Genomic DNA, 144179 nt, shown 5'->3' with positions numbered 1-144179 from the left:
CGAAATCAAAAGATAGCGAGGGTACACGATTATAGGCAATCGTTGACGATGATAATGATTTGAGCACAAAAATGATTCAGATGAATATTTAAAGATTTAGTGATGATTGATGAGAAATTGAGTGCAAAGTTGATTTGTAGAATAAATTTGAGATTCAACGTTGATTCATTAGATAATGAGCTCAATTTGAAGAAAGAATGAGTTTTTTATGAAAGTGCTAAGTGGTCCAAATAGTATTGAAATTGGCTAGGAGAATGATCTCAGATTTTGATTTTGATCCCAAAAATGGAATCAGGAGGGCAAATTAGCTAAGGGTACAATTTTCATGTCCATCGGAGCAAGTTGAAAAATTAGGGTTTTGGCTATATAAGGGGTGGAAGTGTCATTTTCGATTCATTTTAACTGTCCAAGTTTGAAAATTCAAAAAGCCTTCTGTGAAGAAAAAAGGTGGTTCCCACACAAGAGCATCGATTTGAGCGCCAGAGACGACATAATCGACCTCAAAACTATGAGCCAGCGGTAAGTGATCAATCTTAAGCTCTTAATCATTTCATTTTTTATTTTTTTTGTTGATTTTTTGAATTTTTAGGCATGTAAAAGTCGATCTTTGTCAATTTGTCATGCGAGACGACATCCAATGTTGTACGACAAATTGCCTAGTATTCTTTTGTCATTTAAGTCTATTAGTTTTATTGTTTCACACCTACCCTTGTATCGTATGAGCTTGTTCAAAAGATACCATTTTGTCGTTCGAGGGCTTGTTTTGTGTCATTTCAGAGTATTTTGTCATCCTATACCCAGCCCTGACTCGTACGAGTTTCTTCCTCTACTGTGTTATGTCATTTGAAAAACAGTGAGCATTTTTAAGGGTGCAAACTTGAAAATTTGATTTTGCAATTGATTGTTTTGGATTTGTGTGATGTTTTACTTGTCTTATAGAATAATTTGAAATGTTTTCTGATGGTATGTTGTTTGATTCTTGCAGGTTTGACTACCTCGCGTTCTTTTCAGATGTGTCTATCCACCGACTATGACATTAGTTCGCGAGTTATCTGATGTGGACAGGGCACATATCAATTTATACGGTTTTACTCATCTCCTTGACATGCCTGATATCCATGTAAATCACGGGATGCTCACTGCACTTGTAGAGAGATTCCATTCTAAGCATAACACATTTCATTTGCTAGTTGGGGAGATCACTATCACTCTCGAGGATGTATATAGGATTCTCTGGATTCCATTCGTTGGGGATAAGGTGGATTATGATTCAACACAACGTCCTAGCCTACTAGGTCTGAGGCAGTTATTTCATGATGCAGACATTCTGACATGATCTATCAGTTGGGATGACATGATGGCCAGGTACAGTGAACAATTTCCACTGGCATGCGTCCTAGTAGGATTCATCGGTTGTTTCCTTATGCCAAACAAGGGACAACAGGGTTTCTTATGTGGCTGGGGCAGGATGCTAAAGAGGCTTGTGGAGCACCCTCAAAGATTAGGATGGGGTTCTTGTATTCTAGTGCACATGTATCATGAGATGCATGAGGTGGTTTACCAGGAGGGGAAGAGTATGGTTGTAGGGATTTTGATATTACAGGTATGGGTCTGGAAGCACCTCCCAATTTGCAAACTGATTATGGATAACGCCAGAGATCCACAACACCCCATTGTTAACAAATACTCTGGATACGTTACTCGGCCCCATCTGGGCAAGACATAGTATTGGAGATGGCAGCTAGATGATCTTATAGTTGTCATATGGAGACCTTACAGGGGTCTTGAGCCTTGGGATGACTGGAGAGCTGTGTGCAAAGACCTATTTATGACTCGGCCTCTCATTGGCAGATCAGTAACAGTGGTCGATCGATTTGTGGTTACTCGAGTGATGAGGCAGTATGGTAGACCTCAGGGGATCTCGCAGGAGTTTATTGCATACACACATTATGCAAAGGAGCGGAGACGGGGACCTAGGTTATCATACGCCTTGGGCATGTAGGAGTTGACTGGGTTGCAACGGCTCGAGTGGGACTATTTAGAGGATATTGCAGATGCGAGGGTATTGCCCTAGTATAGGGATTGGTTCCGACAGCATAGATCTGGCAGAGCAGGCACCTCTGATAGAGGAGATTGAGGATGATGCCCCTACGCAAGCACAGGGACAAGGACAGAGGCAGGGACAAAGAGTCGAGGCTCCGAGGAGGGCAGGTGGTGATCCTAGTGCTAGCATCAGCAGGGTACCAGCTGGTGGTAGGCAGCAATAGAGAGGAGAGGGTGGATCCCTAGGGGCTATTGGTGTCAGAGTGAGTGGAGCTAGGGTACCAGAAGGTGGAAGTGAGGAGGAGTGAGTAGCTCCTAGGCAGGTGAGACAGAGGAGAGATGAGCAAGGGGGAGTCAGAGGTGGAGATGGAGGTGGCGATGGAGGTGGAGAGCCTACGAGGGAGCAGGGGGCGGATGCAACATGATCAATGAGAGCACGTTTGGCAAGTCTGCAGTCACAATTGACAGTGGCACAGACATAGTTGGTGGAGCAAGACCGACAACTAGCAGAGCTTAGAGCTGAGCGCGATTGTCAGGTCGTAGAGATGAGGGCAGAACGAGACTCTTTGTAGCATGAGGTTCTCCATCAAACCAGTCGGTTTCCCTATTATGTTGCAGCTTATAACGTAGCAGTTCCATTAGCACAGTAGGTTGTACCCTACTCGCAGTACATGGCACGGTCCGAGGGAGATCGGGCCCCTCGTCAGAACCCTGGTTGGCAAGCTTCGCCTCCTCCACCACCTGTCAATGAGGGAGAGGCAGAGAGCTAAATTTTCTGTGTAGCTCTTAGATTTTTTATTTTATACCCCATTTTTTGTAACCCTTACGATTCTTGCTTCGATGGGAGTTTGTATATGTCAATTGACATTATTTTGTACCCTGAGACTTTATCATTATATATATGAGACCTTGAGTTGACTTCATCGTACTTGTGTCGATTGATTATGAGATGTATTTCTATATGCTTTATTCTATATGTATGCATATCTTTTCAGTATGGATGTAATGCAAATGAATATGGATGTTTATTTTTTGTTTCTTTTCATATGCAAATAAAATGAATGAAAATGAGTAATGAGTAATGCAAATTTGTTTATTTTTTTATGCATTAATATGAATGCAAATGAATGTATGAATCTATATAAGATGCTTATGTATGCAGCTAACATCTCTATACACAAGTACTCAATCGAAGAAATGAGGAAAAAGAGACCACTTAGCCAAGAAATGATTACGCTTCCAGCTCTCATTCAGAAGATAAAGAGATCATTGTTACCATACCGAAATCACTCTAAATTCACAAAATGCAAAATGAAATGTAAAATGAGATGCAACCTAAACCTAGTCACTGGATTTGGATTGCTTAAGTTTCATCACTGAGCGTTAACAAACATAGAAGGCAGATTAGAGTTCCTTTCTTTTCATGTGCAATATTAATTATCTTGTCCGCAATGACCCTTTTTCGTTCATATCTTTGGATAGATTATGCATGGACCTGGATTGCACAATAAAGTAATTTGCTCAAAACAAACAAAAAAATGATGCTAACCTCCCTGTAGCATACAAATAAGTGGAGTCGAGGTATGTGTGGCGATTTCACCTTAATGTGATGGCACTTATCATAGACACCCAACTGATTAGATGTTTCCGGATCATCGAAATCATTCCTACAAGCAAAAAACAAAGAAAATATTATGCCCCCAATCCTTTCTCCTCTTAGTCAAGATAGACTTCCTTGAGTTACTTAGTGGGATAATAATTGAAAACCAATATAAAAGACAACACACAAAGAAAATTTCATGCATAGCTCAAACTGTTTAGTGATTGTTTTTAGTAATGTTGGTTTGCTTGTGTACTCAGTGATAAAACTCTTTAGTAGTCAGGAGATGGGTGACTAACTTAAAGTGAACGACCAGGTTTCACTAACGTAAAGTTGACTTGGTTGATACTGCTTAGGACATGTAATGTGCTCTGTCGATTAACCTAAGACTAGGACATTAATTAGTTTCAAGTCATGAGGGTTCTAACGAACCAGGATGTCACAAAAGCAACTATAAGATATGTACAAGTGATAGCAAAGATGCATGAAAGTGGGAATGCCAACGTTGCATTGATAGATGGAGCACTTGAGTACAAGAGGCGCCTGTTTGCCAGGTTTTCACCTGCTTGGCAAAGATCTCTTCTTCTTTTTTACCAAGGTGCCTATTTACCAGGTTTTCATGAAGGCATTTTCTCTCTTCTTTTTTCCTTTTTTTCTTTTTCTCTTTTTTTTTCTGGACTTTTCTAATTTTATTTTTTTCCAGGACTTTTTAGTTGTACAAGTTGCTAGAGCAAAGAATGCTAAGTAAAGAATTTCTTCAAGTGGATGGTGTTGATCGGTTCACAAATTTGTTCTCCTTCCAATGTTAAGAGCTGATAGGAACCATAGCCAAAGACTGCAGTAACGATGCAGGGACGCAGCCAGTTGGGTTCAAACTTCCCTTTGTTGTCTCAAAACTATTGATTTTAGGATTTTATGTCAGAACAAGGTCACCAACCTAAAATTCTTGTTGTCGAACCTTCTTGTTATATCCTTTAGACATTCTCTTTTGATACACTCTCAAATGATCAAACGCCACTTGCTGACGTTCATCCAGCAACTCGAGTTCTTGCAATCTAGATATTCTATAGTCTTCATCAGTAACAAGACCTTGCAAAGAAACTCTTAGAGATGGTATTTCCACTTCAATAGGTAATACTGCTTCAGACCCATACACCAAAGAAAAAGGTGTAGCCCCAGTAGGTTTTCTAATACTTGTTCTATAAGCCCATAGTGCAGGATTGAGCTGCAGATGCCAATCCCTCCTAGATTTATTCACTATTCCGTGTAAGATAGTCTGCAGGTTTTTGTTAGATACTTCAGCTTGTCCATTTCCTTGAGGATAATATACGGATGACGAGTGTTGTTTAATTTTGAATTTCTCACAGAGCTCATCTAGATCTTTATTCTTGAATTGTCCTCCATTGTCAGTCACAATGGATGAAGGTATACCATATCTACAGATAATATAGTTAAGGATGAATAGAGCTACTTGTTTACTGGTCGTTTTGATGAGCGGAACTGCTTCTACCCACTTAGTGAAGTACTTAGTGGTAGTTATGATAAACTTGTGTCTACTAGATGATGCTGGATATATTTGACCAATGAGATCAAAGGCCCATTACTGAAAAGGCCAATGTGTAATGAAGGGTATGAGATCCCTTATTGGAGCATGTATGAGATTCCCACGTAGCTGACACTTCTCACAAGTTTTAGAAAACTTTATAGCATCATTCTCCATGTTTGGCCAATAGTAGCCAACCCTTAGTAGTTTTTGAGCTAAAGTAAGACCATTCGAATGAGATCCACAATTACCTTCATGGACTTCCGATAATGCACACTGGGACTCTTCAGTTTCTAGACACCTAAGCAAAGTACTATCCAAACCTTGCCTAAATAGATCATTAGCGATGATGACGTACTGTGAAGCATTTCGGATTAGGTTCCTTTTCTCATTACGGGTAAGATTTTCAGGGATAATCTGGTCACGTAGATAAGAGTAAATATGGTTGTAGCGAGATGAGTCATGTCCGATAATAGAACAGACTATCTGGGAATCAGAAGAATCATAGGCAAGGTAATTTAACTCTTCCACCAGGAATTCAAAGTGAAAATTAGACTCTTGTAACTCTGGTATAGATGCCAAGGTGGCCATAGCATATGTTGCTCTGTTTGCAGATTTGGGAATCTACTGGAATGATACAAAAATAAAATATTTCTTGAGATCATCCACCATTCTCTTATAAGGAATCAGTTTATCATCTCAAGTCTGATATGTATCATTGATTTGATTGATGATTAGCTGAGAATCTCCATAGATGTGTAATTCTAGAACCTTCCATTCAATAGCCAGCTTGATCCCGTTTACCATAGCTTCATACTCTGCAATATTGTTTGTGCAAGGGAAAAGAATATTGTAAGCCTTCATGATTGAATACTTTTGAGGAGTAATAAAAAGTATTCCAACACTAGAACCATGTTGAGTGAAAGACCCATCAAAGAAAATCTTCCATGATTGTTGAGTAAGGTGCATTATTGATTCATCTGGAAATTCTATATGCAGCGGTTGAGTGTCTTCAAGTGGAGCATTAGCAAGTTGATCTGCAATTACTTGTCCTTTGATGGCTTTGTGTTCCACATATTCAATATCAAACTCTGTAAGAACCATGACCCATTTAGCCAATCTTCTTGTAAATGTTGCTTTGCTGAGAAGATATTTGAGCGGATCAATCTTAGCTACTAGCTTGATGGAATGTACTAACATGTAGTGTCTCAATTTTTGTGATGCAAAGACTAATGCCAAGCATGCTTTTTCTATTATAGTGTAGTTCATTTCATAGGACACCAATGATCTGTTGATGTAATATATAGCTCTCTCTTTTTTATTTTCATCCTGTTGTGCCAGAAGTGCCCCCAATGATGAATCGGTAGCTGATATGTATAGAACCAATGGTTTGCCTTGAATAGGTGGCATCAATATTGGTGGATTAGACAAGTATTCTTTGATTTGTTTAAGGTGTTGTTCACATTCCTTATACCAGTTGTATAAAACTCCTTTCCTTAATACTTTTGTGAAAGGTTGAGCTTTATTTGCCAGCTGAGAAATAAAGCGTTTGATTGATTGGAGACGTCCTTGTAAACTTCTCATTTGACTGATGTTCTTCGGAGGCATCATTTATATTATAGCTTGGACCTTCTTAGGATCAACCTCGATCCCTTCTTTGAAATGATGTAGCCAAGTAATTTCCTTGATGTTACCCCAAATGCACACTTTTTTGGATTTAGCCAGAGTTTGAATTTTTCCATTTTGTCTAGTATAAGGCCTAGCTCTTGAATATGGGTGGATCTCTTCATAGTCTTTGCTAAAGTGTCATCAACATAATCTTCCATATTCTTATGCATCATATCGTGAAAGATAGTAGTTACCGCTCTTTGGTAAGTTGCTCCTCTGTTCTTTAGCCCAAATGGCATGACATTCCGGCAAAAGGTTCCCCATACACAGGTGAAAGTTGTCTTTTCTTGATCCCCAGGAGCTATTTTGATCTGATTATAATTAGAAAATCTGTCCATTAATGAGTACATCTCATACCCAGCAGTCATATTGACTATCATATTAATGTTTGGCAATGGAAATTCATCCTTCGGACAAGATTTGTTGAGATCTCTGAAGTGTGTGCAAACCCTAATAGATTTGTCTATCTTTGACATAGGTACTATGTTTGAAATCCATTCTGCATAGTCTATAGCTCTAATAAATCCAACTTTTAGCAATTTTTCTAGCTCAGCCTTGACTAGCAGTGCCACATGAGGGTGCATCTTACAGAGCTTTTGCTTGACTAGTTTAACTCCTGGTGTGATAGAAAGATGGTGCACGATAAGATCAGGATCCAAGCCTGGCATATCAGAGTACATCCATCCAAAATTGATCTTCTTTTGTGAAAAGAGATGAGTGAAATCTTTCAATTATTTTGCTAATAGTGATTGAGCTAAGTGAATGATGTGTGGTGTCTCTTGACTCCCAATATTCACTGACTGAGTTGGCTTGATCAATATAGAAGACCTCTCCTGGAAGTGACTTGGCAGTATATCAAGTATCTCACCTTCAGGCACCTCAGAGAGGTTTTCACCCTTAGGTACGTCCTTTATTTTCTCTTTTTTAGATTCCGACATCACCACAATGTGGTTTTTGACATCAGATCTTTTATTTTTATTTTTCTAATTTTTGCGACTGAGATACTTGATGTCTATTTCAGTCATGTTCTCACTATGTTCGCTGGTGGAATAGTCCATGGGTTCAACTATGTTGAGGTAATAGGCTAGCATGTAGTCATTGGCAAAGATAGGTACATTCATAGGTTGGTTTTGGATTGTATCCCAGCCCAACCTTATCATTTGTAGATTTTATTTGTAGCTAAATCGGTTTAATAATACCCTCTCGATGTTTTCCCAGGGTACCAATACCTGGATATCCCATCGTTGGATCATTTTGTAGTCGGGACCATATTGGTTTGGGGAAATCTCACAATGTCGTACTTCCTCATTTTGACTATCTTCCTTGAAAAGCCACTTAAGAACAACATCCTCTTCTATTTCATTTGCCAAGGAAGTAGAAGACTGTACAAAAATACCATCATATATGATATTCAGAGTTAAAGTTTGTGTTCTCATAGCCTCTGATGGTTTGCCCAACGATTTCGGTGATGGAGGGAGAGAGACTAATGAAAGTACTGGTTCTATCTTGTAGCCATCCATGCCAGTATTTGTAATCTTCAATTTCTTTTCTAAGTCCTTCATCAGAGCTTCTGGACTTTCGTTTGTAGAGGCTTCTCTATTATGAGGCACAAAGGTATCAGCACCTTTTGTCAATGCATTACAGGGGAGATTTGTATCAATAGGAATATTGACTTCAACTCCATTATAAGGAAATTTTAAGCATTGATGGTATGTAGATGGAACTGCCTTCATTTCATAAATCCATAGCCTGCCCGGTAAGATATTCTATGACAGAGGAAGATCTAGTACCTGGAAAATGACCTCTCTTTCTACAGGTCCCACACTGATTGGTAATAATACCAAACCTTTAGAGGTCCTTTCTTCTTCATCATAGGATTTAATTGTTATTTTCTTGGCCGGATCAATGACATTTTCATAAAATCCTAGCTGTGTAAGCAGACTATAAGTACAAATATTCAACCCTGTGCCTCCATCTATCAAAACACGTTTAACTCGATGTTTATGGATCATAGCTTCAATATGCAATGGTTGGTTATGTGGATGATTTAGCGAGTTGTCATCTTCTTCAGAGAAGGTCAAATAGTGAGGTGAAGTCAGATGACCCACCATAGATTGAAACTGATCAATATCTAAATCTTTTGGAACATTAGTTATGAGCAACGCTTTGTCCAGGATCTCTTTATGAGCAGAAGAGATTTTGAGCAATTCAAAGATGGAGATTTGAGCATTCATTCTTTTCAGTTGTTTGACAATGTTATATCCAGAGGATGATGATGAAGTTAGCTATTTAAATTTATCAAACGTTGTATCTTTTTGTTTGTTTGACGAGGTTGGTAGGTTTGATGTTGTTTGAGCCAAAGTTGAAGAACTAGCTCCTTGGAGAGTGACTTTATTTTGAGAACGGGTCATAGCATTTGATTGTTGTGATTCATGTTGTTTGTCTTTGATTATAATCACATTGCAATATTCAGGTTGGGAAGACTCAATCATGTTGATTGCATTGTCATTGCTGGTATAAGTGTAATTTACTTTGGCACCTCCTTTTATCTTTGAGGAATCACCTTGTTCGTAAATAGGTAAAGGGTCCTTAAAAGCTTTGTGATCAACATTTGTCGGGTGATTCTCGACAACAATTTTACCAGCGTCTATGAGATCTTAAATCTCATGCTTGAGCATCATGCAGCTGTTTGTGTTATGACCTTTGTTTCGATGGTATTCGCAATATTCATTTTCTCTCCACCATTTTGGTTTGACTTTGGGATCATATGACCTAGAATTATCTAGTAAGGTTATCATATCATTTTCCAATAAAGTTTTGAAAGCGGATTCATATGATTCTTCTAGAGTGAATTCGCGTCTAGGTTTCGAAAGCCAAGGTTTCTCTTTGAACCACTCTTTTACTTTCTTTAGAGGATTTTTTGTTGCGGTTTCAGCTGCTTTGAGTGCTTGCATGCCACTAGCCAAGTTAAATATCGTGGGCTTCAAGTTTGTTTTAACAGTGTCTACTACTCCATCATTAACAATGTTTTTGTTGTTGTCCTTGCCATATTTCCAATATTTGTTCTTTTCTTTGGAATTAGATCCTAGTTGTGTTTCTTTCCAAAGTGAGATATATCCCTTCTGTATAAGAACATCTTCCATCCTAAGGGCATTATCTACCATTTTGTTGAACGAGGGGTGCACTTGCATTTGGATACTGTATTTCAATTCAGGGATCAGATTGTTGACGAATATATCCATTTTCTCATAATCTGAAATAGGTCGTGAATATCTAGAGAACATCTTTCTCCATCGTTGGAGAAAAGTGAGAAAGGGCTCTCCTGTTGTCTATTTGGTATTGCAAAGTTCTATCATAGTGATTGGGTGACGAATGTTATAGGAGTATTGTTGTAGAAACTGTTGGATTAATTATTCAAAAGTTTTTATTCCCATAGGTAGGCTTGAGAACCATTCCATAGCTTGTCCTCCTAAACTTCTTGGGAAAAGGCACATGAGATTCGTTTGGTCGTGCATGAAATCCATACATAAAGCACAAAATTCTCTGATATGGTCTTGGGGATCTGAGTTGCCATCATATTTGTCAAATTTTGGGATCTCCACTCGTGAAGGAAATGGAGGCATGTAAATGTTTTTGTCAAATGAAAATGGGCATATTGCGTCTAGAGAATATTGTTTTGGTGATTTATCCTTGTTTTTCAGTTATGTGATCTCAGTTCATAAGGCTTGTAATTGTTTGTTTACCATTACTAAGGGTGACTCTTCCTCTTTAGTGACGAGGGTCTCAATATTATAACCAATAGGAAGTTTAGCGCCTTGTTTTGCTAGTTCTAGAAAATAGTCTTTTTTTTCTCTGGCTATGATAACCTTCATCATTTTTTGGAAATCTTTATCCTCTTGACATTTCTATATATCAGTTTCTGGAGGTTCAGAGGCTTCAGATTCACTTGATGAGGAACCATTGTCGGTAGTTTGTATACTAATATCATCGCGGGCAGCGTGTTTACCAACTTGTCTTTCTTGTCTTATTCCAAATATGGTGGGAGATAAGGGTTGATCAAAAACTGGCATATTTGATGATGAAGGTTTATTATTGAGCGGGTCCTTTACGTAAAATGGGTTATCTTGATATGAAAAGGATTGCCCTTTGTCTTTGGCATCTTTCTTACGAGAACTTCTGGTTTGAATAGGCATTTTTATTGACTAATGTGACCTAAAGTTATTTGTGATGTAGAAGTCAAGATCAAATTTGGAGCTAGTTGTTCATTTAACGTACCGATTGAGAGAAGCAACTAAGATTTAGTCTGGTTTCAAGAAAGATCTATCCTGTGTAAGAAGTTTATCTAAGTTACCTAGTTTGATTTAAGAGAAGTGACTAAGACTCAGTCTGGTTTCAAGAATGATCTATCCTATGTAAGACGTTATCTAAGTGACTTAAATTTGATAAGTACTTGATTGAACTAGCTGAAAGATGATTGACAAAATCGTGCAACACAAATGGCAGAGGTACATTATTTTGATTTGTTTATGCTTAGGATTATGATAACCAGTTTTATGCTCGTTGTAGACTGTTTTATGCAAGTTTGGTTGTTCTTGACTGACAAAATTAGAGATTCGTACGACAGGTTTTATAGGACCATATGATAGTGTAATAGCTTCAGGATGATGACAATAGTATTTTGTATGAGTTTCTGCCTACTACTGTATGACAGATGGGTATGACAAACTGATCAATGCAATGATTTATCGTATGACAAAAAATGTAGGATTGAACGACAATTCCCTAAACATGACGACAGATAATAAGGTATCGTACGACACAGAATGCAGGCTCAAACGACAGATTGTTAGGATTGATGGAATCTCATACGAAAATATGTATGTAGCAGGACGATAAATCAAAAGATTCGCATGATAGTTTACTGGACAGAGGCAAAATTCTGAGTTTTCAATGACTGAGTATGACCAGTTTTGAGGTGGACTGAGTTTTTGACAGCTAAGGTATACTAGTTTGTGACATGGATAGATTTTTGATTAGTGAGTTTGTTTCTTGTTTTCTCCAGTTTTGGTATTCCAGTTTTAGTTTTAGGGATGAAAACACAGAAAACACGTAATATAAATAATAACTCCAATCACAACATGCAAACCCTATGGAAATTGGTGAGAGAAGAAAACCTTTCTTGTAGACTCAGGTACACACCCAATAGCTAATCAAAATACGGTCACTGAGTCTCACGCAATGGATTCTCAACGTCATATTAACCGACTCCAAATGCTAATGGGGGCACGAAATGACAAGTATCTTGGGAGAGTTACTATCTCTCTTGCACAAAGATTATCCCCCCTTTCAGAGGTGAATCGGGTAGCTTCTAATTTTAATTGGAACTAGTAAGGGATCTGTTCAACGCGTCGAGGTATAAACTCAATTAAGAGGTCTCCTAGCCTTGAAAACCAAGGTTTAATATACCTGAAGGTACAGAGGAGAGTTGTTCCCAAGCATTGTCGTTGACCTGATTTTCATCAAATTACATTTATTTTATAGTGGGTTGGAGTACTTGGCGTTTAGCCATTCCCACTTGGGTCGTTCCCCTCTCACCAGTCGTAATGGCTATAGATTTATTAGCTCCTCAGGAGGGCAAGCCCGCTAAAGATATACAAATCTCAAACTTAAAGAAAATGCCTCAAGGGTCTGGATTTTTGATTGTCTATAAAGACAAGAGCATACTCTCCTACCTCTCAGAATTTTCTTAAAATAAAAAATACAGATTTGTTCTTTAACCAGATAGAAATTTAGGTGCCTAAAAATGAATTTAAAGAATACATGATGTTTGGTTGATTCTCCTCAAGCAACCTACATAGACAATGAATCAGTAGTCATATTGTCTTTGTGCGACAAACATATTCTTCAACAAGCGTTCTACAAAAAACTGATTAGGCTGTAAAAAAATTTCAGATAGATAGATAACAAGCCAGGGTTAGTGTCACAATAATCAAAATTGAATAGAGAGCTTGAAGAATGAAATCTAGTTTTTTTACCAAAAAAAAATATAGATCCGTACGACAATTCTCACCTAGTCGTACGATAATCCGTACCAGATCGTACGATACCTGCAATTTGTCATTTTGGCATATGGGAGATGTCATACGATATTTCACTGCAACTGTCCGGCAAAAATCCGAAAAGTAAAAAATCCAAAAATAAATAAAAATAAAAAGTTAGTCTTGGAGGCCGAATAAAAAGTAGTCTTCTGCCCCACGGTGAGCGCTAGAAATGTGTGTGTGAAAAAGTGAAATAAGTCTATAAGCTACAAGACACAACACTTCAATTAAGTCATTACATGTATGGTTAGACATATATAAGCATGAATAATAAAACCATTACAAATCGGCCAATTGCCTTCTAAAAGATGCAAGTATAAGATTGCTCTCAGATTTGTATAAGCAATACCAGTGACTAGACTACACCAAGACGAAGGATTTAATCTATATGAGCATGAGATTAAGCTAAATGGATGCAAGATGGATGAATAGATGAAATCAATATGGATTCAAGCAATCATGAAACATGCAAAAAGAAATTAAACTAAGATGCAATAATCTCAAAAAGCAAGCACAGTATCTTCAATGACTCCAGAGCAGAAACTGTATAATAACAATAAATCTCCAGGGTGTTTTGAATGAGAGATGAAGGCTGAATTTATAGAGAATCACAAGAGAGATCAAGAAAAAGCACAATTTAGGGTAATTGAAATAATTGAGAAATCAGATTCATTTAACCTTGAGATAGATTCCAATTATAGCTTAATTGAAATGCATTCAAATTATAAGTTCGAGTTGCATTGGTGATATAATTAATTAATTCCATGCACTTGTAATAAAAATAGGTGATTCCATGCGATTCTTTGATTTATTCAAGAAAAGAGTCTTTTCAATGCAAGTGAACTTCTTTTTCTCAAAAGCTTTGAGTTCTAATTTTAGAGAATGATTAATCATTCAATTTAATTGTTTTTCTAATTTCAAGTTCTCAATTTAGAAGAAGAAATAATATCTCAAGTTTGATTTCTCTCAATTCAATTCTTTTATTCTATTTTCAATTTAACTCTTGCTTTGCATACTAATTCCTCTTTTCTATAATTTAATTCCTTTTTTTATGATTAAATGGTAAATTTATTAATTAATTAAATATGCTAGGATTATTGATCAAAATGATATTCTTGGAATGATTCAATTAATTAAATAAATATTTAATTAATATTGAGTAATTGATTTGCCATGTGACATTTGATGATTGAAGAATTAATTAATTGTGTTCAAGATTGATTTAATTGCCTTTGGTTAGGACCTTGGTGATGTTGTCGAGATTAGGGGCCCATGGTTTAGGTGACCAATTTTAGGGTATTACAGGCAGCCCATTACAAAGCCATAAAGGGTTAAAAGTCTGCAAAATGTGGTGAAATACGTGGTTGTTATAAGAGTATGTGGTTGTCATAAAGGTGCCCAATGCATAATTGTAAATGCTAAAAACGATAACGTGAAAATATAGGCAAAGTAAAAGCCAGCTACAAAAACTTCAAGTAAGTGCAATAGGCTACAAATGCCTATGGTGCGTAAAATATGGTAAGGCGTTAGAAAGTTTCAAGCAACTTTATTTTAAATGTTAAACCTCCAAATAAGTACCATCAGCCACACATAGACAAACGTTAAAAATATTTAAGCAAGTGTAAGTGACATATGTAAAGACTAGGCATGTAGAGGATGAAGGGTCGTTAGGGAAGCCTGAAGTTGTTGACACAGGTATGAAATCTGTTAAGCATGGATATGAAACCCGCTTGTAATAAATGTTAGAACAAAGAGGACAAAAAATGTGCGTGTGAAATGGGACATGAAAACTAAGATAAGTAAACACTCCTGCAATAAACTTATTAATAATATAGAAAATGAACAAGTGAATGCACAATGATTGATTAGCAAAATGATTAAAATGTTGATAATAACATTAAATGAATGCAGATAATAACATGGAATACAGGGTGAATTCATACAGTGATAACCAAAATGATATTTTTTCGCAATGATATTCTCTAACAACCTACAACAAGACACTAAAAAATTTCAGGCAAACCTGCAACAAAACATTAAAAACTTTTAGGCAAACCTACAACAGAATGTTAAAAGCTTCAAACTTGCAACAAAACAAATCCGAAACCTGAAACGTCTATCAAAGCAAAACAATGAAAGGACAAAGTGCATGTCTGTCCCACTAGGTGTGCCAAATGTAGGTGAGAAAAATCGATCTGATATCTTATGAGAGAAGATCTAGATAGATCAATCACCCAAATCTACTCCATTGCCCTCCTATTTCTCAAGATTTCATGTTTAAAATTATTGCTCTCATATGCACTTCTATGAAAAGCTATAAGAAAATGGAGACTCAAGATGAAATATAAACAAAATAAAGATAACAAGATCAAAATTTGCAAGATGAAAACTAGCTAATGGATGTTAAGAGTGCTCAAGAATACATAAACAACAAATGCATGCTCAAAATTCCAAGACAATAGATTTTGAATACAAATTCGTAGATAACAAGATCAAGATATGCAAGATGAAAACTAGCTAATGGATGCTAAGAGTGCTCAAGAATGCATAAACAATGAATGAATGCTCAAAATTCCAAGACAATAGATTTTGAATGCAAAGTCGTGGATCCCCAAAATGGGAGAGGGGCTCTGCTTTTATAAGCATTCTCCGAGTGAATCCATGTTGTGGTGCAAATGTGGGATAAAGAATAGGGTTTGAAAGTTTTAATCCCACATATATAAGGTGGATTCAAGTGGGTAGAGGAGAAATGATAAATGAATGATGGAAATGCTTATGCATGTATTTGTGAAAATGGATAGATAATATTATTATTAAATATAGAGGTGATAGATGATAAATAGGTGATAGAATAATAATATTATTAAATGATATATGGATTATGAGATAATAATTATATTTTTAATGGATAAGTGATAAATAATAATAATATTAATGATAATATTAATTATGAATAAATGATGATAAGATAGTATTGATGATATACAATAATATTAATGAATTGATAATATTAATAGATAATATTGAAGATGAATAATAGATAGAATAATGCATGAAAAATGAAGTGGATTCACTCGAGATTAAGATGAATTTTTTTATGTGTCTACAATATAATTAATTCTCCAGTTTGGAAAGTGATAACCTTTCATAGCCAATATAACATTCATGGAGTCTCCTTCAATTACCAACTTTTGAATCCTTTCCCCCTTGGCAATTTTGACTCCAAAGAGAAGTGCATGTGCTTCTGCTATGTTATTTGATCCATTATGATTTTTTTCTTTACCCGCCTTAATGACTTTGCCTTCGTGATTTCTTATTACACAACCTATTCCCGAGATGCCTGGATTCCCTTTGGATGCACCATCAAAATTCAGTTTGCAAGCATTTGGATGGGGAACTCTCCACCTAATCTCCTTTTAGTTCACTTTTTTGAGTGAGTTCTGCAATAGGCTACCTTTGAATGGAAATTTTATAATTTTCCAATCACTTAGAATATGATTGTCCCAAGATGTGAATTGAGAGTCTACTCTCTTAACCTTCATTGTATGGGCATTAACTACTTCTAAGATATTAATTTATAATTTATGGATTACCTTCTAGAGATTGCTAGGATCCTTCCTAAAGATGCGCATATTTCTTTCCCACCATATGTTCCATGTGACAAGTGCAGGGATAACTTCCTAGAGTGAAGAGAAGAAAGAATCTCTATATAGTCTTGGCCACAAGTAAAATACTTCCTATAGTTTTGATTGTAGAGGGGACTCCCATTGAAGTTTACGAAGTGTCCATTTCCAATAGCCTAAGTAGGTGATCCAGTATCTCAATCATGTGGTTTCATAAAACACAATTGAAGGGTTGAGAAATAACCATTGAAGAGAGTCTGTCACTCATCAAAATTTTGCCTTTTAGAGCTAACCATGCAAAAGTCCCTACTTTTTGAAGACCTGCTTCTATCCAACAAAAGGAAAAGCCCCTTATTTTGACCTCTAGATTTGAATTGAGGATAGAGTTGTATCCCTATTTGACTGAGTAGGACCTTGAGCTAGAGGGAAACCAAACAAGCTCATCCTTTAAATTATTAAAGTGAATCTGCGTCTTACTCAACTCCTGCAGAAAAATTTGGTTTTGAAGACTAGGTGTTGTTACCTTTGATAAATCTTTACATTCTACCGACCAAAGGCCCTCCAACCAGGAGCTCTGAATATAGTCACTAACCTGATTTCCCCAAGAGGATTTTAGATTATCCTTCAAGACCTCTATCCCTTGAAATTTTTCTAAGGGAGGGAAACCATTCCAAGAGTCCTCCTAGAATCTTGCAAATTTTCCATCATGGATCACCCATGAGAGATTTGGTAAACGAATATCCCTACATTTCAACATAAAATTCCACATTTGTGAGCCAGCTAGAGGGTCTAAAGTGGTGAAGACTCTTTCTAGTTCTTCTGAATCCAAGTACTTGGCTCTAATAATTGAGGCCCAAATTGAATCCGGCTCTTTATACAACTTGCATACTAGCTTCCCTCCCAGAGCTATGTTTCTTTCTTCCAAACTGTGGATACCTGCACCTTTGAGAACCTTGGAGGAACATACATTATCCCAAGCTAGAAGATGGACTTTATTTTTAGCCTCTTTATTCCCATTCCAAAGGAATTGTTTAAAGAGTGATTCCAACTCTGCTTTAATCATCTTTGGCATAGGCAAAACTGACATGACGTAATTTGGGCTTGTTGCTAGCATTGTTTTGATCAATAAGATTCTCCCTGATAATGAGAGTCATGTGCTCTTCCAAGAGGCTATTCTGCTCTTAACTGAAGATACAATATCTAACCAAAATCTTCCTTTGTTATTGCCCACAAATAGTGGAATACCAAGGTATTTACAAGGAAATGAGCTCAGTTTGAAGCCTAGGGTTGGCTAGTTTGTTTGATAATGATGAGGAGTAGTTCAGAATGAAGACCTTTGATTTGGACACATTAATTTTCTACCCAGAGACTGCATTGTATAAGTCTAAATTTTTCTTAATGTTTTTTGCCTCTCTCGCTGAAGCATCCCCAAACAACATTGTATCATCAACAAATAGAATATGGGTGATAGATATTCGTGTTTGGGGAATCAGAATCCCTTTCCACAAATGGAGGTTGTGCATTGCTGAGATTTTCCTAATTAAAGCTTCAACCATAGTAATGAATAGTGAGGGAGAAAGAGGGTCCCCTTGCCGCACTCCTTGAGAAGAAGAAAAGAAACTCGTTGCTTGACCATTCACAAAAACAGAGAATTTAGCCCCGGACAGACAAGAGATAACCCGTTTGTACCAACTTTTGGAGAAGCCAAATCTAAGAAGAACTTGGTGTAGAAAGGATCAATTGACCATGTCGTAGGCCTTTAGCATGTCTAATTTGGTGATCGTTGCTTCAGTTTTGTGGGAGGAGAGTGAGTGGATAACTTTGTGAGCTACCAACGCACCTTTAGATGTTTCCTTCCCTGGGATAAATCCGCCTTGCTGCTGAGATATGATTCTTGGGATGAATATCAAGCTCACACAAAATAAATAAGTAGTAAGATAAATCCATGTGCCTCAAAATTAAGCAAACAAAACCATTGACCCCACATTTACTTTTTGGTTAAGTTAATTTTTCCAAAATTATATTTTTTTCATTTGCAACCCATGCATAAAATATCTAACCAATACTATATCCAACTTTACAAGTGGACCCAAATGAATATTTATGTGTTTGAACACATCACCTAAGATGCAACATAAATAAATATTTATTTTACATAATTAAATAATTCATTCTTTTGCAAGGTGTAAAACACCCTTTTCCTAGCATTAATATTGTCACTACATTCCACATGGGGATATTTGGTCTATGTGTATACCACCATCATGTTGCACTAAAAACCAATGTGTCCTCCAAGGCTTGCATCCTTAGATCATATCTTTCAAAAATTCTTTGTTTATTCAAGATATCAAGGAAGGTACCCTATTCCTAAGTATCTTGGGAGTTTGATGTGGGAGATCATGTGCTTAATGTGACACAATCTACGATTCCATTATCACTCTTTTACTTTTATAGTACTCTCTAATACTACTTTCTCAAATTTTTGACATTGTGCACTCTCATGATACTAAGGAATTTAGTGACCTTCTTTATTCTTCATATAAGAACTAAGCTTCTACTCTTCAAAATCCATGGTGGAGACACAACTCTTTACTTGTATTTTCCCTTGTCAATTGAGTTCTTCACACGTATAGATATTAGGTAGAAAAAGTAGTGAATACATGCCCTTAAATACATCTTTTGTATCTTCTTCTTGGGATGTTTCCTTGATGTATGATCCTTCCATTTTCATGTGTAGAGGTATACATGTACTATATAGTCTTCTTCGTAAAAGATAAGTTCTCTTTTAGAGTTAAAAATCGCCTTCCAATCTAAAAACCATTCTAAATTTTAGAAAAGCATCAAATGGTCCTTTCATGTTGATGACCTCAAAGTATACTCTTTTCTAGATCTCTATAAGGTTCGCTTTCACATTTCATTATGTCTCAGAGGCACTTCTAAAGGTTCCATTAGCCAAAGTTATGTCATATGAGGTCTCATGTAGTTTTCGTTTCCCAAACTTCTCCCAAGTTCATTTGTTGCATAATGTTATCATTTGCACCTAGGTTTCCCTACACCTTCCTCAAGCATTTTTTGTTTACCTTAAGCTCAAACAAAATGAGACTATTCTTCCATTCCTTTGTAGTTTTTTTTTTAATTTTGTTTATTTTAATATATCATCCTCAATATTTTCTGATTCTTTCAATATTTGTATCTTTTTATTAAAAACAAGCCTTGTAGTAATATTCTTCTTTCTACTCTTATGCAATGGTCCACTTAAACTTTGTCACTGCAAGATTATGTTTTTTCTTTTGTAGGGTACTCCTATTCATTTAGTTCTTCCTAAACTACCTTTTTTTTCAATGCTAGTCCCTTTTTGGGTGACTACTATTTCTTTGAACCCTTTTTTTCTTTTATACTCAATTTTTAATTTTTCTCTAGACTCTTCCCTTATTTTCATGATTTCCTTATTCTAATTACTACTCCTTAGTAAATGTTTTCATTTCAGTCCCTTTTGATCCAAAATGCTTGATATGTCCAGCTCACTCATTAGTAGGATATATGACCTTAGGGATTTAATCTACGTTCCTAAATTTTTATTTTCAGATTATAGGTTAATACCTTGTGTACTTTAATTCTTCTCTTTAGGATCCATGGACTCTTATCACATGTTAAAATTCACCTTCATGAATATTTTGCTCACATTGCATAGTCACTTTATGGTGGTCTCCAGTCAAAAGGAGTAAGTATGTCACGTTCATTAAGCTAAGTGAGATTTTGGAGGGAAATTGTTATCTTCAAACTAACATATTTATTGCTTTGATTAGCTATGTTGGGTTCAACTTTGGAATTAAACTCGGGTTTAGTTCACTTGTTAGGTTAGGTTTATCTTTTGTGTGAAAAAAAAGAAAATTTTATTTCTTCAAGTCTTGATGCAAGCTCACCATGGCGACCAAGAGTTTTCCAAGCTTGTAATGTGGTTTTGGGAAGATGCTTTCCTTTTATTTCAACAATATCTCCTCCAATTTGTATGATGAGGGATTTTCATCTTCATTGTGTAGTTCAAGGAGCTTCGAAGAAGGTATTCAACAATAGTTGCACATGAAGTATCCCTTCTCAATAAGACAAAAATAATATTGAGGTTTCTTGTGACAATGTGGATCAATATCCTCAATCCCTACATGTTCATTCAAATTCAAGGGGAGTTCCAAGTTGAAACTCAAGATCTCATGGATTGAGAGCTTGAGATGAACACCAACTAAAGGTAATATAGGCTTCCATGTGGATTTATTTTGATTTGTTTATGGGAGTTATAAAGAAAATCCTCTTCAAGTAATACAGGGTGCAAGTTGTATTATCTTATCTAAGGTCAATTTAATACACCTTATGATTTTCTTTAAACAAACACAATGATGATAAGTTAAGAAGAGAAGAAATGAACAAGTTGAGAAAATAGTATCATTCTAAAAAATTTCTTTAGTCATGTGAAAAAGCAATACATGGGCCTAGAATAGCTTCAATGTTGGGGACACCTAATTACATGGTCAAGAGTGAAGGTTCACATGCACAACAAAGTGGTGGTATTACCAATATTTTCAAGGGCACTTTCAAGGAAGATAGTCCTCATGGTTGTTATAATGCAATCATAATGACCATTAAGAAATAAGAGATAGAAAAGTCAATTTAAAAAGGAGTGAGAGGGCATGGAGCCATGAAAAAATTGAAACATGAGCATAAGAAACTATAAGTATTTTTCAAAAGGTAAGAACTACCCATTCATGTCAGAGAAAAGAATAAATATAACATAGAAAAGTATGAAGGGTGACAAGTCAAGACATGTTGGATGATAATAAATGAGTGGATCTCAATTATTGTTTTAAAATTAGGCAGCCCAGTCCAAATTGCAACAAGGGTGTGATAATAACAACTCATAGTACTATCCTTGGAGGTAAGAGAGAATAAGTTCAAGAGTAGTCACCTTTTGACAATGATGTATAGATCATAGAACGGTAAAGTACAGTGGAGGGTTTATGATTGTCATGTTGAGGGTTAAAATATAGCTTGGTGGATATACATAACCTATGGGTTGATAGGATTTTGAAAAGAAATCAAGTGTGAAGTCTTAAATCATAATGTTTATGGTCAAGATGATGTTTTGAAATGACAACCAAAACTATGGACAATATTGATGACTCTTGAAGTTGTTAGTGTTTCAGATGTACAAGATTGTGAACAATTGTATGAGACTTGTAGATTAAAAGAGTGGCATTGAGAATATTTCCATGCCTTCCCCTATTGGTGTTCATATAAAGGAGGGCCAAGGTAAGGTCTTTCCATCAACATCAACTACTAAATCATATAGACCAAGGACTAACTTTCATACATAGGGTCACCCCAAGGAATAGTCAATAAAATCTTATAGACAACAAAACTGCAAAAATGGGCAATTTGAAGACACTAGCACCTAGGTGGGACACAAGTGCCCAACATTGGTGTTTACTTCCAACATTGGGGTATTGTCTGGGCATTGTATTGTAGTGTAGGAACTTTAGTCCTATTTAGGTGTCAATGTCCTAGTAAGTGAGCAATCTAGAGCTAGGGATCCATTACCAAAACACCATGAGAACAAAGGACACACCCACAAAGGCCTATGACACCATAGGAACCCAAAATGATAAAACTTGACTAAAAGAAGAACAAGAAAAATGGCTTCCCCAAGTGCTAGAAACCACCAAAATATGAAAGGAGAAGATGGGAAGGTGCATGAAGACATTTTCAATGCTCCTAATTCCTTCCTTAAGCTAAAAACACAAGGGTTGACAATTATGATGGTCCGTTTTATAAACTTTGCAAGACTTTAAAAGATGCTACAAGAGGGTCTGATTTGGCCCAAAAACTTCACAACACCACTTGAAAGAGAACTAGGAGATGTGACGAAGACATGATGGTTTCACAAAACTACCCAAGTCGACTCCAAGACTCAATAAATTAATTTTAAGCCCAAAAAGTAAGATCCTACATTCATTTTACCTTAACCAAACATAAGCATTGAAATAATTCATAATTCAGCTCAAATCCAACACTAAGTCATGTAATTCAATCCACATTCACTAACATGATCCGCTCAATTACATCCATCTCAAAGAGAGAGGTCTGAGAAATAATATTGCATTTACATTATATGAGCACTCAAATGTCCTTTAATTATAAAAGTTATGTTTGAATGAATCAACTAAAAAGTATAAGAAAATGCATGAGATAAGATTCCATTAAGCAATCTCAGTCTGCAACCCTTTGAACCCTAATTGTAGTATACATGTCACCCAACCATGTGGAATCAAAAGATCCACTCCCCTAAGATGGGATATAGTCATAAAGATCAAACACTCACACACACAAGACACATGGGGAGAAGGCATAAACCTATCCAAGCACAAAGAATACACAACATCCAATTGCAAATTTCTTACAACATCCAAGAACCAGGACTACAGGGCATCCAAATATGCATCCAAATATGCATCAATGGAGTCAACACCAACAAGAAAGGAACAAGAAGTTTTTTAGGTATTACTCAAACTAAACTAGGATTAGATGTTAGAGAGCTAATGAGAAGGTGTCATCATGGATGGCTACATGTGGAACCCAATACCCTCTTGTACTGACAAGGATTCTTGATTATACAAGTGATATGCTCCAAGAGCACGCATGTCTTCCAAGTCATCATCCCTAGTATTTATGAGTGCTCAAAGTATGAAAGGGGAATCCCAAGTCATCATCCTTAGCCTTTATGAGTACTCAAGTTATGCAAGGGGTTTCCATTATCCTAGTTAATTAATTGTCCATGTTTCATTAGGTTTCACTTGATTAATTGACTCCCGCACATGATTGCCTCTCTCATACCACTTTGGGTTAGGGACATGTCGAGAGACACTACCATAACCTTCTCTAGTATCTACATCCTAAGCTCATCACATTCACCAATGAACATGGCATAAAACCAAATAATGCATTTTCCCATTTTCACAATTTCATTCAAAGCACAATCCTGATGGATCTCTTTTTGAAGACTATGAAGTATGCATCCATTGCCACATAAAAATATATCATAATTCACCATAAATTCCCTTTTTTCCCAATTTTCATAATTTCACCACAAACCAAATTTTTTTTAAAACTCCATTATAATAGCTTCAAAATTCACCAAAGTTGAAAATTGTGAAATCAAAATTCCAAGAATACCCTTTTGGAATAAAATTTCCCAATACCCCATTTTTTACATAAAATATATATTTGACCATTTTGTGAAAATTTGGGCATTATAAAAATGTATTTTGGAAATTCTATAAATTTTTCACATATAGTTTCATATTCAACCAAATTGAATGAAATGAAAGACAGGAAAGAATGCTAACATCCTAACAATGCCTATTTATCCTTTCAAAAAACTTTAAATGGATTATAACTAAATGTAGACACCTAAAAATGTCTCATTGATCATGTACTAATTATTCGTCCAATTAGTTAAATAATTCTTTAATTATTTAATTAAATTAATTTATCTTATTCTTCTAAATTCACATTTCTTCATCATCTTACTAATTATTCTATTTCAATTTCTATCATAATTAATTAATCATTTAGACCTTTTTCTAATATTTTTTGGCAAAAGGGTAAAAACTTTATTGAGAATCAGAATCAAGCATTACAAAAAGAATCAGAGCCCCGAGGCCCCCGAGAAGGACAACCAGCTCAATCACAAATCAACCAACTTCAAGGCCACCCATGTCCTCAGTGAGAATCATCTGCAATTCCTGACAGTAATCCCCAGAGAGATGCTCCGAGCCTTCCACTTTCCACTCATTATCATGCTCTGATGCCCACTTGGCCAAACAATCTGCCACACCATTCCATTCACGGGGAATATGGATGAAGGACACTAGCTCCATTAAAGATCTAATTTGAAGAATCTGTTGAACAGTCCTTGCCAACTGCCACTGTATCCCACTCACCTTCTGGTCAGACAACAAGTTCAACAATTTGTGAATCCGATTCACAAATCACCTTCCTAAAACCCCTCGCCAAAGCCCGCTCAAGTGCATAAAGAATCGCAAAACCCTCCATAAGATTATTAGAGTGATACCCTTTATGCACTGAAAAGAGGAAAACAACCTCCCCCCTGCTATTCCTGCCAACACCCCCAACACCAGCAGGGCCTGGGTTGCCCCTAGATGAGCCGTCAGTGTTGATCTTGATATACTCATCCTAAGGGGGTGTCCACCTTCCAACCCTTTGCACCTTCCTCGTAGCCCGTCTACCTTTCCTGACACAAGGAGAGTCAGGAGACAACTCCTGCAATCCAAGCCTACTCACAATATCCGCCTCATCTCTACCCAACGGGAAATTCACCTCACATTTAGCTTCCACTATCTCTTGAATCATAACAATGATCCTATTCCAAACTTGTTGAACAAACAATTTGGCCTCCCGAAAGATCCTCTTATTCCTTTCAAGCCAGATCTGTCATAGAATGAAAATGGGCCCAATATACCAGACCTTCTGGAGGAAGGAGGACGAAATAGGAGGTCTTCCCAGACTACTCCAAAACTCGACCAGAGAATTCGCCTCGACACAAGGATGCTTCCACACCCCCCACCAATAGTGTTAGATCAGCATAGAGAAGGAGCACCTAAAAAATAGGTGTGAGGAATCTTCCTCTCCGTTGCCACATAAAACACAGATAGAAGGCCCCAAGAATCCCCACTTGCGGATATTGTCCCAAGTTAGACATCTATTCCAAGCCAAAGTCCAGACAAAGCAGTTACACTTCGGCCAAGAAGCATTATTCCACACCTGTTTCCACCAGTTCACTTCTCCTCCCTCCAGTCTTTGACTCAACAATTCCCAGTAACCACTAGCCACAGAAAAAATGCCCTTAGGATTTGGAGACCAACCAAGCCCATCCCTACCCTTCAAGGAGTTGTAGTGTCTATTCGCCAAAATGCCCTGCAACTCTGCACACTCTTCCTTCATCCCAACCATTGGTCATTCATTAGGAGTCTTCCATTGCTCCAATTCCAGCTGACCACACCTGTAGATAGCCTTAAAGTCACTCACCCTTGACCATCCAGCTTCCAAGAACCTTTGGCCCAAGTTTCCAAGATTAGGAAACTGATCAAGAATGGGAGGGTATCCATCCCATGAATCATTCCAAAAAAGAACCTCTTCCTCCCTTCTGCAGATCCAGAACAGCCCTGCCTTAATGAGAGAAGCCCCCCTCTTGAGAGTGTACCAAATCGATGAGTCGTTTCCTTCAAGAGGATATCTGGGGATTTCCTCCATCGGGATCCTCTGCATATATTTGTTGGCCAAAATCCTGGCCCAGCCACGGTCCTACTCAACACACCACCTCCAATACAATTTAGTAGCAAGTGCTTCCCTAAAAAGAATAGACTGCCTTAACCCGAGCCCCCTAGCCTGCTTCAGCCTACAACCCAGGTCCCAATTGACCAGACTCCATTTGGAGGAGGTAAGATTACCAGCCCATAAGAATTTCCTATCCAGAGAGTCCAAACCCTTCAAGAACCACTTAGGAGCCACCTGAAGCATACATCGATAGGTCGGCAAAGCCTGAACCACCGATTGAATTAGAAGAACCCTCCCCACAAAGGATAACCATCTATGAGTCCAGTGTTCAACCTTGGAGCGGAATTTGTCCAAGATCCCCTGCCACGACTCCCTAGGGGGGTTGCCAGGGGAAATAGGAGTACCCAAATACGTCAGGGGCAGGGAGCCAACTTGGAATCTCAAGATAAGAGCAATCCTCCTCTGAATAGACTCAGGAGTGTTAAAAAAGAGGATGGAAGATTTATCCTCATTGATCATCTAGTCGGATGCTGCAAGATAAACATCCAGGACCTTATGCAGATTTGAAGCTTCGTTGATCCGAGCAAGCCCCATCAGGGCTATATCATCCACAAACTGCAGGTGAGACTGCGGCTGCAAGTCATTCCCCCATCTCCAACCCTAAATAGAACCCCAACCCACATTATGCTTAATCAGCCTCCCCAGACCCTCAGCAAGAAGAATGAATAAATAAGGGGAGAGAAGATCTCCCTAGTGGAGACCCCTAGAAGCACCAAACAGCTCAGTATGGTCTCCATTGATGAGCACAGAGAAAGAGGTGGACGTAACACAACTCAATACCCACTGGATCCATTCGTCCATAAAACCAAAAGCTCTGAGGATCTTCTGAAGGAAGGACCACCGAACTCTATCATACGCCTTAGCCATATCTAGCTTGATAAACATAGCTTTTTCCTTGGATGTTGCCATAGAATGAATGGTCTCAATAGCGATGACCACCCCATCCAGAATTTGGCGCCCTTCCACAAACCCACTCTACTCCTCAGAAATAACCTTCCCCAAGCACTTCTTCAATCTATCCGCTATCAGCTTAGAGATGATCTTATAAATCACATTGCAGAGGGAGATCGGGCGGAACTGGCCTAACCGATCGGCCCCTTCGCACTTGGGGATTAGGGCAATGAATGTCGCATTCAATTCCCTAAGCATCTGTTTATTCCTTTGGGACTCCTGGACTACTTCTAATAAATCCAGCTTAATTATATCCCAGAACTCTTGAAAGAACTCAACCGGGAACCCATCTGGTCCAGGAGCCTTTCCTTTCCTCATGTGGAAGACAATCCTCTCAAGTTCTTCCAGTAAAATAGGACACAAAAGCTGCTCATTCATCTCCCTCGAGACAAGAGAAGGGATACAATCCAAAACCTGATTCTCCTCCACTATTTCCCCCTTGAGAGTCCTCCCTAAAGAGGGACTGGAAAAACTGGAGAGACTCCCTCGACATCTCCTACAAGGATAAGCACTACTCACCTCTATCATTAACCAGTACAGGAATGGAATTTTCGTGTCTTCTTTCTTTCACTGAGTTGAAGAAGAAAGCAATGTTCTTGTCCCCCTCCTTCAACCAGTCAATACGAGCTCTTTGCTTCCAATATATTTCTTCCTGAAGCTCCCATTCCTCAACCACCTTGACAGCCCTGTCTTCCTCTCTAAGCAGTTCCTTAGACAACCCATGCTCCCTAATTTTACTGGTGATCTCATTCAGCGCAACTTGAGCAGCTTTCTTCTCATGAAAAATGTTCCCAAAACCTTGACGGTTCCACTGTTTAAGCTGAAGCTTAACAAATTGCAGCTGCTTGGCAAAGGAGTACATGGCAGTGCCAAAGGTCGGTCTCCCTTTCCTCCACCAGTCCGCAACAAGAACCTGCAATGACGGGTCCCGAAGCCACATAAGTTGGAATTTGAATGAAGGCAAACGGGCAACCCGAGCCGAAGAGGAAATCGGCTTGATGGGCCAGTGATCCGACCCTCTCCAGTCAAGAATCTCAGAACTTATGGACCACCCCTCGCCGATCCAAAAATAGGAAACCAAAAAATGATCCAATCGTTCAGCAATCCAATTCTCTCCCACCCTCCTATTGTTCCAAGTGAACAAACCATTGCTAGGCTTGACGTCAATAAGTTGCAGCAAGGAAATACTATCCTGGAAAAGGAAAGAAGAAGGTTCCAACCGCATTACGCCCCCCTTCTTTTCACTCAACTCCAAGATGGCATTGAAGTCTCCTGCCATAATCCAAGGATGAAGAGGGGCCAACCTGCGCATACCTGACACATGTGACCATAAGCTTTTCTTACCCTGAAAATCAGTGGGAGCATAGATATTCAAAAATAAGATGAATTCTCCAGTCTCAAGACTAGCCAGCACCCCGGATAAAGAGGATCTGGAAGCAACCCACCAGATAGGGCGGAACCTTAAAGGGTTCCAAAGACAGGCCACCCCTCCCGAGGAATCAGCTGCCCCAACACACTGACACTCGCCTCGCCCCCACAGCTTTGGTACGCGACCCATCATACTATCCATAGTAAGTTTAGTTTCTTGCAAGAAAAGGACATCAGGTGAGTGATTCCTAATCATATCCCGAACAACTTTTTGTCTAGGGCCGCTATTCAAGCCCCTGACATTCCATGAGAGCACAATCATTTAGGAGGGTTGGAAAAGTGCGAGTCCAAAGTCTTCACTAACCCTGACTCAACCAAATTCTCACCCATCAATTTGATCTTCTCCAGATCCTTCTTTCTACCAACCTTTGAGCTCTTCTCTGAAGCACTTTTCTTAATATCTCTCCGATGTAGACCCAGGTGAACTGCTGACTTATTACTTTTAGCCCCAACCAATTCCAATTTCGAAGCTATCGGAGAACCCTCCCCCTCAGCTAAGTTCCCCTCAATAACAGGAGCCAGGCCCAACTAAGCCCCAACTGTCTGTTCCATCTCCATCTGCTGGCTTCCAACCACTAGCAAGGCCTGGGAAGATTCCTCCATCACACTTTCCAACACCCCTCCTGATGCATCCTGATCTAGAGGGGTAAACCCCAAGTTAACTTCCTGATGGCTCAGGTCATCCAGAGCCTCAAATCTGTTAAAGGTATCCTCCTCACATCTCTCCTGTAAGGGTATCTTTTGTCCTTTGTTCTTGTTCTTTGTCTTAACTGGGACCAAACCATCAGCACCCTCTACCACACCCGACATGACACCTTTCCCTTTCTCAGCCCTATCAAGGCTCGGTTCTGACTGTTGAGGTTGTCTCACTACCGGTTTGTATCTAGGGCACTTACCCTGTAAATGACCATACTCATGACACAGACGACAGCGAAATGGTAAAGTCTCATAATCTAGCTATTGAACCCATGAATAAGATCCTACACACATATCTATAGCATCTGGCAAGGGTTTACTAAGATCTATTTCAACACAGATACGTGCATAGGTCATTACCTTTCTCCCCAGAGTTTGCGACGAGGATCCCACTGGCCTCCCAAGCAGAGTTGTGAGCATCTATAGCACATCCTCTCAACAACATTCCATCGGAAGACATGGTAACTGAACCCACACCGGAACTCTATTTGGGAGCTCCTCTGAAGGATTAAACCTCACATGCCAAGGTTTGATGAATAATCCCACCTGGTTGTAAAAATACGGACCTCCTTCAAAGACCCTATTGTGATCCTCCATGCAGTTGAACGTAACCATGAAATAGTTATTTGCCAGCAACATAATCTCCATTTCCCCTTCCAGTGCCCATGTCCGCTACGCTCAGTTTTCTAAAAACTACAATGAAACCCTCATTCCCAAGAACTTGTAGTAGAGCAAGTGATTTGAAAAGTATTCAATGTCATCAGCTATGATCTCTGAAGGGATGATCAACTTCGGCCTCTCACTGCATCTCTCCAGGCAACCATTAATTTTCACCATGCATGAGCTACCAGCACTCCCAGAGCCCGAATCAGAAGATAATAGGTTATTGTTAAACGTCTTTACGTTCTGAAAAGGGGGTTTTGAGCCCACCGCAGCACAGAAATCCATAGTTGGAACCGTCTGCGAGGCTTCCCCACCCAAAGTCACCATCGAGGCACACAAAAATTAAAAAAACCAAGGATACGGCTGAGGGCCCACACCCCAAGGTCTCCCCACTAGGCTCAGCACCCAAGACCCCTCCCCTCACCCGCACCACCAAGGAACGACCCACCTCAAACCCCAAACCCTCGGGAAAGCTTCGGTCGTAGCAGCAGAACCCCACCCCCGCACAACCCTCCCACCTCCTAGCGACCACCCCCACAGCCACCATCGATCCCTCGCACCTCCTTCCTCCTCCGTCTTCCCCTGAAACCCAGCACTTCCCCCCCCCCCCCCACACCAGCACCGCCTGCAGCTAGGGCCGCGATACCCTAGCTCGGCCTCTTGCGCAGCCCCGCGTGAACGCTATAGGTTTTAGTAATGCCTATTCCAAAAAACAATTTTATTTTCCAACCCTTTTCTAATATTAATTAAATACTAAATTATTTAATTAATTGTGATTTAATTCCTTTAATTTAAATAATATTTATTGTTTAATTAAATTCAATTTCTAAATAATTAAATAATTTCTTTAAAATATTTAATTAGCTAATTCATTATTCAAATTAAAAATTCCAATTCCCCAAATTCTAATTTCATCTAATTTCAATATTCCTCTAATTCAAATTCAAATTCATATTCTTCTAATTTTATCCAATTTAAGTTACACGTGCATTTCAATTTCATGATTTGAAATCAAAGTCAAAGACATGCAAAAATCAAATTGAATACCAAAGTCAAGTTCTAAATATATTCAAAGATCAAGTTGAATTGAAATAAATTCAATATTTAAATCAATTCTCATGCAAAGATTAAATTGAAAATCTAAATCAAGTTCAAGCACATGCTAAAGTAATCAATTCAATTAATTAATTTAATTAAATCAATTATCTTTCCAATCTCCATTTCTATCTTCCACTTGCGTTTTTCCAAAAAGCATTCATTCAGTCATCTCCAGTTAACAATTCAATCTATTTTAATTGAACAATTCAATTAATTGATTAATTGCATCATTCTTAAATTCTCCTTCGATCATTCTTTTTCATCTTTCAATGAAATTTTTTCTCAATCAATTAACTCATTTATCTATTCAATCAATTGAGTTCCACCTCTTAATCATTTTGTTCCACCTCCAAATCAACAGTTCAACTATCAATCAACATGTGAGCTCACTTGATTTCCACCTCTTAATCAATCTTCCCCAAAAATCTATAAATTCAAGATCAATTCTCCATTTTCATCAATCACGAACAATCACGAACTTCGAAATCTTGCATCATTTGCAGGTTAGCAGCGCAATTTGAGAGCCATCATACCACAAGAAGCAAAAGAACAATGGAAGCCATTTGCATTTATGGAAAAGGGAGTTTTAATTAGATATTTTACATCCTTATTGTCATGCATACAATATTTCATTGGTTTGTTTAGAATTCTTTAATTAGATAGGGATTCATGATTTCCCTTTGATTTTGGTTAAAATATGATGAATTTTACGCATAAACACTAAATATTTAACAAAATATTTCAATTCAAATCACGAATTTCAAATGGAGATCTTTGAGCACGAGCAATGAAAGCACACATAAACAAGGACAACAATTCCCTTTCGAATTTCTATCCAAATTCAATTCATCCCATGCAATTCAATGCTCAAATGCTCCCACAATGAACAAATCAATTTTTCTTCCCATAGAGAGTTTTTCTCTCCCATTTCCTCTCCAAAAATGTGCTAAAACTCCCAAATATGAATTCTATTTTTCCCTTTTATCCCAAAAGCACTTTCATAATTTTGAAAGTAAAAATAATTAAGATAATCCTTCAACCGATATAATTCACCCTCATTTTCCCAAAACACATAATAAACGTGCATTAATACTCATATTTTCATTTTGATATTAAATGATGATTTTAAAACCATAGAGTATATTTCAATTTTTCAATTTATAGAAATATGAAATAAAAAATTCAAACACTCATTTATTGGGTGTCCACATAGAGATTAGGGTTTTCAGAATACTACCAACCATGGTATTTGGGGTGATTTATAGAAACAACTTGATAGGCAACCATACTTGAATCACACATGATGGGTAAGGCTAAACATTTACGACCAATGTGACGTATCTCATATAACTATTGTTGGGGTATAACTCAAACCTATGAGGCCAGGTGAAGAAATACTTGATACTTGTAATCACTCCACAAACATCAAGTGTACCTGTGCATGTACATAATAGCCAAAGCATAATAAAATCTCCCAATGGGATTCAACATCATAATGAATTCATCACATTTAACTAATATAAATCACACTATCATTAAATTTCAACATAAATGTTAATGCCTCAAAACATCATAAGTTTATAACCGCATTTACTCCACGTTTAAGTAACATCTCGCACATCATAAAATTAAAGCATACTTGTTGTCACAAAGGATTGTATCCAACGTAAGTGTGAAACTCAACTATCTCATGAAACATGGGATCATCCTTAGGTTGTGGGTAACCTATCACGAGGATGAACCTCCAGAGAGGTTTGGTTTCCTAAAAACACCTCATAAAACTACTACACTTGATAGGATAAGGGATAGAAAGATAACTTGCAATTAAAAAAACTGATCTAGGAGGTGATGCACCGAGCTTGTGGATATCTAATTGCTATTCTAACTCACAATCAGTTTCAATCAAAGAAGTTTTGTTTTTTCACAACTCAAATTAGAACATGAAATGTATAAGTGCTTTATAAGAAGGTTTGGATCCAGTGTTTGCCTGAAGGAAAATGATTCTTTCACAACTTCAAATTACTGAAAAATAAATCAAACACAACTCATAACCCGCATCTAACATGAATGTTCTTGCTTTAGTATTGAAAGAATGAGACACAATTTTAAGGATTTTTAAACGAACCACAAGAATCTCACAAAATAACTCATTAATGACACAAAGACAAGAAACGATTAAGAAGGAACCTACTACTTCTTCTATTCAAATGAAAGGAATTTCTCGCATACCATCCTAAAAATCTAAAAATAACTGAGTTGCAATTTTGTCATGCCCTTTTTGATTGCAATGAGCAGAGAGAAAATAAATAGAAAAGAAGAGAGTACAATGAATGCTTTATAAAAAAATGAATCCCTTTTTCTTAACTAGAAGATGAATTGAGCTTGAATTGATGGTCTTCATTTTTGATTTCTTTGCCAATTTGCATGATGTCTTCTTCCTTGGTTGAAAAAAAGGGAAAAGCATGCAAAAAAAGGTGTCTTAACTTCTCCAAACTGGTCGATGTAGGCATAAAACTTCCCTCAACTAATACTATGATCCATGTAGGATCTTCAACTAGGCTTAAAGTGTTGCATTTTCCTAAAAAACCTCTCCTTTTTAGGCCTCAAATTGTTGCATGATATTTTCAACTATTTGAGTGATCCTCTTAGGTGATTGCATGATATAAGGGCTTGTGTTTGAACTTGAGGTTTAACTAGACTATAAATTTGTTCAGGATATCTCCAAAGAAATTGAAGTGTCACATGTTTCAACACTTCTCTTATATCATCATTTAGCTCTGTTGTTCTCAAACTCGAGGACAAGGATTCAGATTGGAATACTTTGATAAACTATAAACTGCCCCTTGTCTTTTTTACTGTGTATGATTGTTATTGTAAACTTTTCTTTTATTCTTACCCCTACCACTCAAAACTTAGTCATTAAGTTTCTTGATTATGACTATCATCATACCCGCTTCATATGATTGTTTTTCTTCAAATATGAAACTCATCTCACGGCTATTGTTCTTGAAGCTTTATGCCCTTAAGACTATCACACCATCAATGTATTGTCATGGTGCTTATGGTATTTATGACATTGACGGTTCCTAAGGATATTGATATATTGCATAGACTTCTACCATATGCCTTATTTAATCCCTGATGCTTGTGGTTTGGCTGATTTATCTCTATCATTTCATTATGACATTATTCACCTGCACTTTGTTCATGACTATTATCTATCTTGTTATCATATGCTTATGTTGTCCAATGGTGATATACATTTAATGCTCCTTGGTTGGTCCTTATCCTTTCTCCTTATTGCCATAACAAAGTTGCCTCCTTTGTTTGATTTTTGCTTAAACAATAGCATTTGTAAGGGTATATGTTACTAGACCTACCATCTTTTCTCACTGTGACAAACCTTTTACAATCATTTCTTTAACAGTGAAGTGATCCTTGCTTTGTATTTCACTATGTTTGTTCTCTTTATTCTTCCATATGACTACCCTTTCTTCATGAAGACGTTGTCACCATAGTCATACTCTTTCTAGGTTCTTCAGGTTCAATCACCTATTCATGAACATCCTTGTCTTCTACCTATGAAATTTTCCCATGACCTATCATTCTCTCTATAGATGTGCATTAGGGAATGTGAATGGATTGTATATAACTATCTTCCTTGATTCCAAACTCATTCATTCATCACGTCTACCCATAGAATGTTAATATGAGTGTATAACAATCTATTGACTTATCAAACTACTATGTGTGTGATCTTTTCTTCAATGTCCTCTTCCTCAAGTGAGGACTGTCACTAAAGCTTTATGCTACTATTTTATCTTTGTGGATAGAGATAACCCTATATCATTGCTCAAGCATTACCCTGCAACCTTCAATATCTCTTCAATCTAGATTACCTGGACCATGAGCTTTGCAAAGTCTAGGTCTACCTTCAAGTCTATATATTCACTCTTGTATTGAGTTTATCCATCATTGTAGCTTTTAAAAACCTTGCATGCAGTCATCAAACCCTTTGTCTCTCTTTATCCTTAACTTGTGATTGTATCTCTTCACATATGTAAATCTTTGTTGTATTTAAAATGGATAGTGATCATAATTAATCTTGCATCCTTCAATATCTCTTGACGAACCCTCTATTTATGGTGGCTTTAGTAGATTTGTATTCATTTCTAAAAAAAACTCAACAATGCTTCATGAGATTTGATAGTCATACAACATTGTCACACATTGACTATGTTGTTCTCTTACACTATTTGGTGTCATTTTAAAATGAAAATCATCCCCTATTTCTACTATGTCACATTCAAAGGAAAAGGGTCACCATTTTCATGTAATAATGAGAAGTTTCCAATGACATTTGACAAACATGTGATAAAGGGTGTGCATGATCCATGCATGGTTCATTGAAAGAAATCTACATGATCCGTAACATCCTCTACAAGTTCTTTTCTCTATTGTTGAGTTATCTTTCATGGACAAACCTCTTTGATAGTGCTGCATGGTTCATCTTTTGAGCTCCAAATTGCTCTAGCCGCCATGAATTGCAACATGCAACTCAAGAAACTAAGGTTTCCTTCCTTCTACATAGGAATTTGACCTTAGTTCATCTTCAATTTAGTCCCTTAACTGATGTTGGTTGAAACACAATGAAATTTTTCCCTCCACAATTCCTTTGCTATGTGCTTTTGGGAATTGAAAGAATATGGCATTAAAAAATGTCTTTATTTTGCACTTTCCCTTCTATTTAGTCATCATAAGATATACATAGTGGCTAGTGTGCCACTTTTATTTAATGTCTTCCTTTATATGATTGGTTATTTTAGCCTTTTGACTTTTGTAGGAAACAATTATAAATGTGAGGACATTTTTTTATTTTTTTTAAAGGAAACATTGAGACCAAAGTGCCTAAATGGACAAAGTACAAAAAGGACTTAAGATCAAACCTTTTCAAATTAACCTTAAGACTAATTTGAACTTGAAGGAAAAAATTTGATTACAATAATAATAATCAAGTACGTTACTATCTCACATGTGTCATGGGGAATATCACCATAAAAGAATACATCAGGTCCTCATAAAGCACTTGGTACAATAACATACACACATCTGAATGTAGATAATGCCAACATTGACATGTTGAGTGATCCTTATTTCAAACATTTGGGTGGTCTAAAAACACCACAAAATACAAGGTGCTAGAAACATGCTGAAGCAGAGCATTGAATAATCACTCCAAAGAAAAACACAACCATCACTTATGCATCCCTAGATACATAGTCGAACCAATGATAAGATCAATATATCTCTAGGCTGCAAATGGGAAGGGCATTATAGTTTAGATTTTTATTATTTTATTTTCAAAAAGTATGTTAGAATGTTGGAAATAGTGGAGCATCTTGAATTTTATGATAGGAATGTCACAAGACAAGCAACAATAGGAGTTACAAAAGAGCATTCAAATTGGATGCCTAAAAATTATTTTTCTTACATTGACAACTAAAATTAATTCATTTATTTCATGCAAATGCCAGGTAGCCTTGAATATCATTTTAAATGTAAAAAATGACCAAATAAGATGTGTAAATCCAGGTAATCTTTGAAGAAACTTCTAGACACCAAAACAAGAGTTGCTTGAAAATTGAAAAGAATATTTTATTAAATTCAAACTTGAGACATTTGATTTTTTGGGAGGATATTTTAAAGCATTATTTGGATGCCATAATAGATTTGTTCATCATTTCAAATGCCAAAGAATATATATTTCCATTAACTGTTAACAAAATTTATTCAAGATTAGTTGGAAGCTTGCAAGCAAGAGTGAAGATATAGAAAACTATTAAAAAAAGGAGAAAACAACAAGAAGAGGAGAATGAAATGACAATATGTATATTTTTGAAAATTGAAGAAAATCATATTCTATACCGAGGTGTTTAGTTCTTGTGAAGTTTTATGGTTGCAAGTTGTAGAGTGTATGATATGAAAAAATTATGAATTGCAAAATTGGGAATAACAATGAAACCGAGATCACAATTTGATCAAATCACTTAATAAAACATAAGTAAATGCATGAAAGAAGATAATAAATCAAATGATACCTTTACATATAAAACCTTGCTTAGATCCATTGTATTTGGTATGTTGGTTGCTCAATTCATCAACACGATGATAGTATTTAGAAATGAGATACTTGATTCTTGATTGATAATGTGTATGAGAGAAAGATTGATAAGATAGCTAGCTTGATAATGATAACACTTGAATTTGATATTGAAGCTTAAATATTTTTAGAGGAGAAATAAAATAGATGAATGCTATATTTATGGACTTTCCAATGAAAAATCTACTAAAAGAGTAAGACAAGACTAAAGAGTAAGACAAACCCATAGAGTTTTAGTTAACCCAACTGAAAATATAAATTTATCATTTTAATTTCATGAGAGGATTTAATAACAAATTATTTTATTAATTGATAGATAATTGTGCACATAAAGTTTTCATTTAGAGGCTAAGTTTACTAATAAAAGAAAAATAAGATTGTAATTTGAAGAAGAGTTAATTGATGGAAAAAGATTGATTTTTCTAAATTAAGATTTAATTGATGAAAAAGATTAAGTTTCTAAATTAAGACTAAGAGATGGAAATATAAATTATGAATGGATAATTAGCTCACATTTAATTAAATAATGATCAAATGGATGAATATAAATAGATTATTTAATTAATGTGCATGAGAAAAATAATAGAGAAAATAATTAAATAGTAATAAATTATTTAAAAATAAGTAAATAGTAATAAATTATTAATTATAGAGGAAAATAAGAAATTAGTCTTGATTAATTAAATGATTAGAAAATATTTTAATTAATTTAAAAGAAATGGAGGAAAACTTTGAATTCAAATAATTAAATAATTTAAAAAATATTTCAAAGATGAAGAGGAATGATGCTAGCTTAGTTAAATAATTAATTATTTAATTTATATTAGAAGAATGAATGATAAAGTATGATAAAGAAATATGTTAATCATTTTTAAGTGTCTACATTTTGCCTCTTTGAAACAATGTTCAAAGTAGCATTATTTCAAAGAAAAAGAAAAAAAAGCCAAGAACAAAATTTAGAAATGTAGAAGAAGATGATGATGATAGACATGCCCTAGTTGAGTATGAAATGAAAAATTAGGAAAGAAGGTGGTTGATGCCTCCTCAAGAGATTATTTATGCATAAAATGCATGAGTGATCTCTTGAAAGAACAAGAAAGAGAAGAAGAATGCTAGATGAAAAATAGAAAAATGATGAAAGATCATAATGAAAGATGGATGAAAGAAACATGAAAATGAATGTAATGATGATAACATGCTATGTTGACTTTGAGATTAGCAACCTTTATTTGATATAGCAACGAATATTATGCACCAAAGTACAAGGAACAGAAATGACTATGCATCCAAAGCATGGACTAACTCATATGCAAACAAGACTAACTCATATGCAAACAACATATAATAGGACCAACACTTACAAGGTGTTTGACACTCTCGATGGGTTTGTGATGAGACAAACATCAAACACGACATACATAGATAGAATACCTTGCCATAATGTATACCATTAAAGTACACCACAATGAAATGATCATGACAACATTGAGTAGGCACACTAGGAGTTAAAAAATAAAGAAAGATAAAGATCAAAACATCAAAAAGAAAAACCAAAGAAAAAGACAAGCAACTATAAATAAACACACAACAACGCAATCTTATGGCAAAGTGCAAAAAGGACTAAGGATGGATTTGGATCATGTCTGGTTTTAGGTAGGAAACATACCATATAAGACTTGATTCATATTAGACAAGCTATAGTTGATAAGGAAAGGTGTAATTCATAAGGAATTTTTCAGGATGGCAAAGGATTGTTTTGATTGTATATTATCTAGGTTGATATCAATTTCTATAATTTTTCATTGAAAGCACATGTTTCAAGTGTGTTGTTTGAAGGTTTTGAAAAGTGTATTTTGGATTTTGAGATTTAGATGGACGAGTATATGCGAATTTTGGGACATAAGGACCCAAAATGGATGAAGGGGATGGTGGAGGATTTAAGATAGTAGATTTTTGGACATAGGGACCTATAATAGATTTGAAAGGTGGGGGATTTTTAGATGGAGGAGTTCAAGAAGATTTTGGAATAGCAAGTTTGGAAGGCAAATTTGACCATTCTTTGGGATGCATTGCTTCTATGAGTAATTTAGGAATCCATGTGGTTTTTTATTTTTCTTTTAGCTTGATGGGCTTTTGTGGCCTTTTGGATTTTACTTTATGGGCCTTTTGTGGTTTTTTGGGTTTTTAAATTTTTTTTTATCTGTATTTTTGCATGTCTTTTAGATGGGACATGTTGATCCATAAATGTATGTGGATTTTATTGTTGGTACCCAAATTGCTCCCAAGAGCAATAGGATTCATGGATGGATAAGAGTGATATGGAGTTATTTTGCATGGGTTAATGTAGGTGAATTTTTTCATGGATGTGTGCCTTTTTAGATCTTGATTTATGATAGGGTAAATGGATTGTGAGCTAGGAGTGATATTGATAGTGGATGGTGGGATATAAGGACCTAAGATGGATGGAAGAGATGAAGGATTTAGCTTTACAATATAAGAGTCTAGTATATATTTGGAGGATTGGGAATATGAATGTTTAGATTTAGATGCAGGGATTTGAGATTTAGTAGGGATACTAACATCTTGAGAATGAGCTATGTAGACAAGGCCATGATAATTGGGATTTTATTTGATATGAAGGGGTTCTAATATGTCTTGTTCATGGAGGCCTAACCCCTTTCCTTGATAATGCATGTTTTGACAAATATTCTTACTAATAGGATACTTGTTTCTTTTGAAACAAGATGTGAGTCCATTTTGAGGGGGGATATGATATGGAAGGAATTATAGTCTCGTGAAGTGAATCGAATTGAATAAAAGTGGAGGAACCCATTTGATAAGTATGGGGTTCATGAATAGATTGGATAGGGGTGATGGGATCTTGAGGAGGATTAGGATCATGAGGGAGATTAGGAGGGATATGAAGATATTGAAATGGATTGTGATCATTACAGAAGGATGAAAGAACACTTTGATCTTGAGTTGGGAGGCGATCATGAGATGAACTAAATGGGATATTTTTGTCAAGAGGTGGAGTATCAAGATGAATGGAAGGGATATATTGATCTTGCTTGGGAAATGAATTATAAATGGGACTTTGAGGGATACTTTGATATTGATATGAAAGGGGATTTTTGGAAAAAAGTGGAAAATGTGAGATCACGATGGGGATTAATAGAGATAATTTGCTCTTGATTTTAAAGGGGATCATCTTAGATCGATTGAAAAGAGACAGTGACATTCTTAAGAGAGATGGGATCTTGGTCAACAATTTGATAGGAATGGAGAGTATTGGTATCTTGATCTTCATTCATTTCAAGACTTATTTCTTCATACTTTGGATTATCCTCTCGACGTAGACCCAATTCTAATGATGGGGTATGAATTTTAATATGTATGGGAGATTCTTTGATTGATTCAATATTTTGGCATGATAGGGACAAATTTTGAATAGCTTTTTTTGGAGTGGTTTTGATTGACAATAGAGTGTATGGTGGCATTGGATCTAGTATTTTCAAACCATTGAAGGTATTTGTATCAAGAAATAGATTAGCTTGGATTTCATGATTATCTATCACGAATAGACCTTGGGGTAGACCTACAAGGTGTCATTATTCAATGATTTGTTTGATGGAGATGGTGTGGATTGTTGTCAAGAAGCTTTAGGTAATGAAATAATTTTTTTAATTTTTTTTGTTTGTCGAGTGGGGGGGTTAGATAGAGACTTCTTGTGGGACATCTCTTTCGAGAAAACCTATCATGGAATCACACGAGGTGGATGTGTTATGGCCATGGATATTATTTGTGTGATTATTTTGGAATGAACCATTCTTGAAAAAGGTGAGTGATTGCCTAGAGAAAGTGTCTTGACATATGCCTAATTTCTCATTAAGTGAGTTATAGATATTATTGATGTGGTTATTTTTGGGTAAATAGTTGGGATGATCTTGAATGACGATGTCACCCTTATCAATGAAGCCAATCATAAGATTTTTTCTTGGTATGTGGCGACTGATCATGTTGCCAAGCTTAAATTTTGGTGACTTTGTCAACCACATTTAACAGTCAACTCTTATTTTGGTATATAGATTGACCTTTGTAAATTGCCAAAATGCATGATAAATATGTAGTTTTGAAATATCAAAAATCATCAGATTCTATTTTTCTCTTCATCAGATAATAAAAAGGAAGTGGATGACGTTTTCTCTATGGATGTAGCCTACATTGTGTGAGCCACATTAAATTTGTGTGTTATTATAAATTGTTACTTTGCCACTTTTATTCTCCATTGTAATTAATATTATTTATTACTTTGGTCTACCTAAACTCTAATAGTTTTATGTTTTTTTTACTTCGTGATACTCACATAAATATGTGTCCTTCCACCATGCGGGTCTAATTTGAGGTTCATATTGAACAATTTCAAGTAACATGATGATGTTTCATTGGACCAAGTTTTAATAAACAAGATTTGATTGGTTCTCTTAGAGAAGTGTATTTTTTATGGTACGATGATATAGTTTTAATTAGATGAGATGTAGGTGTTGTAGATGAAGCAAAAAGATTTGATGATATGAATTATTGGTATTAAGGGATGATACTATGGTTTTTAGGGATGTGGGTGTTTGGAGGCATGGTAGAAATAGTTGAAGGGGAGATGTATGAGGTATGCGAAGAAATTTGAGGATCGGTCATGGGGATAGATGTATTGATATGACTAGAAGTTGGAGAATTTATCATGTGAATGGATGTAGTGATATGGCTAGGTGATGTAGTTTGTTGGTATAAGGGTTTTATGGATTGTAAGGTATATTGTGGTGGTTGAGGTGATATACATGAATATGCAGCGATTGGATAACTTTGAGACATGTATAAGTTGGATAGATATGATTGACAGGTTGGTTATGATGGAATTGTCTCATAAGAGAATGCAGGTTGATATGATAATGATGTTGGTTGGATTGGAGGTGTGGTTTGATGAATGGGGTTTAACATAGATGCATTAAATCCCATAACCATTTTATCAAACCAACTCATGATGTTTTCTTGTGGGTGTTGGAATAGGGATTTTTTTTGGAATTTTGATGTTTTTTTTTTTTTTAATATAAATTTGAAAAGGTTTGTAAGTGTAGACATAGAGAGATGTGAAATCTTAGAGTTCTCTTATATCAAACACATGCACAACAACATGTAACAATAGTGTAAACTCAAGTGACAAAAGCACATGACTATGTCGTAAAAGTGTAGGAGTAACTGAGAAAAGTGCAGAAGTATGACAATATTTCAATGTGACAAAAGCACATGACCATGACAATAGCATACAAGTAAATAAAAATACACAAGAAACTATGAAAAATATGCAAGAAGAAATGGCACAACTAAAAAGTGTATGAAAAATGCACAAGTCTAATAAACATAAGTGTAAGAAGAAGTGGCAATAGTGTAGAAAGACTTGACTAAGTATAGTGCTTCTACATAGATTTATGAGAGCATAATTTTAAGATACAAAGGTGCAATTTGACAGGAAATAACGAATGTACAATTTTTAATTACGCAAGAGAATGTTTCAGATGTAGACCTTTTCAATAAACAATTGTAGTTTTCACTAAGTTTTATGGATAAATGGAAATTTTAGACTAGTTTCTTTGGTAAGAAGTCAAAAGAAAACAATCGGACATAGTAGTTGTTGATATTTTTAAGGAAATAAAGGTTGAATTATTCCATCAATATTGCACAAAGAAGACACACTAAACATGACAATAACCTCTATTATTCAAGTGGGAGTGCATCTAATAGTATAGGCCCATGCAATAAAATACCATGGGATTGTGCATGGAAGATCCACTCTCAAGAGCTGATAGGTAGGGGTCTAGTGGTACAAGGGTTCACATTTCCTCTTACTCTAAAGGTTTAAAACCTTTAGCCCAAAGAATTTGCACCTTACTTAGGACAATACATGTTGGGTAACTTTAGGCATGATATTGTACCTTGCACCATACTATGAAAATGACTGAAAGTTATAAAGGCTTACAAAAACCAAGGTTCATAGTGGGGGATTTGTGAATAGTGAGCCCATCTATAAGAGATTGACATAGGGGGTCTCCCCCACTATCCTCGTTAGAAAGTCTCAACAAACCAAGGGTCTCAAAGATTGGTTTTAAATGATAGTGACCGTACCTTGGGGTGCAACTTTCATTCTCCCCCTTTATATAGCTCATCAAAAAACATGCTTGAGATTGCCCCTAAGGTGATGAAATCCCCGAGCAAGCCTCATACTTAAAATAAAAAGAAGTGCTAGTATTTCTAATCACCCAGGGTTGCACTAGGCACGAGGGGAAAGCATACATATTACTACTCTTGGGCAAAAAGAGAAAGAAAAAGTGTATTTATAGTGTTTCTTTTATCTTCCAAGATTGAATTAGATGCAAAGAGAGAGCATACACACTATAAAGACACCAAACACAAAAAACAAGTTAATTCCCAATTAACTAATTTAGTGCCTAATTTAGTGGAAAGTCAAAAAGACTTTGACAAGCAAATCTACATAAAACCATTAGTAGTTTCCTGAAAAAAAATTGTGATTCGTAAGGAATGCCAACTTGCACAAACAAGTTAGTATGTTTTGATTTGTTATTGTCCCCTTTTAGAGAAAAAAATGCACAGATAAGGTTAATCGCCAAGATTTTAAAACTGGTTCTAGTTGAAAACTAAAATTAAATGACAAAAAACAAAAACTAAGAAATTTCGATGGAAGCATAGGAAAAATTAACAAATGCATATAAATTGAAAATAAATGCGCATAAATAATTATCATGTATGTAGAAACATAGATCAAATGGGTAGGGAAGATAATATAACTATAATACCTTATAGAAGCGCAATTTGACCTTACAAATGCATAGTTTGGTCGAACATAGGCACTTGAAAATCTTACAGAATCATAGGAACTCAAAACAAAACCACATATATTTGGAACAAAAGTGTAGGAAAAGGGAACAAAAGTGCAAAATTAGAATAAAAATGAAACCCGAATCATAATTTGATCAAATCACTTAATAGAGCACACAAAAATGCATGAACTTATATAATAAATCAAATGATACCTTTATATACAAAACCTCTCTTAACTCCATTGTATTGGGTATGTTGGTTTATCAACGCGTCAACATGATGATAGAATTCAAATACTAGATACTCGATACTTGGTTGATAGTGTGTGTGTGAGAGAGAGATCGATAAGATAGCCACCTTGATAATGATAATGATTGAATGTGGTATACAAGCTTAAATATTTTTGGAGGGGGAATGAAATAAATGATTCTTGTATTTATTGACTTTCAAATGAAAAATCTTCTAAAAGATGAGGATAGGATTGTAGACTTTTATTTAAGTATTTGAAAATAGAAATTTGCTATTTTAATTTCATGAGAGGATAATAATATTCTTTTATTCATAAGAGGTGTTTTTTAATTTTGGGGGCCAAATGTAGTGTTGGAAATTGTATACCTTAACAATTTTGCACCTACTTTAGTGTGATTTTCTCTATATCATTTTAATCCTATGTGTTCCTTATTCTACTCTAAATTTCATCCTTAATCTCACACATAATTCATCATCAAGTTTTTAAAATCGAACCATATTTTATATAAAAAAAATTGACACTCACATTCCCCTTTTAGAGAGGTGATTTTGGGAGGACTAGGTGCCTAGCTCCTTAGTCCTACCAAAATCTCCTAAAAAAGCTTGGATTGAAATTTTCAACCTTGACATTTTAAAATCTAATCTCGATCTTTGCACTTGACTATTTTGTGTCCGCATATAATTGAAATAAACCTTGTAATCCCTATATAAAGAACATCTTCAATCCTTCATAAATCTAGAGAATTTTATTTATTGATAAAAAGCAAGTACATCAATGCATGCCCATAAGGGGTTCTATAAAAAAACAACACAAAACTGGGTTGTCAACACATTATTCTAAAATTGCCATACTAAATTACAACAATCATTAAATTGTTATGTTCTCATTAAGCTTCTTCTTTGAGGGATGTCCACACTGCCCACACATTTCTCCTCTTGACCTTTTTTTTCCATTCTTATTGTGAGAAGAGACCAAAGTGTTTTGGTCTACATCTTGTAGGGGCTCTTCCCCCCAAAACTCTAGAAATTTGTTCTGTTGCACAACTTATATTAGCAATGAATTCTCCCATGCCAACACACATAGGGATAATCAAGGGATTGAAAGTGTTATTAAAGTTGCATTTCTTCCTAGAGTGGATGATCTTCTATGGAGATTTAGGAGATGCTAGAGTTTGTGAAGAGGTTGCTCAATTGATGTTTGCATATTTATCTCATTCTTCACCTCTAGTTCCTTTGAGGAGATAATCGACTTGACCTAAGGAGAATCAGGTTCCTTCCCAAGACATTTTGAAGGAGCATCCATAGTATAATGTTGTAGAAGAGCATTTGTCCATTAAGACTGGTGCTCAACTTTGATCTTAGGTCTAGTGCAACTATTGGCCACGTGTCCAGTTTCAAAGAATCTTTTGCACTAGAAGGGAAAGCCTTTGTAGTCCAGAGGCTGAGACTAGCTACGATTAACAATCTTGAAAGAATCTATATCTGCTGGAAGATCTCTTGAAACATCCATGTCCACAAGGATACATGCAAGTGTGGTGTCGGTGAAATTAGAGGTGTTTGTGTCAATAGCCAAGAAGTCACCCAAATAATCATGAATAGCTTTGAAGCAATCCTTAAACCAAGATTGTAGCGAGAGATTTGGGAGGCAAACCTAAACAGGTTGTGTTGAAAAAGATTTCTTAAGAGGGTTGGAATATGGATATTAGGGTTTGAGAAGGATCAAATTTTGCCCTCGACACCATTGTTCCTAGAGGATGACATCTCGATCCTATTTACAATCAAACACCACAATCAAAATTTCTTGTGCATAAGGGTAAACTTCCACATTATCTTTGAGCAAAGGTTTCCACACAATTGTGATCCATTTGTGCAGATCTACAAGTTTTGTCCATAATCGATTGAATTAGCTAATCAAGCCGTTGGAGATGTAGGATTGTTCTCCTTCAAATACATCTTGTGTTAGATACTTAGAGAAGACTAAAACTGAGGATGTAGAGGCCCTTTTTAAGGGGGGTTGTCGAGAAGATCTCTGAGGCCCTTTGCAAATCAAAGGCCATCCCACTCTTTGTTGGCCATGCATCCCACACCAAAAGTCTAACCCCAGTTCTTGCAACCTCGTGGACGACGAATTCTTTGAATGAAGATTCCTACACATCAATGGTTGCTGCCATGCCAAAAGAACTAGCTTCCACTACTGATGGATGAAATTAGGCACTCTTCCCACTAGAGATAATCCTAGGAAGAGAAGGCTTGACATACACAAGGAGAAAAGGGGCCAAGGGCATCTAGATGGATTTAGGGCACGATGCGAATTGGTGCACATATTTGAAATCCACATATGTTTTGCTAGAAAAAAAGAAGCATCTCCTACACCAAATCGATGAGAACCAATGGAAGAGGCATTACTAAGAGCCATCATGGGGTGAGCATGCCATTGAACAAAAGTCATGCATAGGGTAGCTATATTCGACATCACAAAAGAGTAGTTTTCTTCTTGTTTATAACCAATAACAAATTATTTTATTTTATTGATAGACAATTGTGCACATAAAGTTTTCATTTAGAGATTAATTTAACTAATGAAAGAAGAATACATTTCTATGTTGAAGAAGAGTTTTAGGAAGAAGATTATGTTTCTAAAATGAAGAAGATTTAGATGATGGTAAAAGGTTAAGTTTCTAAACGAAGACTAACAGATGAAAATAGAAATTATGAATGGATAATTAACTCACATTTAATTAGATAATGAAACAATATTTAATTAATTAGATAAATACAATCAGAGTGAATTAAATAATTAAACAAATTATTAATCAATGTGCATGAGAAATATAATATAGATAAATTAGTAGATTATTATTATTATTTTTTTTCAAATAATGCCTGGTAAAATTTTTAATGTGATTGATAACGCTAGCATGACATGCCCTCTGGCTCCACGTGAAACACTTTTGACCCAGAGCTATGAACCGGTGAGGCCACAACCGAGGGACCTCATCCCCACACTTCACTTTTTCAAACCCGCAAGCACAACGCCTAGTGAAGACACAAGGCCTGCGAGCACAGTGGCTTAACAGGGGTTTGAACCTTGGTGACCGCTTCACCAACGAAGCGTTTTAACCATGACACTACACGTCCGAAGACAAATTAGTAGATTAATTAAATAATTAAGAATTATTTATTTAATTTAGAAAAATGGAGGAAAAAATTGAATTCAAATAATTAATTAACTAAAAGTCATTTAATTGTTAGGGAAATAAAGATGAATGACAATAGCTTAATTGAATAATTATATTATCTAATTAATATTAGATGAATGATTGATAAAATACGATAAAGAAATGTGTTAGTCATTTTTAGGTGTCTACATAGAGAAGTTGTAATATTGTGCATTGTTTTGTTTAATTGTTCCAATCCAAAAATGTATGTTTATCGATCAAATGTATGATAGAACATGTTGTTGTATATGAGGCATTAAGGCCCTTTTGTAGTCTATAATTTTAGATTTGAATATGTTTATTAAATAAAATATGAAGCTATGCTAATTACATATCTATCTTGTGTAATTACAAAGAGTGCAACTTGTGTGTGTAAGCTTTTGAGGGAAGTTAGGTGCTATTGTTTGCTGATTTGAATGATGTTTTTTTTTATCTCTTTCTACTATATTGGATGTTATTATAAGATTTTAAAAAGTTAATGGAGTTGCTTTAATTTCATGTTTATTTGAAATTTACAATTGTCGGTTATGTATGGTTTTTTTTGGTGGTGGTGGGGGAAGTAACCTCCATAAGAAGATTTAATTTTGATTATGTGAGAATGTGTGTGTGAGGGGAGTACCCTTGCATCATTTGGTATGTGTGTATGATAGGGGGCGAGGGTGGGGAGAGTACCCTTGCGTCAAAATACAAACATTTACTTACAATAAAGACACATGTAAAATTAGTAACGTGTGTGTTTAAACTTCTTAGACAAATGATTCATTTTTTGATCCAACTCAATTTGTCACCCTGTCCCTAATGATGCTCTCCCTCCTCTATTAGGAGGGGGAACTAAACATGTCCTACATCTACCTCATTCATCGACAAGGTACTTAGTCTATCTAGATTATAATAACATTTGTATTCAAAATAACACATTTTTAATTGATAATCAAATCATAAAAATCAATGACATGATAAGATCACATTCATTACTCACAAACTAATATCTATTTTCCACATTCACATGATTACACACAAAATAATTATTTCATGGGAACCTTACCTATTCCAAAATTTCATAAAAATATTATATCTTCAAGTTCATCTTCCTATATTAGAAAATTAAGCAATTACCATATGCTAAATTTAATTATTCCAAAAACACGTGCAACATTTTTGGAGTGTCAAATGCCATGGAAGTTGACGAGTGTATAATCTATTTTGACTTCTCTAAGTGCAAACAAACAACAATTATTTTGACACCACAACATCTAGTCAAGAGTCCAATTTAATTCCTAGTATAGTTGGGTAATGGTCATGATATATGCATTGAAAGTGGGAGGGAATTTTTTTATCAAAGTACTATAACTACTTTCAATTAAAAAGAAGCCTATTAAACAAAATGGAAACAAAGACAAAGGAAATGAAGAGAAACATTCACCCAATTGTTCTTGCTCGATTCAATCTAATATAATTTATAGAATTTTTACACAATTTGATTTGATACAAATACAATTTGTTTTGATTTGATTTGATTTTATCTCAAGTTCAAAAGAATCTGTTTTGATGTGATTCAATCTCAAGTTTAATGCATATACAATTTTGAAGGTGATTAGAAAAAATCAAGATTGAAAATTAGCAAAATACTTCATAATTTAACAACCATCCATAAATTAATTGCAACATGTAACTTATTTTTGTTAAGTTATTTCTGAGTTTCTTTAAAATTAATAATTGAAAGATTACATGGTTATTAGAACTATGATGTGCTCTTCCCCTATAACCTAAAAACTAATTAATCAAAATTTAAAATATAACATAATTTTGATTCTCAATTAATTAATCAATGAGGTCAAATGTGTATCGTAGAGCTGGATAGAGATTGCCCCGCTAGGACACTGTTAGAGTCAAAGTGAATCCAAAACGAAAGGGCAAAGCTGCATTCGTCCTTGATTTTCTTGTCGCAAGTATCACATTAAAGTTCCATTTCGACCTCATATCACTCTTCCCACGGGGTTAACAGTTGTGCCCATGCGAACAGGAGAGTTCCTATATAAATCTAGATACGAACATTTGATCTGCTAGATAGAAGCAGGAAACAAAAAAGTTTGATTCAAGGGAACTCTGATTATATTTGGTAAACCGTCAGACGAGAAGCGGTTTTAGCATTGTAATGGTAAAGGAGTGAAGCCGCACAGAATACATCCTTCACATATAGTAGGAACAAAAAAACCCAGAGGCTTTAAAAACATAGGGTTTGAGTCTGGGGTAAGAAGGCATGGGGCACGTGGGCTCCTCAGACGATGCTCTGCTAAAGGAATTCTTTGCCGAAGTTAGTGAAGTCGAAAGAGACAATGAGGTTAACAGGTCCGTTTAATTTTAACTAAAAATGTCCTGTTTTTCGTTTTGCAATGGTTAGCTACAATTCATTTGTAAGCCTTAACGTTTTCCTATAAAATTAATTAACAACGGCTGCTTATTATTCGGCAGGATTGTTTCGTGCTTCAAATTAAACCCTTTTGAGCATCTAAACCTATCTTTTGATTCAATGCCAGAGGATGTAAAGCGACAATATCGCAAGGTACTTCTTTGGATTCGTTCTAGAATTTTTACATTTGTTTTGCCCAATTCTATGTTGAGAATTGAAAGCTTTGGTAGTGGGTATAATATGGGATAAATTGGATGTAGGTTTTCTACTACGGCGACAATTAGTTGGTGTTTAGTTTTGTTTTGAGTGGAATTGTTAAATGGAAGCATTTTTAAGTTGCTCTGTTATTTTTTCAAAATTCTACAAGGCATGTGTAGTCTATAGCATATACGAGTAAGGGATGTTTCTCGGGCAATGACCTCTCCAGACGCCAATTTGGCACATGAGACTCCCTTATAGAAGCTTGTGAGGGGATTTCTTTCCATCTACTCTACGCTGTTCGAATTTTGTATCTCTGCGCGTCAATCTCATGGCCAAGTTCAGGAGTAAACAAGTCTTGCCAACATAACTCAACATGTTTCTAATGTAAATTGAGCACGGGCTTAGCTCAAGACCGGTTCTCTTTTTGATTGCTTGCACAAATTTCAGTACTCCACAATCTCAGTGACATGTCTTCGATTTATGGGGCTGCCTTTTGTGGTGTGTGGATTTGAACATGGGTCAATCATTTTACTGGTGTTCCTGTCGACCGATATACCACAATCCTTCGACCTCACTGTGACATCGTAGAGAGAAAAAAGAGACATCATATTCTTGCCCACAAATGGAAGTAAACTTACAGGACTGAAAAACACAGCAAGTTAACTTAGCCAAATAGAAACATGGAAAAGGAACTTAATTGCTATATATAAGTGAAATAATTTAGATAAAATAAGAGAATTTAGATTCTAGACCCAAACTGGAAAACCCTACAAAAATCAAAATATAGAAGAGCAATAAACTAAAATCCTTTCTGCGAAAGGAAGGTTCGTTGCTATGAAGAGTTATTGACAGAGCCACGAGAAAGTTGTTTATGGAGAAACAGCTTCATTTTACATAATGAACAGAGTTACAGAAGCAGAAGAAGAAACATGTTCTTCTTGATTATCATAAAAGGTTAAACACAGAGTCTGATATTGTGCCTTAGAAGAATGGCCTGGGCCAAGGATCAACACATCACAAATAAAACAGATTTCTTTTCGAACTCTACCTATTTGGTAATGTCTTAAAAATACAATGAGGAAATCCTGCACAAAGCTTTAGTGTTCACTGAAGATTTTAAGTAGTTGTCAACTTAAGTACAACAAAATTTGCCGAAGTGCAAAGAGTGTAAGAGAGGCGTAAACAAGAACATCACAATTCTCAAAGCAACACATGATAAGAGAGATAAGGAACAAGAAGCCTTTTTAAGGATGATGTTGATATACCATCTGGTACTTCTTGAATTCACTCTCAAGTGCTGGATCTGTTGTATTCACATCAAGTATATTGGTGTACAGTCTATTAATTCTAGGTCATTTTAATTAGAAGACGATAGAAGCTTGGAGTTTTGTCTATGGTGGGGTATGTTTCAACTGCCGTTTGGGAGTTGCCATTCTTTGATCTCAATCTTATATTTATTCTTCTCCTTCTGGATTGATCCAAACTTTTGTAATATGTAAGAAATTAACTTGGGATATAACTATGTACTTGATTATTTGTATTTTATGTGCTATGTCGATGCTGGTCATTAGTAAAATTTACACAAATAATAGTCTTTGTAAAGGTTTTTAGATTTCTGTTTTCTTTTTTAAAGTAGCTAAATATTTAAATTAAAAATGATCATTTTTTTCCAAATCATTCTAATATAACATTATATTAATTTATTAGTTCTTGATACACACTGAATATTTTTATTTTATGATAATTTTTAATCAGCTGTCATTGCTGGTACATCCTGATAAATGCAAACACCCAAAGGCACAGGAGGCTTTTACAGGTATGAGGATATATAGACTAATACAGACCAAGACATTAATCTTTCATTTCACAAAGAAATGGTTGTGGCATTGTAATATAACTATTGAAATTTGATTTATTTCTTACTTTCATTCTCATTGAAATTAGACTGGCATTTTCATCATCGCAGTGTTTCCATGCTTCATAGTGCTTGATGCCTTGGCACTGTGGGTTTGCTTACAACTATGTTTACAGTTCAAACTAATGATTTTATAGCATTTGTCTGATATATTGTAGATAAGGTATAATGTTTAATAAATTTTTTGAATTTTTCTCATACACAATACACAATCTTGTTCATAATAATATGGCAAAGAGGACTGACAATCATAGGCCTTAAGATATTTCCCCATTCTCTATCTTTTGAAATCTCAAGTTTTTAGTTCCCTTTTTTCCTTCTTTTTTTGTGTATGGTTGAAATCTGGACCAAATACATCTGGTTTGAAAGGTCTCATGAGGCCATAGGCAAGAATCATTGACATGCAATTTCCAATCATTATTAGAAAACAATAATGGCTTGGTAAATGTTTATTAGATTTATAGGATGTTTCAACATGAAAATTTCTCCTAGCCAGAAATAAATATTTTACATGCAAAGGTTTGTGCATAATTATTTTGAATCTGCAGTTGGTTTTTGTCCTTGTTTATTTTGGATTTATCCCAACGCAACTATCTTTTTGGGATAGGGAGTAGTATTGCAAGGTGCAATTATACATGAGTACCGAAATGGGCTTGGACCATTTTAAATACCCTTGCATCTTGTCTTTAGTAGGCATTTTGGAACTTGATGTTTATTTAGAATGAACTTATTTTCTTGCTGGACAAGTTTTGAAGTAAACAAGGGTGTTATTGCTTGAGAATACCCTTCAGCTGCCCTCCTGCTGACTTCTTTTTCTAGCATAATGGCTCGTTAAATGCTTATTGGCTTTTATATGATGTTTCAACATGAAAATGCCTTCTAGCCAGAAAAAAATATGATACATGCAAAGGTTTGTGCACAAGGAACTTGAATCTGCCATTTGGTTTGGTCCTCATTTTTTTGGATTCTTCCCCATGCAACTATGTCATCTAGATATGGAGTATTATTGCAACATACAAACATAAATGAGATCCAAGATGGTCTTGGAGCATTTTAAATGCACAGGTATCTTGATTTAGTAGGCATTTTGGATCTTTAGTCTTATTTAGAATGAAATTATTTTCTTGTTGGATAATCTTTGAAGTAGACAAGGGCGTTATTGCCTGAGAATCCTCTTAGGCCTCCTGCTGAAATTTTCTAACATTTGTTTTTTAACAATTATGATAGTTTATGTACTTGTTAGTTGAAGTTCATAACAATGACATTGTTGCTATAGTTTAGAACACTGGCCTGGAGTTTTTGGATAGTTACAAGTGGTCCTTCACATCTCTTTAATGGGGGTCAATTCTGCATGTTTGAGAATGAATTTGAATCACATTGGGCTTTAGTTTACAACTTTGTACCTTGTATCTTTGCGTTTTTCTTGGCCTATGAGGGTCTTTATGATAAAGTATTCATTTTATGTCAAATATTCTCGCTTTGTTCTATGTTATTAGTGGCATTCATTACCTTTGTGCATGTGACTGTTTGATTCTTTACTTGTAGTTTGTTGTTTAATTATCATGTAATTTAGCTAAATGATTACATAAACATGCTCTTTTTTAATGGTTTGAAATGTATGCTGAAAATTTCATAATCAATTGGTTGAGATGAGTGGTTGTTCTTCTTATAGTTCATGAGACTGAACAAGAGTTTAAGGCAGACATTTAACATTATTAAGACAAAATTGGGCAAGGGAAAGCTGTAAAGTTATATCTAGAATAGGGGAAACAAGTGTACTAGGCTTGAGAGGTGACTCAGATATGTGGGGCCACATCAATTGTAGAACAAGTTCTTAGTGATGGTATTAACTCCATAGGTATAGTTGTTAGTAACAAATTTGACTTTAGTTGAAACTGTAATGGGTTATGAGATAACAGCTTGAGGATGAGATCTCCCACCCTCTTGGATTTTGGGTTTCTCTAGGTCAATTTTTGTCGTCTACTTCATTTTATGTGTGTAATATCCTCTCTACATTGATTGTACACAAGCTTCCATTTATCAAACTGTGAATAAACAGTAATAGTAATAAAACACAAGACACAAGATGCCCTTAGGAGTCTTGGTCAATCTCGTGAGCGGATCGTAACATCGTGCACACTCCAGGATAAGCTCACTGCACTGTATGGACCGTGGAAATCCAGCGGCATGAAAAATACCACTCTTCATAATGTTCGCATATGTTGGGGAAGGAACTTGATCTCCGACTCCGAACATCTGCTGTTGCATCTGGTCGAAGTCTAGGAAATTCATGTTTGTATCTGTGATCTCCTTCCATCTAGATGAAATCTTAAGCTTTGGATAAAGTCCAGTCTTCAGCATCTTCAATAGTTCTTTCCTTTCCTTATATCCAGACTTCGACATCGCACCTGTACGAAGCTTGAAGTTAGACTTAGGAAAATAAATAATGCTCTTAATAAAATTCCTGACTTTCTAAAGATTTAGAGCATGGAGTCAGGAAAGTAATCCATACACTTGGTAAATTTTGACAATTAGATTCAAAGTGTGACAACGCTAGGGCATGTAAACCCTCTATAAAATTAATTAATACCTCCTTATGCTTAGAAAATATGCAAGCTAAAATGCAAAGGAGTAGACCAGATTAATGATGACTAAGGAAAGGTGTGAAAGGTTGTGTTTTCACACAAAGTATGTCTGAAGACACCTTCTGCAGTTAACAATGGAGGTCAACAATTCTGAAGACAATCTGAAAATCAGACTTTTAAAACATGTTGTAATCTTAAAAAATGTGCATGAACTCGATAAATTTCTGAGGACAAGTTTGAAAATTGATTACTTCAGACTTACAGCACCTTGCAAAGTAGTAAAAAATCCTTGAAAATGATGGAAAATAGTTATAAGGAATCAGCTCCAAGCAAAATCGCCAAAGTGGTTAGGTAGCTGGAAATGAAAATTTCTGAGGACAACCGCCTAACAATGGAGACCTGCAACAGCGATAAGATGGTCTGAAAATGCACAGAAAACTCCACAAAACACCTCCAAATGCAAATCGCCTAAGTTGGAATTGGCTGGGCAAAGAAGATTGAAGTCTGAAAATTAATGGGCAGCCATTAATGGAGGTCAAATCTGAAGACAAACCTCAGATCTGAAGCGAATCAGCAAGCTGGGAATGATGGCAGCCACCAAGCATGCATGGAAAATCATCAAAATGTGGCACCAAACCTCTCCAAATGAAAATCGAAATTTTCCCAGCTATGGCGCCAAAGTCAAAATTCTGAAAATGTCATGAATGGTAGCTTTTTCCTCTTAGTTTCACCACACAAGCAATGTGGGATAAAACACTTGCTTAAATACTTGTTTGGTAAAAAACTAACTTGCTTCTAGAAGGTTAAAATATTAAATGTTTATTGCAAGTTATTAAATTTTGCTTTTAAAATTTTAAATAATCATTAATCATTATTTAAACGCAATTAAAAATGGGGCTCACTTAATAAATATTTCAATTTTAAATCAAAATTGAGCCTCCAGGGGAAAAATCCCTTTAAAAAACATTAAAGTGTCAAAAATTTCCCCATAAGGGAAAAGCGATCCTAGCTTGGATAAAAATCCACGCTCAAATTTCATCAAAATGCATTTAAAACTTCCCAGGGGAAAATCGATGGCAGTCTGGACACAAAATCCACACTCCAAATTCACTTTACTTGCAAAAAATACTCCCTGGTGGAAAATCGACCTCTGTCTGGATGAAAATCTGGACTTAAAACTCATCAAAATGCTCTTAGTGGAAAATCGACTTGGGTCTGGACTGAGAGTCTGCACAAAAATCTGCACTAACTTGTCACAAAACATCTTGGTGGAAAATCAACCTAGGCATGGAATCATCCTTAACGTTGTCCGCACTCTAGTCCGCACTCTTAGCGGAAAATTGATGGTAGTCTGGAAAAATCCTGACACAGCGCCAAATTTTACCATTTCCAGGGGAAAATCGATTCAGGTATGAATAAACAGTGGTGGAAAATAATAACCAGTATGGATTTCAGGGGAAACCTATGTGTAGTGTCGATTTTGAGTGGGGGAAAAGGGTGGGTAGTTTGGAATATGAGGGGAAAAGCACCTCTAGCATGAAATTTGACCTTCTAACCCTTGGAATATGAATTTCCCTTAGGAATTTGACATTTTAACCACTCAAAATAGCTTAGAAACTAAAAAATTAGGCTGGCTTTAGGCAAATTTTCCAAAATATTGAGCGAAACGCTAGGAAATTATCGGGATAAAGTGCGAAATCAACTTAAATAATACCTTAGGAGCGAGAAAACAACTCCAAAAGGTCTGGGAATACCTTGGCACTTTAAAATCACTGATGCGCGTGTTTAAAAACACGTTAATGCTCAAAAGGTCAACACTTAGACAAAATTTAGGATCATTAAAATATCAACGTTTGCAACTTGATCCTATAACCTCAAAAACCCTAGACGGCACTAGGCATGATCAAAACTCCGAGACTCGGGCACGGGAAACGCAAAATTGCCCACTGAGCAGCCAAAACTCTAACCTAACAACGCAGAAAGCCGGAAAAGAGGGGGTCCCCGTTAGCAATGGGGCGATGTGTGAAAAGGTCACAACAAAACTGTTCACCACAACTAAGCCCAAGGGTGTGGAACATCCAACCAAGACAATTCAACCCCTTGGCCCACAAGTGGCAGTAACATCTAACCAAGACAATTCCATCCAAGTTGGGGTGGTGTTCACATTGTGGGAACCGGTCTGCTGCTTCTTCTTATAATGTTTATTTGTTAATCTCTATATGATTTTTTGTAGGAAAAATAGATAGATTATATTAATAATTAACAGAGTCTAATTAGATTAGTAATTCCATTAGTAACTAATTTAAAATACATAATAGAATAAATATATTAAATATTAAACTCCATCACTTTGCATACCAATTACTTGCTAGATTATAAGTTTGCTATTTGCAGGTTCTAGATTCAAGTTTGCTGTTGCAGGTTATCTACAAATGATCCGGTTGAATTCCTTCATGCCAATTGCTTATTTTTAAGTCATGTCTTATTTTCTGATTATAGTTACCTTTTCATTGGATGATCCATTATGGATACCTTTTCTGAATTCAACTCAGATTTCAGAATTTCTTATCTGATCTTACTCTGCTCTCCATCTCCTCTATCTATGGACAGATCTCCCTTTAATACATGCAATCGGGATGGAGTCACACCTCTTCATCCCATCGTTTCCCTTTGAAGGGCTACACCTTTTCATCTATGCTAACCACCATTCTTAAGGATAAATACAATAATTATCCTAAGTCAAACTCAGCTGGCCCTGTTGATAATTATATTTGTTTAGCTTAGCTGGCCCTCTTCCCAACAATTTATTAATTTTTCAAGTAGCCAATGATCTCCCTTAAATCAGGTTGGCCCTCCATTAAAATTAATTGCTACCCCTTTGTTCTAAACTAGTCGGCTCCCTTTATATAGGTAATTGCTGCCATTTTTCCATGAGTTGCCTTCTTATCTAATTCATTTTCCTTGAGTTGGCCCTATCCTTTATTTGTTTTAATTGCCCAAGTCTATTATTTATAACTGCTTGCGATCCAATTTGATTAAGGCTGTGGCTGCTTAAGTGGGGGCATGGCAATGTGGAAACCCAAGATGGGAATAGCGCCAGTGAGAATAGCTGCTTGGATCTACTGCCCAAATCCAGCCTCACAATATAAATGAATCACTTACAACATGAAATAGGCACCAACCTGCTAGAGACACCAATCCCCAATTGTGTTTGCAGGCACCAACCTACTGGAGACACCAATCCAAACACAAAGATCTAAGCACCAATTCAATAGGTAAGACACCAATCCTACTGAAGTACAAAGATATGGATTGCAGACCTTCAAGATTGAAAATTCAGCTTGCACTTGATCTGATCACCCTTCAGACACTCTCACACTGCATATGATCTTCTGATGATATCGTACAATAATTGGAATGCAACTCACATCACATTAAATCTGACTGTACAACAATCACTCTGATAATTAAATTGAAGCCCTAATTGCATAGCATTCCAGCGGCAACTACTACCTAGGTCAGAGCCTAGATCACTGTATATATGCATTGCAATTACAATTACATTTACATTCATATGCTGGACCAAAATATAAAAGCAATATCTACAAGCCGGTAATCAATTTGTCTGATCTCTTTGTTTTTGCTCAACCATGTTAGAAACACTCCGCAAGACCACCAAGTCTGCTTGTGGCAAGGAGTCAACACTCCCCCTCATTATGTACTTACTCTTGATTCAAGAGGAAGAAGCAACCACTCCCAACTTCTTCCGGAGATACTCAAAAGTAAATTTTAGGAAGGGGTTTTGTAAAAATATCCGCAATTTGTTCAACCTTGTCATCTTCTTCTGAAACCTTAGGTTTGTATTGTTTTATCAATACTCACATTGACACTCCTTTGACATCAAAGACAACTCTCCTTTGACATCAATGACAACATATGTTCAACATAAAGGAGTATGTGCTCCAATTCCTCACAAATGTAGACGAACTTGCAACCTATTAAGAAAAATTTAGAGAGTTGGAAGTATAAAAGAAAAATTTAGAGAGTTGGAAGTATAAAAAAAAAATTTAAATTATAAAATATAAATAAAACTTAAAAGATAAAAGATTTCTTTTATAAAACTTACTTGCAATCAAATTTTTATTGCAAGAGGTAGTGGGTGTGTGAATGATTAGCCATGGAAGTACCACCAACTATGAGCATTGAGCATATACTTGTCACAAAGAGCATCAATACTAAAGTTGTTTGAGTGTACACAATCCTTGAATCATTCGTCATTGCTTCTCCAATGTTAGGATAAATGAAGAGTCTACGAAATGTTGCTAACTTTAACATCTCTACATGGGGATTCTTGTTGACACATAGAGGAGCTCAATACTATAATATTTGGGACATAATGCAAAAGCAAAAAGATGTAGCTAGGTGGTCATTTTGTTTTATCTCTCTTCAATAATTTTGCGTAGTTGTTTGAAGAAAGTTCCTTTAGGATCTTGCTTTTTTGTATTTATGATGGCTTTCATCTTCATAATTATTGAGTCGATGCCATCATATGCCTCTTCCAAACAAGGCTCATCCATGTATGTATATCAGATCATAGTCAACATGGGTGTAGTGAAATTGAGGAGATATTTAGCATGATCTTGCTAAATGTCATCTAGGATCATATGCTTAATATTTTCTATAGATTTGGTGCTAGATTGCCTCCATATGAACCAATTTGGGCTGATAACCATGTTAGAAAATGCTTCACAAACCTTCACAACTCATCTCAAGACAATTTTGTTGGAGGCAAAATGCGTCTTCGCAACCTATTTGAAAATCAAATTGAAAAAATTAAAATTTGCAAAATAAAAAATATATAATTTATTTAAGTGAAATATATTTGTTAAAATAAAAATTATTGTATCACTTACTTTCAACAGCTCTAATTTTGAAAATGTTTTTAATATGCTCTTATGACAAATGGTTCTGGTGATGAACATTTGTATCTCTTCAGCCTCAACATATGCCTTTTTTATCCAATCAATTTAGGTTTCAATTTTTTGTTGCATAAGGTTTTGGAAGTGGACAGCACAAGGTGTCCAAAAATGTGTGACTAACACTTCTAAACCAATAACCCAGCTGCCCTAAATTTTTGGCATTGTCTATTATGACTTGAACAATGTTCGAAGCCCACTTCTTCAATGGCATGAGAATGTTAGCAACAAATGCACCATCTTGCACCTTCTCTTCACAATCCACTGCTCTCAAAAACATTGCCCTTTAGGGGACATTGTAATAACATTGATCAATGGCCAACTTCTTGCATCTTTCCATCCATAAAAAAACATTGGTCACTTTCTTTCGGTCCACAAAATCCTTATAGGCTTCAATGATCCTTTACGAACTTCACCTCTTTTTCCAAGAAGGTACTTTGCACTTTCTCAAAGCCTAGGGCTTTGTACCCTTTTTGAGCCTCAATAATTTCTCTCGCCATTTGCTATCAATATGGTGCACAAACAATATTGAAGCCAATCTATTTGCATAGAGATATCTTGTTATGTGTTAATTGGCAATCTCCCAAGATCTGTTTGATCTTTTGTGTAAAGGCCACACACTGTTCTTGATGTGTGACAAAAAATGGGTGGTTCTTTATAGGTTGAAGATTAGTTGGTGGAGGGGGCTTCATTCCTCTAAATTCTTATTTTAACAATTGATGATACGATTTGCGGCTTGATGCTTGATTTGCTTTTTTTGCACATTAATATATGCCATGAATTTTGCTTCTTGTATGGGTACACCATTTTTTCTTGGGCAAGCTTTGATGCTCAGTCCAAGGATGAGGCACAAATGACCTTTCACTTGACTAACATCACACCCACTACAAAGCCAAACATAATCTCCACTACTTGAAAGCTGTTATACCATATCAACATTTTTTTGAAGGGGAGAATTTCGATCTATTTTGAAGCGGACTTGGCTAATGGAGCTAGAACTGGTTGCCATTGTAATACCTCTGACATCATGTTCAATAAATAACACATTTGAATGATCAAGACAAGTGAAAACAAAAAAATATATATGTACAACTTAACTCATTTAAAAAAAAATTAAACATGCGTTAGATATTCCTAGAAGAACGAAAATGAAACAAAAAATTCAAACAAAACAAGAGTTCATTTGTTAAAAAATTGTAGAAAAAAAAACAAAACTTGAAAAAAATCTACCTCTTTTGCAGAACTCTTCCTCTACAATCTCCTTGACAATAAATGGGCTCTCACAAATGCTTAGGAATAGCAAACCAACTACTTTGGAATGTTTATTGAACAATTGCCAACTTTATTTGTGCAATGGCAAGAAAGAATGACAGTTCAACAAGGGTGAATGATGTTTTTGTTTTGCATTCACAATAAGAGAAATTACTATTAGATTAATATTTGCATATCTTATTATTAATGGTCAATAATGTATTTCCAATTAGATTAGATTCTTTCTAATTTAGTCTTCTGTTATTAATTGTTTCTTTAGGAAACATTGTCAATGTAATTGCCTGTATGTACATTCTCATTTGTTAAATAAATCAAGCAATTACCATTGTAACATGGTATCAGAGCTTTTAAAATCTTGGGCAACTTAAGATTTTGTAATTCGTGAATTTCATGTGAAATCTTTTCTGTCTTTTTTGCTCCAGTTCGTGGGTTCGTTTTTTCTGAAAATTAAAGGCATTCGTTTATGTTTTTCCATGGGTTAATTTCATGGGTGCATTATGTGAGATTTTTCTTTGTGCCTTGTTCCCTCCAGCTCACATCTTGTTCTTGGTCGGATTCAAGTGAAGAATCGCGACTTGCTTTGTGTTTGGTATTGCGTGAAGATTCTTTTAATCGCATGATTTTTCCTTGTTGTCGTGACATTTCTTCATTACGACATGTGTTTGCGTGTGATTTTATCTATTTGCCGTCGGGTTTCACTGCGTTCGTGCACAATCGAAGGGTTTCTCGATGTGTTTTTGCGAAGGGTTTCAACGTCTTTTTCTGGGTCTTCATCTGCGTGTGGGTTTGTTCTTTTGTGTTGCACGAGGGTTTGCAGTTTTTCGAATTTTTTTTCAGGTCAGCTAGTGTTTTTAAGCGAGGGTTTTTGAGTTTATTCTCTTCTTCTGTGATGCGATTTTCATTTTTTCTTAGCTTGCGATTTCCAGTTTTTGAAGCTTGTGGCTAGGGTTTGAGACAATTTTTTTTTGCTGAATGCACTAGGGTTTTTGTGGTGGCTCTTATTTCCTGGGTGCTTTTATTTTCGACTGCTAGTGTTTCATAGTCTTTAGTTTTATGTGCATTGGGATCCATGCCGAGTTTCCTGCAATCGGCTTCTGACTATTTTTTCACTAGTTTTTTGCCTCTTTTGTTTACCTCATTATTCGTGCCTTGGAAAGTGTGAAAGATGGCGTCTTTGACCAAAATAATGTTGGAAGGCAGTCAGAAGTTCAATGGTCGCAACTACAACACCTGGAAGCAACGGGTAATGACAATTTTTGAGTATTGATGCCCTGATCAGATTGTTTTGAGCAAGTCTCCTTGTCCTACAATGACAGGTTTAGATCAGGACAGATTTGTTGTTGGAATTGGGAAACCGTGATGCTTATTAAATTGGCGGTCATTGATGATCAACTGCCTCAAGTATCCTCCGGCAAGACAATTGCTGAAATCTGGGATCATTTGAAGGACCTACATGAAACGTCCGACAAGAGCTGCACGTTCTTTCTCAAGAACATGCTTTTTTTGATCATGATGGATGAAAAGATGTCTCTGCAGGAGCATCTAATGAAAATCAAGGACATCCATGATTAGTTGGAGGCGATTGGTCGGAAGATGGAGGAAGATATGGTAGTCATCACTCTAAAAAGTCTACCAAAGTCTTATGAGCACTTTATTGAGACACTCAACATTACCTCAACTAATGTTGACTTGAAGTTTCCAGATCTTTGCAACAAACTTTTGCAGTAGGATCATTGGAGACAACAGTTTGGTAGTGGTGTTAGTTCGTCCTCCACAAAATAGGCCTTCTTAGCTAAATCAAGCAAAGGGAAAAGTCAGTCATCTTAGCAGAAAGGCCCAGGTCAATCCCATGACAGCTCCAAGAAGAACATTCAGTGCAACTATTGTCACAAGTATGGTCACATGAAGAAAGACTTTAGGCAACGCTTGACTTCTGAACAAAAGAAGCAGGGAGGGTCTCAGCCGAAGGCTAATGTTGTAGAGCACATTGAGTTGAAGGAATCTGCCTTTTATGCCTTTATGGCTAAAAGACCTGTAGATCATGTTAAGTCCTCTGCCTAGTACATTGATTCTGGTGCTTCTTGACACTTCACTCATCGGAGGGATTGGTTCACATAATATATGCCTTTCACTGATTTAGTGATCTTTGGAGGAGGGGAAGAGTATAAAGTTGTTGGCAAGGGCAACATGTAGATTCAATCTGGTGGGAGGAATTTAATTTTCCTCAATGTATACTATGTTCCAGGCATGGAATTCAACCTTCTCTCTGTCAGTTAGCTTATGAGACACTCTCCTTGGCTAGATGTGGTATTCAGTTCACACAAATGTAGTATTGTTGATTGGGAGACTCACACTATAGTTGTTTTGGGTATTGAGGATCATGGTCTTTATAGACTTGTTGACACTGGTGATTTTCAAGAGCATGCCATGGTAGCCAAAAGTTCTTCCATCAACAATCTCTGGCATCAGTGGTATGCGCATCTGAACATACATTATCTCTCTCTGCTAGTTCGAGAGGGTCTAGTTGTTGGCTTACCTGAGATTCAGACTTAGAATCATGGAGTTTGCAAAGCTTGTCAGGCTGGAAAGCAGCATCGGACTCCATTTTCAAATGGTGATTCTTGGCGAGCTTCCAAGGTATTACAGTTTGTTCATGCTGATGTTTGTGGACCAATGAACACTCCTTTAGTTATTGGGTCCAGGTATTTTTTGTTATTTGTTGATAATTTTAGTCGCCAAATGTGGGTGTATTTTCTTAAACAAAAGGCAGAGTTGTTTAGCATGTTTCAGAAGTTAAGGCCTTAGTAGAAAAAGAGTCTGGTCAAAACAAATAATAACTCTTAGGTTAGACAATGGGGGGGAATTTTGTTCTTATGATTTCTCCAACTTCAATGCACAACATGGCATCAAGCGTCAACTTACCACACCATACACCTCTCAGTAGAATGGTATTGTTGAGTGGAGAAACCGCACAATCACCAAAATGGCCCGGTCTATGTTGGAACATAGAAGTGTTTCAAATAAATTTTGGGCAGAAGCGGTCTACATTGCTATCTATCTTCTAAACTAGTCTCCCACACAGGTTGTGAAGAAGAAGACCCCAGAGGATGCCTGGTTTGGCAGGATGCCCAAAATTAGTCACCTAAAAGTCTTTGACTCTACAACTTATGTTTGGATTTCAAATGCCAAACGCACCAAACTGGATTCCAAGAGCCAGAAACTCATGTTCACAGGATACAGTGAAAACCACAAAGCATATCAGTTGATTGATGTAGACAAAGATCGTCTCATATTCAGTTGGGATGTTGTTTTTGATGAAGAACAAGGGCCTTTTCAGTCTCTTCTCCTGTTTTGAGCCCTAAGGATCAGCCTTTGAAGGCTAAGGATTTGGGTGTTTGTCTTCCCTTAGGTACACTTGATGGGAGGGATTCAGTAGACTCTGACTTGAAGTTGAGGAGTCTCTCTGGCATGTTATTGCACCACTCGACTTTCCTTAGGAAAATGTTGATCTTCATCGTGATGAACCTGTTCCAGCCATCCCAAGTCCCGTTGCTCCTCTTGAATCAGATGTTGGTACTTTACTCTTCGCTAAATGGTGGGCCAAGACCATAGGTGATCTTCATGATGATGAGCTCATTGAGGGTAGATTGTCTAGAAACAAAAGCAAACAACAACATACAATAAATTTTGCTCTTATGGCCAACATTCATAGTGTTTGAACCTCAAACATATATAGAGGGTAAAGGTATACCTGAGTGGGAATAGGCTATGGAATCTCAACACCATAGTCTTTTGAAGAACAACACTTGGGTCTTGTCTGATCTTCCACCTGGGAAGAAGCCCATTGGCTGCAAATGGGTGTATAAAGTTAAGTGTAAGGTTGATGGAACCCTTGATAAGTACAAGGCTCGACTAGGTGCTAGAGGGTTCTCACAGAAAGAGGGCATTGACTATAAGGAGACTTTTGCTCCTACAACCAAAATGAGTACAATTTGGCTTGTCCTTGCCATTTCAGCCTAGTTTGGTTGGAAAGTCCATCAAATGGATGTCAAGAGTGCCTTCCTCGATGGTGAGTTGCAGGAAGAAGTCTATATGACGCAGCCTCCTGGTTTCAAGGTTGCCGGTAAAGAGCACCAGGTATGCAGATTGGTGAAAGCACTCTCTTGAAATAGGCTCCTCGGGCTTGGTACATAAAAATTGATACGTACCTCGGTGATCAAGGCTTTCAGAGGAGTTCCGATTCCAATCTATATGTCAAAACTACTGGTTTTGATATTCTTCTACTTGTCATCTATGTTGATGATCTGATTATTATTGGTAGTTTGATGCTTAGGTGTTGTGGTTTGGCAGACAGATGGCAGTATCTTTATCTCTTAGTCAAAGTATTCCAGGGGTTGGCTAGATAAGTTTCAGATGCATGATTGTAAACTTGCATCCACACCTATGGAGAAAGGGCTGAAGTTGTCAACCAAATCGGATTCACCTTTGGTGGATGAATCAACGTTTAGGCAACTAGTGGGCAGTCTCATCTACCTCACTGCCACTAGACCCGACCTCAGTTATGCTGTGTGCTACATCTCTTGCTTCATGACAACTCCTAAAGATGATCATTGGGTTGCAGCGAAGTGTGTGTTGAGATATGTGAAGGACACTTTTGACTTTGGCATTTTGTATGGCAGAAGCAAAGATCCTAGACTCATTGGTTTCATAGATTCGGATGGGGCAGGTTCTGTTACATTTGGGTATGTCTTCAATTTGGGCATTGGTGCAGTCACATGGACCAACAAGAAGTAGTAGGTGGTAGCTCTTTCCTCGATCAAAGCAAAATATCGCGAATCTGTTAAAGCAGCTTGTGAGGCAGTTTGGCTTTGAAGGATGCTTTCTAACATGCAAATGTCTCAAGCAAATCCTTCACCCCTCTTTTGTGACAATCAAGCGGTGCTCAAACTTGCCAAAAGTCCAGTCTTCCATGAATGAACCAAGCATGTTGAGGTTCATTGTCATTTCATCCGATAGATTGTCAAAGACGGATCAGTTTAGTTGTAGTATGTTCCAATTGAGGATCAGACTGTAGACATCCTCACCAAGTCTTTGAGCCCGGACAAGTTTGTAAAATTTAGGGGGCAACTTGGTGTAGTTGATAGATTGACCATTAAGAGAGGGTATTAGATTAATATTTGCATATCTTATTATTAAAGCTCAATAAATAGATTAGATTTTTTCTAATTTAGTCTTCTGTTATTGATTGTTTCTTTAGGAAACATCATTAATGTAATTGCCTATATGTACATTCTCATTTGGTAAATAAATCAAGCAATTGCCATTGTAACAATTACTTTGTTTTTTTGTCTTCAAAATGTCTTGGAATCCACATTTTAGGGTTACTAGGGGGAATCTTTGGGTTTTTGGTCAAAGTCAAAAGTCAAAGTAGAAGAAAAAAATTTAAAAAATGGTCAAATTTGTCAGTTAGGCGTGAAAGGCAGTGAAATTCATTGTGGTTTCGCTTAGGTTTGTCTTGGATGGACCCACAGGTCTGGGATGGGACCTTTGATGGCCTCTTATTTGGATTAGATCCAGATTCATATCGGATTCATATTTGAGACAACTAGGGCCTGAATCAGTAGACCCAAGGCTTGAATTGGAAGACCTCAGTGCCTGAACCAGTAACATAGCTTAACAACACTAGACTTAATATGCAGGGATCGCTTTTAACTTCTTTCTACATTTTGCATAAGAAACAACTTAATTAATCAATGCACATTAAGGTTGAGTAAGATTTGTGTTGATGAATTATGTAGTGGAAGATTTTTGCCAACTATGCTTTAGATTGGTATTAGAGTAGGTTTTCTTGGATTTTGTAGTTTATTTTGCTTGATCAGTTTTGCCAATATATGCCCATGATTAGATTGGTGGGTACAAGTGAAAAAATAGAATAATTTCCTGTGCAACAAGAGAGAGTTTAGAGATTGGATAAGAAGAGTAAGAAGAATGGTATGTGATGATGCTACAACTCTAATGAAAAAGAGAGATTTTCTCAAGCTGGTTAAAGATATGGCAGGCATCTCTAACTAATGGAAATACTAGAAAGCATTATGGAGGCACTAATGTAGACAATGGGGATGTTTTTAGAGAATCCTAAGGCCTCAAAATGTAGTTAGTCTGTCATGAGAAAGTGCAGTCTTATGATGATCAAAGCCTTCCGACAACACTTCTTCTTGAACAAGTTTAACCATTGGTTGGCACAATTTGAGGCATATTTCAGTATGCTTGCTCTTGGTTTTGAAAACTGTGCTCAATCTTTGGCAAAGTTTTCTTTAATGCCTGCTTGTTCTTAAGATGAGTTGAAAGACTAATCAACACTCAATTCTATCCCATATGTCATTAAGAAGATTATTCTTTTAGCCTTAATGGGCTGATAAATGTAATGCCCCCTTTTTAATTCTTTTAGTTTCAAACCCTAGCACACAATATAAACTTGCACAATTGATTATCAATAAGAATTCTTGATATTTTGCTTACTGATCTAATATTTACTCTCAAATTTAAATTTTTCAAATTGCTTTGGATACTGAGAAATCTGCGCAGACTTATATCTGGTATTATTTTCTGTAGTACTGTTGATTTCCTTTAGGTCTGCAGCAGTTTAATATAATGGACTCCTTTGGTAAATAACTTCTAATCTGCCTGACTTAGGGTTTTTCATCCATAAGCTCAGCAAAGAAAGTAAAAGGGTTTTCGTCCTTCAATTTTCAGGCTTTGAGGGGTTTCATCCTCAAGCTGTTAAGATACAATCCATGTTCCACAGGACAAGCAAACATATATAAAAAAAATGTATTTAATGATGAGACAATTCACCTTGCTTGAATTTTCTTTATACCCTTCTCTCCCAAAGGACACAACTCCTTTCATGCTTTTTTTATAACAAACTATATGTGATTAACATCTAGTCTTTCCCTTAAACAGGCACAGCTTCCTAAATAAGCCCACAAATATGTTGGGAATTTTTTTTTAATAGAATATAAGGAATTGTGGTTGTAGGGAGTGTTAATGCTAATAGCTACATGTTGTCACATGAAATTGCACCTTGCTGAACCAGGTCCAGCACTCTAATGACACAATGGAAATGACCTCAAGGTGTGGGACCCTTGCGAAATGAGGTCAGATCTCAGGAGAAGGCCGACTTCCTTGCTAATTTAGATGCAGAGGCGCTGATCCAACTCAGCACTGAATAACCCTACATCTAATCCTATTCTATCAACCTTGCAGGAGGAAAGGGAAAGAGTGCAGAAAATTAAAGGGGTGGTGATGCACCATGACTAGAATATGTATCTTCTAGCTTAATATTGTACATAGAATCAACAAAATCACAAAAGTAACACACAACTCTACTTTACCAACATTAGAAAAGTAAACATGAAGGTTAGGCCAAGGACACCAAAGGGGCAGAAATAACCCACAATCAGCACCCACAGTAGATTAACACAACATGTGAACCTTAATAAAGATGATAAACATCATACATGCATAGAGGCAACAAGGTTTACACAGTATACATGCACAAAGAGGAGGTAGAAGCAGTAGATTTCATTAATATAGAGGCATTAGCCAAGTTACAGTAACAAAGATGCAAAAATTACTGAAGTGTATGTAGAGAATTGAGGGAGAATGCTTACAATGAGCACAAAGGTGCCTTTTATTCATTTGTTGGGTGCTAGAAGAATATAGGGCACATGAATGGGCTAGAAACCCTAGTTTCCCACACAACCAATCATATGTAGGCATGGGTACTTCAAATCTCGAGTTGGGGGTGTGAAAAAACATTCTTGACACCATAGCCATGCCCCAACTTTGATGAATTCGTGGAAGAAGTGTAGAAACCCCCATGAAGTCAACTGCAAAAATCACTACAAGGATGACCCTTTGACAAAAGTAGTTTGCCATACAGTAAATGAGCATGGTCTTCATATCCTCCATTATAATCCATGAAAAATGCATTTAAAATCCTTTTTATAGCTCCATGGATCAAGATTTGGTAGCTGTGGGAGTTGTTGTAGCATTAATGGTGATTTTTGGGTTGAAATGTGAATTTTTTTTGGACTTGTCCGAATATCCTTGGGGGACCCAAAGTTCTATTGGAACCAAAGTTTTGTTGGAATCAAAGGGAAGAGAAAGGGGACAGGGGAATAGGGAAGGAACAAGGACATTTGGACGTCCCAATAGGACCCGAAGTTTCCACAGGACCAAAGAGAGCGACATGAAACCAGGAGTAGGAATAGGGAAGGAACAAGGACATTTTGTGGGACTAGAAGTTTCAATAGGACCAAAGGGAGCGACATGAAGCGAGGAACAAGAACAATGATTTGGACTTTCCAAATGTCCCTACATGACCTGAATTTCTAACAAGACCAAAAAAAGGAAGAGGCTCCAAACTCAGCTACTTTTGGGAGTTTTTCAGATAGGTATTTGATTGAAGGCTAGGGAAGGGGAACCACAACTATTAGATGCATATTTGAGAAGGATAAACCCATTAAGATTACTTGGGTTGATATAATTGATGAGTAATAAAAAATGCATGAAATCTCAACATTTGGGCAACCTTTGTGGGATGTTTGCCTATTGAACATGGAATCTAGAAGCCTTATCAATCCATTGGGCACATAGTCATAAGGTAAATTGCAACAATTGATTTGCCTCAAAACATAAAGAATACACGTGTAGGTTTGCACTTGGATGTAATGTCCCCTTTTTGAAATAGGATTTAATAATAAACAATAATAATAAAATTGAAATATAAAAATAAAATATATAGTACAATTAAATTTAATTAAGTTTAATAAGGGTCAAAAGGCATGAAAAGAAGAGTTGCGACTCTCCCAAACATGAGATATAAAAGGGAGAAGAGTTCATTTGAAAGGGGATATGGAGGAAGGAAGGATTCATGGAAGAATAAAGGAATGGGAAGGATATAAGGAAGTGACTCTTTCAAAAGGCAGAATTTATGAAGGGTTGTATCGTTTCAAAGGGTGCTAATTGGGAAAGGTTGCGATTCTTCCCAAAGGGCAGATATGATGAAGAGGTGTGACTTCTTCCTCACATTGGAAGACATAAAGGGGAGAAGGTTTCATTTGAGAAAGACATCCAGGGGCGATCAATTTGGAAAATAATTTATTATTCTCGAAAGGCAGCAACGGAGTGTGGTGACTCAATTCTTATAAAAGGTGGTAATCTAAATGCCTCTCTTTGTTATAAATATGTAATAGTAGATTCGTATAATAATCCATTTTGAACTTAAGAAACAAATTGCAAATAGGAAGGATGTCCAACCTTCCGAGTTCATGAGAGGTGAAGGAAGACTTGCCTTCATGTTCTTATCAAGTATGCTGCCTTGAGTTGGAATGGACAACCAACCTTCCATGCTCGTGGGCCATTATGTGGAATGGAAGATCGGCCTTCCATGCTCTTTGGCTTGATCAAGGAGGACGACCATCCTCCAAGGTGAACTGAGGGATGGAAGGGGGACCCACCTTCCAGGCTCTCGCAATACAATGGCGACTAACTTTGAGATTGCGGTTTGCAACCATTTCAACCAATCCCTAATGAGATTATTATAGGAATCCACAATGGAATGGATATTGCCTTAATTAGATTTTAATATGAATAATGTTTTATATGATATCATGCTAATGCTTAGTCAAAATAGATGTTATCTTGGCCTATGGTTTAATGTCAATTTCTAGTGACTAATATTGTGTGCAGGACCTAGACCAAGAATTCTCCTATAAAGGGCATAACAATTCGTAAATTTATACTCTTAAATGTATTACATTTCCTTCTTTTGAATGGAATTGTGGTTTTAGGGCAAAATTTAGGAATATCGCCAAAGGGGACATTACATTGGAGGAAAACACAAATAACCTAGATCACACATTCCCTTAAGGAGAACACAGAATGTGTAGCAACACTTCTTTTGAAAAACAATTTTAACTAAGCAAATATTTACATTACTTAGTTGCAAACCCTTTAGAAACAAGGTTTGAGATGAACTCCATTAACTAGGATTGGAAGAACCTCACCATTCAGTCTAGAGAGATAGAATGCATTGGCCTCCTTGTAACTAGTGATGACATAGTGCCTTCCTGCTTTGGCTTTGTTCGCATCCCATCACCAAATTAACTTCCTGGAACACCTTGTTGACAACTTTCTTGTCAAAATTCCTCTTTACCTATGCTTGGCAAGTCTTAAAGGTTTTTGCATAGCTTTGTTCTTGGTTTCTTCTAACTCCATTAGCGCATCCAACTTCACTATCATAGAAGGCAACTCCAATGATAATGGGATCCTTGCTTCCCTTCCATAGACTGGCATGAAAGGAGAATTGCCAATAGCTCTTTTAGGAGTTATTTTGTCAGCCCAAAGAGCTATCTTCAGCTTACTATGCCAAGATCTCTGATTGTCTTTTATGGTCTTTTTGATTGTTTTGATGAGGTTTTTGTTGGAGGACTCATCTAGGTCATTACCCTCAAGGTGATAATTTGATGAGGTCTTTAAGTATATACCATGCTTAACTGCCAACAATGCTTATTTGGGTGCCAACAATGCTTTGGAGTTATCAAAGATGATGGTGGAAGGGCCAACAAACCTAGTCGCAATTCCATCAAGGAATTATAAAACAAAAGCCTTAGTGGCATCCTTCAAATGCAAATGCCTCTGTCTGCTTGGTAAAGTAGTTTGTGGCTGCTTAATGCATTTATGACCAGCACTAGATGGCTGGTCTACTTGGATGGGATGAAGAGGGGGGCAACTAATTTTTGCTTTTCAGAAAAGAAACATCTCTTACAATTCTTCACCCATCTGTGAGCATCATTAAATAAGGTTGGCCACTAATTACCTTGATGCCTTGCGAGTGCATTGTCACATGCAGCCTTCAAAGTGTTATTATCTTTGATTTGGGGGTAAGATAAATATTGTCTTTGTATACAATAAGGTCATTAACTACCTTATATCTTTGGATCTTTCCTTCCAAAATGTTAGCAGCAAATGCGTCCTCATATATTTTGATTTAATTAATGTCAAAGTTATAGGTTTGAAACTTGCTTACCCATTTTTGTTGTTTGTTATTTAGGTCTCTTTGGCTAGAAAAGAACTTTAAACTATTGTGTGCTCTATGTTGACCACAAACCTTCCACAAACTAAATATTGTCTGTGTCATGCCCTTCCCCCATAAGAAAGAGGTAAACTCTTTTAGACAGGCCACATCTAATAAATAAGTGTTTATAGCTAAAACCAATCAGCATTTTACTAGGGCTGAGGTGACTCAAAATAAGACAATAAATAAGAAGGCCGACTTATTGGGGTAATCACCTATTAAGAGGCTCAAAATAAATAATATATGAACAAATAAATATTAGGCTAATTAAGTAATAATCATATTCTTTAAGGGCCGGCTCATGGCTGCCTGACCGTTGGTGTTTAGCGCTCACCTTGGAGTTTTTAATCTTATATTAAATAATAAGTCTTCAAGGACGACCCCTTATGGAGCGCCTAAGTGTGCATTGAAAGAGGTTTAAATAATCAAGGGTCATCTCATTTGAAAACAGCATCTCCCTTCAAGGAGGTCGCTTACCTTGGTGAGGGGATATTTGTGAAGAGAATTATAGAGGGATGAAGGGGGAAGATGCAGAACAGAATTAAGAACCAGATCAGAAATTCAAATACTTATTTTCTGCATAAATCAAGAAGAATTACATCTGCAAATTAGCCATAAACATCAGCAATCGAGATAGAGCATCGATGAATAACTAAAGCTCTCATATACAACAATCAGACCTGATCTGAGCCATGATACACTAATCTATTGTTGGATGCATAAATATGTGTGTATTATGTATGCTTGATGTATGGGCTACAATATATGTGTAACGATGTATTTAATGAATGATCCTTAATAAAGCGATAGAGGCAACTATGTGAAACAGTGTTCCACGGGGACGCGTCCCCCCCTTTTTGGGCACGTCCCCCCGTCAGAAACGTCACGGGGACAGGGGGACGGGGACGGGGACGCGACGTCCCCCGCCGTCCCGCCACCGCCACCCAAGCGCCGCCGGGACGCGGAGAGGTCCCCGCGTCCCCGCGTCTCCCAGGGAGACGTGGAGACGTCTCCTTGGGAGACGTTTGGGCGTCTCCCAGAGAGACATGGAGACGCCTCCACGTCTCCTTGGGAGACGTTTGGGCGTCTCCCCGTCCTTCAAGAGACGTGCAGACGTCTCTCTAAGGACGGGGAGACGCCCAGATGTCTCCTGTCGCCCCCACTCATATGCAATGTTTAAAATTAAAATTTAAAAAAAAAGTGAGTTTTTAAGTTTTTTGAGGGTTAAGGGGTAACTCTAATTGGACGTGGGCCAATAGAAAAATAACACCCGACGCCTTTAGAAAATAATAACGCGCAAGGGGCGCTGCCCCTTGACCCCAACTTGGGGGCGCTGCCCCCAAACCCTCGTTGAAAAATATAGGGGGAAACCGCGCCGATAGAAGTAGGGAAAATCTAACCTCCGAGTTTGATTAGGCTCCATATAACAACACAACTTAGAAATCTTGGTATTTAGATTTAGTATTTCAAATTTCCTATAGTCTCATTTGAAATGTAATTCTTACACTGTAATACTGTCATACATCTTTTCAAAACTAGTTTTTCAAGTACTATATGTATATGTATAAGTATATGAGCACCACCACCCCGCCACCCCCCTGCCGCCGTCCCCCCACCGTCCCCAAATTTAGGCCCTTGGTCCCCCCGTCCCGGAAACGCGTCCCCCCCGTCCCCCTGTCCCCAACGCCCGTGGAACACTGATGTGAAATGACTAGATTTCCACTCTTTCTGTCAATTTGCTGCAACCAACCATGAGGTTAGGAAAGGAGTACAAGGAGGGAGAAATTGTCATGAGGTCCTCTTCTAAGCACGCCATTTCATGGTGGTGACAGATAGTCCCATGAGGCCAAGGGAGTGCAAGGAGTGCCCTGCCCTTGGGCTTAGAAGGGAAGGACATTCTGGACAACCCTATTGTGACTTATCTACCAACCTCAACAAGGGCTGCTTATTGGAATGAATACAAAGGGATGTCAATCATAGATGGCAAATAAGGAGGCACGAGTAGGGAGAGCAGATTCAAGTGTCCTCATTGGGTACACCACCTCATGAAGGATGGATGGCGGAAGGTCACATGAGGCCAAGAGGGATGGTATATCCACTCTTGAGCCTAGGTTAGATAGTCGCTTCAGGTGCCCAATCATGTCCCCTTATCTGGGCCGTTATGGTTGAAGCCCAACTAATAAATTATAGATATTATATGATTAAAATGGTTGTGAATATACATGCTCTTACCCTAGTAGTAATAATTGATAGTGTATTGTATTTTTCAGTGATTATCTAACATGATTGTAGGATCTTAACCAGGATCTGTCTTGTTCAGCAATTTAAGTTGGTAAATGATATCCCTAACTTCACTCTATTTCTTGTTTTACTTGGAATTGTGATTTTAGGGCAAAACAAGGGCATTTACAAAAGGGGACGTTGCAGCCTAAATTTTTCGAGAGTATGCATTATAGCTAACATTTCCTTAGGATAGATTGAATAATTGTTTTCAATGTCTTATAATTTTTGGCTTTCAAAAGCCATTGGATGTCCTTTTGCATTGATACCTCTCCGATTCCTCCACTCGGGGCATTACATTCTAGGATGAAGGGAAGTAAGAAATCTGGTATGGATAGTGCAAGACATGAACTTTGTATTTTCTTGAGTTTAATAAAAGACCATTGAGCAGTCTCTGTCCAGGCAAATTCTCCTTTCTTGGTTAAATTTGCTAATGGAACAACTAATTCAGAGAACTTTTTGACAAATTTTCTATAATAACTACAAAGCCCGAAGAACCCTCTCAATTGAGTTAAATCTGTTGGTGGGGGCAATCTAAAATGGCTTTTAACTTTTGTTGATTGACTTGCACTCCTTAAGCACTAATAGCATGTCCTAAATAGAGAATCTCTGTCATCCCAAAGTCACATTTGGATTCCTTAGCATAAAAACACTGTTACTCCAATATTCCCAAAACTTCATCCAAATGTTATATATGTTCCTCCCATGATTTTAGCAGATCAAACTTCCTCATTTGGTTTTTGAAACACATGGTTCATACATGATTGCAAGGTAGTGAGAACATGAGTTAAATCAAAGGGCACGATTAAAAATTCAAAATGCCTAAAATGACATCAGATAGTAGTTTTGTGCACATCTTCTCTCACCCATATTTGATGATACCTAATTCTCAAATCAATTTTTAGTGTAAAACTGCACTATGCAATTCATTGATTATCTCATTAATTCTAGGAATTGTATATCTATTTTTAATAGTTTTCTTGTCTAATTCCTTGAAATCTATGCATGTTTGCATAGTCTGATATTTCATCTTCACTAATACAACTGACAATGTAAAAGGGCTAGAACTTGGCCTAATATGACCCATCTGCAGAAGTTCCTGTAATATCCCTTGCTGCTGATTATGGCCTTAAAATGCTGAAGATAGGCTCAAGGAATATTGTCAAATAGTTGTCCTACAACCCTTAAACTTACTGTTACCAAAATCTGATTGCTTTCTTGATGTTTATGACTCAAGGTGTAATATCAAACAGTTCACATACAAACATTTAGCTTGCTGGTCTGAGTTTCAGACTGATAACCTTGCGTGTTATTGACACAAGAAGGGCTTTGCATAACATGCTGTGTTATTGACACCGGTACACATGGAATGTATTTGCAGAAGATTTCTATGATATCTAAATTATAAACTCAATGCAATAATGACTCTTTTGATTTTTCAAATGCATATAGATGAATTTTCAAATGAAAATGTGCACCTACAGCCAAGAGACATTTTCACAAACACTTGGCATACAAGTTTCAGATTGAACAAACTGAATATTGAATAATGTTGTCATAACATTTTGATTACAATTTCAGTCTCTTAGAGAAGCAAAACAACTTTATTTCTTCAAGGACGATTGACATATGAAACCTTATTGGCTGTCTAAAATTCTGAAGACTAGTACTCAGAAAACCATTATTGACAAATATTGATCAAAAACCTGATTCGCAGATGCCAGAATGAAGAGTGTCCCTCAGCGAGCATAGAGGAATTTTCTGAAGATTTTTGGAGGCTCCAAGGATGAGATCGCCCCACTAGGAGCTGACCGCCTTATGCCCTCAAGTTACAGATTCAGGATAAAATAAAATAGGCTGTCTTCAGCTTCCAATTTGTTATGAAAATGATTGTTTTGATCCCACGAAACTAATGCACCAATGCCCACAAAATTCCGATCAACTAACAGAGAGAAATGAGTGAAAATGTGGGTATTAATGGGTCTGATCGCCCCCCTTACAGACCTGATAATGTCTTCAGAAATTACCTTCAAACACCCTGGAAATGCTCTCACAAAGATCGCCTATCTCCTCAATGAAGTGCAGGTTTCAAAACATCAAATACACATCACTCTGAAGCATTCTTCCCCATTCGTACTTCATGAATGCTGAAGCCAAAAACTCAGTAAGCTCAAATGTGAAAGACTGAAGTATCCTTCACTCTCTATTGCAACCCTTCGGAGGATCTTGCACCACCCCAGTTATGCCAATCAATGAGAGTTATCGTTCTCAATGACCGAAATGATCTGCAGAAACCCTAGGCTCCACAAGCTCAATATCACAAAAGATGTCAAATATTCGATGACAAAATAATGAGCCTCACCCTCTATTTATTCTTTTCCTCACATGGCTTGGCCTCCTTCTAGAAGATTCTCTTTTATAAAATAATATTTAATTGCACTTTAGATAATATTAAAATATAAAGTGCAATTGACATCATACGTGAGAAGACATTATCTCACCTAAATTCATATAAAAATAAAATGTGAAGCCACAAGCAACTGCCCAAGTGACCCTCTAAACAAATCATATTAGCCTACGAGATCCAGGAATAGGCTAAACCCTCGACGAACTAACCCTCATGAAAATGGGGACATCATAGTTCCTTAATTGTTTTTTCAGTTTTCTCCTTAAATCTTCTTGGATTTTTATAAGGAGTAGTAATTACTGATTTTGTTCTAGTTTTTTGTTCTATTATGTGTTGAAACTTGAAACCCTCTATTATGAGTCAATCCTAAAGGAATGTTACTGATAACAATTCTATGCTTGTCCAAGAGCGTTTTGTATATCCACATGATAAGCTTTCTTACTTGTAATGGTTTTAGAAGTTATTGAGGATTGTTTTGCCCATGTTACTTGTCCACTCCCAAAAATCTTTCCATTCTTTTACTTGATATGACTCTAGGAGCTCCACTAATAATGCCTTGTAACACCATGTCTTTATCTTCTAATTTGAACCTCCATAGTTTGATAATTTTGTGTGAATTGTCCTAAAGTGTGTAGTCTGTCCTCTCCTAAAACCTACGTAACCCGAGGACGCGTTCCCGGCTTGAAAACCCCTGTCCCAGTCCTGGGTGTTAGTTTTAGTGATCGGATTAGCAATATAGAACAGAAAATCAGATTGCAAAGTAAATCATACACATAACACACATGTACCCTGGGAAAACCTCCCTCTTGGAGGAAAAACCCAGCAACCAAAGATCTCAGATTTGATTAGATTAGATATAGCAGTAGATTACAATACTGCCCTTCTAGGGCAGACAAAGAACTTATCTGAATCACAGCTCAGGTCAGACTTGCACAATCGCCCAGATTGTTAATTGTAGATCATGTGAGGGAGTTCACTTGCCCTAGAACAGATGTAGCACAACTTGAAGTAGGTTCAGCAGCATTGGAGGAGGTTCGGCAGCCTTGGGGCAGGCTCGGCAGACCTAGGAGCAGGTTCGGCAGACCTAGGAAGATGTTCGCCCAGCTAGTAGACAATTTCGCTGACTAAAGAATCAAATTCACTGCTTATCTTGTGCAGACCACAATTACATTACGGCAGATGATATTCGCTTGAGTTATGTATATTGTGATCTCAAGTCACTTCCTTTATATACATGCCCTTAACCTTTATGCCTAGGTCAGCTTTGGCGCCAAATTACAAATTCACAAGTTACATTCGCCATTATAGGGTCAGACCAATATCACAAGTTACATCGGTTAGGGCCTGACCAATAACACTTTACAAGTTACATATTAATAGGTCCCGACCTATTGAATTTACAAGTTATACATGACGTGTGCCCAAATAGGCCTAGTTAAACAATAAATTTAAAGGCTGAAGGCCACATTAAAATTTACCAAGCTAGGTTGGCCCAATCAAGGAATACAACCTAGCTACATTTTCAACACTAGGGACGTTTCGGGGACTTGGGGATGGCTAGGGGACGTTTCCCCCCCGTCCCCAAAATGTGGGAATTTGCTGGGGACGTCTTCGGAAATGGGGGACATTTGCCCCAGCCATGGGGGACGTTTGTACGTCTCGGGGATGGAGGGGAATGGCTGGGATGTCCCCAATCCGTCCCGGGGACGGTTGGGGTTAGTTAAAAACATTTAAAAAGTGTCATACTTTTAAATTATTTTTTTCCTAATGTGGGCCCCAAATTATTTGTCCAAAATCGTTCCAATTATTTGTTAGGAATTGCATGCAGAAAATATCAATTAAATGCAAATAAAATAATAAAAGTTATTTGAGCTTTTGGGGGTGCTGCTCTCGAAAACCCCACCCTGTACCGCAACAGGGAGTGTGCTAGGGGCATTGCCCCTCGACCCTGTCTTGGGGGCGCAACCCCCAAACCCCCATTGAATAATTTGGGAGGAAACTGCGCCAATAAAAGTGGAAAATTTAACCTCCAAGTCTGATTAGGCTCAATATAAGAACATTATTAAAAATTTAAAAGGCAACAATATTAAATTATTAATATGTCTTAATATGATATATTCATAATATCGTTGCCATATTTCATGTTTGACTATATGATATATTTAAAACTTTAAAAGGGAACGATATAAACATTTCATCTCTTACCATATGATATTCATATATTTAAAATGGAAGGATATGCGATACGAACGATAAAAACAAATATATTCTTGTGATAATTGTTTAAGCAGAGCAATCAAATTTTCAGCAAATCAAACAAGTGCTGGCATATTGACAATGAATTTTCAATTATGAATGCATATTGAGTATTGACAAAGAATTCTGAATTCTGAATGTATATTGAGTATTGACAATGAATTCAGATGAATATAATGTATATATATATACATGCTTTATCTATTTTTCATATGAAAATTTAAAATTTCTCTATATTTTATATTGCCGTCCCCTTTGGCGTCCCTCCGCCATCCCCCAAAATTGGTAAAAAAATTTACTGTCTTAGAAACTCGTCCCGTCGTGCCTTACCGTCCCCGTCCTGGAAACTCGGGGTAACATAGCCTAAAACTAAATCGGTTTCTCCTATGTCCACCACAAAAAACTATCAAGGGCTATTTCTATTTGTGTAATTTTCTTAGTGCATGGAATGGTAAAACCATTAGCCACTATAACATTTGAATCCATCGAAATCTCTTGTTTGTGACCTTCTTGTAGCAGCCAACTGTTCATCAATGAAGTTATGTGTTGGTCCACTGTCAATTAGAATTACAACATTGTGCCCCTATAAAACTCCCCTTACTTGGAAAGGATGATATTTAGGAGAATTTGATACGTCTTTACCTACCCCAACCACTTCTAGAGTTAGCCTTTACACTGGATTCAACCTTGCAACAACCATTTAGCCATTTTCTCCCTTGAAACACATCATTTTGAGATCTAGGTGTGATTCCATTTGTAGATTTGAAAAGTCAGAAATTGGTCACCCTTGTTGCCTTTACGAGGGTCATTAAGTTTCCTCCCTCCCAAGTTCTCTCGTAGCAATCTGTACCATCTATTTTTATGGTTTCATGGACTTGTTTCTCTCCTCCATGTGATGCCCCAAATTTTGCTCAATTTTCATATGTTTGGTTCAGATTTCCTCTCCATCCTTGAGGTCCACCAGCTGTAGATCATTGAAGACTATACATATTAGTTTACAACTCATTTTAAGTGCTGGTTGTTGGTTATTTATTGCTGAAGTAGCCACATAAGTGCCCGAACAATCTAGGGCTTTAATCCATGCCAGTCTTAAGTCATTTTGAAGGCAACAGTTCTGTGAAATCAGCAAGGGCTTTGTATTTGTTAGTGATTTATCTAATCACAACTAGGGTTTCTTCTTTGCCACATTTGTTGGTGTGAGTGTAATATTGAGTTTGATGAATGTGATGGCATTCTAAGGCATCATGAAAGTTTTGCAATAATCTCTATTAGTATCATATATAGATTAATGCAGTTCTATGATGGATTAGTAACAATGCCTTGTTCTTATTTCACTTATTTGATGCATATAAATTGCTAGATCATCAATCTTTCTAGTATCAGTTGTTTTCCTTGTACTGAGTTGTGACTCTAATCCCTAATAGATAGGCATTGGTCTTGGTAGCTGGCGATGTAATCATCCACACTTCAAATAATAAATCATTCACCACCTTTTCAGTCCTTTTCAGTAGTAGAACTAGATATCTACAATTCATGATTCTAGCAGCTACCCAGGCAAACACCACTTGTGAAGTATACTAGTTTATTTAGCTCTGCAAGTCATGTTAATCCACCTATATATTGCACTCCTTGTAATGATGCCCCTATTGGCTATATAAGAGGTCATTGAATAGTTAGTTTCAACCTAGTGACACCCTTTGGGGGTTGGAATAACATTGGATACAATTGCAATAATCTAGTTTTTTTAATCTTGTTTAAGATACCTCTCGTCTTTGGTGCAGATGAAAGGGATCCATGGGCCCACGATAGTGCCTTTTTCTACCAACAAGGGAGCTTTGGGTAGTGGGAAGCCTTTCCCGAGCACCACACAATTCAAGGTGGAGTTTATTAAAATAATATTATATCTATTCTATAATGGTCATCTTAGTTGTCGACTTAGTTGTCTTTTTTAGTTCGTTTAGTGTAACTACTACTTTTATTAGAAGGCGTAGTTAGCTTTTTAGTTTGTAGCTTTTTTAGCTTTTTAAAGTGTTTTAGCTTTTTAGCTTCGTGTTGAAGCTTCAGTTTAATGGTTAGTTCTTTTTAGAATATCGTCATGTAAACCTCTATATATATGTTGTATATTCGTAAATATAATCGTTCAATTATTTTTCATGGTATCGGAGCGGATTGATGGGATTTTAAAGGATTTGACAAATTTTAAAAAAAAATTGTAGGAACCCTTACTTGGGATTTATTTCCAGAAGTTTTTTCGAATTGATTTTTTTATAAAATAACATGGGATTTCAAAGGGTTTTTATTTTAAAATAAAATCCAAGTTTTTTCTTGAATCGTGGGTTATTGAGCGCGGGTTTTGTTGGTGTCTTTTTTTTTTCGAAATCGTGGATTTGATCTGTTGAATCACACAATTTTTTTGTGGGTGGGTTGTGTTCTCGTCCAACATTTGCAATAGTGTTTTCTACGCTTGACCAAGGTTTCCGCGCCTGTCTACTAGTGACAGGAATTTTCTAAGCACTTCAAATTTTTTTTTGAGCTCGTGCGACGGCGAAGGAGTATTGTTCATGTTTTTTTTTGGCGACCAATTTTTTTTTTTGGCATGGTTTTTCCATGCATCTATGTCTTGCATGATGACGGCGGCAGGTCTTGGCATGTTCGACAGTTTTTTTCTACGCTAGAGGGTATTTTCACGACAACTTGCAACATGGGTTTTTCGTTATTTTCGACCATGGTTTATACTGTTTTTATTTTTAGTGCCTTTTGCATTTTAGGAGCATTCACCGCAATTTTTCTTGCGATTTTTCTAGGTTGCGTGTTTGACAAATCTTTTTGAACTGGCGGCAAGGGTTTTGGGTTCTTATGATTTTTCCCTTAAAAAAATTATTTTTGGGTTTTAATAATATTTTCCAAAAAATTATTCTATGGGTTTTTTAAATTTTTTCCGCAAAAATTATTTTTTTGGGTTATTAGTTTTTTCTCCACAAAAAATCATGGGAGGGTTTTGCTTGATTTTTTCTTGAAAAATCAGGGTTTTGTCATGTGATGTTTGGTGTTTTGTCACGTGATGTTTTTGGGTTTCCATGATTCTTTCCTAAAAAATTGTTTGTGGGTTTTCACGATTTTTGTCTCAAAAATTGTTCGTAGGGTTTATATTTTTTTCCTTGAAACTTATCATTTATAATTCGTGATGGTCACGTGGGATTTTGTTATTCTGGGGTTTTACCATTTTTCCACAAAAATGATGATTTGTAACCTTAGATTTATGGTTTTTTCGGTTTTTCTCCAAAAAATCGTGAATTCTCTTTTGGAGGGTTCTTGTTTACAAGGTTTGATGGTTTTTTTCACAAAAATCATGCTTTGTTGCAGTTTGTTTTGGATTGCACCTTATGTTGCTAGGATGAACATTTGCAACCGTGGTATCTTGCAATCTGTTTGGCAGTTGCTGGAGCAAACAGTGCTTAATACTTTTCTGCAAAAGTTTTTGTGGTTTTTGCTAAAATCATGTTTGTTTCTCTTTGGAGGGTTTGCCAATTTGTCCTCAAAATTGTGGTCAGGTTTTTTTCACTTCTGTAATTCACGTATGACAGTTCTATAATTCGCATGTGAGGATTACATCAGGTTGGACAGCTTTTGGTACTCTTGGTCATTAACACTTTGCAGATCCTGGGAGGGTCTCCATAGCGGCAAAGTGTTCTTTGCATTTGTGATCAAAAGATCTACAATGTCTTCTATAGGGTATTGAGTACGGTGACCATTAGGGAGGGTATTAAAATAATATTATACTATTCTATAATGGTCATCTTAGTTGTCGACTTAGTTGTCTTTTTTAGCTCGTTTAGTGTAACTATTGCTTCTTTTATTAGAAGGCGTAGTTAGCTTTTTAGCTTTGTGTTGAAGCTTTAGTTTAATGGTTTGTTCTTTTTAGAACACTGTCTTGTAAACCTCTATATATATGTTGTATATTCGTAAATATAATCATTCAATTATTTTTCAGAGTTAAGCCCACAAACACTTACTCGTGGATTGTAGCTTTGGCCATCACATGAACCTCCTCCTCTACTCCCAAGTCTAGTAGAATCAAAAAGATCATTGACAAAATTATTGGAGTTTTCTTCCTTGAGAGCCTAACTCCTTTTGTTAACACCAAAGATTCTCAATCCAGTTTACAATTTTTTGTGCTGAAATTATGTTAATACTTTTTCATTCATCTTTTAGGTTGAGATCAAATTTGTTGCTAATCCTAAAATATGTGAGACACAAAAAACATTCTTTGTCCTATTCCTATCATTTTTTGACAACAAATTAATTCTCTCTCTTTATCAGAGAAAGCAACAAAAACATCAGTTCTTGATTGGTGGATTTTGAATCAATTGAAGAGGAGTCCATCCTTGTCATTCTTCTTGAATGTACATTGTTTTTTGAAATGTTCTATTTTGCTACAATTCCAATATTTCAATTTTTACTTGTTACTAGACTTTCTTTTGGATATAGATCCTCCTTTGCCTCCTTTTTCCTCCTTTTATTTGGACTTCCTCTCACCACGGGAGCATCATTTTCACCACCATTCACAGACTTCCTTTTCATCTCTTGTATCCATAGAAGCAAATATCGTTCTTGGAAATTTCTTGGCATCCCAAAAGATAAAGATATTTTCAATTTCTCGGGACACTATTGGAAAAAAATCTGGAAAAATATCGAGAACCCCAAAAATGCAGTAAAATTAAAAAAAGAGAGAAATACCTGATGTTTTTTACATTTGAAGCCATCCTAATTGCATAGAGTGAGAGTGAAAGTGAAAGTAAACAAGAGTGGACATCAATTTAAATATGGATTTTTCTCATCAATTTTGAGATTGCTGATTACAGATAATTATAGTTTAAATGACTTTAACAATGTAACTCATTAACCCTTCCGTTCTGCTTAACTACCAAGCCGAAATGAACAAACTATACACAAAATGGTGACTACAGTTGACAATAAAAGTTTTCCTAACCTCTTCAAATGCCTCTTAAGTTTACTGCAGTTGCAACATTCATGCCTGGCATATGAGGACAGCAATATTTCAATAATGTTGACAACTGTGTTGATGCGCAGATTGATCAATGTACTAATAAGGATGCTACTGAACACCTTACTGATAAAAATTGTATGGGTCACAATAATGACCAACTGCTACTGATCAGTAATCATTAGAAGATTACTAATCACAAAACGAGTTATTTCAAAAGAAAATAACAATGACAACAATCTCAACTAGCATGACATTATTAAAGCTGATCTTAACAGTGCAAATTCCCAAGCAATTACCTCTTAACTATTTAGAAATGAAATAACAATGGGAATATCCATTGATAAGTAGAAATGACAGCAAGTCAACGAAAGCACTAACATTTGTGATACAACAATAATGACAAGTCAAAGGATAGCATAATCATTTGACTTTTTGTTTAGTTATGACTATGCTCATGAATCATGAATAATGATAGAAGCCTTCATTATTATTGAAGGAAATAGTCATAATCACTAATCACAATAGTGACATTCATGTTCCCTATTCACAAGGTTTTCAGAGCCAATTGTACCTGGTGTGCTCACAACTGTAGATAACCACACTCAGTTTTGAAAATGTCAGGAACCTTGCTGAGAAAAGATTTATTTATATATATCGTGATATTTTAAAGATATCTGCTTCTATGCTTCTAACGATAGGGCAGCCATCATTTTTCCAAATTCTAACTTTGTACAATTGCTATTAATTACCTTGACAAGGTTATTCCATGAATATGGAAGAGAACAAAGAAATGATGTACATTTATTCTGTTCATCCATCTTCACATTTACTAGTTCTAATTGATTGACAGTGAGTCTCCATCACCCATTCTCAAGGAATACAATTTCGTTCTCAATTTATGTGATGTGCTTTCATTAGAGACATTTAACAACACCAAATGAAAAAAACACAATCTAGTGATGCTCCTTGCTTTCTATCAACCTTTTCCCAGTCTTCACCATTCATGCTAGAGGATGTTTGCCTTAACTGCTACTCGTTGATCTCCCTCAACCAGAAGATCCTCTATTTTGCGTTCCTACGAGTTAAAAACATTGTCCATTGAAATTTTTAATCACCATTCTAGATGTACTTGCTATGATTTACACCAATCTAAAACTAAAACTCAAAAAGACTCCCATTGAGATTACAAACTATTTAGGTCAAGTGTCCTCCTTTCTCAAGAACCAGTTACAACAAAGCTCTGACCAATTGTTAAGAAAAATGGATGGATAACCACCAGAGATTTGAAATATGTTTGTAATGATCTAATGATGGAAATGGAAACTATCACTCTGAGTTCACATAACACAAAATTACCCTAGGAAAATCGAAGCATCAATACAATGGAAAAGCTTATTTAAGTGTCCATCACTGTATGCTCCATATCTAGCAGAATTTTGATAGCACCTCCTTGCTCCGAAAAACAACTAAATGAAACACTACCCCAAGCCTTTTGTTTATAGAGTTGATTTTACCAGAAATGGTTAATAGTTTCTAAAACCATAAACCTAAACCCATGTTATCCACATCATCCAAGACACCCCATGTGTTACCTTTTATGTGCCTTTATGACCCTTCACCTTCTCCAAGTGACTTTTCACCTTCCAAGCCTCAAATTGCTCCACCTGCAGAATGGCACCCAAGTTGTGACCATTCAACTCCCATCTTGGAGTGGTCTTCTTATGTCTTGTTGCAACCTTAAAATGATATGCAATGTCCATGTTATAGTCCATGCCATTCAATGTTCCAAAAGTGGTCCAAAATTGTTATAGTCCATGCATGGAGCCCATGCCAAGATGGCCACACTTAACCACCAGCAATAAATGTTAGTCATGCGAGAATACAACATCTATTCTAACATTCCTTGTGTCCATTTAGCTCAAAAGGCTCATAAGGCTTATAGTAATTTTGTGGCTTTTCTAGACACTTATCAGATGGTTGTAGGATCAAATTTCCTGGAGCTTGGTTATTTCTGAACGATATTTTTTAATTATGTCATGAAATGTTTTGTTGATGTCCATTACAACTATTTATCCTGGCTGTCAATATAACTCCTTCAAAAGGAATTCTATTTGTTGCACAGCCTCTTAAACAAATATCTGACAACATTCTCGATATAAATATCTGTTGCCTGTGGGAATTTTGGCCATGGGTTAACCAGTTATGCATTCTCGACAATGAGTGGATATTAGTTTGGTAAGGCTTCAGAAGTCATATATTATGATCAACCTGCTTAACTTCAAATGATGCATCCATTCTAATTCATTGAGTAGATTCCAGTTCCAAAAACAACACTTTGCCACTTCTGTAAAATGGAAGGCTTTTTAATGTATTATCAGACCCAGAAACTCTTGAAGCTGTTAAAATTTGCATTCTTATGGTTCTTTTTGTTATCTTAGCAAAAAGAAACTGCCTTACGCATTTTGACAACTTATAACTGCACTCTCATTTCGGGTTACAGCTTTGGTCATGTTATTTTATTTTCCAACATCTAAAAGTTCTTTCTTTACCTGAAGTCATTTCATGCTTTCTTTTCTCTATTAATATTTTGCTTTTCCAAGTAGCCACTGTTCCATGCCATGGTCTGACAGTTTTTCAGATCTCAGAAGATTATGTTGTTTGTTGCATTCTTACATTTTTCTTTCATCGTTGTTTTTAAATCTTTTGATTTGGTGGATTGCTTTTGATTGCATTTATTAAAAATGAAATTCGGTAGTAAAGTAGTTGGGCTAGTTATATGCCCTGGTTTTATTTCTTCTCTTCTAGCATTTTAATCTCTTTCCATGGGTATGTTTGTATGTCCTATGCAAGATTGCACTATTTTATGCTATTGGTGCCAATATTGGCTATGCCCTGTGTTACCAGGTTCTTCCCTCAGTACCTTTTTTGCCTGATCTGGTTTCCTTGTTTTCTTTGGTTGCCAGGGGATGCCTTAGGGTGAACCTGGGATATACATGGGCAGCGTACCCTGTTGCCCTGGCCTTACCTGAGGTAAGCCCAGGTCCCTAAAACACTTCATTAAAATGTTAAATTTTAAAAGTTATACAAAAATCTAGAACCCAACACTTATATTTTTGTCTGACTTTACCTAAGTCATAATGAACTGGGGTTTCACAAATGGCTTTACCAAAATTGTACATATATGTCTATTAAATAGCAAATATAGGAAACACATGTAGGTCCAGGGCCTGGATATATTTGTGTCATTAACCTAGTTGATATTTTGATTTTTTATCATTTAAATTGTAATAGTAAGATCATAAATTTGTGTTTATAAGCATACAATTTTTTCATTGGGGAGTTAAGTGCAGTATGTTATGCTGTAAACCCTTGAACGGCTTAACTGTGCAATGATGAGTTTTTAGCTCAACTTTTTTATCTTTGATTTATGACTATGGAGGTGGCACATTATTTATAATTTTATAATATGAAAGTTTTGAAAGTGCAGCATTAGCAAAAGCTCAGCAGTTGCTGTTGGAACCTCAGGAGAGGGAATATCTTGTTTGCCAAATCAACATAGCAAGAGGTAAATCTATTTTAATTGTATTTGTAAGTAATCTTTAGTACATTTGTATATTTTTATCATTGTTTTACTAGGTATATGGAATATCTGTAATTTAAAATTTAAAATGCAATCAGTGCTAGGGTTGATATGTTGCAGTCATGTGTTGCCTCCAGCATAGATTTTGGTAGCTTAGGATAATGCATTTTTAAATGTGAGAATTCTATGTTTTGAATAAGAATTTGTGAGAAAGTGAGATGATCACATTAAAATGTGTGCGTGAGAATATAAAATATTTCTGGGATTACTGACTGCAAACTTTTGGGTGTTAAGGATTCTCACATGTTGATCCTAGAAACACACAATAAGAAATTCAAGTTTTAACCACTGTGGAAGTCTCATATTATGTGTGTGTGTACATACATACATATATGTATGAATGTACACACATACATATATGTATGAATGTATGTATGTACACACATACATTATATATATATATATATATATATATATATATATATATATATATATATATATATATATATATATATATATATATATATATATATATATATATGTACGTACATGCATATACATATATATACATATATATCTACATACGTACGTACGTACGTACGTATGTGTGTATATATATATACTCATAACTGCTTATGTAAGATAAGGAGCTGCTGTACTGATGAAGGGGTATATGGACCTATCCAGAATATTTGGTTTCTTTCATTTTGGATATTGATGTGGAAAAGTCTATGAAGGATGTGGAAGATCTTGCATATATACAGGCTTACTAGATAGAGAAAGCTGATGGAAGCTTCATGTTCACCAGAGATAAGTTAGATTTTATTAAACAGGAAGAAGACAGAAAAAGGGAAAAACAGCATGATATTGGTAATAATTGCTTTGTGAGCTATCTGTAGTAGGAAATTAATCTGTCAGACTGGTGCAAATAGCATTATTTTCATGGCAAATCTGGCATTTCTGGACAAGGAATGTAGGATTCCTGGAACTATGGATTTTCTGATATACGTGTTTTATTTTTTAGATTATTTAGCCAATGTTTCCCTTTACATCATGCAGGGTTATTTCTCTAAGAAATGCTCTCTCAGTATGTATATCTCTGGACTTACAATTCTATCATCTGTACTCCCATGTCTTGAATTCCTTCACCTCATTTCACCTCTTTTCAGGTGCACCTATGGATTGAACACCACACCTTCTATGTGCTTGTGTGGGGCATCCTCTTCCTTATCTTTCCACCTGTGCTGCTTGCAATTTCTCCAGCATTCTTTTGCCTTGAATGCCGTACCTCCTATCTTCTCCTGCAAAGCGTCCTCCTTATAACTCCAGTGGCTTGTTCACTAGTGTCGCCTGTGGGCATCATGGATACTCTCTCAATTGAAGCATGACTACTGTTTCAGCATGATGTTCCTTCACTATGGTGTCCTTGGGGAGAATTGAATTTTGGTCTCCAACATGAAAACCAAATGGTTCTACCACTTGATCACAATCCTGTTGACTGATTTTTTGATATACTTGTTTCTGATTAAGGATAAAACAGGTTTTGAAGGGACTTGAAACCCTATATACAAAACACTGCTAACAGATAAAATACAACAAACAGCAGCCTACCAACAGCGAAGAAAAAGAAACCAAACAACTAAAACAGAAATAAAAAGAACACTACTGCATCTTCTTCAGAGTTTCAGCTGCCTCCAGTTCCTGCTGGTAAATTTTTTTATGGAGATTGATCAGTCCCAGCAGCTACTTTTCTAATTCCTGGAAGGATTTCTTCTTGCTCCCTCTAGTGCAAGAGCTCGGTTTAATGTCCCCTCAGATTTACTATTGTTACATCCAAGATGTACATATGGAATTCCCTTTGACGTTCTATCCAACAAGCTCATCATCACCAGTTGGGAGACCATACAAGGAGCCTCGAGCTGTTCCACCCAGCCCAGGAGCAGGGAATGACAACCTCCGTTCTCACCTCCCAGCCCCACTTGAGGTGTCTCTACCGGCGTAGCTTCCTAGCTGTACCATGTCTCCCCTCCAAAATGAGATATAGAAACAGATATTCTATTATGCTTAGACAGAATCATAACAAGAAAAGCAATGAATATAGAAACAGATATAAAAGTAGCAATGTAATATTCTACATCCTATCAATGAAAGACCAATAATAACTCAGCCCAATCATTATGCATTATTTTTCATACCACACTATTAGATAAATATCTAGGCTACTGGTTAATATATACAGACTGAATCTGAAGACTGTTGATATGTTTTTATACACATGCAAACATAGAATAAAATACCAAGGTATCTTATCCTCTCTTGAACAAAGTCTCTCAAGTGCTGAAGATTCGCAAAATGAAAACTTGAGATAACTACAAGGTTCCTCAATGTCGGGTCACGACGTGTAGATAAACACAGTTGGTAGTTGTAATTGCTGTTTCTTCAAGGGTTCTTACATTGTACATGAATGCCTGAATTGCAGGAACTTAGATTCTATCTACTTACTTGGAGAATAAAAAAGAGCAAAAGGCATAGGGCTCAGGGAGTCTAAGCTAGTCCTAGGAATGCAAGAGAAGAGTGAATGATTCGATGGCATCCTACTGGGCAAGGTCTCACCATCAAACCGAATAGTTTGACACTAGCTTAGTGCGATCTTCTAAGGTATAGTTTAAAGATGTTCAAATCATTATCATCAAACATTGATTACCATTCAAGTTAACGCATAAACAATGGATGTATAACAATTGAAGTTAAGCTTGTACAATTCCAGTTGACCACGCAAGGTACACTTACAATCAACAAGAGGCTAGTGGTATGGACTAAACGAATTCCACGCAAATGCATTCAACAATTTCCTCCATTCAATCTAATCAACATGAAAGTAAATAAGAAGTAGAAACCATGGGACTTGTTGAAATAACACATTTCACCATAACTTAAATGAAAAGAGTATCTCCATTTACAAGTCTTAACAACAATTCCTTCTTCTAATCTATTCTAATTGCTATCTGCTACCAAACTACTAACTATTCTCTACTCTATTCTGCTAACTCCTCTCTATTAACCTTTACAAATGAAGAGCTTGAGCTTTATATAGAGAGCTCATTACAATGAATGGCTTGGACTGATCCACAATCAATGATCGAGATTACAAGATAGAAACCCTAATTAGGGTTGTTAAAACAACTCCCTCTGGCCAATGAGAAAATTACATTCAGGTTCAATGCTGAATGTGTACCAATAGAAAACGGGGGTAGGTACATTGGAGTTTGTGTCATCATGGAAGAGTTAGGTACATTGCATCTAGACATGCTGATGTAGGACTTCTTTGATTGGTGGAGTAGTGACTGGGATGACACCTCAACTTGCACTTTGTGGACTAATTTAATCATTATGAATGAGTATTGAATAATATTTCTTGATACTCAACATTATCAAGCTTCAGCAGTGATGATGATGAAGGCGTGTTCCAAATTATATCATGTTGTTCAAGATGATCTTCTAACTTTGATTAACTCTTCTGAAACTATCCTCTTGAATGTCTCAATGCTGAAAGCCATGAATGTAATGTCCCCACTTCCTGAGTGATCTACCAAGATGGAGATTCACCTGTCATTCATCTCCACAGGTGAATTTAGTGGTTGGAGATGAGTTGCTTACCAAAGGAAGTTCTATTGTTATAAAAGTTACTTTTTCTAAAAATAGAAAAGTAAATAAGTTATAAGATGTTATTAAGCAACTTTATGTTTTCACCATGGCACCTTTTTCTAAGTTGTTTTTTAATCAAAAGGTGGCCCCTCTTTAATGATGAGCTTACTCATACTTGGGCGTACCTTTTTGGAGGTTTAAGATTCCATGGGAATCTTTCTAAGATGCCATGAGAAGTTTGAATTAGGGTTGGAGAGGTAAAAAAAAGGTTTGGGGGTAATTGGAGAGGATTCTGAATTTTATTTTTACATCTAATTTTGAAGTTTCACGTCTGCAATATGGCAGAGAACAGCAAATTGGAGACAGTACCCTCTGATTTGTAGTGGAAGGACGAAAACCCTTTTATTGTGACACCACGTGGGAGCTATATCAGCTTGCATTTGACCAATAGAGGGTCAAATTAGCAGGCATTTGTCAGTTACAACAGTATAGGAGGCAACCGATCAGATTTGAGCAAGGTTCCATCAGCAAATAACAGATTTGATATTGTTTTATGCAGGCCGTACCTTTCCCAGCAGGGCCGTACCACTTACTTTGCCTGGGGAAGCCAAATAAATAAATTAAGGGTTAATTAGTTGGTTTGAGTGCTCTGATTATATTGTTATTAGCAAATAAGAATAATCCAATAGCTTCTTTGGTGGAAGGACGTCAATTCTGATCTACAACAGCAAAACAGTGGGAAAATTGGCTAATTTTGGAGATCTTGCCTGGCAAGATTTCAGGATTCATACCAGACTTGGGGTTTCTTTATCATAAGGTTTTAGATAATTATCCTAGAGTGAAATAAAGTCTTTTGCAGCCATTAATAGCAGCTGGAGGCGCTTGATTCAGTCATTCCTCATTCTAGGCGTATATTCCACCTTCAAACCCCAACGTTGGACTTCCGGTAGGCCTTAATTGGCTTAGTTTGCTAAGAATAGACATTTCAAATTTATATGTACTTGCTGCAATTAAAAATCAGAAGTTTGAATTTCATTTCCAACTCAATTTATTGTATTGCTTTTATTATATTTTCATGCATTGTCAAAACTCCAAAAAATAACAAAAAATTGAAAAACCACAAACTTCCAAAAAACACTTTTCGCTGGTCAAAGAATTTGAATTTGAAAACAATCAGCAGTTTGGATAAGATTTCTAGTCAGGGATCTTTCAGTGGTATCAGAGCCCTCTTCCTGCCAGCTTGAGGGTAATTTCTATGCAGTGGGGCAGATTTGCTTCAAACAAGTTTTACACCTGCAGGAGACCACAAGTAGGGTTGAATTTTGATACTGATTTTATACCAGCAATTGACATGGGTGATATTTCTGAAGTTCACCAAAGTCCTCGTGGAGAGGCAAGACAAAACTAGATTGATCCTGATGTGGTTATGAGAAACTTGGCGGATGCCCAGCCAAGAATAGTACAGTCTCTAAATAGACTCCAGGACACTTTGGATAGAATGGATTTGGGACGTCACAGGGGTACACGCAACAGTCATAGCAGATCAGTTTCAGCTGCGAGGAATCATGGCAGCAGCAGAGCTCCTACTTCCTACCATAGTCCATCCATATCACCCAGACGGGATAGAGCACAGACTAGGACTGTTGATAGGCCTATGGTTCCCCAATTTACTCCTAGACAGGAACAGCCATTGGCTGACCCACATGATAATATTGCCTTTTCAGACACAGTTATGGCAGCCAGTGAGGAGTGGGCACGACTCCCACCTCATGTCAGAGATGCATTTCCCTTACACCAGTTTTGTATGCAGAGTAGGGATGCCATGAGGAGTAGGAATGGCAGGTGGCCTAGACAGCAACAAAATTATGATTTAAATAGGGTCACTAATAAGGTTACCATGACTACTTATGATGGCAGTGGCACGATGAGTGCTAGAGCTTGGGTGCATAAGTTAGACATTTACCTATCACTCAAACCCATGCCTGAGGAAGAGGCCATACAGTTCGCTGTCCTACATTTGGAGGGGGTTGCCTATGATTGGTGGCATCATGGATCAGTGACACAGAACCATGCACTTATCCATTCATACACAGAGTTCACAGAGAGACTGATAGCACGCTTTGATCGTAAGGATGTGGAGCTCTACTACAGGGTTTTGGCTCATTTGAGACAGTCGTGACATGTAGAAACTTATATTAATGAGTTTCAGCGTGTGGCAGTTATGGTACCTGAGATGCCAGATAGACGTGTGGTTATTCTCTTTATTGAGGGCCTTCATGAGTGCCTTCGAGGGTTGGTTAAGGCTTTGAAGCCTAAGACCTTGCAAGAGGCTATACAGATTACTTTGGATCCTGATACTTCTCCTCCACCATTCACAAACCAGAAAAATAAAAATTTCCCTAAGTCATCTAAACCCTTCTAGAAGACATATCCACAACAGAAGGGTAATACTTCCACTCCTAGGTTTGATCAGGAGTCACGAAATGATCTGAGAAGAAAGAAATTATGCTTCTCTTGCAAGGAGCCATGGGAACCAAGTCACAAATGCCTTGGGAAAGGCAAGGCTCACCTTATTGAGGTCTATTCTGATGGTGAGGAGGAGCAGACAACAGATATAGGTTCAGATAGTGGGAATGAGGAGCAAAGATCCCCATAGATTGAGTTGGATAACACTGATGCTACGGTCTTGGCCAATGTTACCATAGCCACTCTTTCAGGATATCCTAAGTTCGATGCATTTAGACTTAAGGGTACTATACAAGGACATAGAGTTGTGTGTTTGGTTGATACTGGTGCTACACACAACTTTATTAGTGAGCAGCTGGTAGAGAGGCGTGGTCTTCCTATTGAGGACTTTTTCAGGATTTGGAGTGAAGTTAGCTGATGGAGCATCTTGGGATGCAATAGGAGGTTACCTCAGTTATAGATTCAGATGAAGGACTATACTTTGACTGATGATTTTCACGTACTCCGATTAGAGGACTATGATGTAGTCCTAGGTATGCTATGGCTGCAGGGGATTGGCTGATATATCATTGACCACTGCAGGATGCAGTTGGAGTTCATGTCAGGAGATAGGAAGACTATATTGCGGGCCTATTCTGATGGTAGGCCCAAGGTAGTATCTTCTCACAGGATGGAGACCACTTTCAGATACCAGGATATCATTTGGGCTACCCAGTGCTTTATTTCAACCACAAAGTCTTCACCATAGAATGAGAGATCATTCCATATTGATATATAGACTATCTTGGACAAGCATGGAGTGGTGTTTGGAGATATTCCTCCTGGAGTACCTCCTGATAGAGGTTTTGAGCATGTTATTGAGCTTGAGGAGGGTGCCAAACCAGTTATGACTACTCCCTATAGGCACCCTAAGGCATACAAAGATGAGATCGAGAAAACTATTAGGGAGCTCTTAGATATGGGATTCATTAGATCCAGTTCTACTCCCTTTGCTTCATTGGTAGTGCTTGTGAAGAAGAAGGATGGTACTTTATGTATGTGCATAGACTACTGGGCTTTGAATAAAAAGACTATTAAGATCAGGTATCCTATTCCACGTATTGATGAGTTGTTAGATGAGCTTCATGGAGCAGTGTATTTTTCGAAGATACATCTTCGTTTTTGATACCATCAAATTAAGGAGAGGGAATCAGATATTCCTAAGACTGCTTTCAGGTGCCATTATGGCCATTATGAGTTCCTGGTGGTGCCATTTGGCCTCACTAATGCCCCAACTACTTTTTTCGTCATGCATGAACCACATCTTCAATCAACATCTGTGTAAATTTGTTCTTGTATTCTTTGATGATATCTTGATTTACATCAGATCTTGGGAAGAGCATTTGAGCCATTTAGATGAGGTGTTGAGCATCATGGAGACACAATCCTTGTTTGTTAAGATGTCCAAATGTGAATTTGGACTAATTGAGGTTCTATATTTGGGGCATAGGATTGGGGTGGATGGAGTTAAGTACATCAAGAGAAGATTCAAGCCACACGTGATTGGCCACCACCCAGGAACATTTCAGAGTTACGTGGGTTCCTTGGGCTTTGTGCCTACTACAAGAGATTTGTTAGGGGATATTCACAGCTTGTAGCACCTTTGACAGATCTTACCAAGAAAGGGGCTTTTAGATGGTCTCAGGAGGCACAGGGAGTGTTTGATAGATTGAAGCAGGTGATGAGTACTTGTCCTGTGTTAGCACTTCCAAATTTCACCCAACCTTTTGTGCTTGAGTTTGATGCTTCAGGTTAAGGTGTGGGTGTTGTTCTAATGCAAAACCATCATCCCATTGCATATGAGAGTAGGCAACTTAAGGATAATGGGAGATTCTACTCTACATATGATAAAGAAATGCTTGCTATTATGCATGCGTTAACTAAATTCAGGCAGTACTTAGTTGGAGGTAACTTTGTTGTAGCAAAGGAATTGATTAAGATGGAGCAATGGAAGTCAATTTCAAATCACCACTCAACCTACTCTTTGTTGCCTTTTCATCAACTTGTAACTTTTTATCAATCATGCTTCAAGTTTCTCATCCTCCTTGCGTAGGACTGCTTCAAACCATCAATAAAGAATAACTAGGAGGGAATTTCGCTCTCAAGAAGGAGCAATGGAAAGGAAATTCGCTCCACACAAGGAGCAATGGAAGTAACCCTCAAAATCGCCACTTAGATAGGTTTTATCAATTTCTTGTCTTTTCATCAACTTAGACCCTGCGATTTTGCCTTCCTAGTGTGTAGATGTGTCAAATTAGCCTTAAGGAAAGCCTTAGAAGGAAATTCGCTCTTGAACTAGGGCAATGGAAATAGCCTCAAATTTGAAACTTTACTCATTTTTGCTCATTTACCTTCATTCTCTCAACTCAAATGCATCAAATCATGCTCAATGTGAGGTCTAGAAACAAATTCTCTCTCAACCAGGGGCAAAGGAAGAGGATTTCGCTCCAAAGGAGGAGCAATGGAAATGATTTTCGCCCTGAATCTTGAGCAACGGAAGTGACCTTCAAACTTATCCTCTAGCTTTATCTTATCAACTCAATCCTTAGGGTTTTGCTTTCATGCACACAAGGTTATTAAAAGGCCTTCAACACTTGCTTTAGAGATGATTTGGCTCTCAACCAAGGGCGATGGAAGAGCAATTCACTCCCATAGAGGAGCAAAGGAAGTGATTTTCGTTCTTGAGCTGGAGCAATGGAAGTTGACTCAAATTTGCCCTCTCCCTCTATTCCTTTGTCGGCTAAATTGGATAGCTTTGCAAACCAAAACATGATCAGCTAATTTAAGCAGCTTTGCAATCCATTAGTGAATCAGCCAATTTGGGGGACCTTTGCAACTTGCACGCTTGATCGGCCAAATTAGGTTCCTTTGTACTAAAGTTATTTGGTGAAAGCATTTCTCATCTTTACGTGAACAAAAACCTTCACTCCCAAATAGGTGATTAAAGTTCCTTTTGTAGCAGATGATTGAATTGATCAACTTTGATCACTTGATTGCATTTTAGATGAATCGGCATTCAAGGCTTCATATGTATTAAAGGATTTGATCCTTCAGATTTTGCTTGCCTCTCAGTCTTTGAAGCCTTGTTTATACAAAACAAAAATTGACAAACACATTGCTTATCTCTTCTTACATCAATTCTTTCATTTCAAATCGGCGTTTTTGCTCTCATCTACAGAAACAAGTAATCTTGATCAGATTTTGATCACTTTCTGAATCCTAGAGAAATCGGTCTTGATGATCTTATTTATTTTGTTCTGATATTTGCTCTTGATTACTGGATTTGTCTCTCAATTTGCACTGAATTAGACTGTTTGATATTTGGGATGAATGATCTATCCCCCCTTCTTAGCTTTCCATCTTTCCATCAAACATCAAATCAGAACTTGGAAATTCTCATTAATGTCTGATCTTGCCCAAACTTGCTGTTGTTGCTCCATGTCTGATAATGTAATGGAATTCCTTCAAAATCTGCCCCTTTGCTTTTACCTGCAAGACAAACAAGAAGATATCAAACATCATAAAGTACATATTATCTTTATCTTTCCTTCATCTCTTATGCGCTCTGATTTTATATGATCAAATGATGTTTTCAGTTCTGATAGATCACTCTCTAGGTCTATTTCACTGTGCCTTGATGCATTGAGCAGAACTCTAATTCCTTGAATAATGTTCAAATGATGTGAAACATTTTCTTTATATGGGCGTTGGATGTTAGGGGTCACCTTTTTCACTTTATCCTCATTTAAGTGACATGTCTTTATTCCATGGCCAACTCCCTATCTTTCTTGGTACCACACCTTGCATTATGTCTCATCGCGGCTTATGCCAGGGATTTCAGGGGTCAAAGGGAATGGTGCTTGCTTTTCTTAACGTCTTTATAAACATATCGACCACCTTTGTATAGTCAGTTATTATATCTTAAACATAGTATCAACTATCTTAATAAAGTGAATATTGGCTGTGTGACACATCACGCAAACCCATCCCATTAATCGCTGCATAAACCTATCTTTGTCCTTAGATTGGTGGATCAAATGAAGCTTATTGAATCAGCCATAATATGAATTACATATGTCTTGAGAGTCTTAATGAATCAGTTAGCATTATTATCAAATTCCTTATGGCATCTCTTCCAATCAAGTCATGATACCAGATTATGTGGAAGGTCTACGTGCTTCAGCTATATGTTCTTTGAGGAAGTCAGCCATAATAATAATTTCATTATTAATTCTATTTAATGTCATTTGCATCTTTTGATGAGTCGGCCATTAAATTTTTCTTTCTCGCTTGTCTGAGTTTGATTTAGGAGATAAGAAAATTGTGAAGTCTGTGAAAAGACACTTTTCTCTTGTTGGACATTTACTGTCAAAACGGGGCATCAGATTCGGTCTTTTGTCAGCAGATGGATTGACCTGTTTACTCTTATCCTTGATTTGCCCATCATTCTTCTCCTCAGTAGTAGTAGTCTCCATCAGATGCTCCTCTTTGAGGTCCTTGAGTTTCTCAGTCAAAATTCTTATCCCTTTTGTGCTGTTCTGGATGGTACATTGGCTGATTTTGATCACCCTTTCCAGATTCTGGTTGGCCTCAAGCATTTTATCCTTCGAGCTCTTGATTTTTTGTCATAATCATTCCTTATCTTAGTGATATAATTAGCCATATCATCCAACATCGAATAAATCTTCCTCTCCTCAGTCGTGCTCTTGGTCCTCTCCTTGGTCCTTCCTGCACTACTGTCAAACTTGACTTGCAGAGCCCTCAATTTGACATTAATCTTATTTAGAGAAAAAACCATTTAGGAATATTGAACTGGCTTGTAATTCCCTCCCTGGCAAGCCCCAAAACGTCATAGATCTGGCGTAAAAATGAGTGAAATCCTCTGACAAACTAGTGTAGAGATGCCCTATTCCTCCTTGACTTTGCCAATGTTTGAAATATGGATTTTCCTAGTATCTCTTACATTCTCCTTCCCTTTACTTTTTTTTTATCCACCCCTTCCCCAAACTTAATCTTTTTGTAGATTTCAAGTTTTCGTTGTCTTTCTCATCCCCAGTATGTGAGCCTCCAGTACAAGAGATTTGAGCCCTCTCTCTTCTTTTAGTTGATTTCTTCTTCTTACTCTTATCTTCCTCCAATGGGGGGTTAGAATACATTTCCAGAGAGATGTTCTCCTCATCTCCCACCCATTCTTCTTCATCATCCTTGTCCTTTGTATTGGTGCTCATATCAGAATATTGAGTCACTACAGGAATTTGTTGCTTACGGGTCCTAAATTTCTTCTCGGTGTCAACATTAGGGGAAAGGGCTTTCATGAATTCTATTATCAGGAGGATAAGCCCCTCATGTAGAATAGGGAGATTTGGGTTTTTCCTATGTTCCTTGATACCACTCCAGTGAAGCCAAGAGGAAATATGTAAAAGAAACAAGCAATTTGTGGTGGAAATGATTCAAGAGAATAAAATGTACACCATAAATTTTAGTAAAAGTACCATTAGGGCAACATAGCGCATAATTACCTCAGCACCCTTAGCACAAATGGGTTTAATTGAGAGCATGTCATAACCTCCAAAAGCAAGCTTAAACAACTGATCCTTCTCCTTCCCCTTTAGAAATTGGTTAATGGCATCGTTCATGGCCCTCTTGTCCCTATAAAACTCCCTCCCATACGTTGAGAGACGATGATTTGCACTATAAAATCATATGAAATGGCCATTTCTTTACCATACATTGACAGGGTTACATCCTTCTAGCCCTTAAAGAACATCTTTGCTTCGGGATCATAACCATGAAGCTTCTCCGTATAAAGAACCAGGCCCCCTTCCTCCATTATCTTCCAAACTAGATTCTTTCGAATCCCATCACAATACAGGGGCACCACCCTACTTCTGTCCCCACCCATAGCAGAAGCAACAAAAAAGAGATAGTTCAGAAAGAGAAACCAAAGTCGAGAATAGCTGCTACATAGATCCCATTTGAGAAGAACAAGAGATCAGCCCACATAACACAGAAAGCGTGTGACAAGACTGAATGTCTTAATGGCATTAAAGGGCATTCCCAACGCAACCCCACATGCATATATTTTTAATGATGAATTGGGCATTGATAGGCAAGGGGTTGTGCAAACCCCAACATTGCAAGGATTGACTAGACACCCAAAGGTTGGCGGAGACATCAGCCACCCCATTTCCCTCACGGTATATATGGGAAATATGAAATTCTTTAAAAGAATTAATCAGGGCAAGGGAGTCTCTAATAAGGGACTCAATTAACCAACTAGGACTATGAGCCTTCTTGAGACATTGAATAATATTTAAGGAGCCTCCTTCAACCATTGTAGGCTGCTGCAGCTTCAGCAAGTGGTTAATGTGGGTACCCAAAGGGAGTGCCACAGCTGAAATAAACCTAACTTGATCATCTCTCAACATTTCTCCACTTCCAGCTCATGCCCAAGATTCCCCTTAGCCGCCCCCATCAAAATTAATTTTAATCAAACCCCTAGAAGGAGGTCTCCGAACAACATTCTGTCTGGACTTATTCACATTACTTATGGTAGCTGAGATATCAAATAACAAATTGTAGTTTTTGACCACTTGCAAGTGATAATGAGAGACAGACTTTCAGACTGAACACATTCTTGTCAGCTACCGTAGAAATGAAATTCTCCTCAATAGCTCTGCTGATAAAAAAGCACTATCAGATTACAAATAAGCCTTCCTAGACGCTTGTTTATTTCTCTCTTTCCAAATACCCTAGGCAACATGGGGGATGATAAGAGACTAGAGAAGTTCAAGAGCAGGGTACTGGAAGGAAGCAATTCATTGAGAATAGAGTTGGGAAAAAACCAATTAAGATTCTAGAGGTAAAGAATCTGTCCATAGATATCAAAATTATAACCCAAAAGAAGTTGAAGGGAATCTCTAGAGGCATTTTCACAAAGAGCACACCTATTAGGCAATGCAAAACCCTGCTTACAAAGATTATCTAGTGTGAGGACTTTATTTTGATCAAGAAGCCAAAAGATGTGAACCTTAGGAATAAGCATTGGATCCACCTTAAGAATAAGCATTGGATTCCATAAAGAAGCCCAAAAGGGAGGAGAGACTTGCTGATCTAGTAGTGATCTGAAAGCAGAGGCGACTGAAAACTTGGCATTTGAAGAGAATTTCTAAATCACCCGATCTTCCATAGGAGAGACAAGAACATGAAAAAGGGATAAAGCCCTTTGAAAGTCAGCCAAGCCCCGATCCATAACAAGAAAATTTTTCCAGCCCCCATGAAGGAAATAATCAGCCAAATGGTTACCAAAATTCTTGATACAAATATCTTTGAAGGGCAATGCCCAAAGCAGATCCCTAAGAGGACAATCACTATACCATTGGTCCTCCCAGAAATTAATGAGCTGACCATTCCCAACAATCCACTTGAAGCCTTTGGAGATGATAAACCTGGATTTCTAAATATTATTCCTGAGTGTCGAACCTGAAGGAGGGTCCACACCATTGAGCACCTCTCTGATATTACCAAAACCCTCGAGGTATTTGTTGAACATAATCTTTGTCAACTCATCCCTTTCAAATAGGAGCCTCTAGAATTGTTTATCTAATAAGGCGAAGTTGAACTCCTTGATTTTTCTAAAGCCAAGACCCCCCATTTTTTTAGGTTTACAAACTTGATCCCAAGCAATAAGAGGTAAGCGTTTTCTTTTCTCAGTTCCAGCCCATATGAACTTTTTCTGAATTTTCTCAATCCTATCAATGAATTTTCTAGGAACTGTGAATAGGCTCATAGCATGGACATGCAAATTCTGAAGAGTAGCTTTTGTAAGTTGAATCATACCCTCTTGACTAAGCAGAGAACCTTTCCAGCCAGCAAGTTTAGATTGAAACCTATCCAAAATGCCCAACCAAAAGGACTCTGACACATTGTTATCACAGAGAGGCATACCAAGATAAGTAGAGGGAAGATAACCCACCTTACAATCAAAGAATTCTCACAATCTTAGTTTGTCTTTGCACAAGAGTATTCAAAAAGAAAATAATGCTTTTAGAGAGATTGAACTTTTGACCAGAAGCAGATTCATAATTGAGCAAGATAGATTTGAGTCTTTTGGCTTCCAACATCAACACTTCCCCCATAATAAGGGTGTCGCCAACAAATTGTTGATGAGAACAAACTTGCCCACGAGAAGAAGGATGAAGCCCCTTTAAAAAATCTCCATTGATGCCCTTCTGAATGGTTCTTCCCAAGGCTTCCACTATGCTTACTAAGAGTAAAGGAGTTATTGGGTCCCCTTGCCTAATACCTCTAGAACTTTTGAAGAACCCCAAAGGAGATCCATAAATAATAACAGATAACTTGAGAGTAGAAATAAGCTGCAAAATAATATCTACAAATTTTCTCTCAAACCTAAAAGCATACAAGACTTTGGAAAGGAATTGCCAATTCACATGATCATAAGATTTCATGAGATCAAGTTTTAGAAAAAAACTAACCTTCTTATTAATAGACAAAGAGTGGATATTTTCATGCACTGTAAGAATGGAGTCAAGAATCTATCTGCCAGGCACAAAACCACTTTTGTGAATAGAAATAATATCTGAAAGAACAGATCGCAACCTTACTGCCAAAACTTTTGAGAAGATTTTATAAATTGAGTTGCACAAACTGATTGGTTTAAAGTCCCTAAAGGTTTTGGCTTCAGGAATTTTAGGGATAAGAACAATAAAAGTAGAATTTAATTCCTGCTACAAAAAATCTCCTTCATGACATCAACAACATCCTTTGCAACAATATGACAAAAAGTTTGAAAAAAGAAAAGGGGGAAACCATCAGGAGCAGGCACATTATTACCTTAGAAAGAAAAAACAACCCTCCTTATCTCCTTTACAGAAGGAATACAGACCAACTTCCTATTGCTTTCTTCAATGATGAGATTAGGAATAACATCCAGAAACTGCGCTTCACACGCAGGATCGAGCTCCACATCAATAGACAGTAGGTTAGAAAAGAAATCAATGATAGCCGTAAGAATATCCCCTTCATCTTCGACAATGGAGCCATTCGTGTGGATAGCTTTGATATGATTAGCTTCATGATCTTTAAGAGTAGAAAGGTCGAAAAACTTTGTATTCCTATCTCCACTTTTCAGCCAAACTGCGTTTGAACATTGCTTCCAAAACTCTTCTTCTTTAGCAATAATATTGTGAAGACAGGATAAGAGGTCATTCTCCTGAGCCTGAGTCAAAGAATCCAACCCTTTGATCTGAATTGTTGGAAATATTTGTCATTGATGTCAAGGGCACTCATGTAAGATTGTTAAAATGTTTGTCATAAATGTCAAAGCAAAATCAGAATAGTTTGTTATACATTCCCATTTAAGAAAGTTGGTGAAATGAGAAGACTGACATATGTTTAAAATAAAGATATAAACATAATAAACAATGAACAACATTAATACCTTCCAAAGTTACCAAGGATGGTTACAAGTTTGCTTAGTTTGCAAAGTCAATTATTGAAGGCACATGGCATTGATATTGAGAGCAGCGATTTATATCATCTGAAGTGCAGAGACTAATGCATATTTAGAGCAGCAAATGAAAGGACAATGATTGTGTCTTAAGGAAAACAAATGATGAAAGTTTAATAAACAAAAAATCAGACACTACCATATTCAAATTCTGAATTAATAAACATTAAACTAATGAACGATGACTGGTGTCCTTTATACTGTCGACTTCATGCTTGAATGAATTCCTTATTAACAGTAGTGACTTCCTTTATGACACTTGAGCGGATTAATAAAGGAAGCTATGTGCAGCAATTGAAGTTTAAGACAGGGATTCTTTATTGATGGAATGATTATAAAAGTGGCAGCGATGAAGCAAAATAAAATGCTTGGTTTAAAGTAATGAATGGGCATTTAAAATGACAATCAGATTTAAGTATATGGAAGCAGCGACTAAGTCAATCTTATCATCCAAGAAAGAAGGATAAGCCGATTCTCATAATCAGCAATCAAGGAAGACATTCAAGAGCACAAAAGCAGCAACTAATAAGTGAAAGATCAGCGAGTGTATTAATAGACTATGGTTGATTTTATGTGATTAGTAATGGTTGACTTTATGAGAGAGCCGGTTCAAGTGTGGGCAGGCTTATTGTCAAAGATATCAAAGTCATTGCAAGAACATAAAGAGGAGAGAAGCAAGAATAAGTGCTAAGACATCGATCATGCAAGGACATCGATTGGATTAAGATAGTGTTTGACTATGACTGGCAAAGAATTGTCAATGATCTGTCAAAGAAACATTATCGACTTCAACCATGATCGGGTAACATGAAGATTGTCCAATTTAAAACAGTGACTATGTTGGATTGATAGTGGTGACTGGTGATTACAGCGAATTAGAATCACAAGGAGATACAATTCACATACGATAGTAGTTAACATAATAAAAGGTTGATATTTGTAACTGTAATTAAAGAAAAGAAGTAGACTTTACTTATAGCAAATTATTTTGCAAAAGGGGCGACGGTTTGAGAAAGATTTATAATTTCCTTTTTTTATTAAGAAAGACAATGCAGACAAAAGGTATTGTATATTGTTTGAAAAGAGTTTCGATTAAGAGTATGAATTGGTTTAGCAAACAAAGGACATGATTATCATCACAACCGTCGGTTATAAAGATGCAACAATTCTATAAAAGGTTACGTGAAAGGTATATAAAGAAATTAAAATCAGTTTGAGAAGTGTGTAGGGTGTTGTGTGAAGATCAATCATGTATACAAGAAAATATTTGAATATGAATATGCAGATTTGAAAGAGGATAGTATACAAGATAAATTAACTTACAAATCATGAATATATAGAAGTTGTTGATAGAGCATATAGTGAATAATTTGTGTAATTCTTGTAACTAAATTGTGAACAAATTATTGGCAAATTTGAAGGTATTATAAGGACTTCATGGAAGATATTGTGGTAGATCTATAAGTAACTTATAGCAGATTTGTGGTGGAGTTCATAGAAGATTTTGAAGAAGAAATTATGACAGATTTATGAAGATATCACAACAGATTTGTGGAAAATAATATAGCAGTATTGTGGAAGAGAGTTATGCTAAATTGTGGACCCATTATCCGTTGAGATAGCAACATTGTTGAGGTGGAAATTCATATTGGTGATGTTGGTGCCTCATATTGGAAGTTGGTGCTTCCAGTGTTTTGGTACTCACAAATTGAATTAGGGGTTGGTGCCTACAGATTTAAAAGTGGGAGTTGGTGCTCACAAAGAAAGTTAGGGGTTGGTGCCTCTAGTAGGTTGGTGCCTACAAACATTGTAAAAGAAGATATTCATACATAAGCATTAATTGCCGTAGTTTTTCCCATTAGTGTTTCCGCGTAAATTGTGTTATTTGGTCTCCTTATTTGCTAAAGCTTGCATATGTGTTGATTAAGTTTTAATAGGCATTACTATTATTTAATCAAGCTGTAAAAGGATAAAATTTCTTAATTGAGATCTAAACCCAACTTCAAAAATATGCGTCGAACCTAGGGGAGCATCATACTTAGGGGAACACAATCGAGGAAACGAGAGTGAGATCATGGGAATTGTAGGTACAACCTCACTATGAGGAGCATACATCGCCTCTGAAGTCTTCTCTTTGATAGGAAGATCCTTGCTAGGGGAGCCCCTAGACATAGCAACTTAATTTGACTTAACAATGTCAATCACTTTAGACTTAGCAACTTCATTTGACTTATCAGCTTCAATCATCTTCTTCCTCCACACCTTTTGTGTGGGTTTTTTAATATTGTTTGGGTAGTTCTTAGCCTAGTGACCCGCTTTTTAACATAAAAGAAAGGAAAGGGAATAGATTCAAACTCCACTACTTGGTCCCATTCGCCAAGTTTTGATTTAATATTTATTGAAGTAGGAAGGTTTGAGGACTACTTCACACTAAAACAGATTTTGGCGTACACCAAGCACTTGAGCTAGTAATATCATCAATAGTCAACAATTGACTGAAGGCTTTAGTAGAGCCCTTGAAAACTAATTCATCCCAGAATTCCATTGGAAGGCTAGGAAGCCTTACCCACACTGGGACCAAACTAAAATAGCATCTAACAATGTCAGACCCAGGTTCCCATTTTTTAGAGTAAGAGTGGATTTGCCAATAAGCCACAACCCACCATAAATATAGACCTCGGATCTTCCTCACATGAAAAAGAGAAGGAGAGGAAGCCTCTAGCAATGGACGAAACATCAACATGCCCTTTGGTTTTCCATTTCTTAAGGGCCAAAGCTCTTATCAGATCAATATTCGGCTTGGGGCCCAAATTTTTCCCAACAAAGTCATTTCCATTATGGAAACACTATTTTCAATGATACTATCAGGGATGAAAATAGATAACTCACTTGTACCAGGGTTAGAGTTACAATGGATTGGAGGGGAAGAACTTTTACTTTTAGGTTTAGCACCAAAGAGAGCTGTCCACTTAGGGCTAAGATTCTTGACAAGACCATATGCATTATTCTGACCATCCTTGCAAACACTAGAGACCAAAGCCTCAAAAGAGTTACTTGATAAAGTACCTTTTGGCTCTGGAGGAACCTTGGAAGTCACCCCATTTATATTGTGGTGCAGTCACGACAGGTGTAAGTCCTCAAAGAGAACAGTTTAGACTGTGCAGCAAATGAAACACAACTCGAACAACTCAAAGCGATGGAGGCAATGTAGAATTAGGCTTATATTATTTCAGGAATTCAAATACAACTGGCCGACAACATATGGCTTACAAGATTCGAAAAACTGGCCTCATTTCAAACATGCTCAAATACAGTATCCGGGCTAAAGCAAGAATGCGAGCCAACTCCGGATCTTCTATCTCTATCTTCCTTGCCAAAAACTCTTGTCTATCTGCTTAATTACATTGATTTATATGATATTCATAGCTCAAGGATGATCCACGTCGGCCCAAGATGGAACAAATGCCGATGAAGAAGATGTAATGTGTACAACAACCAGGTTGGCCTTCGTCAAAGGAAACCCTCCAGAAACAACATAGAATGATGTGCGGACCCCATGGGAAGGTCGGCCACAAGCCAAGGAACGTTGGAAGCAATGAAATTAGGCTCCACAAGCTACGGAAAAGATCTGCAATTCTCCATTAGCAAATAGGTCCAAGCGGCTCCGGTGCTCTGAGCTAGAAAAAAATCCCGAATTCCGGAAGCGATAACTTGCCAGAAAAAGATCCAAGTGTCCCACAGACTTGGGATAAGGTAGATGAACATGTCCACAAGTAAAATCCAGCTCCGCAAGATCCGGTGTGCAAATGCAAAGAAACGCAGAAAGAAATGCTGAAACTGCAAAACAAATTTCTTTTTTTGGTTGGTGCAAGATTGCCAAGAACCAGGGATGCTTCTGCATCATAAAGCCTGGCTCATCAACGAAATTCTCCACAACAATAGACACCAAACCCTTTCTTTCTGACTGATAGGCCCCACCCACCAAATCAGCAGCAACACATCCATCAACCACACCCTTGTTGAATGAAAACGCACCGCCATTTATGCCATTCAGATTGAAACTCCCATTTCCCACTCCTTTCTAATTCAAAATCAAAGAATCCGCCCCACCAACGACATTGCTTCTTTATTACATTGTTGTTGTTGTCACATTTCACATTTTTCATTTTTGATATACTTGTTACTCAACAAGAAAAAGACCATTTTTTGAACGATGGAATTGAAATTTTCTTTTAAATTCTTGTACAATTGCTTGATAGATATACACACGCTTAGTTTCTTTAGTGTTCTTGGCCAACAAGATTTTGTTAAGAAGGGAAATTCAATTTGATATCATAAAAATTGAGGTTAACTTGGACATGTTACAATTGGATGGATGTGTTGATGTGTTTTTTATGACACCTCGAACATAGAATAGAATACTAAGTATTCTATCCTCCCTTGAACAAGGAAACCTCAAAACCTAAACTTTTTTGATCAAATAAGGCAACCCCAAGGTTTGCAATGTGAACAATTGACTTTATTTTGTGGATAGACTGAGTGAATATGATGTGATATCGCTGGCAATCACAAAGGGACTTACACAATTGTTCTAGGACTTTATCAATTCCTTCTCCTTAGAATGATGTATGATGTTTTAATAAGGCTCTCCAACTAAATCTTTGAAAGATCTTTTGAAATAAAATACGAAAGGGATAAAGTTTAGGGATCTAATCTATCTCTAACAATGCAAGAAACTATTAATTACTTAGTGAAAGCAAATCAAGCTTTGCTTCGCCATGAGAAACAACTACACAAAGATGATGCAATCTTCAAAGGAAATGTAAATGATTTTCAAATCTCCCATACACATCAACACCATAGACAATGTGAGTCAATGAGCATAAAACAATTGAAGTTAAGCTTTCAATAGAGTTGAGACTAACCATGCATTGTAACTTGCAATCAACAAATCACAAATGGTACGAACACATAGGTTTCACAATGAATATCTTCCATTCAACTATGCAACTTGTTGTAAACAAATCTTAATCTAACTTGAGAAATAGGAAACCATGCCAACACCCAAAACGACACAATTTCTCACCAAGTTTCAATGAGTTTTTATTTATTTTGACAGTATCTTGGCAACAATTTCACAAAAGTTTCTTGCTACAAATGAAATGAGCAAGCCTTATATAGAGTTCTCAAATACAAATGGAGGGCCTAGATTGATTCTAAATCAACGACCGAGATAATTCAAAGGAAACCCTAAGTGGAGTTAGTTACAACTACCACCTAATCCACTAACTCTTTTTAAATATCAACCAGTGGAAAATAAAACAACCTCCTTGGCACAAATTGCAAGGATTAAGAGCAAATAGAAAAATTCTATGCCACCTAAGACTATAACAAACTGTCATCTAGGATTGTGTGCCCCTTATCCCTTCCCTTGATAGAAAATTCAATGAATTTGGACATGATGATGTCAAGCTCTTCCATTGGTGCATGCGGCAAAGCATCCACTTTATACTCCATGAGTGCCAAGTCAGTTGTACATGTGGCAAATGTTCTTTGCCATCGCGGTCTTTAGTCATGAACACCATTCATGAAAAATCATGAATGAAAAAGCATCCTAGAAATGATCTTCTGAAATAGAACCCGTTGTCTTGAAGAAGACATCTTTCATTCTATCTTTCAATTCATTCACCTCCATATCCTTATCACCATTCACTTCCCTTCCAAGCACTACCTCTGCTGCAATGAGGATTCTATCTTGAATTCCCTTGACCGTGACACCCAATTGATTGCAATCTTCCTTTGCCCTTTCGAAAGTTTCCATTATTGTCATCAATGCATAGTACCATTGGTGAAAGTCACATGCTTGATTTGCTTCCGTCACATATCCATCCACCAAAGTTTGCTTAGGGATATGCATCAACACATGCAAACATGGAATAGTTTTCTCTTTGACAACTTGAAACTCATCACACAATGCAAGTATGACCCGAATCTTGTCTTGAATGAATACAACTCTACCATATGCTTGTACCAACTCCTCAATGAATGCATTTTCTCTATCGAACGCATTTCCAATCCAGTTCTTTGCTGCCTGTGCTTTAGATTTCATCTCTCCCATATCCTCGATTCCTTCGAAAGTGTTGTAGGAAGGACAAATGTTCCTTCGGCTTGCTGAATTGTACTCATTAAGTGCCTTATGTAATCTTTCAATCGCTGTTTCTCCGCTTTAAGCTGATTATTCTTTTATTCTGTGTTCCTCCATCTTTCCTTAATCACTTTTCCGGACTTGTGGAATTCCTTGATCACTTGTTCCTTTGCTGCCGGTCCCAAATGAACTGTTGTAATCTCATACTCTTTTGGAGTGATATCATCTTGTGTCTTATCAACTTTCGGAAATGAAACTTGCACTGTGCGGGATCTTGAACTATTCTTTGTGATCTTGGAGTATCTCTTGGCTTGCTTCTTCTTTGTAGTCTTGACAATCCTATGTAGAAAATCCTCCAAGCTATTGTCTAGATTAGTCTCTACCACAACCTTCTTTTTCATTCTATTTCTTAACCATTAAGGAGTGGTGCATTGTTCAATATCCTCACTCACTTCTTGATTCACTTCCTCATTTGCTTGAGATCTTTGAAGTGCCGATATCATTCCATCATTGACATCCTAATCAAGAAAAGCCATGTCTGCATCCTTTGGGATTTCCTCAATTGGTGCTGTTGTTTGCTCCATCGAATGATCATCAAGAAGAACCTCCACACCTTGAGAAGGATTTCCCTCCTGATTTTGTTGTTGAATGGATTCCAAGGATTCATTCACCTCTTGATCCGCTGGAATACTCGGATGAATCTCAACTTCCTTGTGTGACTCCTCCACAATTGACGTTATATTTCTTCCCATGGAAGAGGCAACTTGCTGAACAGAAGAGGTGCTAACCAATGAGTGAGTCGTTCTTGACTTTTGCTTCTTCTGTGGCGGCTCTTCACTAGAAATTTCCTTTGTTTTTTGCCTTCCTAGCTTGGGAAGTCTTGGCCATATCCTTCTTTTTCTTGTGACTTTCATTTTCTTGTCTATCTCTTTCTTCCTTAGTACTGATTTCATGTTGCTCTTCATCCATCTCATCCTCAGAAGAGTGTGATTTGAAGTCATCCATCAAGTCATAGGTTAGAGGGATATTTATTTCCATCGACCTATTAACTTGGTGATCCATCCATCTTTGTGTATGTGCCATGACTGGTCTCATCAATATATTCAAATCTACCACCTCTACCTCAGACCAATTAGGGGCAAGAGAGGCTTACCCTTTTCTTCTTCAAAATGGCATTGAACACAATTCTCATCATCCTCAACATGATTTGGAATGGGGAATAGATGACAAATTCTAACCATTTGTACTGAAGGCCTTGAATACATCCTCTTCTTGATTTCAAAATCATCCATAGAATTTGCCAAATAGTCCTCTAGGTGTACCTTGCGTCCAAGATTGGGGTCTCCAATCTTCTTCCACTTTGAAACGATCCTCGATTCTGGAAGAACTCCTTTGTAGTCATACTTCAGTTGTGCTTGCCTTGAGACTCCTCCGGCTCTAGCACCTAACATTTACCTCTTGAAAAAAAAAACACCTTTAGTTATAAAAGCGAGAGGATGCTAGGATGATTTCAAAGTGCTACAAGTAAAATGCAAGAAAGCGAGATGATAAAATCATAAAAGTTTTAACAAATTCTTGCTCATAAAGAAGGATTTTCATAAGGATTGTTAATTGTTAATCAAACTCATAAAGATTTATCCTAAATCAAGAAATGTATGAAGATTAGATTTGAATTCTGATTTTTTGAAAGTGCTATTTCAAATCTGTTCTTAGGTAGCTATCAATTTTGCTTTTATTCTTCTCAATTGCACCTACCTCTTTCAATTCTCAATTTTCACTTGGAGATGATAATGCAGGTCTGAAATCTAATCAATTTGTGGATAAAATTCGCTCCAAATCAGGATGCCCTAACTCTGCCTTGGCTGGAAAATTTGTCTTCGCTTAGGTCAGATCTGGAACTCGCCTTGCAAGTTGATGGAGGCTGATGAAATTCACATCACAAAGTCTGCAATTTCGCACTAAATTTGCTGGACAACTCGCTTTCAATGTTCACCATAGTTTGCTGCTGGTCTGATGATTTATTCGCTCCAAAAATCAGATGAAAGTTGCCCTCAATACCTGATGCAAATCGCTGTAGAAGTCTACTCCTAAAGTTCGCTCAGCTCTGCTCCTTATTTGCTGTGGAATGAATTGCAATTGATGATTTGAAGTGAATATTAGACCTCCTTTTATAGCATTCCAATGTTTGAAATTAACCCTCCTCAACCTGGCTGAGCTAGGCAATAATGCTTAATAATTTTTAAATTTAAATCCTTCCAAACAGGCTGACTGAGGATAATGATTTGTTTTGGTTTTTAAAAGTTTTAAATCTCCTTTTGAAGGCCGACCTAGGCACAAACCCTTCCTTGGCAGCATTGAGAGGTCAATAAGGATAAATGGGGAGTGCTAATCGTTGATTTGCTTGGATAAGTGAGTGCAAGGATGAGGTTGTTCTGGAGTATAGGTCCCATGGGACCTATAGTTTTGGATTGAAGGATACTAACATGTAGACAAAATATTCCTTGAGCTCACCTTCAACCAAGTTAGGAATTATTTCAACGAAGGCAGATTTGCAAGTATTTGTCCAAGACACCTAGACAAGGAGAATTAGACCATGGGGTGCTAAAAACACTCTATCATGGAATTCCAAACAACGAGCAAGGTTGCACAAGCGCTAAAGTGAGTAGTACAAGGATAGTTGAGCGCTAGGATCAAGTTCACAAGGACTGTGAGGTGCTTAAAACATTTGGACAAGGATAAAATGCTTTGTGAAGAACTTTTAAGTGAAATTTGTGGTTTTTTTTTAAGGAAAAATCAACTTAATTTCCAAATCCACGTTGAGAGTTTGCCTTTGAATTTTGATTTTGAAATTTCAAACCTTATACAAGGATTGCACGTGAATTTTGTATTTTTGTCCAAGGATTTTACAATTTTTTTCTATTTTCCCCTCCTGTCAAGGTCGGAAAATCTGACCTTGACGAGGAATTTTCTTTGTCTAGGGATTGAATTTCATCATTTTTTATCCTTAGCATTTCAAAAATCCTAAGTTCTTAACAACTTGCTCTTGACAACATGCAACATTTTTGCAATTTTGACAACCTTGACAAAATTCTGCAAGATTTTTACAGTTGTTGACAATTGTTGACAATTTTTTGAATTCCTCACTTCTCGCCCTCAATTTACTCCTGGAGCTCACTTATGGGTTCCGGACCAAGACTTGGTGACTAGATCACATCCTCTAAAGACAAATTTGCAATCTGGATTCAAAACTACTACTAGACACACTAAACCCTAGCAAATGACTAGACTACTAAGCAAAAAGAGGGGGTCCCCATTCGCAATGGGGTGATGTGTGAAAAGGTCACAACAAGATGGTTTCATGCTTTGCATACCTCTGCTTTTAATCAAGATAACATCATGAATTTTTTTTCTGCATGATTTATGTAGACGTACCATGTGTTGAAAGTTAAATTTGGTCAACATACAAATGGCTCAAAAAATAAATTGGAAGTAAGATGGTTGTATACGAACATAGGTAACTAGATAGAAAGTAGTTGGCTGCTGGAAGAGCTGAAAAGAACAGATAGAAGCAATGAAAAGGTATGTGGACAGATGAAACATCTCTAAGGAATTTTTTAGAAGGAAGGATGCTGAAACTACTTCAAAGGAAGGATAAAAATAATATAGAAATAATTAAGTAGGTTGACATCTAGGAATGCTAATATCTTTCTAAAATCATATACACTAGCTTCTTTTATGTAATGAAAACACAAAGAAGCATATTCACCAAAATGGTCATATTATTTGGTATCAGATTAAGGATCAGGTTTTCCATTTTAATTTTGCATCAATTTCCTTTACTGATAATTCAGTTAGTTCCCTAATTTCCACAAAATCCTGATTTGGCCCAAACACAACGTAATCCATTTCAATTTCAACTTAAGCAATAGATGACAGGCACATTCCCGCAACTCATTAGACAACAGTGGACTTGACACTGCATTCCTTTGTTTGGCATGATTATTCAACCTGCTATCAGGTTGGACACCAATATATATAATTCTCGCTTGATGGCATAGTTGATTGGGAAAAGTTATATGCTTGGATTCATAGTTTGGAGGTATATTTCAAGATGGAATGGAGCTCTACCCACTTAGGTCAAGTGGTTCTATGAGTCAGCTTTTCCCAAAAAATTAAATCTTATGTGAAAATTGGGAATAATTTCCTCTAAGCACGGAGGAAATGATGAGGATCAACCATGTAGTTAGAAGGTTTACCATAGTCCACATGCAAGTGGTGTGATAATAATAAAGTAAAAGTAATACAGCTATATAAAGTAGTCATAGCTAGATATATAAAGTAGTCAATAACTAGAACAACTCTAAAGAATAGAGGGAATTTTAGAAATATATGAAGAGGTAGGTGGATTGTTGGAATATCTATATAATGGAAGATAGCATAAATAAAAAATTAGATGAACAGAGAGAACAACTTTTCAAGGGTAGACAGAATAAATAAAAAGTGGGCAGACAACTAAGAACTCTAAATGACACTGTAAAACTTTTTGCCTATTTATATACAGGCTTCGCTTATGTAATGAAAACATGAGGAATTATTTTATTCTTATCAATAATGATATTTAGTTGTCAGGTAAGGGAAAAACTATCTTATAAACCAAATCATCAGAGAAAGAAGCTGAGATTAGGGATTGACATTCATAAAGACCTTAATAAAATTATTTTAAGTTGATAAAGTATCGTTTACCTTTAAGGCTAGCACTCACAGTAGTGAAATGGTTTATTAGTATAGGGCAAACTAAAAATGTGGAAAAGTAAATGATATTTCTGGAAATATGGAATCTTTTGCAAACATAAAATAAAAGATTAAACTGACCATTGTAAATTTTTTTAATAATTTTTATATTGTCAATAGAACATGACTGGCAGTTAGTATAATGTCAGATACCTAAGTGGAAAGTCTTCCATCCATGCCTGAGAATCACTAATGCTTGTTGACCTATCAATTTCAGATGCAAAGGCAAGTTAAATGTTATAATAATATATACTATAGTAGGTCAATTATTAATTTTTAAATGTGCCATTTGCAAAGTAGCACAAACTTCCTGATTTTCTTTTGTCATCCTTAAGGAGTTGCCATTTTGCAGTGTTCATCTTTTTTGAGTGAAATATAAGAAAGAAAGGAATATAAGAAGTGATCCGTTAGTTCTAAATTTCAAGAAACACACGTATGTGATAAATTTTGCTGAAATCTCTTGTTGATCTTTAGTTATCATGACACTGCAATCTTTCTTCGATTCAAAATGTTATCCTTTTATGCATTATTACAGTTTATGGTAAAATTATTGTCTTAGAAGAACTGACATGACAGATTTAACTTATTGCAGATGAATTGAGAGCAGAGAGAAAGAAACAGTTAAAAAAGGACAATGCCTCAAAAATCAAATCTTTGGTTGATGAGGTAATCATTGTCAATATGTATCTAATTTTATAGTGTATTTCCAAATATAAATTTAGAGAGCACAGCATTCTAATTGTTGTGTTGAAGCAATTCAACCTTCTGGCCTGCCCTTTATTTGAAAGAGATTAAGTGGATATACTTTTGTTCATAAATGATATCTATTAACCATCTTTATTATGTAGGCATTAACCTCTATCAGATAGGACATATTAGTTTTTAAGAGAAAAGCTTCTGGATAAAAGTTGCATAAAAGGTATTAATATGTGTCATTCATGATCAGAGAATCGTGGGAACTTTGGTTTTATCCATTGTTTGAGACAGATTAGGTAGATTTGTTTTCCCTATAGAAATTGTATGTAATGTGGGATCTTCAATGACTGGTGATGAACTTAAACAGAACGTAGGTTACAGTCTTCAATACTTTGAGAGGTGGGATGCTCTGTCCAAGGTTTTCTTTGCTCATCTAGAAGAACTATTTTTGATTGCTAAAGCTTGTACGTACTTGGGAGTATCATTCATTAGTATACCATTCAGAAAAAGCTTTGAGGTGTTTTCATGTCACATTTATGTAATTATGCTTGATTTCTGAGATATTCCACAAACATGTTCCACCTTTCTGATACTAATGTTAAAACAATTGTGTAAAATTTCTCTGAGATCTTGGGACCGAGTCTTGGGCCAGTTGCTTGTTTACATATTGAGAGATTTCCCACTATTATATTACAGTATATTAGCTAATTTTTAATGTACCATCAAGATTATCATGTAGGTAGGTAGAAAGAAAGTATGAAAATATATCAATGTTCATAAATGACCAAAAATAGATCAATGGGACTGGAACTTACTTTGCGGATAATAGCAAAGGACTAGAAAGACAAAAGAGTGTAATGTCCCCCCTTTGAAATATAATTTAATAATAAATAATAATAATAAAATTAAAATATTAAAAATTAAATTATAATATAAAGAATATAATTAATTAAAATTTAATTAAGTTAATGAATGGTTAACAGACATGGAAGGAAAAGTTGTGACTCCCTCAACAATAAGATATAAAAGGGAGAAGAGAACCTCATTTGGGAGGGGGATAACTTGGAAATCAGAAGTGCAGATCTGATTTAAATAAGAAGTGCAGGTCTGATTGTGAAAGGTTGTGTCCCTTTCAAAGGGCAGAAATAATGAAGAGTTGCACACCTTCAAAGGGTGTTAATGGTGAAAGGGTGTGTCCCTTGCCAAAGGGCATACATGATGAAGAGGTATGACCTCTCCCTCACATTGAGAGATATAAAGAAAAAGGGGGGATAGTGCTAACAGAGATAGCCACGTTGGAAGCAAAAACCGTGGAAGGAGTAGAGCGTACCCAACATATCCAGGATACACCACCGGCAAGTGAACAGTAAGTGGTTTGCCCTAAACCGTAGGAAATACTTCATGAATAATGCCGTGGAATTCGAATCATACCGCAAGATAAATTAAAGCAGAATAGCCAGTAAATAACAGAGATACATTCTAAATTAATATATCAGAGATGCATTTAGAATCAATGTTGCAGAGAAACATTTAGAATTAGCATAATAGAGATGCACTCAGAATTATAATGACACTTCTAGAGACAGAGATACACTCAGGATTATAATATAATAGTGATATATTAGTGATGTTAAATAACAATTACCATAAGATTGTAGAGATACACTCAGAATTAAAACAGAGGAAATAGAGATTTCTTCAGAGGCAATTTACAGAGCTAGGGATCATTGAGGCATTTCAGAGCAGAATTATATTTAAGTCCCCGATAATGTCTACGATGATTGCTCCTTTTAAAGGAGCCATAGAGACCAGAGGGCATAATTCAATGCCAAGATTCCAAGAGGAATCTAGAGAGAGATTCATAGGGAATCTCTTAGAGACAATATATATTATATTGTAGAGGTTAACCATATGCATATGTTAGAGATAGAGAAGTTTGAGCAGGGGTGGGATCTCTGCCAAGCTTTGAGAACATTAATGATTTCACTCATTAATAGAGATCCCAAATAGAGACCTTAGGAGGACGACATCCTGGGTTGCTCCTAACTGAGAAACATTTCTCAATAGAGGGTTGGGTCAATCCAGGTAAGGTCCAACTGAGTATTGTATCTTTTTTTATAGATACAATAAATCAGTTAACATTATTTGTTAAATATGTAGAATAACGTATAGCATTCTTTCTTGTATAATTGCACAAATAAATATATATGTTTAATTATCTTTCATATTGTTTGTATACTAACGTTTGTTTGCAGGACTTGAACGCCAAATAATCCAATCCCCCAACTGGGAACATTACAAAGAGGCCCTTAGATATAAAGCATACTCACATGGGGGCCAACCTAGAAAAAGCTATAGCCCCAAGCAAGTGAGAATAATAAAAGAAAATGGGGGAGGGGAATGCATTTCTGTGTTACAGATCTTCAAGGTACATTAGTGTGCATGTGTGAGAATATGCAAAGCGTGAGGACACAACACCCATTGCAAACCCCCAAAACTTGAGTACACAGGTGCAAGTTTCAGGGTTACGTATGTGATGTCCCCTTAGATTACTATTATTGATGGGTTTGCCTGGTATAAATTATAAGGAGACAGGTCAGAAGCTAGGACATACAATTGGGAATTAGGATTACAGAACAACTGAATTTATTTATTCATCATAAAATACTATATTTGTATTAATTAACACAGCGGAAGCTGTATGATAGTATCCTCAAAATACATCCATTACAAATACAAGAAACAGAATTGAACAATTGCCATTTCAGAATTAGTTAAACATCAGTTCATTATTCATACTCAATTCATTTTAACACATTGAGAATTAAATTGGGTAATCACATAGACTCAGTTCTCCCAATTATTCTCCCAAACAGATTTATACTTTATCTTTTAATGACCTGCATCTTTCCAAAGGACGGTGGATGGTAAGGGTGGTTTATCATGCGAGACCCAAACCCAGGAGCGCTCACTTGCCTGCCTGGCCTACTGGTTCATCCTCACACAGTAGGTGGGCTATTTAGGTGGGCAATTGAAACCCTACAGATCCCCTCCCTCTCAAAAGAGCAGTCATAATGATAAGTTATTACATATGATGTTATTATGTTCTTTGTTCAGACTTTATCATTACCTTATTTATTATTCTTGTGCAAGTTACGGAAAATGCTTATTTTCAGTCTTTTAATCAGAATTATAAGATTTGTTAGAAGCGCTTAAAGTTCATGCTTGCGTTATATTGTCAAATTATGCAATCGACATACAAAGAAGAAATCAATATATTACTGTCTAATAGATTTAATATTTTTAATCTGCAAATTTCTTATATATGTCTAGTTTGGTATATGTTTCAGATGTATCTGTTGGTTATTATGAATGATGCAGAGACTGTCATAAGTTATAATTTACCCGCTATTTTTACAGCGACTGCTAACACTAAGTTGATTTGTTACTAAATCCTATGAATTTAATATGCTGCCCTCTATATCAGCATCGGCTTACATCTATAGTCCATATATAGGCGTTGACAGTAATTGCAATATTAATTTATTTGAACATAACTATTTCAATATCGTATAAACCATTAGCAATGGTTCTACGAACGACATACTTTTCAAACATCCTTAAGAGAGTTACTGGTAGTGATATAAAATCCAATAGACATCATGATGAAGTATAGTTTATACAGTTTGGAAATTGGCTTAAACATCGACAGAAATATAATTCTACAGACATATTTGCAGGGTTACGATTTTAACGTACAAATAATTTCATATCCTTTAGAATCTGAGTATGATGGCATACCTGGCAGTCGGTCTCCTGGCTGCAGTCGATTCACTTTCTATATATTCCCCCGTAATCCACTTGTCCCCCTTCGATGTGTTTGTCTTATAGTATGTGGAGGGTCAATCTGAGGGTCACGTCTCTTTTTAGAAGAGACATGATTACTTTATAGTTTGCTGCCTTTTTTATTTGCTTGGGTCGTGTCTCTCTTCAGACGCATACCCAGTGCACTTAATTAATATCATATTTATTACACATTCCATGTAATATTTGCATTAATAATTATAGGCATGTTAAGTATATTAATTTAAATTCAATAATAATTGTCAATGATCAACACAATACATATGATTTCATATTAATTAATATTCACTAATTAATCGAACACAATAAAGTTTGAACTGTTTTCTGAGCAGCGACATAAGTATTAAATGAATATCAGAAATTTAAATACATACATACATACATATTATGTACAATTAACATAGGGACATGACAACGTACACCCCCAAAATTTGTGCACACAGGGTAATATCAAAACTGAAAATGTCAAAATTAAACTTGTAAAATTTGATATCAATTATATTATATTATGTTAGATATTATATAAATTTCATGCATCTGTACATGCCTTGAGCCAAATACAAAATAAACATAATATACAAAGGGCACAAAAGCTGTTGTTTCCTACATGATAACAAAATTACAAAAATCAAGTAGCTGTCATATGACATTAGGCTTTAAGAAAAAAGGTTGTAGAATAGCCCTGAATCAAGAAAAGGTAATTTCTGTTGGCTACAATTTGAAATTTTAAATGTTTTGTTTCTGTCCTGATGAACAACAGCTTGTTGTAGAGATGAAAAGTGCAAACGTTGCACTTTTACCACCTTGTTTTGCATCTCTTTTAGCAATTACCTGTAATAGAAATGTGTTGGTAAGTTGAACTATCTTGTAAACATCTCCGCTCACCAGAACTAGACTTCCTCTGCTGTGGAAACCACATTTTGTCTTTGATTCTTGATTTCCAATTGCTCAATGATCGTCTCTTATGCAGAACTCTGACCCTACTAGCTCCCAACGGTCAATTTGTGCCAAGCATGTCTATTTAAGGAATTTTTCACAAAATGGAAAGAAAGCATCCATCATCGATCCTAATAATAATTCCATTAATAATAAGCATCACACCACAAATAATTCCATTACTCACTTACCTCAATCCTATTTCCTTGATTTATGTCCACCCTTCCACCCTGCTTTCCCTCCTACCTTTGCTCCCACTCCTCTCAGTCTAGTTCATGCCTTCTTCACACTCTTTCATGCCACACCATAGTCATTGCCTAAACCCTTCCTCCAGCACATCCCTTTTGCCATTACCTACTATGGAGAAAGTCAACACTTCTTCCTTATCCTGATGATCTTTTTGACTATGAGGCTCACTATGAAGCACATCGAAAGTAAAATATGTCAAAGTATTTGAGATGTCCCCGATCATTGTAATGGCAAAACCTTAGTTCTATTCCTAATTTATTAATGAAGCTGGAATGTAACAGCCAATGCAATTTTTTTTTCAAACCCTAACTGTTGCAAAGACCAGAATTTATCATAATAAATGCTAGCTGGGTGGAATTGACACTGAACTCTTCAAAATTATTAGTGACAAACAATACCACGCCCTTGTATACTCATCATATGACCACAACACTCTCAGATCTGAAAATATAAATGGTATAACAGCCAATTGGAATTCCCAAATAAATTCCAAAATTTGATTTCAGCTGCTGGAAATGTATTACAATAAAATAAATTAGTAAACGCACTCACAACCCTAGATTTGTAGCTGTTCAACCTGTCAAAGGGCTGGAAATCAGCACAGAAGCCCTCCAATGAGATTGGCCCTTGCAGCAAATTGGAAAAAGGTAAGACCACCCTAAATGGTAGAAATTTCCTCCAAAACCCCTCAGTTCTGCACTTGCCCTGCTGTTGGAGATGCTGATGATGACTGGAGTCTGCAAATGCTAGCGTTACTGCTGATTTTTATCACCAATCATCAGGAAGTGAAACAAACCCTAGAATGGTACAGCAAGCTGGTAACTCATAAACATTCACTGATTAAGGATCGATCTTCATTGGAAACGCCTATAACATGCAAGGTGGCGCCTCACTTAAATGACTGTTTTCTGATCAATGATGGCTGATTAAATACAAAGAAGCTGCTGGATAACTGAATTTCTGCCCTAGATGATTGATTTCCTTCTTGCAATGGTGATGCCTTGTTGGCAATATGCAGGAACTGATTATGTGTTGTCATTGATGTCAACACTGCTCCGGTTGGTTGCTGACCTGCTCCGGTTGGACATGGTTTTCTCAGAGGTTATCAGAGATTCTGCTCCGGTATGTTTAGATTGTTAGATTTGGTCTTGGAAGGATATTCATGATGATTATAAGTATGTCATATTAAGTTGGTTCATAATTTGGTGCTCCGGAAGCTATTGATTATGTTCTAGACAGCCGGTTGATGTTCTTGGTCCCGGTTGGTGATATTTGATGAAATGGTTAAGTGGTTTTGATGCGGCTTCTAGAAATGGTTCTTAGCGTGCTAAAGGTGTTCTTGATCGTGTCCCAATTGTTTGGTGGCTTCGCATTGGCTAGCGTAAGATTTGATGATCCTATTTGGGTCCGGTAGGATATTCCTTGTTATTGACATTGAGGGTTTTTCTTGGTTGGTGTAACGTGTTGCGGTTGATCTTGGTGGGATTTACGGTGGATGTAATTGTTTTGAGAACTTAAATTAGGTCCATGCTATTTAATGTAAATCATAATATTGGTCCGGTGGTCGATCTTTGTATCGTGTAATGTAATCCTTGTTATCAAGGTTGATGATTTGTATATATAGGCGATATGCTTATGTAATTTTGATATCGGTATTTTGTCTGCATTATCAGAGAGAGGTAAATGTGCAAACAAGGATATATCATTCAGCGAAGTGTTGTGGAGAGTTTGGTGTTGTAGAGCAGACAACTGTGCTTAACCGGAACTGTAACCAAGCATTAGGAGATGCTATTTCCACAGTTCATTTCCTCTGGATTGTAGTCCGATGATTATGTAAGTCAGTGAGACTTCTCTTTTGTGTTGAAGAGTGTCCTCTAGGCGGTTGGCCTGATTGCAAGTGCAATCCCCATTGTAATATTTTCACATACTGCTGCAAAAGTATTATCTGATTGTGGGTAGGGTTCCCACCGTGGTTTTTCCCTTCACCGGGTTTTCCACGTCAAAATATTGGTGTTGTGTGTTGTGTACTCTCATGCTTTATCTTTCATTGTGTTGTTTTCATTTTGCTCCGGTAGTTGGTTTATAATCTGCAATAATTGTTTAACTTGTGGAAAACTGATTCACCCCCCCCTCTCAGTTTTCCTCCGTTTCATTCTAACAATTGGTATCAGAGCATTCTAACATGCCCAACTATGATAATGGGAATAACTCATATCTGTCCTAGTTGATGTTGGAAAATTGACTAAAATTCTATAAATGCACCTACTAACCGTCAATTATGCTTTGAGAACCAAAGATGGCATTTACTCGCAAAAAGCACACTGTAGCAAACTAAAAATATCTCAAAATCCGCCACAAATCAGCATGCTTGTGATTCTCGAATTGAATCACCCAAGTTTGGAATTCAGGGTTTCTGTCCTTAGTCCCAAATGTCTTGGATACCGGTTCTTCTGTTTTAGTCCGTGTCTTGGTATGGGTACGGCCTTGGGTTCTCCCTGGGTGCCTGGGTTCTTTGTGGGTCCTTCTGTGGAGGACCCATAGAGAACACAGGAAGTACCAAGGGCCATACCCAAGCATAGTTTCATAAATTAAAACCTCAGTTTCATTATCATAACTTTGTGACAACATTTTTTATCAGAATATGTGAGCAAGCAAGCAATTAAATATCATTTCAGTTGCATTTGTGAGCTTTACCTATGAACACGGGGTTTGCAAACTTTATATCAGCATTACTGAGATTGATTTCAGTTGATTTACAGTATGCATATGTAGCAGCTGTTTGCTTATGTTTTGTGAAATCACTTTCCTTGTGTTGTTAATGATTTGGCATTTTTTCAAATGTTTGAAAAATGAAATTGAACCAGCTTCTGCACTTGACATAGCTAGTGGTGGTGGCAATCCAATTGATTGTGGTTCAAATGAAATTGAACCAAATCTTGATATTGACCTTGATGCTTCTGATGAAGAAGAACATGAATATTAAAATTGATTATAATTTGAATTTTCATTGTGTAACGACATTTTGAGACTTGAGTATTTTCATTTTTGCAAATTGTGAATGAGGTATTAAAATATTCTATTTTTTGATATTTATTGGCAATTATGGATTTATGAGTATCACTCTTCTTATTGTTATACATTGATACAGTTTATATTTTACAATTTTGATGTTTGAACACACATGCACACACACACACATATGCATGTATGTATGGACGTACCCGTACCTGTACCCAAGGTATTTTTTTTTTGCTGTACCTGTGAATCCATACCTGTAACTGAACCGGTTAAATTATTAGCCAAATGTGGAACCCAAGAGGGTTTTCATCCTTGTCCAAGTCCTTGAGAGAGATTTTTTTTTCACCATGATCATAGTCACTTGATTAAGGATGGTCAGAATATCAGATCTCATGATACAACATCCTTGATTATTTGTTTTTCAAGCTTATCCAAGTAATCTCCTTTTTCTTGGAACTTTCTTTCTGCCAAGTCAAAGATTTGTTACTTCATTCCAAAATAAGCTGAGAACTGCCAGTATTTATTATCGTCTGATGCTATGAGCTATTTGAAACTTGCACATTTTTAAATGCAAAACCTTAGGTACCTATAGTGAACATAGCAAGTTGATTATGAAGATCTATGGCTTGGCTTTTGTAAATGATGCTCAATTTTCCATTCAATATGCAAGTTATATTCTAGTTGATATTATCTTGTTCTATGTATTATCTATTTATATTATAAATCTGACTATCTTCTTTTGTATGGCAGGTGAGAGGAGCATTTATTGATTTCGATGTCCTTTCTCACAAATACCATTTGATATATATATGCAAGCTGGGTACGATCAAGCAATGCCTTGACCGGTCATGTCTTTTAGACATGACCGATCAAGACATTACTTGATCGTGCCCCTTTGCTAATCGCAGTAATAACAAACGGTGTATGTTTAACAACCCATACCAATCGGTGTATGTTTATCTTAACAACTGATACCAATCGGTGTATGCTTAACTTCACAGCCCGATACCAATCGGTGCGTATTTACCTTGCCACCCGTTATTAATCGGTGCAAGCTTATATTGACACCCGATACTAATCGGTGTTTGGTTGATCCGATAATCATTTGTTTACTATTAAATATGTTAACCGATATAAATCGGATTGCATTGGTTAGCCCGATTTAATAATCAGTGAACACAAATAATGTAACCGATTTTAAATCGGGATTCTATGCTATAGGATGATTATCGATAGTTAAGCATTTAATCGAACTAAGTAGATTGATCATATACGAATGAAGAATGGTTATCAAATGAAGGATTAATAGCTTGAAGTTTGTCATCATAATTATCGATAGGATAAATGATTGAATGAGAGACTTCATTTATCTCTCATTCAATCATTTATCTTACCGAAGCTATCATGCATTAACAGCTTTGACCTGGTCACATTTTGGAAAATGCTGCTCATATATAGAAGACATCTCCTTATCTTTAAAGCAATATTATGAACTATAAAATACATATGAGGTGCAAAAGCAATATTCATACAGAGTGAGCAATTGTTATGTATTGTCATGCTTTTCCTTTTTGACCTATGAGGTATAAACTGTTATGGTTTGGAAAAGCCAAGGTTCATACCAGTTCACCAATTGTTTTTTTTGGTGAAGGGAAAATAGTGTACTATTAAAAAAGGGATTTAGTCCTACACTTGCATCAAGAGACATGCAATATGTTTTCAGTACTTGGAAGATTCACCAATTGTCTTGTGTAGTTATGTAATGTCCCCTTGTTGAATAGGATTTATAATAAATAATAATAATAAATTAAAAAATAAAAAATAAAAAATAAAAATAAATATAAATAAAAGTTAAGTTTAATGAATGGTCAAAAGGCATGAAATGAAAAGTTGTGGCTCCCTTAAACATGAGATATACAAGGGAGAGAAGAGAATTTCATTTGGGGAGAAAAAAGGAAGAAAGAAGGGAGCAAAGTAATTAAGGAAGCATTAATGGGAAGTGACTCTTTCAAAGTGGCAGCACTGGTGAAAGGTTGTGACCCTTTCGAAGGGTAGTAATTGTGAAAGGTTGTGACCTTTAAGAAGAGTTGTGACTCTCCCTCACATTGGAGGATATTAAGTGGAGAAGTTTTCATTTGACAAGGAAGGATCCATGGAATAGAACAAAATATCTGCAGCATTAAAAGCAGATTTAGGAGCAGACCTGAATCAGAATTATAAGAAAATCTGGAAGAATGATATGAACATTTATCAAAGAGATCAGAACACAAATACAAATCTGCAAACAATAATAAAGCAGGCATCCAAGGAAAAGAAGAGGAAACATTAAATCAATAACCAGAGAATTAGACCTGATGGAATAGAAAGGATTCTCATTTTCATATATATATATATATGATTATAGGCAGCAGATCAGATTGATATAAACAGCAGACCTGTGCATTTAAAGAGGGAAACAATATCGAATTGAGTTTGTCCAAATTACCACAGCAGACTGAAAATACATAACCTGCAATAATTCTACAAGTATATGGGGTAAGATTTAGTGTCCTCCTCAAAGGGGACATTACAAGCTACTCTTTTTCTTAATGATTTTTACTTTGTTTGAAGGGTTGATGATCTCGAACACAAACTTGAAGGAGACAACATTATTTAATTAATCAATATCCTATTGCTGTTGTTGGTCAGCCATTTGAAATGTTTGATAACCTTGTAGCACCTAATTGGGATAATATTCAATTGCGAATTTGTTCTTCAAAGGGGTGGTGTGCATTTTCTTAAATTTATAAAAATCTTGATCAGGAGCTTGAATTATGTGAGCCATATCTTGCCAAATATTAATTGCAAAGATAGTTTTTAGGTCATTGCCATGCGAGACACCAGATGGTTGTATAAGACCCCTCCATATGCAAGTCTAGGCCATTGTCATGCGAGACACCAGATTGTTGTATGAGATTTCTCCTTATGCAAGCCCAAGCAATCTGCAATGGGATCTTTTCTTCATTTACCTTACATTATTTAAAAATTTCTACTCTGGTCTTGTTTCAAATATGTGACCTCCCTTGTGGAGTTTACAGTCCTTAGACATAGGCCAACTCAAACTGTACTTAAAATTAATACTAAAGAGAAGTATAATAATGGAGTGGACCTGCCAGATTAGGACTGCAGACCTTCAGTACACACTTTTTCACCATAAGGTCAACTCAAGCTGTACATAGAACTAAAGAGAAGCAGAATATTGGAGTGGACCTGCCAGACTAGGATTGCAGGCCTTCAGTGAGTGAGAATGACATTATATCCAACAATACAAATATGCTAGAGTTGAATAAATATATTCAATTATTCCGGAATATCACCAAATAAACAACACATAATTATGAATTAAATATAATTTTACAATATGTTGCTGATCCAAATACAAATGCTTTCTGGAACAATGAAATTAAAACTTTCAGCACAAATACAACCTCTAAATGAGATTTCCTTTAGGCAACCAAAGGGGTTTCATCCTCAATTTCTGAATTTAAGGGTTTTCATCCTGGAATCCTATAGCTTCACAAGGCTCAATCTATGACATGAAAGATTAAATGAATTGGTAGACATTTTAAAGGCTCTGTTACTGGGTTCTCTTTAATTGCCCCTCGTCCTTGTATGGGTTCAGTATAGTGCTTAGTTAGGGCTGTACCTGCGCTAACCTCAAAGGACCCAAAGCTAGTGGACCCCCAAACAATTTTTTTTGGAAACATTTTTTAAAATATAAAACTCCCTCCACTTCTAATTTCATCTTAAAGTGAAAGCTTATAAAATATTTTACCTCATTTCACAAACACAAATGAGTAAAACTACATTTTGCCTCCAAGTTACCATTGTTGATTTTGAAGTTTGCTGGATTTATCTGAAGGTGAAGGTTTAGAGAGTGAAAGATCTACACCAATAGGAGTAATTGCCATTTTACCTGCCAGTTTGCCGAATCTCTTTGGTGAGTACATGCCAAAGAGTCGGTGGGTCTGACTCAAAAACTTGTGGATGACATCATGAAAGCTTGTAGGGTAAAAACGGCCCCAAAACACCAAAACATGGGGCAGTTTCATTCTGCAAGGCAAAAAAAACCCCAGTACACCTGCCAATTGAAACATCATATATGGAATGTTTGCATCTACAAATTAGGGCACAAATACCCGGAATCTCCAAAGGTTTGCCCTCTGCATTTTATGCCAACCTTGTAGTGCATCCAACTATGAGCGCATTTGGAGCTTTTTTACAGCCATCCACATGAACAAGAGGAACAAATTAGCTAAAAAGTGCCTCAATGACTTTGTCTTAGTGCAATAAAACCTTTGGCTGCGCACAAGAAGGGTAGAGGACAAATCAGAGGATCCGATTGATTTGGATGAGATAGATCCTTTTAGCAATTAGACAAGGCAGGATGAGCAGCCTCAATTGTTTACTGAATATGAGATTGGTAATTTTGAGAGGCAAGCATTGGAGGATGTGGATACAGCAGGAGATATAAGATTGGATGACATTGACGAGGTTGAGGAGTCGTCATTGCTATCTACTGCTAAGATGGAGGTTGAGCCACAACCTTGCATGCCAAGCAAGGAGCCATAGCAGACTCCAAGGACTAGAACCTCTACCTCTCCCCTAGTTTTCACTAGATTAGGGAAGAGGAATATGTAAAATGTTGCATTTATTATTTTCATTTTGTCAACCATCTATTGTACCAAGCTATCAGCCATTCAGATTTTGCATGATAATGTGATTTTGTACTCAATTTACATTCAAATCAATTAAATTTAATAGCAAACACTTTTGTACTTATTTATGGTCTCATTGGATGCAAATTTAAGCAATTTTTTAAGTTGTTGAGATTTTTGCTGAGTTCGAATTTTCCAACTCTCTCTGTGTGTGTGTGTGTGTGTACATATATATGCATGTGCGCACACACACATATGAGCCCATACTTGCAGTCATGATTTTTTTTGCCATATTGGCATGCCTAAACCTCAAACCTGTACCCATCCCTATACCAGGACTAACAACTTAGCTTAAAGGTAGCCATGCAGCTCAATATTAAATTTCCAATACCCCACTTTCTCTCTCAAAGATAGCAATTAAAATATCAACAAGACCTTTTTTTCCAAAATAGCCTCCACTTTGTTATGAATACCAAATTGTAATTCCTCATTAATGTCATCTTGTATAATTTGCCTCGAAGAAGCTGTCAAGTTTCTTGGGGGACACCACACTATATATGTGTGTGTTTGTATGTATGTATGTGTATATGTATATATACTATGATATATACATACATATATATGCATATGTGAATAAATAAATAAATTAGATATCATTGCATAGATGAAGTATCTAACATAAACAAAACCCATAAGCATGATTAAACATCTATAAGCATCATATTAAAAAATCAAATCAATGATCACTTTAGTCTTCTGAATAGTATTATGTAAATCAAAATAGGTATCAACATGTATAAATGGGTACAATGAGCGGGATAGGTGTTGTTTTTCAAAAATTGCACAGCCATTGAGAACTCCTATCTTGATATTTTATCTGAGGACCTCCAAATATTTTCATATATTCAATAGCAGTCAATCCACGGGATGCTTGCTGAAGTGCTTCACTTTTCTGAATTGTTTAACATTTAATACTGCAGGGAATGATACAAGACCATTCACATTTAGTACATGGTTGTGATATAGGTGGGATGGAACTTAATTTTTTGTAGTTTTACACACTGATCGAACAGTTAATTGTGCTTGTTTGCTGAAACAGGGAAAATACGAGTTGCAGTATGAGAATTCAGAAGACTTTAAACAAAAATGGAAACAAAGAGTACGGGACATATTGACTGAGCAGGAGTGGCGTAGGCGCAAGATGCAGATGAGGGTATGTTAATTAGCTGTTTGGTGCCTTGACATAGACACATTAGAGGATTGAGAACTATTTATACTGTTTACTTGTTCATAAGCTGTACTGCAATAGCAGTTTCATAATATGTATACTTAATTATATATTTTTCAGCTGAAATAATTTATTGGGCAATTCCATACACTATGCAGATATCAGAGGAGGAAGGGAGGTTGAAGAAAGATGAAGAAGAAACAAAGGAGATGTGGAAAAGGAAGCGTGAGAATGAAGAGATGTGGGAAGAAACAAGAGAGAACAGAGTAAGCATCTTTTCATTACTATCCTTCAGTTCTTTTAATTGTTCTATATTTTCACACTAATAGGGCTTTTGTTTCAATCTGATTGTAAGTGTTATTTTCTGGGTAAATTTGGGAACTTCCACTGGGGACCATTCCTTGAGATTCTGAAAATTGCATTCTTTAGATCGCTGATGCATATAAAAGTACGATGCAAATTGCATGGGGGCTAATTTTTATGCTATATTATGAGCAACTGACAAATTTGTCCTATGAGACGACTACTAGTTCAGTTCTACCATGAAACACATACATATAGTTCAGTTCTATCATGAAACACATACATAGGTAGACCTTCCAATGTTTCTGTTGCATCATAATTTTTGTAATGAGTATTTTTTCCTATTTTCTCTAGAAGCAGTAAATAACCTTTCCAGCAAGGTTGTGGATAAGTTAGTTTGTGTTCTGTCCTTGTCCTTGCCCCACCCCTAATCACATCTCCGCCCTTTCCAATAATGTTAACCTGACCTCAGCTTTGTCAAAAAATGTGTAGGTTTCAAGCTGGCGAGACTTCATGAAGACAGGGAAGAAGGTGAATTGACATCACAAATTTGCATTATGTTTCTAGATTTGATCTCAGCTAGTAAACTTTTTTCCACTTATCCATGATGGATTGACGGTCCATTGCTTAATATCAGTAGATTTCTACAATCCATTTGTATGTCTATATGATGCAAAAAAGCTTACAAAATAAATCCAGAAGCTCATATAGTCCATTGCTTATTTTTAGATAATTTTGTTTTCTATGCCTTTTCAGGCAAAGAAAGGAGAGTTGCGGCCACCAAAGCTTAAAACGGAAGACCCAAATAAATCATATGTGCAGAGACCGGTTAAAAAGGGCTAATATAACCAGCCATTGTACAATAATCTAGAGAAATGCAGCTTTGGCTCCTTATTGTTTCATGTAATCTTATCATCTAGATACTTTATTAGTTTCAGAAAAAATTAAAATTCATGTGAACGTCCTTCAAAATGGATGTTTCTGGAGGAGCATAAAATCTTGAAGCTATCTCTGATTGAAAGGCACAACTGTTTGCTTTTGCAATTTCATTGTATTTGCAATAGATGACCGCAACTTTAACCATAAGCATCCCCCCTGATTTGGACGTTAATCTAATTCTTAATGTTGGAGTGGCCACAGAATTTAATCATCCTTTCCTCGTGAGAACTCGAGAAATGGTAGTAGCTGAGATGTCTAGAGTTTAAACATTATTGCAGCTGCTGTGAGTAAATTTTATGTAGCTCTCATCATTTTTTGATCGTTGTGCTATACTTTTTTAATTTTTTGTAAACATACACGGTAATGTAGAGGAGATACTCTAGAATTGTTTGGATTTTTGGTTGCTTCACTCATGCAATTTGATGTACTGTTATACGTTCATATACACTTTATTGTGCATCTCAGTTATTTCCACTCTAAATGGGGATGCATCCATGATAACACAAGAAGAGATGCTGTGGGGATAGGGGATGGTAATTGCTGCCCCTGATGACTCAAGAAAAAGGATGCCGTGGTGATGTATTGCTCCAAATTGTTGGGTTTTTGGGGACACCATTTAACATTTAAGTTTGTTTTTGTTTTCTTGTGTTATTTTGTTTGCGGTCTTAAAATTGACTGTTGTGGGGATCATTTTACCATTTTGGCCCTCTCTTTTAATATTAGGTTTATTTTTCTTTTTCTTTTCTATCGTCAAGTTTATAGTGGGACGCCCCTTACTAGTCTCAAGGATATTAGGACAGCCTCCGTCAATTTTAAGACAGCAAAAAACTAAAAAGACTGCACTCGAGAAAACTTAAACTAACCTAATCCGAGCTAGTACCACTCATGGCCTCAGAGGTCTAAACTTTTTTTCTTTTTTTTTGTTGTTTGTGAAGTTGGTTTGGATAAAATTTAGATGACCAGTGATTTTCTTGGTATTTAGTTTTATTAGTTTTTACTTATCAGGAGTGTTTTGTAGATAATGTTTTGGACATGTATGATTTCATCAGAGACTAGGTTTGCATCTATCCACAAGTTTGCATTGAGTATCACCCTTGTGCCATTAGTAATCGTAATTGACCTCTAAACATTCGTCGTAATATTCCTCATAGTATTGACGTATGTTGCCTTTGACATAGAAAAATGTGTATACTCACCAAATCTCTTTTTTAATTGTTTAGAGTGAAGCATCTTTCGCACTAACTGTAAATAAAGTACAAAGTATTCTTAAATTACCAACTATATTTTTAGTAAAGCATGGTAGATATCAGCAAATTGAATGAACCAGGGATTAGAGCTGCATAAATTGTAGGAACAATTTTGCACTGATGGAATCATCCAAGATCTACACAATTAACGTAGACAGGGCCACATATCTTGCTCAGAATATGAAGAAAAAATACATAATATAATGATGATCTATTAGTGATGTTATTTCAGTGGAACTTATAATATCATATTGTTGACTACTACACCCTTAACCTATTTATTGTATTGGGATATGCGATAAATTACAATTGGTCACATATTCTTTATTTGAGTCTATTATGAATCCCTAAGTATAATTTTAGTATATTAGTTTGTAATATTCTAAATTGACTCAACAAAAAATAAATAGCATGGACTTAGAATGGCACATGCATTGCGCCCTTGCTAATGGCACAAGTGAAACTATTCTCACTCATCATAAAAACCAATCCAGTGGCAGTGAGTTCGATGGATTTACCCTCGTCGTATGGAAGGGGACCTTAGTGAGTGATAGTAGTAGGATCGCTTGAAGTAGGGGTACGTCACCACTCCATGAGGAATGCGTACCTAGTGGTAGGCTGTGGTATTTCTTTGGGGGTCAGATGTGGAATTATAAGTGTTTAGGTGGTTGTCTTGCGATTCATTTGAGCATTATTTGCGTTAATAAGCCCAATAAGTTCTACTTAGGAGGAGTTTTCTCTTGTGCGAAATTCTTCCCTTATCTACGTTTGTTTGTCCTTTTCTCGGTTGTGCCTAAGAAGGGATGAGATTGTATCCCTTCATTATTGACTCAATCCAATCTTCCTAAATCCTTGGAAAAATGTGATCTAAAAAAGTTAAAGAGTGAGAGATAGGGAGCCTGAAGGAGAGTTATATTGGCATGTGTACTAGCTTTGTTGAAGTCGTGATGTTTGCTCAATGCTTGTGATGGAATCGACTTCTTTATTCTTGTTTTTGTGTGCTTTTTGAAGGCTCTGACATTGTAACTAAGAATGCGAAATGTATAAAATTAATCTATATTCTAATTCTTTTTTTCGTTTTGGAAATATAGCATGAACCAATGATCTGCTCGTGACTAATTGTTTTTATGACTTTTGTATGCAATGTATGCCATGTTTTTTTAGTTTTTAAAATGCCATGTTTTTAGAGTTTTCAGTTTTTGAGAAAAGCTTTCAAAGGAACTTTCTAATATATTTGCAAGGCACTTAAAGTGATTTCTATTTAATTCTACCTAAGTAAATTCAAAATTAAGAAACAATAAAAAAAAGTGACTTCAGGAAATTGAGGTGATATAATTATTAAAATATTTGAAGTTTTTAAAGAAAATATTTTTAAAAATTAAAGAATTTGAAAAAAGCTTTAGAACTTTTTTTTCCTTGTAGTGATTGTAGTCCTTCGAGGAACTAGTTTTAATCCATAATTTCTTCTTCTCTTGTAGCCTTAAGGTGTTCCACTTTATAAAAAAGGGAAGATGCAATTTTTGAGGGAAGATGCATGTTAGGATTGATTTGGGAGGTAGTAAAAAAAGTTTCTTGCACTATGTGGGTGAGAGTAGAGTCTAGATGTGAGGATTCAAGAATGGGTTCTATAAAGAGGCATGCAAATCTTCTAATGGAGATCAAAGTTCCTAAAGGAGGTGATATAGAGTTTCTAATAGAGACTTGCATAGATAGCTTAAAAATCCCATAATATTGTTTGAAATTATTTCAATATTTTTGCAATAAAAAATTCTCTTCTATTCTTCTAGTCTCTACACTTTCTCTCTCTCTCATATGAATTACAGAAAATGGGTTAATATAGCTAAAGATGAGAGGGAATGTGAGGAAAAATCTAACTATAAATAGAATGAAAGCTTAGATTTAAAGCAAATAAAACATGATATTCTTGATCGGAAAGGATAAAGCTTCAAAGGGAATTAGGATAAGTCAAATAGATTTAAGTGTTGTACACTCATTCAAACTTATGATCACCTAAGTTGGAGGGTGGGTCACCCATATTACTAGGGTAGGTTGCTTGGGTGATCCTACAACTCAATGCCTAGTTGAACTTAAGGTGTTCTAGGTGCCCTTACAATTCAAGGTAGGGGATAGTGATCTCAGAAAGCTACATGGATAGGAATAACAAGAGGATAGCAACTAAGGGTGAAGCTCATGTAAGGGAGGGCATACTAAGATACTAGGGAGTCTTTCAATCAAGATGGGAATGGTTGTGAGGGGAGATGAGTATGTTATATGGGTCATTAGCTGGATTGCCAAATCACCATTAATATGTGTATGTTAACCTAGATGCAATTTTGGGCACTTACATATTGCCCCCTGAGGTACAATAGAGTACATAGAAGGTAACATCATTTCCAAAATATGCCTCTAGGAACTACACTTAATGTACTCACCTATTTGTTGTTGTCCCACATTAGTACCCACGAACAAATTGAGCAATGACATGTAATATGAAAATCAAGAGATAAACAATGAAGGGATGACAAGAGCACTTACTATGGATGCAGGGTTAGAGAAAAACTACCTTCATTATATGCCTTAATTTGCATTAAAAACCTAGAAAACAATTGAATCAACTTGAATTATATTTTGATAAATGGTTAACTCAATATTAGTGAAAACAAGAAAAAGAGAATGCATTGTTGTTGTGGGATTCAATATATGCTTATGTTGGTTTACTCCCATCTATAGAAATAAAGGAAAGCACATAGTAGAAGTGAAACCTTCTCTATAAAGGCAAAAATATGGAGAAAAAGGTAATTTTCAATTGCAACAATGAACAAATGATAGTAAAGAAAAGAAAAGAGAAAAGGTCAAATGGTTAGATGACAATGAGAAATCATAGAAACAAATAGTTGACAAAGAGTTAGCAATGAGGACATTGATCTTAGGGAAGGTCCATGGGCTTCCGAGGTTCCATTGATATGAGAATCAAGGAAAAATTCCTCTTTTGCTCCCATTTTAACTTTTGCTACATTCTTTTGTAATTGCTCACTAAATATGTTTCTACTTGTTACTTTAGGTTGATGCCAAGGTTATAACTGCTTTGGTACTTTAATTTTGTCAAATTCCATTCAAATTTGATTATTTTTGGGTGCTTAAAGTTTACTCATGGCATGGTAGGGTTACCTCTTTTAGCCCTACCTAGTCACCCAAGTTGAAGGGGTTGCTTGGGCACCCTTGCCCCTTTTCTTAGGTCTCTTGAGCTACATAGGGTCACCCAAGAGACCTTCTTGGTCAACCCTCTTGATCAAGAATGATTAGGAACTTTCTTTTTCCACATTGTTTTGTAATTGCTTATGCTAGTTGTAAGTTGTATTTTTTGGTTATATGATATTTTTGGTACTTTAACTATTATATATTTTTTTGTTTTAGACTTTTTTAACAATTTTTAGGGTTTCTCAAGGCTTGACATGACTCCCTTGCTTTTATAGGATGCTTATATTTGATGCAATGCCACTAGAAAGCAAGCATGGTTTGTGAGTGCCATGGAGGCATTGAGTAGAGTAAATGTGGCCATGCCTTATGGGATTTGACTGTTTTGAGTTCTATGTGCTCTAGTAGTTGGCCTTGTACACTCATTTGTTGTGATATTTGTTGACTGCAGTGTTAGCACTGGCAATGATAGGAGATCAGTAGGCAGAGCTCCTCTCTTGAAAAGTGGAGAAATATCCACTCCAAGGTCTTGGAATGCTGGGTCTTAGTTGTGCAAGATAGAGTAGTGGGAACACATGATTGTAAATAAGGGGCTTGTTGGTATCCACACTTTCAATACTAGAATTATGGTGCCCTTATATTTCTTTTCAATTTTTTTTTTTTTGATCTAGATTTGCAACAATATTCTGAAAACAACAATTCTATTCTAAAATCCTACCCTCATTTCCTTAGCATAAAAAATAAATAACAACAAATGGAAGTTTGGAAAATGTTTTAAAAACAAATCTATCAGATAATATTGATTGCAATATCATCCAAATTTAATGATTAAGCCACATAAATTTAATCATACTTGCATAAATCAGAATAACACTATTCATACAAATATAATGTGATCACCAAAGGAATAATGTAAGAGAGAAATTTTTAGAATTCATCAAATCTGTAAAGCCATTCCCATGTGCACATACATGACAAACTCTTAATATACTCTCCAGGATTTTGATGCAGCCAAATTACCTTTGCATTTGAACAATCTAACAAAGAATACTACCAGCTACGAAACTGTTTGAATCATCAACACAAACTGAGATATGAAATATGAACACACTTCATTCACACTCGACAAATTTTGCAAAGAAACTCACACCAAAATTACATTAATATCTCATGAAAATGAATATGTCAACAATCCAAACCTTTTTACAATCAAAATAAGGGTTTATAGAGTTTACAAGTGTAGATTTGCAAACTCAAATTTAGGGTTTCTGGGCAAAATAAAAACCTCAAAATTTATGAAAAGTATCAAGAAAACATTCTAAAGTTGCCTCAAAACTAAAGCTATAGCTCCCTAAACTCTTTGCAAGTGGTAGACAACTAATTTGGGGGGCCAAATCTAAAGAAAAATGCAACTTCTACCACCATTTTGAACCATTGTTAACTGTTGTTATTTCTTCTACGGGTTTGCATGAAAAATGTTAGTTCTTCCTTTTATTTGCTACATTTCATCTAACAGTTGTTGGAGCTTTTGGATGTAGAAAAACAAGAAAGAATGATCCTTTTATTTGCTACATTCAATCTCTACAAAAATGGAACTTAACTGGTAGAAAAATTGAAAACATTATTTACTTCTTAGCTAGCTATCCTTCACTTATGCACTTTAAAAATTTTGTCAAAATTTGAAGTGTTTTACTTCATTAATTTACTACTCTATTTGGAAAATGCTACTTAAAACTTTTAGCAAAAATTCTAGACTTTTTCAACCCATCTTCAAATTGAGGGAGTTTGGCCTTCATTATTTCCAAATGTTGTTTGGTCACCATCATCTCTTCAATTATCTAAGGTGAACAATTCTTGTGCATTTTATCCTTGAAATCTTGTATGATGATGGGAGTACTTCTCAATTCTATCTTTTCATTTGGAAGAGTGCCATGAAGACTTCCAATGAATTCCTCAACATTGGATGGTAGAGAATTAATGGTATTAATCTGCTTAATGATCTTATCCTTAGCCTTCTTGTACTTTTGTACAAACATTTTTGTGCCTCTGATCCATTCTACTACAATATCCTTGTTTGAATCTTCTAACAAAATACCTTTATCTGGTAACATCTTGTAAACAATATTCTTAACTAGCTGGAGAGTAGGAAGGTAATCACCCCACAAGAGAATTCATTCCTCAATACTTATTCCTTCTTTCCCCTCTCTTGTCAACAAGCCATCAAGTATAGTCAACTGTCCCTACAAACAATCATAATCAATCAAAACTTGTTGAATAACTATTTCTCCAAGCTTTTCAATTTCAACTCTCTAACTCAATGCCGGAGGAATGAAAGAATTTCCAATTGAGCCAATGCTTTATAGACCTCATATCAATGTGGTATGTATGCTTGTGGAAGGAGCATCTATGTCAATGGGACTGAGGAATTGACTGATATATTTTCTTAATTCTGCATTTTGGGCCTTCAACTCTTCCTTGGTCTTTTCCTTGTGCATTCTCCAAAAGATTATATCCACATCTTGTTGCAGGGAACACCTTTCTCCTTTATTTTTTTGTCCCCAATCCACTTCTTGGATTTGGTAATCCTCAAGTTGCATTTCACTTTCAAATTTGTCTACCAAGGGTATAACTATTTGGGCCTTTTGATGCCTAGATGCACAATTTGGTAATCCTCGTTGCATTTCACTTCCAAATTTGTTTACCAATGGTACACCTATTTGAGCTTTTTGGTGCCCAGATGCATCAATACTATTGAAAGTTTCCTTGCTTTTCATCTTGGACTTAAGAGTTCGGAAGGTCTTCTCAAGCATGGTGAAATCAACTTCTTCCACTTCTGTAGATCTCCTTTCTCTATGTGGAAATGTCTTGGCTAACCAAGTAGGAGTTGAGTCTGTTCTTGTAGTTTCCATTTGTTGCTGGCCTATATTATCTTAGGGCTTCTCTACTCTTACTTGATCTTCAACATTTTCAATATGCTCTTCTTTCTGACTTCCCATGTTCTCATGAACTTCTTCACCTTTCTTCCTAATGCTTATCCTACTCATGCTCCCTTGGCTCCTCTCAATGCTCTTGTTCTACCATAAATGTATCATGTTCTTGATGTTGTTCTAGAATAGGAGGCACAAATACATCATCTTGTTGTTGTTTCTCATGGAGCACCTCTTGTTCTTCATGTGATAGAGGCTCATCAACTTGTTTCTCACTACATGGTGGGAGATCGCTTCTTGACCTTCTCCAAGATTGCTTCCCACCATAGAAAGTAAAGCTCCCTCAGTAGCTTTGTCAAAAGTTTCAGTTTCTAAAGTAGTAGGAGGAGGCTATGAGTACATATTCCAAAGGTACCTTTCCAAATGGTGAGACCCAGCCCAGTAGGACTCCACCTAGTCATTCATCCATCTTCTCGCATTCTAGGTAGTAGAGTAGACTTCCTGAACCTTGCATCTTTTGCCATTTGTTTGTCTTCCAGTTAGTAAATAGGACTCGTGATTCCAACAAATCAAACATTTAGTCATCAAGTGTAAGTCCCCTTGTGATTCCGGCAAAATCACATCATACCACAAAGAGCTTATCCACGAGTAGAGAACCTACATACAGAACCTTGGAGTTACTCCGACTGATCCTTCGGTGAGATCTTCAGCAGTCGGAAGCTTTGTTCAAGAGAGGATAAGGTACCTTTAGGTATTTTATTCTGTGTTTGGTCGTGTACAAAAGACACGTCAACAGGTTTGTATATATAATGTAAGATCTCGTTGTAGATCATCATGGTCATGGTTATGGGAATGGAAAATGGATATGTAATGTGCGAATAATGTAATATCATTCAGGCAGAGGATTTGGTCGATCATTGGAGATCGAATTGGGTTTATGTAAGAGGATTTAGTCCTCCGGTATTGAGCTTAACCGGAACTGTACTCAGGCATAGGAGATGCTATCTTTGCAGTTCAAACACTTCTTTGGATTGTAGTCTCGATTTCTATGTAGTCAATGAGACTCCTTTTGTGATGAGCAATGTGCTCTAGGTTGTTGGCCTTCCTGCAAGTGCAAGCCCCTCAATTGTAATTCACATACTTACTGCAGAAGTATTATCTGACTGTGGGTAGGCTTCCCACCGTGGTTTTCCCCTTTACCGCGTTTTCCACGTATAAATCTTGGTGTCATGTGGATGGTATTTATTTTGTGATTAATGTTTATGCTTAATTGGTTTAACTGCTATTCTGATATTTGGTTTAAGCATTCCAGTATTAATGTTTTGGGTTCCGGTATTAAAGTTTTAATTGTTAATGGTTCCGGTCATCTGTGACAACTAATTCACCCCCCCCCCCCTCTCAGTTGTCTTCCGGTTATTTGAACTGTCTAACAAACATGTGCCTCAAAAACCCTCTTCGTTTAGTGTCTATCAGCATAAATCTTTTACTAGTTTTGGGCTTGCTTTAAATTTTCTTTGAGAGCTTTCAAGATGTCCACACTTTGTTGCACCACATCCCTTGCCTTTGGAACTCTACTATTTGTCAAGATCAAATCCATAAATGAAGAAGCATCATACCCTTAAAGTGCTTTGAAAGGGGCCATATCTATTGACATGTGATGTGTGGTGTTAGAGTAATATTACCCAAGATGCAACAACTTAAGCCAAGTTGTTTGCTGCCCCATAACATAGTTCCTCAAGTAGCCTTCTATCCATTTGATGTGATTGGTTGCTTTCTTCAGATTTGAAGGAAATAAGATTGAGCTAAAATTGAGATAAAATCAGAAAAATTGATTTATTCCATTTTCCTTTCTTAAAGCAAGCGTTCTTTGATTTATTCCCTTTTATTCAATTTTGCTCCTTTTTTGAAATTTCTTTTTCAAATTATCTCAAATTAATTCCCTTTTTCAAAATAATTCTTTTTTTGTGATTTAAATGGCAAATTGATTTATTAATTAAATATGCTAGGATATTTAATTAAATAAATAGGATAATTGATTAAAGAGATTTTGATGATTTATTTAATTGAAAAGATTAATTTGCCATGTGACATTGATGATTTAGGAATTAATTAATTAGGTGCTCAAGATTGATTTAATTGCCTTTGGTTAGGACCTTGGTGATGTAGTCGAGATTAGGGGCCCATGGTTTAGATGACCATTTTTAGGGTATTACAACTTCAAGCTTGTATTGTTATAACAATGGCTTGTTGCAAGTCCTATGCCATCTTTCATTATTAAGAGCATGCACAATTGTGTAGTCAAGGATCCCACACCTCCTCCTCTATTGGTTACAATGGTCTATCTATGGATCCTACACCACCTTTTCATATTTGGAACATAATTAGAATTTTCCATTTGGAAATATTATACCCCTTCCTCTATTTCCATGGGAAAACTGACACCCATGCTATATTTATTTTATTGTCGATCCCTTTTCTTAGAGAAGACCATCGCTAGCTTGTGTTTTGGTGGATTTTATGGGTATTTTGGTACTTCATCAATGTTGAGGCATGTCTATAGTCTTAGGAATATTTTCTCATTCCTCCAACTCGATATATCATGTACACATGTCTATAATCAATGGATTGAGTCATGGTTCATTTCTACACCTATGTCTATCTCACTTTATCTCTTTAGTTACAATTTTGAATGAAGAAAAATGTGTCATAATAAGGAAACAAATGCAATGCAAGATACAAACTCACAATCCACACAATCACAAAATGAAGCATAAGATCTATGTGCAAGTCAAATGATAAACAATAATACCAACTCAAAGACTTTAGGGGACCCCATTGTTTCTTGAGATTTTCTTGAATACTTTGATATTTGGGTTGCTTTTCAAAATAACATAACCATGATTGCACAATGATACAATGATGTATGATAGACGCTTAATAGTTGCTAGATTTTGATTGAGAATGCTTGATAGATACAAGTAATAATTTGACCATAGTGTGGTGCTCAAAAGTGCTAGATAGTCCTATTGATGATAATGGTAGCTCTTGATTCATACTTCTTTATAGTTGCTTGATAATTTGACAATAGTGTAAGTGCACAAAAGTGCTAGCTAGGGATAAATGAATGAGTGAAGGTCTTATTTATATGCCTCACATTACATTTGATCAATGGTAGATTAATTAACAAGATCAACAATTGAGGAAATTTAAGAGGGTGATATCTGCAATTCACATGGATTGCTAAGGTGGAAGAATAAGAAAAGAGGTAAATGCATAGAGGAAATAAATAAGATATTAATTTTATTTATTTGAGGTGGGAAAATTAAATAAATTATTTGAATTTATTTAATCTTAGAGGGAAGTGTTAATTAATTAAGTAATTAAATAAAAATATTTAGCTAATTATAGATATAAAAGGCTAATAAAATAAATAAATAATTAAAAAATATTTAATTATTAGAGGAAAATTATCTCAATTAAATAAATTAAAAATTATTAATTAACATGGATATAAAAATCAAGAAGGTGATATGATGAAAATGCATTAGTCATTTTAAGATGTCTACATTTTGCTCCTCTTTGAGATAAATTTATGGCATTGCTTTAAAGAAAAATAGGATGAGTAACATGTTGTAGTGATAGGGTAGAAGGGGGATGGAAGGATGGATGCCCCATCAAGAGATTGGTAAGACAATAGAGAAAAGGCAATCTACGATAGGACAAATAGGTTAGCCATGGAACAACATGAGGGTAAATGGATTAACTAGGTCTCAATTGAGGCAATGATCACTTTTGTTAGAGTCTAGCTAAGAGAAAGGGGCAAACACAAGGATCAAACAAGGTCATAGATAATCCAAAATAGTTGCACATGGAAAATGTGAAAAATGCAAATTTTTAGGTTTTTTCTACATTTTAAAAAATCACATTTTTGGAGCTCTCTAGAGTGGAATGTAGGAACCAAACTGACATCAATCCCTTAGAACTATTTTCGTAGGTTTATTAAAAGAGATTGAGACTAGATCTCTTCAATCTCTTTTTAACGAGGTACAAAAGTTTGAATTCTGACAACTAGGCTAGGAGATATGACCTTGACAAGTTGGGGAATAAAATAGAATAGTTTTAGGATAACTTGAGGTTTAAAAAAAAAAGATCATTTGAAGGAGAAAATAGGCAAAATTAAAGTCGAAACCAAAAGAATTGACACAAAAATTGTTGGAGGGAGGTTTAAAAAAAACACAAAAAGCTACAAAAAGATAGAGGGGGGCGTGCACCTAGGAGCACTGAATGTGGACCTTGTGTGTAATGGTACACTTTGGTTACACATGATGAAATGAGTAGGGTGCACAACCTTGCATGCACTACATGAAATGGGGTGAATAGGGAGTGAGACCTTGTGTGTATTGCACATGGTAGGGTGCATGACCTCATGCCAACACATACACCATGTGTGGAACAACATGCAAGGAGCATGCTCTCGCATGCACCATGCATGATAGGGCACACCAAGGGCATGCCTTTGTGACCTTCATGACATGTAGTCGATGCCATACCAGAAAGTGCCTTGCCACTTTGGCTAAGAAAACACAAAGACTTATTGTATGACATGATTTGATCAATTGTGAGAAAAAAAGGAAAGACAATGAATGCACAAGAGACACTCAAGATGTTCAAAATGTCCAATTCGGTAATAGAATGACACAGCTATACTAAACAAAGCGACTAACATGGTATGATTTAAAATTACACCAATATGCTAAAGTTAGATTTTGGGATGAAAAGTGATTGACACTTGAGTTTGACAAACACAAGTTAAGATAAGGGATAGGTAGGGGTAGAGCCATCATAACAACCATCCATATCATAGATACAATTATTCACCACACCAAGGGTAGGAGTTATGCAAAAGATGTTAGTAAACTTGAGGCTTAGGTTACATTTGTGTGAATGTTGTCATTGATGTCAAACCCTATGATTCGGCTAGGACTGGATGTAGCATGTTGAGCAGCAGTGGAAGATAGGTATGTATGTGATGTTGAGCAGTAGTGGAACATAGGCATGTATGTGATATTGAGTAGTGAGGCATGTATGGTTTACAAGAGCAATTTTTGGAAGATCCTTTCCTCTAGAATCTAGTGTTTTGCTAGTCATGGTTGAGTTTTTCTTTCTGTATCAAGTGTTGACATTAGTTGTGACAGTTGAATTTGTATCCAGATGTCTATATTGCAATATGATCTATGAATCCTATGCTCCAAAATTTGTGGCATTTGTATCTTGAAGATGGAAGTCATTATGCTTGGAATTTGTGTCTATGGGTTTGACAAACCTTTGTTTTGCTCTAGTAATTGAAGCATGTGTTCTGGTAATTAAAGTCAAAGTGTGTAGAAGATATGTGAAGGTCGAATTGGTTATCGTGCTTTGATCGAGGCATGTTTGAGTAGCGTGTTGATTTAAGAAATGCGTTATTTGTATAAATCCTTTTGTGCTTGGCCGACATATTATCTTGGTGTATGTGCTTACCAGTATGTATGTATGTATATATATGTATCTGGATGTGCGTATAAAGTGTGCGTGGCATGTGAACAAGAGAAGAAAGCGTAAGATATGTGAGTAGAAGAAGTGTGATGTGTGTAAGAGAGAAGGTGTGTAAGTGTGGAAAGTGTGAGTGTAGTTACATAGCTACAATAATCCCAAACCGGATCTGCTGCAAGCAGTTTGTTTGATAGATTGAAGATAGATTTGCAGTAATCCCTTACTAGATCTACTGTAGGCAGTTGGATTGACAAGTTGGAGTAAGTGTTGCAGAGATCCCTTACCAGATTTTCTATAAGTTGTTGTTTTGATATTTGAACAAACCTTGGAACTGACCTCATGCATTTGGAGATGCATTTTTCTTTAGTTCACTTATTTCTATTGTAGTGAGCATTCCAATAGTGAACCATATTGTATTCAGGCAATGAGCCAACTGACAGTGAGCCACCCTTTTGTAAACATCATATAACTAGTTATATTATCTTGAGAGTTAATCCTCTTCGTGGCTTTTCCCATTTGGGTTTTCTACGTATAAAAAATTGGTGTCTATCATGTGATTATGTTTTTCATTTATTTAGTATTTGCTGATTCATGTTAATGAGATTACTTGCTAATGTTAAATCTCTAGAAAGTTTTTTATTGCTGCGGTAATACTAATTTAGCCCTCTTAATATTTCAGTCCATTCAACCATTAAACAATATTATGGGTCAATGACATAATACTAAGCTATATGTAGGACTAACATACATGCATGTTTATGCAATAGTATAAATTAGCTCATTGATCAAATGTAAGATGAAGAATATAAATGGATAGAGAAATGGATGTCAATTGTGTAGGATGGATAAGTTGAGATAGATGTAGATGGAAGGATATTGTGCTTTGGTTATGCTAAAAAAATGTAAAGAGCAATCTTATATTTATATAGTAAGGTTGTTATGAATCACGGTATAAGGAGCCAAGATGACTTTGTATCTCTTGCATAGACCAGGACTCTGCAAGTAGAAAGGTGCCCTTGCTCATACTAGGGAACAAAAAACCTTGTTGAAATATGTGAGGAAGAGTGTCTTAAAACATGATAGTCCTAGTATACAAATGGTAATGAATGAACTAGTATGAAAAGGATGATGCTCAAGCCATAGATATTCTAATAAACTCAAGGAAAGTGAGGACCTAAGTAGTGTTGCAAGAATGACCCCCAAACATGAAAAGCACACATATATGTAAAGATCATGCTCCACTCTATGACACTTTAAATAGATCAAAATATGGATGATCTAGGCAATCACAAGAAAGCATGAGAAATGGGACAAAAGATAAAGATCAAAGCTCAAGGAGCAAGACAAAATGATAAATGGAAAAAGATCA

At 36.4% G+C, this 144179-nt stretch overlaps 1 protein-coding gene across 1 annotated transcript; it reads left to right on the top strand.

Moving 5' to 3' along the window:
- Positions 1-49214: 49214 nt before the first annotated feature.
- Positions 49215-130231, top strand: LOC131073113 (J domain-containing protein spf31). Its single transcript, XM_058009496.2, has 9 exons — positions 49215-49683; positions 49807-49897; positions 51701-51761; positions 87275-87352; positions 114575-114648; positions 128542-128655; positions 128829-128936; positions 129466-129504; positions 129730-130231. Exons 1-9 carry the CDS (start codon positions 49595-49597, stop codon positions 129814-129816), a joined length of 741 nt encoding a protein of 246 aa, XP_057865479.1. The 5' UTR covers positions 49215-49594; the 3' UTR covers positions 129817-130231.
- The last annotated feature ends 13948 nt before the right edge of the window (positions 130232-144179 follow it).

This window comes from Cryptomeria japonica, chromosome 7, assembly GCF_030272615.1.
Source record: "Cryptomeria japonica chromosome 7, Sugi_1.0, whole genome shotgun sequence".
Classification (NCBI taxonomy): Eukaryota; Viridiplantae; Streptophyta; class Pinopsida; order Cupressales; family Cupressaceae; genus Cryptomeria; species Cryptomeria japonica.
The sequence above is the reverse complement of the archived record's forward strand: the minus strand, read 5'-3'. Positions and strand labels throughout refer to the sequence as shown.

Excerpts from the sequence above, each read along its gene's own strand:
- LOC131073113 (XM_058009496.2), top strand. The coding sequence starts at position 49,595 with ATGGGGCACGTGGGCTCCTCAGACGATGCTCTGCTAAAGGAATTCTTT. Across the intron at positions 49,684-49,806 it reads AGAGACAATGAGGTTAACAG|GATTGTTTCGTGCTTCAAAT; the intron begins GTCCGTTTAATT and ends ATTATTCGGCAG. Across the intron at positions 114,649-128,541 it reads TCAAATCTTTGGTTGATGAG|GGAAAATACGAGTTGCAGTA; the intron begins GTAATCATTGTC and ends TTGCTGAAACAG.